Here is a 109,640-nt window from a genome sequence, read left to right as displayed (position 1 = left end):
ATAGAATTGTCCAGTTCCTAGGACATAGCATTTGAGAGTTCTCTCACCAGCTCTGTAGGCAACTACATACTGTAAACATTTCAATATATGACCATTCTTCCCATTTAATGATAAAGTGTACAGGGGCAATTGTAAAAATCATAGAGCAACCCTGTGGCTTACTGGAGAGAACAGTGGACTGAAACTCAGAAAACTTGGTTTCTGTTCCAGACTCTGCCCCTAGCTGGCTGGGTGACTTTGAACAAGTCCTGTCACCTCTCTATGCCTTAGTTTCCCCATCTATACAAGGGAGTTAATGTTTCTGTCCTTGGGCCCTTATGAATAATGCTGTGTAAGAGCTAGATATGATCACCACCACCATCTGACCACAGTAGCATCTCAGCTACCCACCCACATTACAATTACAAATGACTAACTCCTACCAACACCATTTCTTTCTTTTAAAAAAAACCTAAAAGTTGCTGACCAAAAAAACAAAACTAAAAAACACCTTCATTCATGCAGAGTTAAGGTTGCCTGGTGGTATTATCTTGCCTTTCAAGAACATTGAGGTCAGTAAAATGCAAACTGCTGAAAAAAAATCAGGAAATAGTGTACACAAACACACGCAATCTTAACTCCACCCTCTTTGAGCAAAACCCCAATACGCCTATTACACACACACACACACACAGTCTGCATTGTACTGAACAAGAGCTACCTGCACATGCCCTGCACTCATACACACAGCCTACTCCACAAAAAGACCACGACATCAGTTACATTTTATAACCCGTTCACCCTCATGTGGATACCATCTCATCATATACGTTCAGTTATGCTTCATTACATACATATACTTACATACTCCACTCATCTCCCACTTAATTGCTGACAATCCCCATGGCAAGATGACCCCTGGCACTGCTACTGCCACAACTACACAACAGAGCACTGAAATGAGGCATACTAGAACTCTCAAAGGTGCCACTTTCCTTTAATCATACATGGGGGTTGGAGAAAGAGGTTCTCTCTCACTCCCAGGCACAAAAACCCTCCCCCAGATCACATCACAGCACAAACACAGCGCTTCCAACTGCTCAAGCTAATTTCTCCACTATTCAAAACAGCAGCACCTAATACAGGGAATGCCGTTGGAGGGCATGCAGATAAGTCCCAATAGCTATTGCCAGCCACAAGGAGAGGGGTCAAAGTTAAGGCTGTATTGGTAAATAGCTCAACTTTGTATTGCCTCGGTTTTTTAGAAGCTTGAGTTTTGCTGAATACAGTGTTTTTGAAGGGCATGATAGACCACTGGGCAGCCTTAATTCTGCATTCAAGTGTGTCAGTCTTTAATATAGTACAATAATTTGTCATTGATCAGATAAAAGCTATGAAGCATACTATGAAACAGGAGTTTGACAAGTGGTAGGTTTCCAAATGTGACACAGAAGGTTTAAATGCATGTCCTTGACGTTTCTAGCTTCAAGTTTCAAGACGCCAAGCAGTGGGAAAAAACACCTTATTCCAAGGAGATTATTTGTATTATGCAGAACTATTTACAAGCACATCCTTATCAGTGTAGAATTGTCTTTAAATTTTCCATTCAACTTCTCCCCCCCACACAGAAACAGTGACATCAACCAATCTTTTCTCAGTAGTGTAAGTAAATTCCTAGTTATAGATGCATTCTTCCCTCTGTCCCTTGTCTAGGGTTGAAAACTTAAATGGGACAATTGTACCCAATTTTCAATCACACTCATCTTGGCTGTATCAGTACCTGAAATAACTGGACTAAGCTTACGCTATTATTGCACGACACCAGCTCATTTCCTCACAGGCTTTATTTCACTTTTACAATTTTAGGTTCAGATATTTCAAACCCACTTATATTTTTACCATCACTTTCACACTAATAAAGGAACTTTGTATCAAAATGTTTCCATGTGGTTTGTGTACAGCTGTATGTAACTTATTTGTAATTCGCTTAATAATCTTTGTCTTCCAAGAAGAAAGAATGAATTGAAATCATCAGACTCATCAGAGCCCATTTACATTGCAACCACTTATTAGTTAAACTAATTTTATCTGGGAACTACAAAACTGGAATGTTTAATACTAGAGTCAAATTATGAACAGGAAATTAATTTTCTGTACAGTCAATATTTACTTCTCAAATAGGTAACTTTCAACATAATGTAGTTCTCAAGTAATTTTTATATATGAAAAACCTCTAGCTAGGTGGGATTGCATCAGATCATCAATGTTAAGACTGAGTTATAAAGTAGTTGCGTGTTATCTGTTTGTCCAACTCTGACCCAGCCTTCTCATCCCCATCCCCAGAACTTTCCCCGGGGGTGGGTCAACAAAGCCTGCACATATCTTTTGTTAAATATGGATAGAAGCATAGGCATGTCATACTGAATCAGACCTGGGGTCCAGCTAGTCCAATATCCTGAGACAGTAGCCAGCACCAGATGCCACAGAAGGTGTCAGACCAATAAAGGAAGCAGATAGGAGATAATCTGTCTCCTCTGATAGTTAGAGATTGGTTTAAATACTGAAGCCTGGTCAAACACAAGAGCCTCTTAAACTAGGAGCTTGTGCCACATTAGTAGAAAGTTTGTTATTTAGGAATTTGCAGGGAGTTTTTGGATTTCACATACCATCTCAATAGTATGTTATACTTATTCCTTGAAGAGGTACTCTCTTTGTATAAAGGCAGCAACTTCCACTTGTAGATAAGAAAATCTCAGAGGCTAAGACTACCAGCAGAAAAAGTTAGTCTAAGGACATGTCTACACTGCTGCAGCAGCAGTCATCGCAGTAGCATTGAGTTAGCAGGTCTGTGTAGACCAGCTCAGTCAATGTGAAAGTGCTCTCCCTTCTCCCTGAAAAGTGGAAGGCAGCGTCGACAGAAGAAACTCTCTCGTCGACGTAGCATTATGAAGACGACGTACGGTGTAGTTGTAAGTATGTCACCGTAAGATACACTAGTTATGTAATGTACCCAGTTACCCAGTGCAGACCAGGCCTAATTAACAGACTGGTCCCCCTTAAACAAACATAAAAAAACCAACAAATAAAAGGTTACACCTATGGACCAATATGCATCTGAACTGTGTAGATAGCATCAACTGTAATTCCGAGGTATCCTTCAAGTTGTCCAGTGATGTGGATTTGGCCAGCAGAATTAATATTTTAGCTATCTTTGTGTGAAAGGGGGAGGGAATAAATGTGAGGGGGATATAAAAAATTATGAGACTCACAGGTTGACGAAGAACTAACACAGTTTTAGATTTGTATACTTGTTTGTTTTAAGATTCTTGTTAGTATACAAAGCTATCTTATTTGGTGCTGACATTTTCTTAAAAAGTGCTGCCCAGGAGTATCAGTGAAAAGCCTGTGCCTGCGTACGTGTATGCGTATCTATCTATCTATGAACATGGAAAGTTTCTTTAAACACTCCATTAAGAACAGATGGGGGCTCCCAGTCCAGTTTTCTAATCCTTTAAAAAGGACTCCAACAAGTAGCTAAGATTTCATATTTGTGATATTTCTAAAGTTAAAAACAAGCCAAAAAATTTAAAATATAAAATGAAAGTACTTTTCATAATAACAGAAAGTATGAAAGGCCAAAAACTTAATAAGCTTTCAGATGATTTGCTTGCAACAGATTCAATTCCTTCATTGCTTTCTATGAAAAAAAGAGACATGGAGATTTATTTATTTTTAGGAATTTTTTAGCAATATTCTACCTTATTCTACCAAAGCCAAGTTTATATACAGCAGCCATCTCCCCACAAAATTTTCTTATTTCCAGAGTTTTTCAAAATATCCATTCAAGAAGATGACCTTTTGTTTTTAGCAGTACACATTTAGGTTTGGTCCTCCACAGGTCTGATTTTCAATGTACAACAAAGATTACCATATTCTCTCCCACACTGACAATTTTTTGAAAAATGAGTATTTTGTCTATTAGCAATAGTTACACTTTTGAGGAGAAGGGTAACAAGTTCAAATAGCAAACAAAGTTCTTCTTTAATGTCAATCAGTATTAAATCTGAATTAATTTTTATTAAGTAAACAGCTCTTCAGAAGTTAAATTTATTGTTATTTACAAGAAAATATACAATGCAAGACTAAAATGTCACACATCCATTAAATTAGTGCACTGCAGACATTTCCATTTGGTGTTCATCCAAGATCCTGCCTTTACATCCAAGATGATACAGAGGTAGCTTCCTTCTGAACCTATTATGAATAGTAATTGAGAAAAACTTTGCACTGTAATTTACTGAAATACATAGAAACAATAACAATGAACAAAATATTTTAAACATGTCTACAGAAACCACCATCAGAACAAATATGGAAGCCCATAAATTAAATAATAATGTTCACAATTTGTTTTTACCTACTGTGCCTTAAATCAGGAAATGTCCTTTCTCTGTATCTCCTGCTGTTCCCCAACCATAAATGACCTTTTCTGAACACAATCCTCTGAGCTAGAATCCCTCATTCTGAAATGATATCTTTAGTCTTTACCTTGTTTCTCTTCTTCCCCTGCTCTGATTCCTTCCTGTATCATCCCAGCTCACTGCCCTCAAGGCTTCCAGGCGATTAGATGTACATTGTGTTTGGGACTGAGTTTATATAATGGCATTTTACTTGCTCATCTAAAAATACAGCTCTTATATAATCTATTTATGAATGTTTCATGTGGGTGTTAAGTCCAGTACATCTGATATGATTAAATGTATACTGGTAATTACAGGTCTAATCAAGTAAGACTCCAAGATGTCAGACACCAAGATTAATGGCTGAAAAGGAAACAGAAGGGCTGGAAAAAACAAAGATAGGTATATACCTGAAGCCTGGGATTATTTCATAGTACCAGTTAAGAATTGGGTTATTTACCAAATATGTAAACAAGCTAAGGCTTTACAGTATACTACCTCATTTTTAACTAGGTTCAAAGCGGGCAGGTGACAAAAGCTCACAAGTAGGCCTAAAAAAAGGCAACCTTAAAAAGGAAGGCTAGAAGTTGGGGGAGAAGGGACAGAAACAACAGAAAATTACAACAGGGTCATATGAGCAACGAAGGAAAAGTACAGGGGAATGTGCTCAACATCTTAGGAAGCCTATACACAAGTGCAAGAGTCTGAGGAATAAAAAGGAAGAACTGGAAGTATTAGTACACAAGCAAGATTATGATTTAATTGACATTAAATCATGGTGGGGTAAATCTCATGATTGGAATATTGGGATAGAAGAGTATAGCTTGTTCAGGAAGGACAGACAGGGGAAAAAAAGGGAGAAGGTGTTGCATTATATATCAAGAATTGTCCAGGAGGAGAGATGCAGACTAGTTAAAAGTTTCTGGGTGAAGATAACTGGCAGTGGGGAGGAAAAAAGAGTGATGTCATGGTAGAGGTCTACTACGGACCACCAAATCAGGAGAGGGAGGTAGATGAGACATTCTACAACAGCAATATCCAACATGCAAGACCTGACAGTAATGGGGAACTTTAACTACCCAGACATCTGTTAGAAAAATAATAGGGCAAAACACAAAATGTCCAATAAGTTCTTGGAATGTATTTGGGACAACCTATTTTAGAAGGTGGAAGAAGTACACATGGGGACAGGGAGGAACTGGTTGCGAATCTGAAGGTAGAAAACAATCTGGGTGAAAGTGATCATGAAATGACAGATGTCATCATTCTAAGAAATGAGAGCAACAGAATAATGACAATGAACTTCAAAAAAACAGATTCAAACTTGGAGAACTGGCAGGTAAGGTCCCATGAGAAGAAAACTAGGAAAAAGGAGTTCAGAAGACCTGGCAGTTTCTCAGAGACAATATTTAAAGTCAAAACAGCACAGCGAGAATATCCCAATGTGAAGGAAAGATAGGAAGAACAGTAAGAGGCCAATATAGCACCATCAGGAGCTCTTTAATGACCTGAAAATCCAAAGAGAATCCTACAAAAAGTGGACACATGGACAAATAGCTAAGAACAAGTACCAAATACCACCAGAATGTAGGGAAAAAATAAAAAATTAAGGCACAAAATGAATTACACCTACCAAGGGTCATAAAAGGCATTAGTAAACTAAGGAAATGTGGTCTAAATGAAATTACTATAAAGTGGGTGCACAACTGGTTGAAAGCCCATACTCAAAGAGCATCTCTCTTGGGATCTCACAGGGGTCTATGGAGCTTATTGTCAAGTCATCCAAAACAAAAGAGGGACCTTTGAATGCAAGGTCCTGGATGATCTGCCAGACCTTTGGGAGGAGCCCAGGGGAGTGCAACCATGAACATCTTCTCATAGTAATAGCTGATGCCATAGTTCAAGCAGCTGAGACCCAGCCATCCAAACTGTCCTGAGGATCAGTTCTGGCAATCAGCTTACCTTCTTCCATCATTAAAGTGAACTCCTGCCTGCACTCCTCTGGTAATCTGTCCTTGAATTTAACCATGTCTTCCCAAAGTGTGAAGTCATAGTGACTCAAGAGTGCCTGCTGCTGATCTGCAATCCTGAATTGCAGACTTCCTGTGGATTGAAGTTTCTGGCCCAGCAAATCCAGTCTTTGAATCTTTGCCTTTAGGTTTTGATTCTTGGTGTCCTTGCCTCTCCTGCTGGTAAGGAGCTGCCACTATTTAGGAGCCTGGGAGAGGATGAGAATATAAGTGCTCATATCCTCTAGAAGGGACACAGTACAATCCTCTTTTGTTGTGGGAGGTAGGGAGAAGGGGATCTGCCAAAGTACCTTAACTGGCTCCATTAATCAGCAGAGCCATTTTAGAAAGGGCCATTGATAACAATATCCATTAACTCGTGAGAGCTCTCACAGCCTTCTCAGCCTGAATGTCAAGAACAGAGGCTACTCTTCTCAGTAGATCTTGATGAGCCCCATGATCTTCTGGTGGTGGTGAGTCACTTGCCACTTCTACAGCCTTACCTGGTGAAGAGAAGGAGGATGCAACAGGATGCTGAGATAGTGGCTACTCTGCTTCTTGTAGTGGAGAAGCCACCCAAGTGACTTCCGGCTGCTCTCAGTACTGGGTACTGGAGAATGTTGTCTGTGGTGCCAATTCTCTTGGTGCACCCTTGAGGAAACCAAATGAGGCAGATGAGGGGAAGTCCTAGCAGGGGGGGATGTCCCCCCCCCGTGTCCAGAATGGCCACAGATATGGGCCTGGGACTCATGCTTGACCTGGCAATTGCCCCTTAGAAGGAGGCCAGTACTGTGATGACTGTGTGACCCATGATCCCCAGTTCTCTGACTCAGGCTTTGTGCCGCACCTTGGCTGGCACCCAAAAGAATGCACCCCCCCAGTCTGCCAAAGAAGAGTTTGAGACCTCAGACAATGGAGGAGCAGAGCCAGTTGGAACTGGAAACAGGTAGCCAGAATCTGGGGATGACAGTACTGAGAATATCATTGCTGTCTTGCCTCTTGACTGCACTGGCTTTTGTGGAAGTGCGGGAGGTAGTGGTACTGCCTACTCTGAGGTGGCAACTGAAAGCCTTCCTGTATTGCTGGGGATACCAGCACTGAAACGCTAAGCAGGTCTCCATATGCCTCTGGAGTGCTTGGCAGCGGCAATGATTCCCAATGCAAGGATTTTTCAGAGGTCAGCCTCGATGGACCTGGTAGAGATTCCCAAGGCAGTGATCCCTTCGTTTTAGTCGAAGAGTGGTCTAGGGAGTGCGTCCCTCCACAGAGTCTCTTCTAGATCTTCTCTCTTTAGCTGGCTTCGGTACCGATGAACTCAATTGAGGTAACCAGCCTGAGAAGGACCTGTGCCTCTTCTGCAGCACCACTGAGAGAGATTAAGGAGCTGCAGACATTTCTGGTGGGGCTCTCTGAATCGAAGCTTAAGCACTTGGAACACATTCCTAATGTGAGGGCTCTGATAGAGTTGAGAGTATACTTATAAAATTTGCAGATGACATGAAGCTAGGAGGGACTGCAAGCATTTCAAAGAACAGGATTAGAATTCAAAACAACCTTGACAAACTGGAAAACCTGTCTGAAATCAACAAGATGAAATTCAATAAAGACAAATGCACTTAGGTGGAGAAATCAAATGCATAACTACAAAATGGGGAATAGCTGGTTATGTAATAGTACTGCTGAAAAGGATCTGGGGGTGTAGTGCATCACAGATTGAATAAGAGCCAACAATGTGATGCAGGTGCAAAAAAATATATATATATTATATATAGATATATATGTCCCAGAATTATATCTAACAGAAGAGTTGTATGTAAGACACAGAAGCTAATTGTCCTGCTCTGCTTGGCACTGGTGAGGCCTCAGCTGAAGTACTGTTTCCAGTTCTGAGTGTCACACTTTAAGAAAGATGTGGACAAATTGGAGACAGTCCAGGGAGAGCAAGAAAAATGATAAAAGGTTTAGAAAACCGCACCTTGACGTCTTTAGTCTTGAGAAAAGACAACTGAGGGAGACCTGATCACAGTCTTCAAATATGTTAAGGGCTGTTATAAAGAGGATGCTGATCGACTGTTTTCCATCTCCACTGCAAGTACAACAATGAGTGATTGGCTTAATTTTCAGCCAGGGAGATTCAGGTTAGCTCTTAGAAAGTTTTCCTATATGGATAGTCAAACACTGGAATAAGCTTACAAGGAAGGATGTGGAATCCTTGTCATTGGAGGTTTTTATGAATAGGTTAGACAAGCACCTGTCAGCGATGGTCTAGATGTACTTGGCAGAGAGAGCTGGCTAGATGACCTCTCAGGGACCTGTCCAGCCCTGTGTTTCTATGATTGTATAATGTTATGATCTTCAACGGGATATTTCAAAAGTAAATATCCTCAGTTAGGGCTTTTGAACAAGCATCGTTGCCTCAAAATGAAGACTCTTTCCCAAAATCCCAAGCGGCTCCTGAGTGAGAAGCATAAACACTTCAATTTATTTTAAAAGAATTAGCTGACTTCTCCACGGAGTCCCAAGATGTGCTTATTATGTGAATAAGTGTTCTGTAACAGCAGTGCTAAAAAGCTAGGTTCAGCCTCTCTTTAAATATTGATGGGAGGAGCTCTCAGTTTGTGTGTTCTTGCTCAGAATCGGAATGTATTTTTAGTTTTAATACTATCCCTCAACTGCACAAAAAGAAAGCCAAAGCTGAACAGGGGATAGAAGGGTGACGATTCTGTAAGTAACTGGTCATAACTCACTGATTTTTATAATGAACATAAATCTCAGATGATTCAAAGTAACTTTGGCCAGACCAGACACTGAAGTTAAGACTTTTGCAAAAAAAAAAGTTAACTGATAACTAAGTGAAAACTAGACTGCATTTAAGAGCTTTTGTTTTCTCAAATCATTAAGCTGGAGCAAAGTCAATCTTGCCTTGGTTAAAGGAATTGTGACAATGGCTTTAAGGGTGCGAATCCTTGTGATCACAGTCAGCTTATAGCACAGACTTTAAATTAACCCTGTTTGACTTAATTTGATTCGGAGAAGAGAAACTTTTAATTTTAGTAATATATACACACATGAACAGAAGGCTTGAAGCTCTTCCCGTACACTTCATCATTATAGCTTATCGCTTCAAAACCGTAATCAAGACCTGGCATTAGCACTTGTATCAAATAGTTCCTTGGAGGGTGGAAGGTTATTGATAGAGGGCACTGCATCAGACTGTGTTCAAAGTTTGTCTAGGCTCTCCACATTCACAGTTGGGGTCATTTCTCAACTTCCACTTGGCCATACTATCACCAGGTTTTACCACCCAAGCTCTCATGTGATTTAGAGCAACCAGTAATATTGTTCAAGGTGTCTGGGGGGAAGTTGTTCTGAAGGTTCTCCAGAATCATTGGCATTTCTCTCTTTCCACAATGGTATTTTGAAGTAAGGGATTTTCAGAGGCAAAACTCTTTCTGGACTTCAGCCTCTCGGACAGTGGAATGTGTCCATACAATGGGTGTCTCGGATCATGCATGTTTTTGTGTCTCCTTTACACTGAAGGCATCACACCTCACTGATGGTGGTGCAATCCACACAAGGCAGTATAGTGACAATGTGAGGGTCAGTGTCAAAGTCCCTGTGATGATCCAACAGGACTGACTGAGTTCAGTATCAATTTTAGGTGCATGGATTGAGCGTGGTCATATTGGTGCACAATACCCGCAACTGAGTAACACAAGGAGTAACTGGTTACTTGGAGTGTTTTGGGGTGAATACCCCATTTTGTACTGGCCAATTTCTGGAATACACAGTTCCCAGAGTTCACTTTTTTTTTCAACTTGATAGGTTCTTTGTACATCCACATTCAGTCTAATGTGACTACAGATTATACAATTCAACTTGTCCTGTAAGATTTTTATTTAAGTGTTTACAATAGTTAAAAACTTGAACCATTTTTCTAACCTTCATTTGGAAGTCTTCAGTTGAGGGATTGGTTAATGTTACTGGTAATATATCATTAAGTACCGGGGGACACACAGATACAGTTCAGTGGATTAAAGTAGCAGTCTGATAGTCTTTTTGCAGTACATGGGCCATAAAGCTACTTCCCTTTTCCCTTTACTTGTTTCTGCTGCCCTTGATTTGAAATCACTAGAATGTGTAAATAAAAAAGGAATTAAATGCAAGTCCAATGCACAAAGCAGGTTCAACTTACTAAGTTAGTCTCTCTTTAGTGAAAGTAGTAATACGATGGCTTTAGTTTGTTTCAACTTCCATTACTAACATATTTAGCAAGCAAAACTGAAATATTAATTTGGCTCCAACAGCTGGGTATTATTTTTGTGTTCAGTGCTAAAACTGTGCTTGGAACTGTGCAAACTCTAAGATGCAGCTCCTGGGCTATGGTGCTTATAATCTCAGTTAAGATACAAGTTCTGTATTTTAAATAAAATATCAAAGTTACTAGGCTAACAAAATTCATTATGCAATTCTCTTTCAAAAAGTTGTATATACATAGTTGATACAAACACATCACACCCTTCCAGATAACTATGCACTATATAAATAATGCCTTGCCCTTATATAGCACTTTTTATCCATGCGACTCCTCTCTCCTTTATCTGGACACTAAGAATTCCAGAAAGCAATGGTCAAAATTAGGTACAACAAAATACACACTTGATAGGAAAAATGCTAAACCTCAACCAGAATGCAGTATGCAGGATACATTTCCCAAAGACAGCATCTACAGAAATTTGACAGTCAATAATGACAAGGAAAGGCATACAGGGAGACCCTGCTGGTTGCCCTCACAGTTCCTTTGGGAAGGCTCCTCTACTTCTAGCACAATGTATAGACCTCATGGAATGGGCCTGGAAAGCTAAGAAAATTTTTAATCAGCAGATATTAAAAAGTTTGCCCTTGGAAGATTCTGCAGGCATCTTTCGACATAACAAAATACAGACTCTTCAACAGAGTTAACCTTTCCAAAGGTAATGATAACAGTAACTGTTTGGGATTTCTTGCTTATCTGCTTGTGATGGATAGAGTGGAAGAATCTCAAGTGACTAATAGATTGGAGGAGATCTATTCTGCAGCATTTATATGGGTTTGTCATCACATACCTTATTAAGCTCTGGGAACAGTTCTTGTATTGCAATATCCAGCAGAACATAGGTCAACTAAAAACATAAAAAAGTAATTGTTGTAAAAGGGTCAAGGTCAGTTCTTATGACAACCTTTTAAGACAATTATATTGTTTTTGATTTTTAATAATTAAAAGAGAATTTGCATTTTACCTGGGATACACAAAAGATCACCGAAAGCCTTTATGAAACACTGCACCAGCAGTAAGGTTTCCCATATAATTGTTTTCAGAATGAAAGTACCTGCTTGTTAAGCACTGGCTGCTGCATTCCCTCAAACAAAAGTCTGATGCCTTCATATTTGGCGTCTTCTCCAATGCATTTGCTTATCAAACCTAAACCAGATACCAAAACATACCAGTCATAAAAAGCCATTACAAATTAGTCATGTGCTAGAGTAAATTGTGGCTAGACCAAAAATCATATCCTCAGCACTTCCAATGGCTCTATGCTATGAATTTACCTTTCAAATGAATTTGTTTTTAGTACCAGTTAAGTCAAAAATCTTTTTGAACCCCTTCTGATTATTCTATTCAAGCTACGAATTAGCTACAGTGTCTACTAAATGAATTTAAAGAGTTGTAAGTGGAATCCTATTTCTTCAAATTCTCAATATGAGAAAAATTTTCCTGTTAGCCAACCCACTGCAGTGATATATACATATATCTTTTTATTTGTAGTTTTACTTTTAATGGCATAGAACTAAATCATTGCCAATTTTTAGGGGGGGATATACAACCGGAGTTTATTGCCCTAATGCTTTATGTAATAAAATTGAGGTTCCTTACCTGTAACTGGAAGTTCTTTGAGATATGTGGCCCCTATCTGTATTCCACATGTGGATACGCATGTGCTCCATGTACCTGATCAGAGATTTCTAGCAAGTAGTGTCCATTGGTCCATGCCTGCACAGTTGCTCCCCCTCATGCTCTGTACTGAGAGCATAAGAAGAGGTGCAGACCAATGTCTCTCCAGTTCTTTCTCTTACTGCAAATCAGATAGGATCCAAAGCCAAAAGGAAGGAGGAAAAAGAGTGGAACACAGAGACCATACTTCTCAAAGAACCTCGGGCTACAGGTAAGTAACCTTCATTTCTTCAAGTGCTGTTCCCTATGTGTATTCAGCATGTGGGTAATTGGTAAGCAATATTCAAACAGGGTGGTGGTGGGGTGTGAAGATGCAGTTTCTATAGATGCCTGTAATACTGCTGCCCCAACAGCTGCATCTGCAGAACAGATCTGGACTAAGGTGTAATGTTTCATGGAGGAATGAATGGAAGAAACAGTTACTTATTCTAACTGTAGTTCTTTGATAGGTGATGCAGACGCTTATTCCATGTAGATGTGTGTGCACCCAGTGCACCGGAGCCAGAGAATTCTGGCTAATAGTGCCATGGGAGGTGGTGCTGGTGCCTTGTGCTTATATCCCCTCCCTAGCTATATGAGGTAGCACAACCTCGATCTCTCTCAGTTCCTGTACACTGAACTTACAGAGACTAGACTTCGATGCAGAGGGGATGGAGGGTAGGTCGTGGAATACATGTCTATATCAGATCTCAAAGAACCATAGTTACAGTAAGTAACCATTTCTTCTTCAAGTAGATGCAGCCGTGTATTCCACTTATATGATTCACAAGCAGTCCCCATAGGAGGCGGGGCTCAGAGTCTATCTAAACAAGGATTGCAAGATGGCCTTCCCAACATTTGTATCAGCACTGGAAGATATGATAATAGCATTATATGTATTGATGGCCATCTGGCAGCCTTGTAAACATCCAATATTAAGACATCCCTTAGGAACGCTATTGATACTGTGGCCTGGTCTACAGTGGCAATGGAGGTCAAAGTAACGTCACTTACGTCGATCTCTGAAAGCCTGCGCCTACACTGGTACGGTAGTTCCATCGACTAAAACCGCAGCAAAAGTCGATGTAATAAAACCACCTCCGCAAGTGGTGTAGGGCCTAATTCCATTTTATTGGGTCGATTTTGCATCAGTGTAGACAGAGCGTAATGTAATTCGACGTTAGTGACCTCCGGGAGGTATCCCACAATGCCCTGTTGTGACCACTCTGGACATTCATGCTCTGCTGTTATGTGCTCATGCTACCCGGAAATGGCCCCTCCTATCCTCATACCCCAGGAAAATTTGAATTTTTATTTCCTGTGAAGCCAGCATGGAGAGAGCTTTGTCACTGGACTCCTCATGGCTACTGCAAGGCCCAAATGCACTCCAGCATGGAGTCGACCAGAGGTCTTAGATCTCATCGGTCTGTGTGGTGAGGAGTCCGTTATGGCTCAGCTCGAAGCCAGCAAAAGGAATTTGGACATTTATGGGAAGATATCACAGGGCATGCTGGAGAAGGGACACATCAGGGATGTGCAGCAGTGCCGCATGAAGATCAAGGAGCTGCGGCAATCATATCAGAAAGCCAGGGAAGCTAACAGCTGTTCTGGCTCCTTGCCAAAAACATGACGCTTCTATGAGGAGCTGCATGCAATTCTCGGCGGCAACCCCACCACGGTGCTGCCCCACAGCATCAATACCTCTGCTAGGTCACAATCCATGGACAATGATGAGGACTCCGTGGATGACAAGGAGGCTGAGGAGAGCAGGGTGCGTGAGAGTGGGGTGTCCATTCTCCCAGACAGTCAAGACCTATTCCTGACCCCAGAGCAGTCCAGCAGCACACAGGACAGCAATAATGATCCTGAGGAAGGCACATCTGGTGATTTTTTTTTCTTCTTAGCAGTTCTGTCCTTTTAAAGAGGGAAAGGGGGCTGGAAAGGGGATTTCAGGCATTTAGCGGACTTTACTGGGGGGTTACCTCCGGAACAGATTATGTATGTGCAGAGATACGCTCTGAGAATCATCAGTTGATATCTCAAGGAAACTTTCATGTAGGTAATCTGTTATCCTTTGCACAGAGTTTCAGGGGAGGACAGCCTTGTTCCTTACTCCCTGGTAGGATACTTTGCCGTGCCACGCTGCAATCAAGGGAGCCGGCATCATGGCGGAACACAGCATAGCGGCATAAAGGCCAGGCTGGTACCCTGCTGCGTGCAGCAAATCTTCCCTTTCCTTGTGCTTTACACTCAGGAGACGGATATCGCTCATGGTCACCTAGGGAAGACAGCGCATGTTTAAAATACCCAAGCTGTACAGCAGATACCCTGTACCTCTGTATTCCCCATTGTAGTGTCCTACCAAGTCACTTTAATTATTTTGATTTCGTTTCAGAAGAGACTATTAACCCCCTGCGCTATCCTCAGATCCCCTGTGGCCGCCTCGTGACAAACAGTCATCCAAATTAAACCAGTTGCCCAGGCACCCCTCTAATACAGGGCATTTGAAATGAGCTTTTTAAAGATCATTAATCCTCTCTATAGCACAGTAAAGTGCCCCTAGCTTACCATCTCTGTAACAGCACAGCAAGCCGACCCTTCTGGGATGTTAGGAATGGAATGAGGGTCTGGGTTTGCCTTGTGCACTGCAAGGGGAGTATTTCATACATTGTTACAGTTGTTTCATTTTCCTGCCTCTGCTAACAAGGCAACTTTGTGCATTTCTTTTCGTTCTGTAGACACCTCGGCCTTGGCCCAACCTTCTAGAAATGCTGCGGAAAGACTATCACAGATTAGAAAGAGGGAAAAAAAAATCAAGAGACGACATGTTTGGCAAGCTCATGAATGCCTCCGCAGCCGCAGAGACAGAGCTCCGAGCGTGGTGGCTGACCTTGTCCCAGAATATGGACATGGACAGGGAGAGTCGCAAAGCAATGCAGGAGCATGATCGCAGTACCACGCAGGAGATGCTGCGAATCATGCGCGACCAGGCAGACATGCTCCAGCGGGTTGTGGAGCCTTAGGAGGAGCAGAAGCCGGACAGAGTCCCGCTGCAGCCCCTCCATAACGCTCCTCCACCTATGGCTTTGCTGCCCTGCCTCTCCTCCACCCCCAAGAGGTCTCAGAGGAGAATGGCCAGGCTGCAGTACGTGATGCACTCCACCCCGGTGGAGGTAAGCAGAAAGCAGCAGTGGCCCTGCTGACAGCTGGCCTGCAAGAAACCACGCTACCCCTTGAAACTGTGAATGACCACTCCCTCCACTACCCCCCGCCCCCACGACTTGCATAATTTCAACACGTTTTCTTTAATAATTCATATCTTGTTTGGGAGGGATTTGGAGGGTACTGATATCCATTGGGGGGGGGGGGGGGGAGGAAGGGGGAATGCTGAGCAAAGGCAAATAAAAGACTGGAACAGAAATCAGTCCTGTATCTCATTGCAGAACCTGGTTTTCAATGCTTCCCTAATGCAAAGAGCTCTGCGGTTAGCTCTGAGCGTATTGCTGGCATCTGGCTGCTCATAATTGGTGGCCAGTCTTTCTGCCTCCACAGCCCAACCCTGGGGGAGCCTCTCCCTCTTCGCTTCACACACATTATGAAGAACACAGCACGCAGATATCACTGAGGGGATGTTCCTTTCATTCATGTCCAGCCTAGTGAGCAGACTACTCCATCTGTCCTTTAAACGCCCAAAGGCAAATTCAACAACCATTCTGCAAGTGCTTCACCTGTTATTAAAATACTCCTTGTCGCTGTCAAGGTGCCCGGTATACGGCTTCATTAGCTAAGGGAGTAAGGAGTAAGCAGGATCCCCCAGGATCACTACTGGAATTTCCACACCCCCAATGTGAATTTTTTGGTGAGGAAAGAAAGTCCCCATCTGCATGTTAGGAAACAGCCCCGAATTCTGAAATACGCACGCGTCATGCACCTTCCCAGACCACCCCACGCAGATGTCAGTGAAATGATCCCTGTGATGCACAAGGCCCTGCAGAACCATGGAAAAGTACCCCTCGCAGTTTATGTACTCGGTTGCTAGGTGGGCAGGCGCTAAGATAGGGATGTGTGTTACATCAATGGCCCCCCCACAGTTTGGGAACCCCATCGCGGCAAACCCATCCACTATGTCCTGCACATTTCCCAAAGTCACTAGCCTTTGTAATAGAAGTCTATTGATGGCCCTGCATACTTGAATCACGGCAGCACCCACTGTAGATTTATCAACTCCAAATTGATTCCAAACCGAGTGGTAACAGTCGGGGGTTGCCAGCTTCCACAGAGTGATGGCTAGTCTCTTCTCCACCATCAGAGCTTGTCTCAAGTGAGTATTCACGCTCTTCAGGGACAGGGCCAGCTCCGAGCTAAGTTCAAGGAAAGTTGCCTTTCGCATATGAAAGTTTTGCAGCCACTGGACATCATCCCACAACTGCATAACGATGCGGTCCCACCAGTCTGTGCTTGTTTCCCAGGACCAGAACCAGCACTCCACGGATTGCAGTTGATGCGTTAGGGCCTGCAGCAATCGGGAATTGTTCCGCTCAATGGCTTGTAGCAGGGCAGCCTTGGTGGCATGGCAGTTGCCTGTGCTTCAGCTTCTTGCTGTACTTCGAAAATACCCAATGATAAGCCGTGATGTATTTGTGACACTCACAATAATAGAGCAGAGTTGAGCTGGCTCCATGTCTCCGCAGCAATGGTGAGTGCACGGCATAAACAAACGGCCTGAAAATCGGTTTCCTGTTTGTTTGGGGGAAGAAGGGAGAGGGAAGGAGCGTTGCAGCATGGGACAATGAAACTCGTCCCAACAGCCACCGTGGCTACTTGCACTGTGGCATAGCAACCCACAGTACACTGCTTTGAATGTTGACACAAGCATGGCGAGAGTGGACGCATGAACCCGACGCAAAGAGCATGGTGTGTATACACTCCAGCGACTTCTAAAAATCAGCTGGTAAAAGTTGACTTTAAGTAAGTCGACTTCACTCTGCAGTGTAGATGTACCCTAAGCCTGCACTTTCATAGAATGAGCTTGTACCTGGCTGAAGAGGCATAGTTGAAGCTATTTCACATGTCAGCTTGATACAGGAAGTTATTCCCTTAGAGATTGTTTGTGGAGAGACCATTTGTCCTTTCATACAATCTGCATGTGACACAAACAGATGAGACAAAGCATGAAATTGTTTAGTCCTGTCCAGACAGAAGGCTAGATATAATCTGACATCTAATGTGTGGAGGTGCTGCTCCTCCAGAGATGAATGCAGCTAAGGGAAAAAACACAGGTAAATATACTGCTCGGTTCAAATGAAATAGAGACCACATTAGACAAAATTTTGCGGTGTGGCCATAAAGTTACTTTGTCCTTGAGAACTGCATATAAGGAGGCTCAGCCATCAGAGCCTGCAACTCACAGACTCAAGCACCTTGCGGATATTATCGCCACCATGAATGCAGTCCTCTGACAGAAAAAAAGGGACGAGATGCCAGAGGCTCAAATGGAGGTCCCATTAGAGCTGCTAGGGCCGTGTTAAGGTCCCACAAAGGGACTGGCTCTTGGACTGGAGGATAGAGACGAAGAAGCCCTTTTAAGAATTTTGCTACCATGGCATTGGAAAAAACTGATCCTTCCATGAATGGGGTAATGAGATGCTGAGATCGCAGCCAAATGTACCCTCAATGAGCTAAGCACAAGACCTGTTGACTGAAGATGCAGTAAGTACTTCTAGATGCTGTGGATAAAAGCCAGCATTGGCTGAACTCCACGGACCAACGACCACACTGAAAACCACTTCCATTTCTCCAAACATGACATTCTGAGAGAAGGCTTTCTACTATTGAGTAGAACCTGTCAAACAGCTATCAAACATCATTCTTCCTCCTCAGTCAATCGCGGAGCAGCCATGCTATGAGATGAAGGGAGCTGAGTGTAGAATGCAAGGTGCGACCATGATTCTGTGTCAGCGGGTCAGGATGGGATATGGGAGGCTGAATCGATAGCACAAGGAAGTTGGAGAACCAATACTGCATTGGCCATACCAGGGCAATGAGGATGAGCTAGGCCTGATATGTTTTTGGCTTGAGGATGACCTGTGCAATGATCAGGATCAGAGGAAATGTGTCAGCTGAGATGAAAGGCGTCATCTGGGAGTCCAGACTGAAACCCTCTCGAGCAGAAAATATTCTCTGGAGAGGTATAGGTTTCAGTCCATCCCAATGGTCAGAACCGACTGCTCCAGTGCATGCACAGTCATGGTAGCTGACAGATCCTTCCAGGAGAGCATTGGTACTGTGGAAGAGGAGTCCCACTTGGAGCTCCCAGCTGGTGTCAATAGGTGCCGATCTTTTGACTTATGAGCTGGAGCTATAGTCGGCACCAATAGTTCTTTCTCCTTCGCACCTTAGCCCCTTGGTTCGAAGATTTAGTTGTCTTTTAAGTCTTTAGGAGCCACACGTGAGGACTCACCTGACTTGGATGGAGTTGGGGAGGAATCCTTTCTTGTAGGAACAGATCTAGAAGGGGATCTGTCCTTGTGTTTATGAGAGTGCCACTTATTCTCGTAAGAAACCAGAGGCATTGATTCCTTGGGCTTAACAGCTCTGGCCCCTGCTCCTGAGCTCTTACTTGGAAGGGCACTGCTCTTTGACTGAAGCCAATGAACAAGGGGCCTGGATCCTACTGGGGTCTCATGGCCTTCTCCAAGGGGTACTTCCTCAGTCGAAGCTCTCATGCCTCATGCGTTTGGGGAGGGAATGAGAATCAGATGCTGCAGTTGGCAGAAACATGAGCCACCCTAAGGCAGTAAAGGCAGCGTTAGTGTTCCTCACTTACTGAAGACAAGCGGGATCAGAAGACAGTTCTTAAATCTCAGGACTCTGGGCACAGTCTCTCCCCCCAGGAAGAGGATACTTGAGGCAGGGGAAACTAACCTGTATTAACTAGACTATAAACACACTAAAATTACTAAAACTATATACAATTATATTTCTAGGTTTTTGAGCGATGATGCAAAGATAGCTTCGGACATAGAGGGTTCCAACTCAGGCCATCCACCGGTAAGAAGGAACTGGAGAGGGATCAGTCTGCATCGCCCTATGTATTCTCGGTACGGAGCACAAGAGGAGCAACTGTTCAGGTGTGGACCAAAGGATTCTACTTGCTAGAATACTCCAGTCTCAGGCTCATGAAGCACATGCACACCCATATGCAGAACACACAGAGACCAGTGCTCGAAAAAGAACTTCAAATTACATTTGCAATAAATTATTATTGGATGATCTCTAATCACAGGATTTTTTACTAATTTATATAAAGAACAAACAGCTCAGATGAGATTCTTCTTCAGATTTTCACTACACTGCTACTTTTTACCCAATTTTCAGCTGGGCTGAATGATATACGAAGAAGCTGAGGGACTTGCTCAAGATCAATGTCAGTATCTCAGCTGGGTTCAGATCCCACGCTCCTCCTGACCTGCACAGTGTCATTGTCTAACCATTACATCACAAACATGGGGTGTGAGTAACCCTTGTTAAACCTATGTAATGAAAGTCTCATTAAGCAGCAGTGTTTTAGGCAACTCTTTAAAACCTCAGCCACATAACTACTTTATGGATTGGGAAATTAGCACTAATCTTATATTTGGGCTTGGTGCCTGACTGAAGGACTAAAAAGCTTATATAGATCATATAAATTTAGAACCTGGAATGCATCTCATCATTTCGTCAAAGGTCTGCTTTGCTCGTTTCTGTTTATCTTGGAGAGAGCGAGGTACAGTATTCTCACAAAACACAGCATCTGTAACAACCAAAAGAACAAAAATGGCATTGAAGAGTTGGTTTTTAGTAAAGTCATATATTGTGTATGTGAATAAAAACTGATACTAGGCTTTTGAATGATGTCTTCAGAATTAGATTTATCTTTTCCACATGATCTTAACTGGAAGTAAGTTCTAGCCGTGCCAGTTAATAGTCTGATGTCTTCTGGTCTTCTTATTCTGCTCATTTCCAGAAATACCCTATTTGTTTGGAATACAATAGTGTTTTGCCAACTCACTCCTTGTCTTAAGGCATTTTTAAAGAGTATCACATCTATTCAGGCTAAATTCCACTGTAAGTTAATTATATGCTGCTTAACGATAATTCCCCTAAACTTACAACTGTATAAAGATAGTCTTCACATTATGTCAAACAGCCATGCAGTACTGATGGGGAATGTTGCAACTGCCATATTTACTCCAGAGGGATACAAATATTTACAGTGTTCACTAGGCAGCTATAGCTTTTGGTTTCAGTCATTCAAAGCCTCCTCGCTTCTTTTCATTTATTCACAATACCTCTTTGGGAGCTGTAATCTTCATAGTTGGCCACCACTCAAGTCATTTTTCTAAATATACCCATTTTGTTCCATCTATGGTCAATTGATACTTGTTAGCTAGCAACTGTGGGCTTCATTTTCTCAGCTTCCCCTCCCCACTTTTTAAAATATGGGAAACAATTAAAAAAAACTTGCATTAATTCTCCAGAAAAGATTAAGATCCAATATGTTAGGAATTTTCTAAACTCAATGTATTTATTGCATCATTAACTCTGCCATGTTGATCATCAGTCTTTTAGTTATCTTTTCCTTGCTCACTATAAGCCTTAGTGGATTATTGTTCACAATATTTAATTAAATCTATAACAAAATATCAAAGATATGCAATAAGAACAAATTAACATTGTGCAGAAACTAACTTTTGGAATTTCTTGACTCATTTATTTGATTTCTAAAGTGTTTATGTTGCATAAATGCTCTTTTCATGTTGCATTATATAGTTTGCATAAACTATATATGGGGGTGCTCACAAGAGGTGCTACAAGTATAAAACTAAGTCATCAATATCTCTAAATGAGCACCACTGAAGTTTACATGATAAAATAAGAAGTATTTGCATGGCTTTTCACTAACCTCTCAGGAGTGTTATCAATGAGACCAGGCGGTGCTCCTGAAAAAGCTGTTCTAATTTGTACTGGAGATAGTAGTCTGTGTACGTCTCCAATGTGTTTTTGAAGAGAATTCTTCCCCCCATCAAGAGGTGATGCAGCCAGTCAGGAACACGGAAAACAACTCTACCTGTGAAGTTATTATTACACATAATAAGAAGGCTCCCATCATCATGGTACCTCGCTTTATTTCTTAAAAAGTGTGCACACTGATATTTCCAAAAAAGAGATAGCTAACTTCCTGCAACCTGACCCCATACCCCACCCTCTAGCAGATCCTTTCGGTTTTAAATCTGCTTTTGTGACATTTACTATAAAAAGAGCACTGTTCTCCTATTTGCTTGCCAAGTGTTGGTATTATTTATTTAAATTAGAGTGGCACCTGGAATTCTCAGTAGGATCAGGACCCTCTGTGCTATGCACAGGAAGACATGGTCTCTGCCTCAAACAGCTTACACTCTAAATACAAAAACAAAGTGGGGGGAGGAGGGGCAGGAGGGGAAAGTGATACAACATGCAGAGTGACATTGCTACATTTGTGACACCCTAATAGCAGGAACTTAAAAAACAGGATTGTCTCTCTAACTGACATCTTCCTTTTTATAAAAATATGTAAACTTTAAATTAAGTATGATCATTTAGACAGACTTTTCAAACAGCACATTATCAAACACCTTGAACTTTTGTACCTGTTACACTACATACCAAGTACAAAGAGAAATAATTTCTTACCAACATACATTAAGTAGTCATAGGCTCCCTCTACTGTTATTGTCTCTATGAAGTAGTTCTGATTTTGTCTTCTCTCTGTATTCTCAGAGCGGTTTGCATTGTTCTTGAACAAATCGTTGAAAAGCTAAACCAGAAAGATTAATTTGTTCATTTTCAAGATGTAAAGAAAACTAGAGTAAAAACAATCAGTACTGTAAAGTTCAGACTGCTCAAGATTTTCAATGAAAAAGGTTTTCAACTGTTTTTCAATGGAAAATTTGATTTCAATGATGAATTTTTTCAAAGATATTTGCTTTCCAAAGAAAATTTTAATATTTTGTTGAATTCTGTAATGGGGGTATACCGGCCCTTTAAGAGTAGAAGGGGCTAGAAGACTCCATTCCAGGGAGATGGAATGAACAAAGGTCCAGGAAATGGGCTGGCAGTGGAGAAGAGGAGGCGGTCCAGAGTAATTAGGAGCATATAAATTGCATTCTCCCTCAGAACTGAAGAGACACTGGCAAGAGAAGGAAGTCAGAGCCAAAAGGCTAAACTCTAGGGAGAGCTATGAGAGGTGACCCTGTGAAGAGCAGGCTGTAAGCAAAGGAAGAGCTCTGTGTGGATAGCAGAAGAGCCAGAGATAAGTGTGAATCTTTGGATTACAGTGATGGACTCTATTGGTGGGACTGTTTGGAACTGTTTACAGTCATTTAACCAGCCCCCCGTGGAGGACAGCACGACTTCTAAGAAAGGCTGTGGGGATTCTGTAAGGGGCCCCGACAAGAGAAAGCAGGAGGCTACTGCAAAGGGCACTGTGGCCACAAGGGATCACTCATTAAACGGCGGGCCTTTTACAAAACCCCCCAAACCAATATATTGCAGCTAAAAACCAAAATATTTCAATTCAAAATGGCACTGCAATGCCTTATGGGAACTGTAATTTCATTACTTTATGCTCTCCCTTTCCCTTCTGGTCTGTGTTCACTAAAAAAACTACACTCTTCAATTTTATGGCTGAAGAGATTCTCAGACAACTTTAAACAATTGCTTTGGATGTTTTAAACTAGCCCCTTTCAAATTAAACATTAGAAATAGCAGGGACCACATGTATCAGAGTGTCTTAAGACAAAGTGCAACTTTACTCTTTGGAGAATTACTTGAAGAGTGATAAATGTATCAGAAATACTGAAGAATTGACTTATGATTATAAGTAAATATAGAAAATTCAGTCAGATTTCTTACTATCGTGTAACTGGTGGGCCCCAATACAAAAAATAAATAATCATAACTCTTATCTATGTCAATTGCTTGCAAGATTGCAAACGTACTTTGTGTTCATTACAATTGGTAAATATGAGTCAACAATGCAATGCATTGGCAAAAAGGGCTAATATTCGGTGTATTATCAGGAGTGTAATATGTAAGACACAGGAGGTAATTGTCCTGCTCTACTTGGCATTGGCGAGGCCTCAGCTGAAATAGAAATGTGGACAAACTGGAGAGAGTCCAGAGGAGAACACCAAAATGATAAAAGGTTTAGAAAACCTGCCCTATGAGGAGAGGTTGAAAAAACTGGGTAAGTTTAGGCTTGAAAAAAGACAGCTGAGGGGAAACCTGATAACATTCTTCAAATATGGTAAATGCTGTTACAAAGAGGACAGTGATATTTGTTCTCCATGTCAACTTCTTATACTACCCTCAGTGATCAGTTTAATCTGCAGCAAGAGAGATTTAAGTTAGATATTAGGAAAAACTTTCTAACTATAAGGATAGTTAATTGCTGGAATAGATTATTAAGGGAAGTTGTGGAATCTGCATTACCAGAGGTTTTTAAGAGCAGGTTAGACAACACGTATCAGGGAAGATCTAGGTACACTTGGTCCTGTTTCAGTGCATGGAATTGGACTAGATGACCTCGAGGTCCCTTCCAGCCCTATGTTTCTATGATTCTATAAAGACTCCAATCCATCCAGGGACAAACATGGAGGTCAGCAGTGCCAACTAGTGTGAAGCTGGTAAAAGGAAAAAAACTACTACCCACCAACCATAAGAACAGAAATTAATGTAGGTAGCCTAGCTGTCATCTTTATAGCTTCTCCCATTTACTCTTCACATTTTCAGGTAAGGGTCAATATTTCCCCATCTGTAAATTTACTGCACCTTCTTGTTGTTTTCAGAAGTGGGACTGAGAATTGTAAGCTCTGGTCTACTTGGTTTAGGCTTGGGAGATTCACAGGAGTTAATGAAATTCATGATGAATGGCTCCAAATGCTGACCTTTCTGAAATTAAATACACAGTGAACAACAGTGACAGTTAAATAGTTAAAAAACTGAAAGTTTCCAAGCTAAAATTTGTGCTGGACCAACATGTAGCAACTATCAGTGGACAGTTTAAGATATTAACTACAGCCCAGCGTAGGCTACCGATTCACAGTAAATACTCACCTCTTTCATTAGTTTTCCTGGAACAGACTTTATAATTTTGCCTACAATTAAAAACAAATAAGTATATATTACCACATACCCTTCTGAATACCACAGCTGATATCTATCATCATCATTCCATTCTCCTCTCCTGCCCCACCTCACCTTACCTAATTTGTCTATTTAAACTGTAAGATCTCCACAGCAAGGCCTGTTTTGTACCATGAGGACATAATGGGCCTGACAAATATTTGCTGGGGTGTTTAAGTGCTATTGTAATATAAATGAATAATAATCCCTGACATATAATAAACTCTATTAAATTATAAATTGCCCAGAAGTGAAGCAAGAAAACCTACATCCTGTCTCATTTTATCATCTTAGTCTGAAAGAGATTAATTTACACCACTGACATCTATTGCTTCATTTTAAGTATAACAGCACAATCCTTTTAAAGAAACATATGAACTTTTTTCAAAGTTATTTGTTGCTATCAAGAAAATTATGAAATATTTTTTTGTATCTGACTTAAAAAAGGAACTGAGTGTGTGGTACTAATCAGACAAAATATATTTCAAATTACAAACACATAAGAAACTCTTCACATTCATAAAGAAATCTAAGTTCCATAGACTTTCCTCTGTAATTTTCTAAAGGACTATAGAGAGATTAACAGCCATACCTCCATTAGTGTGGATGGGTGGTATGTGAGGGTAAGAAAAAATAGCAAGAGGCATCATGGGGGCGAAGGGAGAACTGGGACACAATAAGAAAAAGACCTAAACTGTTCAGTAATTTAGGCTCCAATCGTTTTTCTGTTTGAATGACCTGGATAAGAACAATTTTTCAGTTCTAGTCACTAATGATTCCCCACAATTTTTCCAATATCCATTTCCTTATTCTCTGCAAGCCTTTACCACACAGGAAAGTCCTAACCTCAGACTTCTGAGACAGCATTTACTCTCCTCTCCCTCAGTCATCCAGTCTGGAGATACTAGTGAAATGCAGAGTGTTGCAAGTTCAAGAAAATAGTCATGTTAAAAAGGATTTACAGGATTGGGGAGACTGTAGATCTAGTCTTAAAAACTACCCACATTAACCTGAATATGAATATCAGAAGCACAACAGAACAGTTTAAAGGTAATAAAAATGAACATATATTTTAAATATATATTTTTAAAAGGGGTTTTAAAATTAAATATCAAATTACATCATTATGATTTTCTTATCTTTAAGTACTCTAAAAAGGCAATTTAGGAAAGACATTAAATATATATGAATTTCTTACACCACCAGTCTTAAATGTTGAGAGGCTTTCTACTTACTAAAAGCACATGAATGTGGCACCTAGCTTGGGACCAGATCAGACATTCCTCTTCAGGACACCTTAAATATTCACCTACCATATAAACTTGTTTGGACAACATTTTCGTTACACCAACAGGAAAAAAAAACACACTATTACTGAAAGATGTTCATAATTGCCAAAACATCTAAAAATGGCCTAGAAGTAAAGAGGTCATCAATGGGAACACAAAGTACAATCTTGTTTAACTACATGGGGTACTGCATTGAATCCAGGACACCTTGTTATACAATACTCAGACCTAACATTAGTACAAACAATTGACATTAATTCTGGCAGTTTTCAAATGAACTAAAATAGGGCTGATCAACTAAAATTCAAAGTTAAATCAAGACACTGCCTCCATAAACATTAAAAAAAACCCCAAACAGCTGCCTTCTTGGTTTGGTTCTTGAAAATCAAATCTGGGCTAATGCCAGCCATCTTCTTGAATTACTTGAAGAGGTAAAAAACCTGATTTCCATAAGCAATGGATTTTGGAAGTACTGGGCTTAGATATTCAGAAAGCATCCAAATGCAGACTAGATTCTCCATAGTTTCACAATACTTTCCCTCCTGGGAATGGAGAGAAATGTCAATGTCAAAATATCTGACTATTAGAATATGACTGGATTGGTAACAGCTGTATAGCAGAAGAAACGCACTATATTTCACACACCCAAAACTTACAAAAGTTCAGCCACTTAGTATTAACGGGCCCACACTTAATTTGGTGCATTACAGTGTCTACAAGAGTGCTATTTACCAGAATAAAGAGCAACTATGATACCTACCAAGATTTACATCAGGCAACATTTTATCGAGAAATTGGGTCTCTCCACCATTGGGAGACAGAAAGTCAGCCAAAAGCTGGCTGTTACTCAGCTCTGGATGTTGCAGAAGTTTCTTTGAGGGACATAAAAGAAAGAGTAGATGTAAGAACATTCTTGAAAATTAGTTTCCCTATAGTAACAACAATAGAGGTTTAAAACAGTTTTGTTATCCTAGAAATTATACATCCTTCCAAATGCTTTTTTTTTTAATACCAAATTTAATATTTAAATGTTTGAGAATAGAACAATTTTTAACCTGCAGATTAAAATGACAGTCAAATATTTCATACATAGTATTTGGTCAGGTAAAACAATTTTTATTGCACTTAAAGTTACATGGGAAAAATTGGCATGTGTTAACTTTTATTAGCTTCACAATTACGCAATTTACTTAAAAAACGGAAAGACAGTAGATTGTCTTGTACCTGCAGATACTCCTGAAACTCCTCCCTCTTTGTCTTTAAGAATTCATAGTTCTTTGGGCCAATGATTCTTTTTGATGGAAGTTGAGCATCAGGAAAGGTACCTATAAATTAGTAAAACGTCAAGCAGATTCAAGTATTCTTAAAAACAAAAAGAAAAATTTTAGTATCTTAAATTTCTGCTCAATTTTAAAAAGTAATCACTGCAGTAGGAAGGGGAAACATACCGTGAAATTCTGTTAGCTTTGATTCAAGCACATAAAATTCAAGATATTTTCTATAGACAGACCAGCGTTCAGGTTCATGTCCTATTGAAAAATATACAAATTGGAAGTAATGTATGTTCCTACACCCACCTGAGACAGTAATAAAGTACATAACAAAGAGTTAAGAACAGCAAATATACAACAGAATACAGAGGAAAAGCCCTCAATGATGTAGGTAATCAGTATTGCCAATATTATAACACTACCCCAGGCACACTTACCCCAGCACACTTAGCACACTACCCCAGGCACACACACATATAAATGACTTAAGTAGTGTTAAATCACATGAGCAGCTCAAAGAATGGCTGATAGACAGGCCTGCTACAATGAAGGAAATCTGAATCTAATGCAGCAAGCTTGGATCTTGCTAATAATCTTCTCTTGGTACAGGGCTCTTCCAGGCATCTCTATCAGCTGTTTGTCAAGTGCTACAGTATCTAGGTAGCAGGAAGAAGCTCATTCATACTCATTACTGTCAATTTACACTTTTCTAAAAGGGGAATTCAATTTTTTTTTCTCTCCAAATATAACATTTTCCTGAACAGATGCTGAAATCCTGGTATGCAAGTAGTTTAAGTTCATTTTTTTAGTTACCAAACAATTTAATTTGCATTAAAAATCCACTTTAAAGCTCATAGGAAAAATCCATTTTCCTGGTCTAGAATGTTTAATAGTAAATATCTATTTGTGCACTTGTAATGTATTCATCTGAAAGATATCAGGGCACCAACAAATCTACTTAAAACAAAGTACTAGAAGAAAAAAATTGAGTGGAGTATGAAATATATTGCTGGTACAGTAAATAGAAAACACACTCAACATTTACCAATCTAAATCATAATATTAACATTTTTGTGGGGAGGGAGGGATTCCTAAGCCTTGGTTTGAATTCTGAATAGACTAGACTCACTTTTAGGAGTAATTTGTCACAAGTTCCAGATAATAAGTCTGATCATTTTTCCTTCCCAAAGACTTCAAATTTATTAATAAGTCATTACTTTGATGCTAAAAGGAGATGTGTGTATATAGCACATCAGAAGAGCCAGATAAAAAAAAACATACTAAAATGGACATTTTGAGCTACGTTTTAAAATAATTGTATTTCATCACAAAGACTCCTTACCTGCTCTTCTATCGTTTCTCTCCACGTCAATGCAAAACACAGGAGTTCTCTCTCTTCTCTCCTTCCTTTCAAGGGTGGGATCATCAAAGAAGTCCACATATGGAATGCTAATTTTCCATGCAGCAAGGTTGCGAGGCGTATTGGGAGTGCTAACAGTCTCCACAGGAGAATCGTCTTCCATTACCATAATGCCTTCTTCAATCTGCAATGAAAGATTCAAGCATCAAGACCTCCCCAATCTCATTTTAGTACACAATTTTTAATTTTGCAGAATGTATAGGAGATCAGTGTAAACATAACTCAATCATTGCATATGAAGTACATGTGACCTGGACCAAAGACAAAATATTAAAAAAAATCCTGGAAGAGGGTATGCTTAGGTAGTTGCTAATTTTAGATCTTCTGTATAAAAATCCCTAGACCTGTAGGTTTGTTTGACGTTAAAAACAAAAATTGTTAACAAAACTTTCTCAGGTATCAATCTAAAGTATCAGCAGCTGACTTATCGCATGTTGAAGTATCATCCAGTTCTTGGGGAAGGATAAGTTGCAAATACAATATGGTATATGGCACCAAAGTTTGGTAGGCCCATTACCAGCAAAAACAAAACCAAAAAATATTTTAGAGATTCTGATATATCAAAGGCCTTAACACCAAAGGTTACATCTTGTTACCAGTCCATTGATTAACCTTTCAAAGCTACTTATTGCCCCTAAAACTGCCAGATACAACCATATCTTGGCTGTCTAGCATTGGCAATAAAATTAAAAAGAGTGTGCAAAAAGAATAAAATTTAGATACAATGTGGGTGTGTGCATTGGGGAGAGGGGGAAGAGGCAGAAATAGCTTTTAAAAGTCAATCTGTGCTTCTAAAATCCTAGCCCTGCATAATACAGCAAAAATGAGACAAGCAGAATTTGAGGAGAGACTATTAGGTAGAATGGGGCAAAATTTTTCAATTGAATTTTTTTTGCTGAAAAAACAGGGTTACTTACCAGTAACTGTTGTTCTTCGAGATGTGTTGCTCATATCCATTCAAATACAGGTGAGTGCATGCCACCGTGAACGGGTTCCCGGAACCTTTTTTCCCTTAGCAGACCCCATAGGGTTGGCTTAGGTGCCCCCTGGAGTACCGCGCTCATGCTGCGGTATGTGAGGCACCGCCAACCCCACGGCCCCTCAGTCCCTTTTTTCTGCCAACTCCGGCAGTGGGGATGGGGGGGGGAGGGGGGGGGTGGTGGTGTGGTGTGGATATGAGCAACAAATCTTGAAGAACAACAGTTACTGGTAAGTAACCCTGTTTTCTACTTCGAGTGATTGCTCATATCCATTCCAATATAGGTGATTAACAAGCTATACCTTGGAGGTGGGTAGGAATTACCGGTGAGCTGCCCTCAGCACAACTCTGCCGAATCCCACATCCTCTCTCACGATGACGTAGTGGGACGTGAAGGTGTGCACTGACGACCAGGTAGCGGCTTTGCAGATGTCCTGCAGGAGCACCCTCTCCAGGAAGGCCACAGACGAGGCCTGGGCTCTGGTTGAGCGCCCTCTGATGACATCTGAAAGTGGTATATTCGCCTGCTCATAGCAGCACTTGATGCAGGTGATGATCCATGCGGAGATGCGCTGGGTAGAGACAGGTGATCCCCTCATCCGGTCTGCCACTGCGACGAAGAGCTGCGTTGTCTTCTGGAACGGCCTTGTCCTATCGATGTAGTAGGCCAGGGCTCGTCTCACGTCTAGCGAGTGCCATCTCCACTCCTCTGACCTGTGCGGTTTTGGAAAATATCTTGGTTATAGTGGAACTGGGAGACCACCTTAGGCAGGAAAGCTGGATGGGGTCTCAACCGCACCTTGTCCTTATAAAAAACGGTGTAGGGGGGCTCCGAGGTCAATGCTCTTATCTCGGAAACCCACCTAGCTGAGGTAATGGCCACCAGGAAGGCTACCTTCCAAGACAGGACAAGCAGCGGGCATGTAGCCATGGGCTCGAAGGGGGCCCCATTAGTCTGGAGAGGACCAGGTTTAGATCCCAGGGAGGCACTGGGTCACAGACCTGCAGGTAAAGCCTCTCCACCCCCTTGAAGAACCTAACTGACATGGGGTGGGAGCACAGGGATCTCCCCTCTAGCAGCTGATGGAAAGCCAAGATAGCCGCCAGCTAGCGCCAAACCCTGGAGTTTCAGCTGGAGCAGGTACTCCAAGATCGCCTGGATAGGCGAGCAGCTCGGTGGGATGTCCCAGGACTCCGACCAGCAGGTAAACCTTCTCCACTTGGCCTGGTACACGACCAGTGTTGAAGGTTTTCTGCTGCCCAGCAGAATTTGTTGGACATGCGCCGAGCAGGCTCTCTCCTCCTCCGTCAGCCACAGAGCCTCCAGACTGTGAGGTGCAGGGAGTCCAGCTATGGGTGGAGCAGACGACCCTGGTCCTGGGAGAGCAGATTGTGTCGCCTCAGGAGCTCCACTGGCAGGGTGATTGACAGGTTCAGCAGCATACTGTACCAGTGCTGTCTAGACTAGGCTGGGGCAATGAGTATTATGTCCACTCTGTCCCTCTTGATTTTCAAGAGGACCCTAAGCAGGGGCGGAATGGGGGGAAACGCATACATGAGGGTCCCCTTCCACTCGATGAGGAATGCATCGGATATGGAGCCTGGCTTGCGACCCTGGAGTGAGCAAAACCTCGGGCACTTCCTGTTCCAGGATGATGCGAACAGGTCCAGTTGGGGAACACCCCCCTTACGGAAAATAAGAGTCATCACCTCCGGGTGCAGTGACCAGTTATGGTAGGGTAGAAACGACCTGCTGAGGCGGTCCACCTTGTCGTTCCTGACCCCTGGGAGGTGAGAGGCAGATAAGTGAAAGTCGTGCCTGACTGCAAAGTTCCACATTCGAATGGCCTTCTTGCAGAGGGCTGAGGAGCACGCAACCCCCTGCCTGTTGATGTAAAACATGGCTGTGGTATTGTCTGTCAGCACCTGCACCACCCTGCCCCTCAGGAACCTGAGGAACGCCTTGCAGGCCAACCGGACTGCCCTGAGCTCTTTTACATTGATATAGAGGTTCTTCTCCTCTGACCACAGCCGCTGTGTGCTCAGGTCAGCACTGATGTGGGCTCCACACCCCACGTCTGAGATCAGAGTGACCGACGGGGCCAGATCCCTGAAGGGAACTCCTTTCAACATCGCCCTGGGAGTCCTCCACCAGTTCAGAGAGGCTAGTACCCATGGGGGAACCGTGACCACCCTGTTGAAGGGATATCTGCTTGGAGCATACGCCGAGGCCAACCATGCCTGGAGTGGCCTGAGTTTAAGGCGAGCCAGCCTCACCACATATGTGCAGGCCGCCATGTGCCCTAACGGCTGTAGGCAGTGCCTGGCTGTCGTCGTGGGGCACCTGTGTAGCTGGGTGATAATCGCGGCCATAGCCTCAAACCGAGGCTGTGGGAGGAAGGATCTGGCCTGGGAAGCGTCCAGGGTGGCTCCAACGAACTCTATGCATTGCACTGGGTAAGAGTTGACTTCTGCTCATTATGAGCAGCCCCAGTTTGGTGCATGTGGCACAGGTGAGGGACACACTGTCCTGAATGTGGGACCTGGACCTGTCCCTGATCAGCCAGTTGTCCAGGTATGGGAAAATTTGCACCCCTCTGCACCTCAAGTGGGCCGCCTCTACAGCCATACACTTGGTGAATACCCTGGGGGCGGATGAGAGGCCAAAGTGGGACCCAGCTACCATGAACCGGAGGAAGCGCCTGTGGCCGGGCAGGATGGAAACATGCATCCTTCAAATCAAGGGCGGCATACCAATCTCCTGGACCCAGAGCGGGGATAATGGAGGCTAGGGAGACCATGTGGAACCTGAGACGCTTGATAAATTTGTTTAGTCGGCACAGATCTAATATGGGCCTCAGGTCCCCTTTTGCCTTGGGGATGAGGAAGTATCTGGAGTAAAATCCCCTCCCTATTTTGTGTGGGGGAACCGCTTCCACCGCCCCCAGATCGAGGAGGGTGTTCACCTCCTATAAGAGGAGTTGCTCGTGAGAGGGGTCCCTGAAGAGGAACGGGGGGCGGGGGGGTGGGTTGTGGGGGGAAGGCTGTAAATTGGAGGGCATATCCCTGGAGAACTACTCCGAGGACCCAACGGTCTGAGGTGATGTTCCGCCATTCGGCGTAGAATGGTTTTAGCCTCTCTAGGAATGTGAGGGACGGATCCGAGAGAGAGGTAGTGGTGCCACTCTCATGGTGCTTTTTATTATTGGGCCCCTTGGGGGGTCCTTGCTGGGAGGTTACGGACGAGTTGGAACGATTATGTTGCTCAAACCCCGTTTCCTTCTCTGCCCCTGCCGGGCTGAAAGGGTCTAGGTGATGGCCTAGGCTGTTGCTGTGGCTGATGCTGTGGCCGAGACTGACGCCTCGAGGCCCAGGGAGTGTAGAGGCCCAAGGAACGCAGCGTGGCTCACCAATCCTTAAGGGCGTGCAGCTTCTCGTCGGTCTTGTCCGAGAACAGGCCCGCCCCGTCAAAGGGCAGGTTCTGTATGGATTGCTGCAACTCTTGGGACAGCCCCGATGACTGCAGCCATGAACACCATCTCATTGCGATTGCACAGGCCATGGCCCTGCTTGCGGCGTCCCCTGATTCACTGGCGGTTTGTAGCGTCACTCCTGACATCGTGATACCCTCCTCCAGGACCGTGGCAAAGTCCGCCGCCTGGTCTGGGGCAACCTCTCCACGAACCGCCGCATGGAATCCCAGAGGTTAAAGTTATAGTGTCCTAGGAGGGCCTGGTGGTTATCTATACGAAACTGCAGGGCCCCCAGGGAGTACACCTTCCTCCCAAACAAATCAAGTTTTTTGTTATCTTTGTTTTTGGGAGTGGCACCCTGGTACCCGTGCCTGTCCCTCTGATTTGCCGCGTCCACCACCAGGGTTCCCGGGGCCAGGTGGGTAAACAGGTACTCAAACCCTTCTGCCGGGACATACTTCTTTTCAGCGCCCTTAGACGCGGGGGCAACTGAGGCAGGGGTTTGCCACAGGGCCTTGGCCAGCTTAAGGACCCTGTCGTGTACAGGCAGGGCCACCCTTGATGGTCCCTCTGACCCAACAACACCAAAGAGGGGGTCCTGCTCCTCTGATAGCTCCTTAATCTCCAAATTGAGGATAGAGGCCACCCTTTTCAGGAGCTCTTGGTGCGCCCTAAAGTCCATCAGCAGCGTCCTGTGGTTTCTAGAGGTCACCTCGTCTGGAGAGGAGGAGGAGGACTGTTGACGGGGCTTTCACACTCTTCAGTTGCAGAAAACTGCTTGCAAAAGCCATCAGGAGGTTTTATTTCTTCAGGAGCAGTTTTAGGCAACAATCCATTTCCTACAGAAATGTCCCTTCCCTCTTCAGCTGGAGGCTGCTCTAAAGAAACATTTCCCTGAGCCCTAACAGACTCTTTCTGGGTTTCAGTTACGTCCAGGACCACCTCTGGGCCAACTGGCACACCCTCAGTCAGCATAAGCTGAGAGGCACACTCTGTCTGCTCTTTAGACAGAACCTGGGAGATGAACTCTTTCTCAGCAGATAACCTGCCTTTCTTAACATCCAAACAATCTGAAATTTTTCCCCTTTTGTCCCAGCCTACATGGCTGTTCCCAGACAAGCTTTTGGGAACCAGGGTAACTTCCCCCATGGGCAATCCATTACCCCCAACAGACACAGGTTGGAACACTTCCTTCCTGGGTCTCAGTCGAATCCAGAACCATCTCTGGTCCAACTGACAAATCCTCCATCATAAACTGCGAGGCACCCTCTGTCTGCTCCATAGACAGAACACTGGAGATTTTTTCTCCCCCAGCAGATTAGCAGCTTGTATGGTCAGAAAAGCAGTTTTTTTCCACAATCCCAAGGCTAGAGACATTCTCCTTGTCACAGCATACCTGGCTAGACACAGCCAACTGCTTACATTCATGCACCCCTCCCCCCCTTTACAAATTTCCCCATTGCTTACTGATAACGCAGGAGACTTACATTTATACTCCCTCTGGGACTGGGTGACGTTAACCTGGCTATATACATTTACCACATCAGTATTAAACACATCAAAATCGCAATAAACTGGAGAGATTTCTTCCCAATCGCTGCTAAGAGAAGCTGGGCTTCCAGAAGGATACAGTTTCTGCTTTTCCAGGATCTGGAGTTGGAGTCTGGCCTTTTTCATCCATTCTTGATGAGCTTTTTCTCTCATTTCATCTATTTTTTGGAGTTCACGTTTATATTTGGAAAGTCCTTCCTCAGCTTCTAGTCTCGGCCTTCTGAGTTCCTTCTCATGCTGCAGATGCTCTCTCTCTCTCAAGGCTTGCAGCTTGATCGCTTTGTTTGATCGTGAATCACTCATTCTGACTAACTTTAATCTTTAACACACTCAATATCAAATTTCAAAATTTGGAATAGCGTGAGGTTCTGATCCAAAACACAAATGTTCTGGTTCTGTGGATCCTGTTACGACTACGTCACTGTGACCCGTCCGTGCCCAGGGTAGCCACCTGAAAATGCCAAGGTCAGAGCAGGCTGTAAAAGGAGAGCAGATTCTCCCAGCACTGGTGGGTGGCACTAAAGCCAGACTTCCCAAACAGCCACAAACTGAACTTCTGAATCCCCACAGAAGCCAGCATACAAATGCACACAGCCCCCTTTACTGCATTTCAGCTCCACGCTCCCAAATCAGCACTAGGTCCAGTAAAGAGACCAGTTGTTTAAACTCTCTGCTTTTTACTAAAAAGGTTCCCTCTGACCCCAAGGAGTCAGCCACAGTACCAGTTCAATATAAGTTTGGATCTTACCTAAAATACCACACTGCCAGCCAATCCTTTAGTAACTAAAACTAAAGGTTTATTGTAAAAAAAAAGAAATAAACCATAAGAGAAACATTAAAGGGTCAAAGCAAATCGGATACATACAAATGATTGAAAGTCCATATACATCAGGTTTCTAGAAGAAATGTGGGGTTGCAGGCTTGTATAGTCCCTCTGGTATACATCCAGCACCTGGATGGGCCTTAGTCCTTTGGTTCAGTTGCAAGTGAATTGATCCAGAGGCAGGTGTATGTCAGTAACTGAACAGGAACAAAGGTAAAATGGTTCCTCTGGCTTGATCTTATATACCTTATATGCGGCCTGTGAAAACTTACAGGAGCTAAAATGGGGTCCAGAGTCACATGAGCAAATCCTGGTGACTCACTAGGTGATGCTGGCTTCTCCCTCTGGGCCCCTTGCACCTGGGAATGTCTTAATGGGCCATTAAGCAGGCTATTGTTCTGCAGCAATCCTGTCTGAGATGCCACTCAGACAGCACACTTTGAAATACAGATATATCAAATATATCCATAACTTCCATTTTACACCTCACACATGAACATAGGTATTATCATCTTACTTAGCATACTATAACTTTCCTAACAGTACCTGACATGGCATATTCCATATGGATGATTATGATTTTGATATATTAATGTCAGATAATATGACAAATGCTCTCCCCCCCATCTGCCCAGCACGACACCGGGGACCGATCTCGGTGCCGTGGGAAGGATAAGCTTGACGAGTCCGACTTGGAGCTGTGAGGGGAGCTTCCACATTCTACCCTCGGTGACCGTCTGACGGGAGACTTCTCCCTTGGCAGGGGTCTCGACCAGCCTCCAGGGCGACCCAGCGCGGGTTTACCCTGGGACACCAGCCCTCTTTACCTCGGCTGAGGCATGGGCATGGCCATCAAGGCTCATGCTGCCTGGCAAGCCTCCGGCATCGATGGCACATGCAGGGGCGCTCCCCCACCCCCAGGAGTCGGGGGAGGCTCCCTGCATGGAGATGCAGGCTCCGGAGCAAGCTCAACGGGCTGTGGCTGGTGCACCTCTGAACTCGACCCCACCCGCACAGGCGGTACAGGGGAATGTGAGTGCTCTGCATGCTGGCGTCTTCTCTTCTTCGGCACCAGTGATGGTCGGCGTCGAGTGGACCCCAGTGCCGGTGGAGCACTCTGCACCGAGGAGACGCTCGGAGCCGAAGTGGAACGCGACAGTTTGGAAGCTGGTCGGAGCGCCGCCTCCATTAGGATAGCCTTCAGCCTAATATCCTGCTCTTTCTGAGTCCCAGGCTTGAAGGCTTTGCAGATTTTGCATTTCTCCCTCTGATGCTGCTCCCCCAGGCATTTGAGGCAGCGATCGTGAGGGTCACTAACTGGAAAGGACTTGCCGCAAGCAGCGCAAGGCTTAAAGCCAGGTGAGCCGGGCATGGCCCGGCCCTAAGCCCCTAAGGGCTTCTATTCTAATGCTAACTAACTTAAACACGCTACTTAATACTATCTTAACACTTAACTACTGAAACAACAATAACAAAATCTATAAGGGGAATGCTACTTATGAGAGGCAAGAGACGTTCCAGCAACTGTCACAGGCGGAAAGAAGGAACTGAGGGGCTGTAGGGTCGGCGGTGCCTTATATACCACGGCATGAGCACGGTATTCCAGGGGGCGCCTAAGCCGACCCTACGGGGTCTGCTAAGGGAAAAAAGTTCCAGGAACCCATGCACGGTGACGTGCACTCACCTATATTGGAATGGATATGAGCAATCACTCGAAGTAGAAATGCAGATTTAGGTTGACAAACGTGAATTCATGTCAATTTCAGTTAACTGTTCTGGTCAAAACAAAAGAAAATTTTCAGAAAAGTTGACATTTTGGGGCTAGATTCACAAGGGGATTTAGGGTCATTTGCAAAAACATGAAACCTGATTGTCTTCCCTCCCAGGCGCTATAGAGTCACTCTCAATTTGGCCCAATAATTCTTCAATTATTTTATACAAAATTGGAACAGCTTCAAGAGGGGAGACAGAGAGAACCACCCAAGAACAACTAATAGCCTGGAGGCTACGGCACTTACCTGGAACATGGAAGATCTAGATTCAAACGCCTGCTCTGGAAGACCACCACCTCCCCCTGTTTTATGAATCTAGCTCTTCATTTTCTTTGCTTTTATTTAAACAGTTAAAAATGCCCAAAACAAAACGTTTTGGGGCATACAAAATGACACTTTTCTGATTTTTTCAATATGCCAAAAATTGATTCTGATTTGATCTATTTTTTCCCCATTTTTCAGAACTTCCAACAATCCAAAAAAAAAAAAAAAAAAAAATCAGTTATTTGCACAACTCTACTATTGAGTAGGGCCAGTTGAGACATTTGGAAAAAACACATCTTTACCAAAGACAGAGTTTTTAGAAGTCAGTTGCGTCTTCCTAAATTGTTTAAACTGTCTGCTGCTGCTGCCAGGAAGCAAATCAAACTGGACTGTTTTCTTGAATGGGGAGCCAAGTTCCTTCCCTGGTAGTAGGCAGGACCAGTCTTCAATGGCTAAACAGAGAATAAACTCCTACTGGAATGATAAACTTGGATATGAGTGTAAAAACCTCAAGGCCCTTCATTACGGCTGAGACTGTCAGCAAGGTTCATGAGCCTGCTTAAACTCTAGCAGCTAGTACTTCTCACTAGAACTTAGTATGGACAGAACTGATCTACATCTTTAACAGTGAAGTCATAAGTGAACTAAAGGATTATTATATTTAAAAAGTAAATTATAAAATAGTAAATGAATAATCTCCACTTTATAAAATTAAATAAAGAAACTTCCGTCTAAAAAACACCATTGGTATATGACGAATACACATCAAACTAATGTCAAAAGAGAAGCAGAACTTTTCTTGTTTATGGGTTTTTTCCTCTCCTTTGACTTAAGAAATTAGGGCTGAACCATCTCACCTGCTCTAAATTCAAGTCCAGTTTTGCTTTAGGGAATTCTGTAGGAATTGGAATAGCTGACTCTATCCACAAAAGCTACAGAATATACCTGGAAGCAGCTCAGGGGTTGTTACCACAGCTCCTAATTTGGAAGGAGGGCAGAGTTGGCTAGAGGATCCACTTTAGCTTTGTTTACACTAGAGTATTTAAGTGCTCATGGTTCAACTAATTGTACTGCACTGAATGAAGCACAAACAACTGAGTGCATCTTTCTGGTAATCTTTTATCGGTTTAAGTTTTGCCCTTGCACCTAGCTAGAGCTGCCCTAACTGATTATGATGTGGGCTGTCATCCGGGCCATGTTCCATTCCAGCAATATTGGCACACATATGCAACCTCCAGTACAGCCAGTGAATCACTCATTGTTTGCTTGTTACAAATCTTGTTCTGATGAATTGTGGTTCACCAGCCAGAATTGCAGCAAACGGATTACTGCAGTCTTCATATCCCCATTGCTACCAACTTCCAGCTGGCCCTAAGAGGAGGCATCAACAAGGGAGCCGATAGCTGAAGGGCTGGGAGGAACCCATTTACCAGTGATGTCCTCCTGCTGGTGGAGTCTCATCTGGTGAGTCACAGGTGTCTTGCCACCTCGTTCTGGTGAATCATCTATGGTGCATCAAAGCAAGATTTAAAGCTGGCAGACTTTCAGTGGTTCACTAGCTGAGGTGGTGCAAAACTGGAGTTAGGGCATTATGGTGTGTCACCTGTTGGAGAGGAAATACTGTGAGAAGCAAAGAACAGTCTCAGCTGGCAATCCACAGCTAGATTGCCAGGCAACGACCTGTGGATCTGAGCAATGAGCACAATGGGAGGCCTCTCTCAATTGGTGAGCTAAGGAGGTTTGTCTGAGGGACCATTTCTGCCAGCACCTTGCTTCCATCACAGCCCTCAATCATCTGAGCCTGAACTGAGTGGACCTCTAACAAGTATTTACCCCCTACAAATAGTAGGGTAGCCTGAACCAGTTGGGAGGCCCACCAGCAATCAGCCATAGAACTTTTGAGGGAGTGAACTGCAAGGTGCATTTCAATCATTTGAGAGGCAACAATTTTTAATCCCTACAAAAGGCCATCAGTGTGAATCTTAATCAGATCCTGCAGCTAGAACTGGTGGTAGACACTGAGTAAATTGAGAGCAATGTTTCAGGCCCTGCCATGCACGGAACACGTTGGGTTCCACTGTCTTTTGGTCCCAACATGCCTGCAAAGTTGGTTTCTTTGCTTTATGTTTTGGTGGGTAGAGAAAGGATTTTGCACATTAAACCTAAAATACCAGATGTCACCATACTGCTGCACTTTTGCCCCTTTTTAGGCCATGTCTATACTGACGGCAGCAAATTCGCCGCTGCCAGATCGAGCTTTCTGGATTGATTGAGCGGTCACTGTAGACCCGCTCAATCGATCAGGAAGTCGACACTGGTAAACCACCCCCTCAAGTAGCGTAGCACAGCACAGTGTAGACAGCGCGCAGAAGGGAAGCAGAGCAGTCGACGTGAGTTACACAAGCTACTCTGCGTAGTTTGCGTAACTCCTGTCGACTGCCGCCAAATCTCCAGGTAAGTGTAGACCAGGGCTTAAAGTCCTCATTTCAGATACTGATATTTTATTCCAGGCCTATTACAAAAGCTATTCCACTTATAAAAACATAAAAGCTAAGTAAGAGTAATCAGAAATAATGGATACTAAACTTTCTGTAAGTGTTGTTCTTCGAGATGTGTTGCTCATGTCCATTCTACGTGAGGAGTGCACACCGCATGCACCGCTGCTGGAGATTTTTCCTCTCAGTGGTATCTGGCAGGCTGGCTCTAGCGTCCTGTGATGCTGTAAGCTCATGCGCTGGTATAAAGGGGCCAAGACAGCCCAACACCCTCTCAATTCCTTCTTGCCAGCCAACTCCAACAAAGGGGCAAGAGGGTGGGTTGTGGAATGGACACAAGCAACACATGAAGAACAACAGTTAGTAACCGCTTTTTTTTCTTAGAGTGCTTGCTCATGTCCATTCCACATTAGGTGACTCACAAGCAGTACCCAAGGAGGTAAACACTGAAAACACAGGAAAACACTGAATGATCACCTTGCCGAAGCAAGAACTGTTCCAGTGACCATCACAGGCAGTAAAGAAGGAACTGATAGGGTCAGGGCCAGCCAGGCCCCTTATACCAGCACATGAGCGCATGGCACCAGAGGGAAACATCTCTGGTGACAGTGCTCGCAGTACACACACACCTAGCCTGGAATGGACATGAGCAAGCACTCCAAGAATAAATACAAGTTATGCATTTTTGCTATTAGCAAAAATAATTATTTATCAGGAAAAAAAAAAGAAAAAAAAAAGCAGCTTTGGCATAAGTGGCATCAGTCAACTAACTACACAAAGATTTTATAAGCAAACTTATCAAGTTTCACTAAGATTAGCTTCAGGTCATTTTGGCCACAAAAGCCCCTGTAACCAGCAGCTCACTCAAACTATTTTCAACATCAACAGCCTTTTCTATAGAGCATCATCCCTTAGATCATCTAAACTGTCTGTTTCTAGAATTCAAGAACAGACTGAAGTTGTATATTAATGTTTTTTGTAACTTTGTCTTTAAAAAGTTTTTTTAAAAAAGACTGAAGTCTAACATACATATGTGGAGCTATATATTTCAATAAATATAATGGGATAGAAATGTATAAAGAACTTTAAACACAGTTGTGATCTCTCTCATTGTACCTAAGATATCAGACTCTATAGTGAATGTATAGTTTTTCAAAATCAGACTTCAAAGAGTTGATTTACTGAGGAAAAAAATGCAAATACAATTCTGCTTTTCTTAGATAGCTGAAAAATGTGAAGAGAAAAAATATACTTTTACTTTATTTCAGCCTAGTAGAATGAGAATTATATTCTATAAGAGCAGGACACTGGACAAACAATCTATTTTCTGCCCTTTCCCCAGGAGGATGAGACTACAGTCCAATGACCAGTGACATCACAAGACTTGAACTCTCTAAGACAGCATAGCAACACTGTTCATTTGAAGATATGATAGAATAAAGAGCTATCCTATATCTTGTTGATCCTTTAAGAAAACAGGGAAGCATTTAGAATTCTGAAATCAATTATTCTGTTTTACCATTTTGGAATACAAGTTCAGTGGGGAAGAGTTATTGGAAAAAATAGATGAAAGATTCCAATTTATTTTATACTTTTATTTTCCAGTAGTGGAAAATGGACTAGCTTAGCATCAAATAAGTTTGTAATGTATATGTAATGTAACGTTCAGTGGAATAGTTATAAGTGCTGCAGTAAGTCTCAAAATCACATGACTTAAAAGCCAATGTATTTCCATAAATTCAGGAGAAATCAGTACAGCAATAAATTTAAATAATTAAAAATTCATGACTATCAGGCAGTCTGTGATCAGCTTAATTTCCCTTCACTTCCCACACCATCCTCATATTTCCTTGTCTACATCTTTGCCCTAGATACCTAAGCATCAACCTCCTGGCAGCCAATTTACAATTCAATCACTGCTGTTGGGTGTATAAGAAAAATTCTAGTTGCAGGAGAAGCCTTAAGATTGGCAAAACAGCCATGGCAAGCATGAGTTACTGACCCACATGGTCACTCTGGCATAAACTGCTCACCTAGGATCAGGGAGATCAAGGCAGTGTGAGTGCAGAAATATACATATTAACACATTATTTCAATTTATTTCCCTGTGCAAAATGGTGGTAAGAAGACCATGGTTGAGAGATTTTTCATGATGATTTCTTTTATTGTATCTTACTGTGTCAAAGTATCTTATGTTTTTAAGGAACCTGTGACAAATTCACAACTTTAGGACTAAGGATGGATTTGGGCAATGTCCCATCTGTTCCTTATTAGCCATGATGACTAAACCAAATTTCCGTCATCTAGTAGTGACGTTTGAAAATATAATCAAATATAAAAACTATGGAAAGTCCAATTAGCTCAGTTTCACCTAGAACTGGGATTTCTGTACAGTTAATCTGAACTAAGGTTTTCTTTTAAAATACAAAAAAAATGAATTGCCTTCTAGTCAAGAAACAGCAGAGTAAGGGGTCGTCCCATCATCTGAGCTGAAGTCAGACTAGTACTGTATTTTGAAATTTTCCATGATTTAACACAAGATGTCACCCCACAAAGCAGATGGTCCCGCAAAAGAAAGAAAGAAAATACTGGAAGGGTTTACTGCTAAGGAGTCTTAATGGTCTCAAGCCTTACAGGCAATGTTCCATTTTCCACCTGTGTACAGTGTGGTTCCCTCAAGCTTCTATCCTTTAACCTCAACACAGCACTGTACCCCCACCCAAATACCTGATCTCCCCTCTCCCACATAGGGTCACACATACTCATGGCCTTCTGGAACATTGCTTAAAGGCAGCTAACCACTGTCAATTTTTCAAATATCCAGTTTCGACAGCTTTATCATAGTTTGCTTCTACCATTGCCTATCACCAACGGCTGGAATGGAACACTAAAAAAAAATGATTTAAAAATAAAAACAGCAATAGCAGCAATAGTTTCCTCTAGAATGCTACTAAAATGTACTCTACTTCAATAATTTCTGAGAATGAGACTCATGGAGCAAAACACAATTTTGCGCATTTAAAGTGATACTTGTTTATGTACCAATTATGCAATGACAATCAGAAAAATATTTTAGCCATTAGTATAAAAGCTGTATTGTGAGAGATATTATTCAAATAACTATTAAGAGTTTGACCCTGGATCATGATAGCCCTACTGACACAGAAAGGACTGAGGATTGAAACACCTCAGGACTTTACTGAAAATATTGGACTGAAAAGTAACAATTGCTCATGAGACTACTTGACAAAGATTACTTTTGTTAGGAGATCATTACTTTTTAATACTTCTCTTTACTCCAGCAATTAACTCTTGGAATTACTCTTATTGGGGAGATACCCAAATCTTGTGCTCACTGAGCAAGTAACTGAGTAGTATTAAGAGAACAAGGAAGCTTGAAAAATGCTGTGACCCTAGGATGGCAAGGTGACATAGACCATCATAATACATCAGGAGCAAAGGAAGGGAAGAGAAGGGACAGAAGCTGAAAGTGTTTAAAGATTCTGGAAGACAAATAATCCTGAGATTTAGGACAAATGTAAATTTCTACTCACAAAATCATCCTCTCCTTCAGTTAAACCATAGTTAGGTAGCATAGCTCCTTCCATTGTGGTGCTCTTGAATACTCCTTTAATTTTGCTGCCTATTCTGCTGATGGCAAATGATTCTCCTCTTTTGTGTGTGGCCCTAAGGATTATACAAAACAAAATTCACAGTACAGGGCAAATTGTAGTACTAGCCACTGAATATAATTTAGAGATAAAAATGTGCAATTGTAAGAACTATAAGAAAAAATGGAACTGATGTGTATTGTTTACACTTTTTTAGCATTATAGATTCACTGTCTGTATGGCATTTTAAGATTTATTTACTATTACAGACCAATTTAAAACCAATCAGTAAAATCCATCTGTTGGGGGGAGAAAATGAGTACTAAGTCAGCATTTCCAGGACATGGACTAAAATTTCAGCCATAAACTAACATTGATGTTCTTATTACAGCATTACTTTGGAATCAAACACAATCAATCAATTTTCATAAGACTAACTTCCTAAGAGAACTTGTTTACTTAAAAGATGGAAATGGAGAGAGTTAAAAACAGTGACCTTTCAGCAAATAACTGTAGCAACACAACTGTTTTTGGCATCAAAGCATTCATCCATACCTGTCAAGTACTGCATGCTTAAACACAAGTTTATTTTCTTTATAAACATCATAGCATTTATACAGGCGCATGTGACGCAAGATGGACACTGACTTACTTTAAAGCAGCAGGCAGAAAGCCAAAACTTACAAAACATGAAGGAAAACAGAAGCAGATGAAGACTCCTAGCTTAAGAAGGCAATTTGCCCCATAGATGAAGACTTGATGCAAGTTTTAAAGTCTTGTTCAGAGCTAGAGCAACTATGATAAAAGGTATCCAAAGGCATCAAGTTTAAGTAAAACGGGCAGAGACATTAGGTATGAAGTCTGCGTTCCTCATTATAGCCACATGTTACAGCACATCAATGCATGCATGCCATATATACTGCCCTTACACAGACCTGAAAAATAAATCTTAATTTCTTGTTCTAGAAATGAAAACATAATAATCTGAACAAACCCTATTAGTGGGAAGAAGGGGAGAGGAACATATTCCTGCTGAATATAATTATCTGAAGTTTTTATAAAGCTTGTTACAAATCTGTAAGGTGAATTGCAAAACTGAAGATTGAAAAAAATGGATAGCTCATTTGGGATTCAAAGGAATAATGAACATTTTAACAAACCAAAAGCATTCATATCTATCTATTTATAATTATGATGAAAATTTTTAGTAATAATTACTAAGCTTCTTTAAAAACCAATCAGGAAAGCAGAACAGCAGGGGCAGAGCAGGTGAAGTATGTTCATCACCTTGAGGGCCGCAGTGACATCACCAATTGACTCTGGGGATGTTTTTGCTAAAAGGAACTTGAATGTTTGTTTTCAATCTCACCTGTTTATAACTCTACTCAATTTTTTTTCTGTATATACAATTTTAAAATTCAATTGTTATAATCAGTTCTTTGTTCTCCCAAGTCCACTTCCCTCTCCAAGGCCTAATTCTACACAAAGACAGGCCCAAACACTACTTATTTTTTTATTTTTATAGGTGGGACTGGTAGCATCACCTATTATTGAATGCCTTACACTTCCCATTATAAGACCCTGTTTTCAGATGATTATAGCATTGCCAAAATTTAAACATCTGTACTAAATTTTTCCAGACAGGCGTCTGCTCCAGGCTGAGTTTTGTGGAAGAATTCAGCCAAAGCAGTTCTGCCGTTTCCGAGAATGAGGCTAAGGGAAAACACATTGTTTTGCCAATATTAAAATAATTGAGAAACTCTAGCACCCCACTCTTTGGAACAGGGATTTGAAGTTTGCCTGAGGTGTCAGGCTTGTGTGTTAGGAATCTGACTTTTGCTGTCCGAGAAAATTTGCCCAAATTTGGCTTAATGATACACCTTCAACTATCATGGATTATACCTACTTAGCAATGCCTTGCTAGAGTTTCGTAGCTAGACTCTCTGAAGATTCCATCAGCACTGAGCATGCTGTAGCCCAGGGTTGCTGCAGGCCTGATTGGAGATGGGCACCAGGACTGAGAGCAGAGAGCCTGTCTCTCCTGTGCTCTCAATGACTCCTTGTTGTGTCCAGGTACAGTAAAGGGAGAAGCTGCCTGATTCTAACGCAGTAGAGGGCACAATTTTCTTTTCTTTTTTTAAAGTGATAGGATCTGGAAGCATGTGACAAGAAGCAAGAAAAAACTTTGGGTAAAAGGCTACAAAATAACCAGCACCTTTAACAGCAAAAAAGCTTTGAGACATACAACTGAAATGTTAAAGTTAATATGGGAGAACAAAATAGGTAATGGCCAGGAAAATTATATTTTGTAAATGTTAATATTTTAACATATAAGAAATAGTCATTAAACCAAGACCAAGGCCACTGTTTGCTAAAAACTTCAAGTGAATGAATGTGTAATTAAGTTTGTTGTTTCAAATGAATTTAGCCCAGAAAGAGTCTGTATTTAAAAATGAAACTGTCAATTAATGTCTATTATAAAGGCAGTATGATATAGTTATGATGGATGCAAACAAACACTAACAGGCAACAATTATGGCACATTATCTTGACTTACCGAAAATCATCCAAACTCAGGCTACCTCTGCAACAACAGGCACAAGAAATTATCCCACAAGCCCAGAAGGAGAGACAGTTCCAAAGACAGAGCCAGATTTATCTCAAGCAAAACCAAACAGCCTAGAACCTTCATTGCAATTTGCATGAATGCTGTTATATTTATAAAGGTTTCTATCAACTTCCAGACAAATGTTCCCAAAATAGTATATAAACAGCCAAAATTTACCAGAGACCAGTACATACACAGTTAGTTGGGATAGCTGCATTTGATTTTTAGACCCCAATCCTGGAAACACTTAAGTGTGTTTGATATTAGGCACATAAATAATTCCAGTGACTTAAAATGGACTACCCTCATTCTTAAAGTTAACCATGTGCATAAATGCCTGAAAAGTCAAAGCCTTAGATTCCTGTATGAATTTCAAACCTGAATTACAGCCTAACCTGCTAGTTAAAGGCTTTAAAGAAAAAATGTTTTCTGGGAAAAATCTGTAGACATTTTATAAAAGGATAAAATATAGTTTGTAAAGAACTTTAAAGAAGCAAAGAGCTTATTATGTTGATTCAAAGATTTTAAGGACTGAAGGGACCATTTAATCATCCAGTCTGACCTTTTGCATAAAATGGGCTGTAGCATTTCCCCTAGTAATTCCTGCATCAAGCATAGTAACTTGTGGTTGAACTAAAGCAAATTCATTCTAAAATCAGAAATAACCAATAACAACTTTTTAAGAACATTGTTTCTGATATGGAGGAGCCCCACATACTGGTCAGAGTATAGGAAGGAAAACAGAAGTTTTGAGATCAAACTTCCTACACTTCTAACAATGTTTTAAAAACATCAACTCATTCTATAATGTCTCAGACTGTTCTTTAGTCATGTTACTTGTGAAACTTGAATTATGTGCCACTGAACGCAATCGGACACTGAAGTATATGTATGTATATGAAGTACTACACATACAGCCTTTTTGTTATGTTCTGTTTTTTATGCTTCAACTTGACAAATGATATTGGTCACCATTTTTGGCCTTCAATTGGCAAATGTACTGTATTTTGTTGCATTTCTAATTAATCAAAAGCCAGCATGTCTATATTTTTATATTATTTTCTGGATACCTCTTCCATGTAGGAATAAAGCAAGTACATACAGAGGTTTGGGCATCTGGGTATACTGTATGGTTGGGTTGTGGGCTTTTTTTAGTTATTTATTTATTTCTTTTTAAAGCTTAGCTATATTGGAAGCATAAGCAGTGCACCTAAAAAAATTCAGAATTGAAATGATATTCATTTTCTCTTCCCAAACCCAAAGATCAAGCGTATTTTAAGGCAATCAATTCAGAGCTTAAATGTGTTTGTTATATCCATTAAATCTTAGCAGGAGAAATTGTTACAGTTCTCACAGGATCCTATTGAGCTGATTTGTAAAATGAAATTTCTGACATGGCTATTTTCTACAGGTATTGGAAAAAGTGATTCAATGTGGAAATCAAACACTACAGAGTCAATTCTTTCTATTTTGCTTTCTCCAGTGTATTCTGTATTCACTATTGCCATGTTATCTTAAAGTTATCTGCCACATCCTTAATTTGAGGGGGGTTTTCTTTTTCACTCTGACATTTCAAAAGTAAAGGATTCTAATTCTAAATTTCATCTCATTTTTTCAAATAAAAGAGCAATGAAAACACTTTAAAGTGAAGTATTGCTTCACATATTACTTGCTGCTCCTGTACGTATTCTACAAATTTAAAGCTAAGTTAACTTATTTAAATTTCTAAACATTGAATCTTCTGCCAAGTACTGGTCAATCACATAATTAAACATATTAAAAGGTTTAACACACCTACCTGTTAAACTTTGAATTGCGTGTTGGGGACTCAGCTCCTCTTAGGAGCTGCCTGAAATACTAAAGTAGAAGAGTTAATATTAAAGAAAATGCTGACGTAAAGTTCTCTACTTTTTCATTCTCCTATCCCTTTACTAGTTTAATTGTAAATATTGATAGCTAATTATGTTTCTGAATAGCGATAGCTAATTATGCTGAGGAACTAATACAAGTATTAGACCTTGCGCTGTCTACATCGGGGGTTGTCAGCTTAACACATGATGTGAGGGTGTGGGCCTTTTCACACCCCTGACCAACACAGATAGGTCGGTCTAATTTTTTATTGTAAAACTGCCCCAAAGTCTTCAAGTGCTGTTATAGTCTGAAAAACAACTAAGAAGAACATTCATGGCATTCCACGTGTATTACATGTCAATCACTTCTAGATAAAAACTGCAGCTATACAAGTAGGAAAAAAGCCTTTTTAACTGTCAGTGCTGCAAACTCAACCTAATAACTGAAAAGGAAGTTTTATTCTTTTGGGCCCTTGCATCATCAAAAATTCTAACTGGAACTAGTCAAAAATTTAGTTGACGTGAGAGCCAGAAAGAACCTAGCTCCCTTTAGGAGGCCAGATCTACCCTACAAACCTATGTTGATGTAAGTTACGTCAGTATAAAGCTCTTGCAGGTAGTACATCACTTGTGTGACTGCATACTTGGCTTCTTGCGTTGGTGCTACAAATACTCACCAGGAGTGCTTGTATCAATGCACAGGGCGGTGCATCATGGGCAGGTATCCCAGGATGAAATCGGCCACTGTCCAGTGCACTCTCTTTTGAAAGTTTTGGCAATGCATGGTGGGGCCAAAATAAGTTGCATAGGGTTGATTGGAGCATGGGGTCAACTTCGCAGTGTGCAACTGTCTCCTACCATAATGTCATCTGTAACCCATAATTTTTGCACCTTTTTTCAACATCCCACAAACCCGCACGGCTCTCTTTGCTGTCCACCAACTCGGACAGAAGCATGGAGCCTGCATAGCTCTACACTATTGCCGTGAGTGTTGCATGCACAGGACGCACAAATTAATATGTATTTGCAAAGCTGAAAGAAGAACCAACTCAGTGGGGAATGTAACGATTTCTTGGAGGCCAGATTGCTGTGGGACATAGCGAGAACCAATTCAAGGTTGTTTTGGCATTCATGGAGTAGCTGCAGATGGTGGAGCACCACTTCTGGACCCAAGAAATGAGCACTGACTGGTGGGATCGCATCATAATGCAGGCTTGGGAGGACAAGCAGTGGCGGTAGAACTTTTGGACATACAAGGCAACATTCCTGGATCTGTGTGCTGAGCTCATCCCAGCCCTCTACTGCAGGGACACCAAAACGAGAGCTGCACTGAGAGTGGAGAAGTGAGTGGCGATCGCATTGTGGAAACTTGGAATGCCAGACTGCTACCAGTCAGTCAGTCAGAAATCAACTTGCAGTCAGGAAATCCACTGCAGAGTCTGTTGTCATACAAGTGTGTAGAATCATTAATCATCACCTCCTACTACGCAGGACTGTGACTCTCGGCAATGCACAGGACACAGTGGATGGATTTGCAGCAAAGGGGTTCCCCAAATTGTGATGGAGCAACAGATGATACAGGTATCCATGTTTTGGCACCAGGACCACCTGGCCACAGAGTGCATCAACAGAAAGGGCTACTTTTCTATGGTTATGCAAGTATTGGTGGATCACTGGGATGCTTCACTGACATCAAAGTGGGCTCATCAGGGAAGGTGCATGATGCTCACATCTTTAAGGACACAGAACTGTTCAGAAAACTACAAGCAGGGATTTTCTCTCTCAATCAGCAGGTTACCACTGGCAACGTTGAAATGCCAACAGCAATCCTGCGTGACCCAGCATACCCGTTGCTCCCCTGGCTTATGAGGCCCTACATCGGCCATCTGGACAATACTGAGGAATGATTCCACTACCGACTCATCAAGCGCAGAATGACAGTTTAATGTGCTTTTGATCAATTGAAAGGACACTGGTGTTGTTTACACACAAGACAGGACCTCAGTGAGAAAAATATCGCAATGGTTACAGCTGCCTGCTGTGTCCTGCATAGTATCTGTGAAGCAAAGGGGAAAACTTTTCTGCTGGGGTGGAAGGAGGAGACGGGAGTGGCTGTCTGCTAAATTTGAACAGCCAGACAAAAGGGCTATTAGAAGTACTCAGCACAGGGCCATATGGCTCAGGGAGGCTTTGAAAGACCATTTTAACAGTGAGCCGCAGAAACGCCTTTCGTTGTACTGTGCTCTACCTGGCCCTGCTCTTTTGTGACCTGTTAGAAATTGTGTGATTGCTGCATGTGTAGGAGTATACAACTGTCAGTACATCAACTAATTTTGTTTGCATCTTATCCTGTGAGTTGTGTTATACTCTCCGTAAGAGGCAATTGCTTTTACAGCTGCTAAGCACTCAGCAGTAGATGTTGCAAACTACAAAAGATGAGTTATGCTTTAAATAATAGACGTTTATTTTGTAACAGAATTCAGTGTAAAAGAGAAATAATGAAATTTTAAAACAAATGTATTTAAAAAACTTACTAAAACAGAACAGAACTTATGAAGCAGAAAGAACATTCATGTCTGTTTCAGCTACACCTATACCAACCTTGGCTTTCACAGTCAGTGTACATGAAGCCGTGGTTTGCTTTAATGTCCCCCAGGGTGGAGTGGTAAGGGTAGTGAGCATGCCCTGATGCCACATGGAATGTTGCAGGGGTATAAGGAGATCCTGATGTTGAGTTCTCAATGAGCTGTAGAGGGAGGTGAGCCTGGGATTGTAGAACCTGTAGGTCCACCAGTGTCTGCAGCATCCATGTTTGCTGCCTTAGATGTCCCATTCTGTTGTACTGCATCTCCTCCTCCTTTTCCTGTACCTTTCTCCCTTCCACTCTTTCGTTGTCCCCAATGTTCATCCTCCAAGCCTTGTACTCATGCTCCAAATGCAGAACTGGCTTGCAGGGTATCATTGAACATGTCTGTTACATACCAGAGGGCAATCCAGACCAGTGAGAGGCTGTGTCACCCGGTTCTGCAACCCTAGATGCCTCACAATGCTTTGCTGTAGTAGCTCCTACCTGGGCCACTCACAAAAAGCCTTACAGCATGCAAGTCAGACCCTGAGTGTCTGTGTGTAACTGCAACCTGCCAGCCACACTTGGGTTTACACTCTGGCTTTTACCAGCCTGCAGGGTGACCACAACACACTCCCAGTCCCAGACTTTCTCTCAATAATGTATGTTCTGTACTGCCCAGCCCTCTCCTGGACAGTCCAGAGATATTAGATCCTTTGTCCCTTTAAGGCAGTGGTCCCCAAACTTTTTACGTCACCCCCTCCTTATATCTGTCCGTGCCTCCCGCTGTCCTCTCCCTCATCCCCCCACCCAACAGCTGGGACTGGAAGCAGAACCACAATCAGGGCTCAGGGGCTGCAGCAAGGCAGCTGGGCTTCCCAGCTCTCAGCCCAAGGGTGGCAAGGGCTCCCGCTTTAAGCCCTGTGGTGGCGGGGGCTCCCATGCCCCCGGCAACATTCCTCCACACCCTCTCAGGGGGGAATGCCCCACACTTTGAAGTCCTCTGCTTTAAGGGAACAAAACACAACAACTTGCCACCTTAAATGGAGTTACCCAGACAATTTAACTTATACACACTGGATTAGTTTCAATGAAAAAATAAAACAAGTTTATTTAACTACGAAGAAAGAGATTTTAAGTGAGTATAAGTAATGATGCACAAAAATTAGAAATGGTTACAAGAAAAATAAAGATAAAATGCTTCCTAGTGCCTACCTTAACAAACTACACTTGATTCAAAGTAAAGTCCTTACCACATCCTTCTAACAGCATTATTGACCAAACTTTTCAGGTCAGGACCCCTCCTTCAAAATTCACCGCCTGTTTCTTTGGTCTTCTCAGGTACAAAGAGGGCGATAGACAGGGAAAGAGAGGTCACTTGGGGTGTCTGCCACTCCTTTTTATAGTTTCAGTCCCCCTTTTGAAAAGCATTTCCAGCTGAGAATAAGGAGAACTTTGCATGTCTGGTGTGGAAGGAAGCTTTCTGCAGGTTCTTTCACCTGTGTATGCTCACATGCAAGTTTCCTTTTGTTTCCTTCCTTTCCCCTTTCTGTTTGATGACTGTTTACTGCTTAAGTGCAAATTAAGCCATACACATTTCCTTTGTTCAGGTCAGACCTGTTTGATGACTTCCTCCTGGGCAGGGATGTGTGGTTGGAACATGTGCTATCATCATCATACAGGGTAATTTTATAACTTCAAGTACAATGTTGCTACATATATTTTACAATAAGACAACACTGACCGGCGAGTTATTAGCTTTTAAATTATATCTTACAAGGCACACACAGATTCTTACAGTAGTGTGTATGCTGTGAATACAAGGGTGCATTCCATCACGTCATCCCAAGTCCTCTTCTTTCGCCTCCTTATTTGGTCAGGCATTCTGCAAGTGTGGAGGTGGAGCCCCTTAAGCCTGCAATAGCAGCAGCTGCAAAAGAAACGCACAGAGGTTCCATTCCCAGTATATTCACTACAGAAAGCAAAACTTAAGATGCAGAACTCACATCTCTTGCTCCCCCAAAGTTTTAAGTACTACATGCTCATTCTCACCTTTGCTTGTGATTGCTTGTGCATGGCACCAGTCACAGCACCAACCATTGTGAGTATGGCCAGCTGGGTGTTAGGGAAATGAGGAGGGAATTGCTTGGTTGCATGAAATTCATAGCACTCGGTACTGAATGCTGGCAACATTTTCCATAGGCAGTGATGATTTTAGCTTATATCTCATGCCTGAGGGTAACAAAGGCAGAGAGAGCACAGCTGCTGCTAGTGTACCAAAGCTGCCCAGGCCCAGCTGCCGCTAGCCTGTGTATGGCAAAGTTATTGTTAACTGGCGTGGGAAAGCGTCCTATCACTGAGGAAGAGAAAAGACAGCCATCCCTAGAAACATTCAGCAGAGGATCACAGAATACCTCCATGAAAGTTTCACTGAGATCTCTCAGGAGGATTCAAGGGACATGCCTGTGTATATAAACAAACTGCTCCACAAGGTCCCCTCTGCCTAACTCTAGAAAAGAATGAAAAGCAGATAGCAACTTTATCTCTTGATTGTACCATTGTCTCTTCTAGCACAGGTAAATTAATCCAAAGCCAAAAACTGTGTCCTGCTATTCTGGGAGGTGGGACATCCCTGTAATGAAAGATTTATGTACACACTTACCTGAGGTTCCTTCCCTTGTAGTAGGCTTGCCCATGCTCAAATGGCGGGACTGCAGTGGAGTCAAAAATAAGTCCTGGCTCACTGAGCAGCTGGATTCCCCAGCTGCCTGTTTCCCATACTCCTCCTCTTCCACCTCCTCGTCTTCGCTGTTCACAGCAGAGGCCTGGGACTCAGGTTCCTCAGAGGTATCGATGGTGTTATGCGTGTGGTGGTGGGATCTCCGTAAATATGGCATGCAGTTCTTTGTAAAAGCGGCGGGTCTGCTGCTTGGCACCAGATTGATTGTTAGCTTCCCTAGCCTTCTGGTATGCCTACCGCAGCTCATTGGCTTTCAGACGGAACTGCTGCTGATGGTCCCTGCAGTAGCCCTTCTCCTGAATCCCCCGAGCAATCTGCTCATAGATGTCCATACTTCTATGGCTGGTTCGGAGCTGTGCCAGCACAGTCTTGTCCCCTCAAGCCAAAGAGATCCGACATCTGCTATCTACTCAAGGTAGGAGCTCATCTGGAGCATGTAGCTGGCATGGTCAGCTGGGCAGCTGCACTCAACAGAGAGCTGCTAGGTGTGCTCCCTGAGCTGGGCATTCAGGAAAAGGAATTTCAAAAATTCGCATGGCTTTAAAGGGGAGAGGGGAATTCCAGTCCTCGTCGCTCTTGGGCAGTGGAGTTCACAGTGGTGACCAGAGAAGTCTGTGCTGGGCATTGTGGAACAGATGCTGTCAGGGTTGATCTAGGTAATGCAATGTCTACACATGCACTGCATCAACCTCTGTACACTGAATTTGGCTCAACTCCACTTGGGGAGGTAGTGTTACTATGTCGGCTTACCGGTCAATTTACATCAGGGGAGACATGTTTAAGCATAGACATGCAAAACTAGGTCGACACAGGCAACTTACATTGACATAACCTTGTACTGTAGATCAGGCCTCAGTTATATTGGCTCTACCCACCTAATAAGAGTGAAAAATAATAAAAGCACCTATTTTTGTCAGTTAAATAGATAAAATTTGGAATACATACAAGGAGCAAAACTACTGTTTAAACTGTCACATTTAGACTACTCTCTGAGGAAAGGAAAAAGAAAAAGAAAAAGAAAACATAACTGTGCCTAAAGGCAAAACTTCAAATCTTTCAAGCTTACCTCATCACTGTGACAGAACATAGGCGTAAAGACATTCTCTAAGAGGGAAAGGACATGTTCATATGCTTCAAAAAGGCATCGCATAGTTTGAAGTTTCACAACGTCTACGTACTGACCTTCAGCAACTGCAGAAAAAAAAAATCCTGTTGTGAATATTAACTGGATGTAAACTTGTTAACTTGTATGTAAAGTTTTTCTGATTTTTACAGGTCTCAGTCTCAAATTAGTCTGTATAAATCCACACAGGAAGCATCCAAAATAATGGAACACTAAAGTGCTTGGTAAAGCAGAATTTAAATACATAATCATTTGTAGCAGAGGTTATGCAGGGAAAATCCAGTGATAGGAGATGGGAGTAGAAGCATGCATGAACACCACTGGTTTGTTATTTAGCCTGACAGAATGCTTTATAGATTCCAGTGTAAATTCTTGATCACTCCTTTCAATCTCAAACTTACTTCTTTGAATTTCTTCCACGATAAAAGGATCAAATCTAATTTTGTCAACACTTTCATCCAAACAATAGGTTTTGTAGATTTTCTGCACCTCTTCATGAAGAGACATCTTTTCAATATCTGATAATTCTGGTTGCAAAATTCTGTCATTAAATTCCTCTGGAAGGTGGGGGAAAGAAAATACATTTGCTGATCAAACTTAGCTAACAAATGATGGCACCTTAAAAACAGCACACAGGTCAACTATCAGGGGATGTCAACAGTGCAATCGGGAGGATTGATTGCAGCATACCCGAGCTAGCTTTGATCTAGCTAATCAAGAACAGCTGGAGTAACAATAGCAGTAAAGCCACAGTAGCATAGGTGGCAGCACAGGATAGCCCTGTCTGTGCAGGAACCTGGGTACATACACAAGTGGCTGCTAGCTAGTTTAGTTATGTCTACACATAGAATCATAGAAGATTAGGGTTGGAAGGGACATCAGGAGGTCATCTAGTCCAATCCCCTGCTCAAAGCAGGACCAACCCCAACTAAATCAGCCCAGTCAGGGTTTTGTCAAGCTGGGCCTTAAAAACCTCTAAGGATGGAGATTCCACCACCTCCCTAGGCAACCCATTCCAGTGCATCACCACCCGCCTAGTGAAAAAGTTTTTCCTAATATCCAACCTAGACCTCCCGCATTGCAACTTGAGACCATTGCTCCTTGTTCTGTCATCTATTACCACTGAGAACAGCCTAGCTCCATCCCCCTTGAACTCCCTTTCAGGTAGCTGAAGGCTGTTATCAAATCCCCCCTCATTTTTCTCTTCTGCAAACTAAACGAGCCTAGTTCCCTGTTTTACAATTTATGACCAAGCTGATAGTATCAAATCTCTAATGCAGTTTAAATTGTATTACTACTTATGGGCTAAATCTAAAGTTTTATAAACTGATCCATAAAAATAAAACTTATTATTTCCTTCCACAGTAAAATTCACAATGTTCCTTTAGAAGAGAATGAAAATGTTCATAACACATAATTTCCATTTTGGGAAATAATCTCTATAAGTGAGTTTATCATTTGTAGCAGAGTTTGTGCCTTCCTGCTGAAAATCTTGCTTACAAACCACAGCCACTGCCCATTCCTCTACCATTTGATTCTCAAACGAGTGCTTAGAAAGCTGTCCCTATGACAAAATTTGAATAAGTAATAGCAAAAGGGATATAGTTGCTGAACAACTCTAAGCTACCTTTGTATTCTGCAGAAAGGGAAGGCACACTCAGAAGTCAGAATTTTCAAAAATGGCATAAACAAGAACAGAGATTCTCTAAGAATTTTCATAGTCTGCAGTACATCTTTTTAGAGTGATTGTAGCAATGGTAAATACAGTAATTTCCTTTTAAAAGAAAACCAAGATATCCTAGGGTTTAGATTGTATAACTGACAAGTGCATTATTTCCTGTGAGGAAATAAACAAAAAAAACAAAAAAAACAGCTAAATAGAAATACAATTAAAGGCAAAACCCCACAATGAAGCAACATTAATGTTGACAAATTCAGCATTCAAATGTATTTATTTAAGTAAAAACTGAACACAGAACCTGAGCTCAGTCCTTTGCTTGGAGATGCAGTCTCTGATTCCATAATCCACTATAATGGACCAGCACCTAACGCACCTGTATAAGTTTAAGGAGTACACCTAGGCATACATACTATGGTAGTCTTACCTACAGTCAGACAAAACTGCAACACATGTACTGCCCCTTCCTGTTTCAGAAAGTTCATGAAGCGAAACAAAAGATCTTGCTGTTCTCTAATCTCCTTCAATTCCAGCTTCAGGACCTTAACATGAAGTGGAAAACAGTTAGCTTGGGATATTTCTCAAGCTTTCATTAAAAATATACCTTTTCTAATAGAAGCAATGAAAGCAGCACTGGTAATATTACAGCCCATACAATACTTATTCAAAATCTGTATATAACGAAAGTGTGTTCTTCACTTACAGATGGTTTTTTATTGCGAGGGTCTGCAAATTTCTGCAGGAATGGAACCAAAGAAGCAGCCGGCTCAGTTGCTTTTTCAGGCTGTAGAAAGAGTGTTGACCAACTGAATAAGATTGACAACTGACATGCATGACTCAATTATGAATATTCTCATTTTATTACTACTCACTGGTTTATCATCGATGAAGATGAGAAGCAAATGGTTTACAGTATCCTAATGGAAAACACAAACAAGTTACAACAACCAATCTATTTGAAAATCATTCCATTGCCATCCAAGTTTCTAGCAAGATTCTGACAATTTTCATATCTTAAATTGCAAACATAACAGAATAATTAAATAATGGTCCTAACAACTTCTAGTTTTATAGTTACACTTGAATGATCTCTACATCCAGATTCTTAAGTCAGTGAACTTCCCAAATCAGACATGCATACAAACAAGCTCTCCATCTTGCAAAGATGAGAGCTCTGCTTGGCATTTTAATGCCAATGCAGGTCAGGTGAATTACAACTGACTACTAGCAGTCCCACAAGCTCCACTATTCGTGCCTGCAGCGAAGCAGTATGCAGATGTTGAAAACAAAAGGTCCGACAAGTTACTTTCTATTCATTATTTATAAATGCAGTGCCACTTATCTAAATGAACAAGGAGTAAACAAATTAGCATCTACAGGAAATGGCTTTTAGGAAGGCTTGTCCACACACTAAATACTGTAACTATACCAGTATAGTTAAGTAGTACAACCGTCCTTTCCCCCCAGGGTAGATGCAGTTATATAGTTATAAAGGTACTTATACTGGTACAGTTTATTCCCATACACAGCTATAGTAAGAACAACTATTTTGGTAATAAATCAAACCTCTAACAAATAGTTATACTAATATAAAAATCAGTATGTATATCAAGCCTAAGTATTTTTTTAAATTAATGTAGCCAAATCATCACTAAAATCAAATTCACACTGCATCACTAAAAAAATAAAAGGGATTAGGTATTGCGTTATTTTTCTTTCTGGAAACCAATAAGCAGCCACCAATGATAACACCAATGTGAAGTACTTGTTTCACCACAATGCACCTCACCATTGGACAAAAAGGAAAACAATGATAGTCTGAATAAATTAAAATTATTCCTACTACTCCAAAATCTCACCGGATCAGCTAAAAAGTCCATGGAGGGAAGGAAAACAGAACCAGACAGGATCTCTCTTATAAGCAATGCCAGGTATCTGAAAGGAAAAAAAAGGTTGCATTACGGTCTCATAGTAACTCACGTTATTACATTCATAATTTGTAATGGGATGAGATAGGTAAAGTTAGTATTTTTATACTAAAATTTCTTGTTTAATAAAAAGAAGTTATTTTAAAGATATTTCACCACTCCACACATTCAGTCTCAGAATCACAAGATTTCTAAACTGATTCAACACCTTGAAACTAAGGGGACAAATACATCTCTCTTCATTCAGCAAACAGCTCATGATTTAATTCTCAGCACTCCCTAACTGTCATGCTTATGTTTGGAAGCAGATCCTCATCTCAACATGCAGGTTGGCTTGTTTTCAATACTATGCTGACTATCCCATCCTTGTTCCTTAGTATTTAAACATAGGTTTTCTATTGTGCCAATGAAAGAAGTCTATATAAGGGTCACGTAGAGTCTTAACTCTTTCAGCTGGGATCTGCTGTATGTTTTTTCTATAAATCCTTTCATGGTACACTCTTACACCCTAAAACTAATGTTGTTCTGAAGATGAGGATCTTTTGAAGCAGGTGCTCCACTGTTCTACATCGATGATGCATCAAAGCTCTGCTTACAGAGTAAAAGCCTGTCTATGTAGCATGAGTGAATCTGGAGAAAGCGGATCGGGTTTCAGGAAGGACTTAGTTTCATGCAACACACACAACTCAGAAATGCAAGCTGGTGACCAGGAAGCTACCAGTTGAACACATTTACCAAAACTTGCTATACTGATAAGCAATTTTATACTGGTATAATTGTACCACATTAGGGGATTGCATTGATTTAACTAAATAGTTTTTTCAACATAGTCAGTTAAATCGGTGCAAAATCTGCATGTAGACAATCTCTCAAACTTCAGGGCTGCCACCTGTCTACGAGAGCACAGCTACTAATGCTTAGTGCTCCCCACACACCCTCCCCAAGTCACCAGCTTGCATTAAACACCTTCCACCCCTAGGGTTCAGTTTTCAAAAATTAATATTGTGCTGGATCTGGAGGTAAATTCACTTGATGCATGTCTATCTCACTAACACTAAGGGGAGTTACTCATACAGAATAGCAAAAATGATATCTTTTAGCTTTAATAAAGACACCAGTGACTTCCAACTGTAAAAGTAGCTAAGTTGTTGAGAAGCAGCTACTTTTCATTGCTCTGTTTCCTGCATTGTGATCGCCAATGATATACCGTATTATACTGAAACAGCATCATCCAATCCAAATACCTTACGATCCCAATAAGCTTCATCTACTTGACCTGACAATGCACTCAATAGAACCTTTCCAACATCTAGAACAAGCAAACTAACCTATCGAGGCAGCGGGATCCCGGAAGCAACAAATTATTCTTTTTCATTTTTTTTTCATTTTTTTTATTATTTGGAGTTTCATTTAAAACCACTAAGGTAGAAGTAAGGAAACTGAGCAAGTGCTGCTGCTCCATTCTCAATTCCTTTTCCCTTCTCCCTAGTTAACAGACATTTAGCCCCTTTGCTGCAGAAATACAAAATCAACAAAAACGGTAAGTAAGAATTCACTCTTTAAATTACACTTAATACACTTGGTACTTGAACAGAAAACAAATTCAAAGTTAAGGCTAACACTCTGTCCTTTACCCACTTACCACCATTAAAAATTGCAGTGCTACATGGTATGCAACTATTGTAAATAGTACAACTTCTAATATATTAGATACCTGCAGTCTGTTGCCTTTGGGGGCAGAATATAAGGGAAAAGAAGCTCAGTAAGTTTTCTTAAATAGTGAAGTTCATCTCTTCGATTCCTCAAAGCCACATGGAGATCTGGTCCATATTCTTCTAAAGCAGCTTGCTGTAAAAATTCTGCATTTTTCACTGCAAGTAAAACAAAGATATAGGCTGTTCCACTCTTTTCCTTCTTACCCTTGTGAAATAATAGCTTAGGAGATTTCTTTCCACTTGGATATGAGACAGTGGTTTTCAAACTTTTTTCATTTGTGGACCCCTAAAACATTTTGAATGGTGGTGTGGACCTCTTTGGAAATCCTAGACATAGTCTGTAGACTCCCAGGGGTCCACAGACCACAGGTTAAAAACAAATGATATACGACATTATCAAGGTAATATTTTTAACATATGCACAGTTGTCAAAGATACACAAAGTAATAACCGAAGAAGAAAAAGACATCTGGACAGAGACTTTGCAGTTTGGCTCTACTGTGAAGAGTCTATATAAAATGTCCACCTTCTTTTGTTAAAAACAGTAACTTCTTCACCAAGCCAATGCAATGTTGTATAGTTTTCAAGGTATTACTGCTTATCAGTTAACGGGCTTACTCTTCGCTTTATTTTATTTTTAACTATTTTTAACTATAGTGAAACCTCTCCATTTGCTTTTACCTAAGCCGGGTACTTGAGGGCTTTCATCCACCTCCCCCATTGTTCTCTATGCACCTGTATATCTATGTTTCCTATTTACTATATCATTCTACCTCTGCATCTGACGAAGTGAGCTGAGTCTCACGAAAGCTTATGCCTACAAAAATTAAATTTGTTAATCTTTAAAGTGTCACAGAACTCTCGTTGTTTTTGCTTCATGTTACAAGGAGTCATTTTCAGCTATTTATACATTTCTTAATTTCACCTTTGCAGATGAAATTGGGTATACCTGCTGTCAGTCAGGTAGCAATTTTTCCCCAGAAGTCGCAAAAAAAACAAAAAAAACACCCCCACACACAAACTCACAATGTGCCATTTATAAGCACAGGAATGAAAAAATGCAGCTCTTCTGGTAAAAAAATGTTTGCAATTTTCTTCCAAACAGCTTTAGCACCTTAGCAGGTGGCCATGGAAGCTTTAATTGACTATGACAGCACCACAAGATGTACCTTTCATTGTTTGGTGAAAGTTAGATTTGATTTGTCTAAGTTATAATTCGTGCAGGCTTACTAACAATCACCCAAAGTTCCACTGGTGCTCTGCAAAATAGCACATATAACCTGAATGAAAATTTTCACTGAAGAGACTGTCAGGATTTCAATGGACGTACTCATGCATCCTTAAACGAAGTGCAGTGAAATTGCAGGTTTAATGAACAATTGTGGAATATAACCTGAGAATGTGCATATGAAAGAAGACAAGGCTCCAGGGTACTGTATTCTTCCATAGGCTATGACCAGGTGCAAAGGGTAGGTCTCTGCCACACTGATTGCACCATTGTGCAGTACAGAGCATTCTACTGCTTCCAAGCAAATGGCCAGATGTGGCAGAATTTTCATTTTTCTTTTTAAAGAGCAAGGGATATGCCATACATAAAGACTACATTTAAGAGAACCTCAAGATTGCAAAGCAAAACACGGAAAATTCAGAAATGGATAAAGTTAAGGTTGCTTGTGCCAACTTAACTCTATTCCCTTTTGATTTTGCAATACTATAATCTTTACTAATCTTTACATATTGCTTATTCTGCAGAACTCATGCTTTACTCAGGCCCCAAATCAGCAAGTAGATCTGCCTATGAGCATGCCTAACTTCAAGCATGGAAGTAGTCCCACCAATTTCCACAGCAGTACTCATATGCTTAAAGTTAAGTACATTCTGGAGTATCTTGCTGAATCAGAGCCTCAGTGCACATACTGGATAGTGATATGGTAAATTTGCACAGTGAATGGGTATGGGTCCAAAACATTCCTATCTCATTCACTCCACTAGATATACCATCTGCTAAGAATGAGACAAGAATCTGGTGGATCTGAATAATGGTGGAGCTGTTAAGACAATGGACTAGGATCCAGGATTTTAGTTCTAGTCCTGCCTTTGCTATAGATTTCCTGTGTGACCACTGGACTGGCAAGTCACCAATCTTTCTATCCTCATTTTACAGATGCAAAATGGAGGTACAATATTTGCTGACCCTGTTGGATAACAAGATAATACATTCAGGAAGCTTTTTAAGAGCATTTAGATTTCTATAAAATCCTGATGAAAAAGTTCTTTATTCAATGCAGGTATTGGATGGCGTGCAGTAGTTAAGGCATGGGGAGCCACATGGTGAAAAATGAGGATACTAAAACAGATTTTTACTCCAAGAACTTCCCTGTTCATTCGCTAGGTACTGTCTAACCTGCACATTAAGGCCTGATGCCCAGCAGAAAATGTGACTGTAAGTAAAGACTATATTTCCTATGCATACACACAGAGGCCAAAGTTAAGGCTGCCTGTGCATTGTAAGTATAAGTTACATACTTGGGTTGGTTTAATTTAATAAATTATGGGTGACATCACACTAGTTATAAAATTAAAAGTTTGCAATGTTTTAGTTAGTTTACTTTTAGTTTAGTGAGTAAGTTATATATAATATAGTTTAGTTTTCATTAAATAACATTCACATATATTTGCACATCCTTTTATTTATTGTTGCTCATCTGGAATTCAGCAGGAATGCCTCAAGAAAAATATCTAAAATATTGCTCTGAATTGGACAGAAAACATTCCTGCTCCACACCCCAAGCAAAAAATGTGTATTTCTAAATTAACCAGCTGTACAGATGTTGAATCATAAATCAAACAAAAACTTTTTGCATTAGTCATTGTCCACATTTGGCCCTCTATCTGCCAGACAAGTGCAACAGTGGAAGGGGTGATGGATTTTTTTTTAAAAATGAAGGCAATGGCAGATTTCAGAATGAACAGATTAGCCAAAACATTGGCAAATGTGCACCATCATAAGAACGGCCATACTGGATCAGACCAATGGTCCATCTAGGTCAGTATCCTGTCTGCCGACAGTGGCCAATACCAGGTGCTTCAGAGAAAATGAAGAGAACGTAATCATCAAGCGAGCCATCCCCTGGCGCCCATTCCCAACGTCTGGCAAAAAAAGGCTAGGAATAGTTCAGAGCACGGTTTTGCATCCCTGCCCCTCCAGGCTAATAGCCACTGATGGATCTATCCTCCATTAACTTATCTAATTCTTTTTTTTTTTTAACCTTGTTATTAGTCTTAGCCTTCACAACATCCTCTATCAAGGAGTTCCACAGGTTGACTGTGCAATGTGTGAAGAAATACTTCCTTTTGTTCATTTTAAACCTGCTGCCTGTTAATTTCATTGGGTGACCCCTGGTTCTTGTGTTATAAGAAGTAAATAGCAGCTTCTTATTTACTTTCTCCACACCAGTCATGATTTTATAGACCTCTATCGTATCCCCGCTTAGTCATCTCTTTTCCAAGATGAAAAGTCCCAGTCTTATTAATCTCTCATCAAAAGTTTTAGGCTTAGAATTTTAAATTTACAAACCATTTTAAATATACAAAACACTGAAGTATATAAAAATGTTTCACAGTACCTTTCTGTCTGGCTTTAGCTACGACTTCTATATGTTTCATTGCTGCCTTTAGCATTTTCTTTGTTATAACAGATGGAATATCCACCTAAAAGAATAAATTTAAAGTTAAAGAAAAAACAAATTCTCTCTAGTTACTAAAGTAGATTACTATAGAAAGTATGTGTTAATGTATTTTATTAGTAAAATTAAAATACCAATCTATTAATAAAATAAGATTTGTTTTTAGCAAATGTAACCGCAGTAATTGACAGCATGCTCATTTTCATGGGAAAGCAAGGTACCTAGTTACAAGTTAATACAACATAATCCTTATTTCATGTACCATTTGGGGATTGAGAAATTCATAACATTAAAAAAATCAAAATATTGAACTTTTCAAAGTTAGTCATAGTAGATAAGGTGCATAAGTTAATTTATTTCTTGTTTAATGATACTGTACTTAACAAATGGCAACAAATGCACACGGTGTGCATACTACAATCATATATAGGCTTGGCAGAATTCAGTTTGCTTTTTTAATAATTTCAACAGATATCAAAGTTTAATTTTAAGCATTTTTTATTTTTATCCATTTAAATTTTCACAATTGCAGGAACTTATGGGAGGAATTCAGACATTGGGGGATCACAAAATAATTATTTAATGACAGCAGATGTTGAGATTCAAAAAGTTAAAGCTTTATATCAATTAAAACACGAACTGTCAACAAAACATGTCAAAAAATACCAAGTAAATATCCTTAAATCAAACTCTAGTGAGTTTTCAAGGGCCATTTTTCTTACTTTGCCCATCTGTACCAATAAAAATCTAATCCCGCAAGTCTTTTCATACAGTACTGTACATACATACTGTACTGTAGTGTCCTTTAGTAACTGGTGAAATAAAGCACTGACTTTTCTTTGATGGATAAAAAAGGTTCATATAATTGGTTGTTCATTACGATTGGTGTTTATAAAATTGGGGTTTCACTATATTTAGAATATCCGACAAACATCCTAAACATCATTCGCATATTTATTGTCAAAATGGAAATTGTTGAATTGTACATCTGCAGAAATAATAAAGCTTAACTCAATCCTTTCAGGATCACTTTAAATGAAACCTCAATTTCTATTACATGAGGGCTGCTCTGGACACTATCAAGGCAATACATGCTCTCCAGCTTTGGCTCCTGAGCATTAAGGCCAACAAGGACCAGGAGCAAAGTGAAGGCCATACTCCGTCCACAGGCCAGAGAATATCCTATGTCACTCAGGTGAGTTCCTCAAGCCAACCAGCCACAGAGTTCCAGAGTGCTGAGTCCAGCCTCTTCAAGCACAAAAAGAAGAGCATTTAGGGGAGTGAATACAGGAAAAAATATCAGCACAACCCTTTCTCCTGATGTTTCAAACCAAGAAGATTTTACACTACAAAAAACTAAGTTAAATAAAAATAAATCCCATCCATTACATTTTATTTGTCTTTATTGTCTTGTCTCCACTCATTTTAACTCATGTTTAAATAATATTTCTAAATCTCATATTAAATTTAATTCCAAGAGATTAAAGACTAGCAAAGACCTCTAACTCCAATTAAAGGGCTTGTCTACACTTGTGCTTATGCCAGCAAAACTTTTGTCACTCAGGGGTGTTAAAAAAAAACAAACAAAAAAACCAACCAAACAAAACAAAAAAAAACCAAACACTTAGCTGAGAGACATACATTTTGCTGGCATAAGCACGAGTGCAGACAAGCCCTATGGCACAGAACTTTAAAAAGTTACTTAGAAAAGGAATTTAAATTTTCCACGTTTCACAATGCGTTGAATTCTCCCTCCTTCCCCCCAAAATAAGTCTACAAGAAGCATTACAGCACACCTGAGACCTTCCAAGAAGAAAATGAGTTCTATATTACTGATTCTTTTCACCTGGCTAATAGGGGATTCAACGTAGCTTGCTATAGTGAAAGGAATCTGACAATTTTCTTTGTAAACTGCTTACCAAGTCACTTTTCTAAACTCAGTACATACAGTGATCTACGCATCACAAAGCCACCACTGCAGTCTGCCTAGTTCCATATGATGTATAAACTCTCACACTCAATTACATGCAGAGTAGTTTTGTAGTCATGTCAGTCAGGTGTTACCTAGCAGCTCTGTGTTCTTGGGGAACCAGGGTGCAAAACCCCAACTCTCTCTCTCTGGCTCACCTGAATTACCCCCTCCCACCACCACCAACCCATGCTTGAATCAGAAATCAAAGGCTGCTTGAACCAGAAACCAAAGACATTCTCAATATGAAAAGGCAGGAGACACAACTGAAACCTTCCCATCAAGAGTGAGACAACTCCTCATGCCTCATAAGCATCTCAGTTAGCATATGAATGGAGAACAGAAGCCTCATCTACATCGAAGATGGAACACACACTGAACTCTGGGATTGGTAAAGATGGAGAATGCACTGAACTCTGGGATTGCTGAAGCCGGGAAGCACTGCATGTTGGGAAATCTCTGCTCTTGATGTAAATGAACTAACACCTGCACACATCCAGCTCCACAGTTATCAGACCATTCTAGTTATTGATATGCAAAACACTGAAACCTGGTTGCATTGTGAGCCCTCTCTCAAGAAAAGACATCCTTCCAGGAAGGATCAGCTCCTTTTGTCCAGACATTGTTTATCCATAAACAAACCTGAGGTCTACAAATCCCCTATCACAGCTCAAACCTCTGTTCTGATGCTTGGATCCAAACTCTGCATCAGTTCCACTGTAACCTGTCTTCTCTTCCTGACTGATCGTGTTGGGGGCTCTGCCAGACTCAAAGCACTCCAGACCCTAAGATGACAAGCCTGTTCCTGGAAACCACTGAACTGCATGGAGTGGTGAGATCAACTCCCCCCCCTTCTTCCCCCAACACAACTGGCCTCTCTCCTCCCACCCCTCCCCCCCACCCTTAGTCCAGATATTACTTTCTACTTTTGTAATCAAACCTGGGATAGCTTTCTCCAATACCTCAACTGTAACTGTGTAGTACTGTAAGCATTTGATTGTGTTTCTCTCCTTGTATGGTTTTACTATTAGTATCATAAGTTTTATATACCTAGCAATAAAATAACTGTTATAAATCAAGCTGGTTGCCACTTTCTCTCTCTCTCTCTCTCTCCAAACTGCATGAGCTCCTTTGTGTTGTGGGTCCCTATCTTGCTCTGTAGTAACTCTTCTCTTACATAGCCAAAGATCCCTGGAGTGCCCAAATATCCCATGGGGTTTGCTCATCAAGGGGGCTACTGCTAGAACAATTGTGGTATAAAGGGGTATATGAAGGGGACAGCCAGGAAGTGCTACTCTGCCTAGCCTATGGGGTCCAGGGGCAACTAAGGGTGCGGCTCAAGTGCTGTTTGACCCAGCCTGATTGATTCCAAGGGGCAAATAAGGGAAGCAGCCAAAAAGGTGCTGTTTGGATCTAGCCTGCTCTATTCTGGTGCATTGCAAGGGGCATATAAGGGTAGCCACTGAAAGTGTGGTGTCACCCAGCCTGCTGAGTTCAGGGACACATAAGGGGTTGGCTAAGAGTGCTGATAGCCCGGTCCGCTCAGACGCACTAAATTAATCTGAAATGTGTATGTGTATCTGTGGGGGGTTTATTTGAATCTGGTGCTGGAGGAACCCAGCCCTGAAAACCTTAGGTCCTGCAGGATAGCTCCATTGGGAGGGGGCTTGTAGCCCTATGAACACACAAGTAACACAAGTAGTACATTAGTAGAATCACACCCCTAGAATCACACACCCCCTTCCAGGAAGGTAACCCTAATAAATGAGCATACCCCAAGGTGAAGGGCAAATCTGGTAACATCAGGGAGATTAGAGAGACAAAGTGGATGATGTAATCTGTTTTATTGGACCAATGTCTATTGGTGAAAGAGACGAGCTCTCGAGCCATACATAGCTCATTTTCAGGTCTGGGAAAGATACTTTCAGCATCACAACATAATGCAAGGTGGAACAAATTGTTTAGCATAAACACATATTATAAGGGACCATTCAAGATAGAGTGTCCCATTAACACCTCTGCAGTCATAGGACAAAGTGCATGTTAGTAGGTTATAAGCTGTTGCAATAAACCATAAATCCAGTGTCTCTGTTTAGTCCATGATTTTTAATATCAAGGAGAGTAATGAATTTAAACTCCCAGGCTCGTCTTTTGAAATTGTGTGCAGGTTTCCTTTGAGGATGAGGACTGAGAGGTCAGATACCGAGTGATCGCTTTATGAAAGGTGTTCACCAGCAGTGATAGGGTATTTTGGTTCATTATTTTCCTGTGTAAGTTCATTCGCGAGCATAGTGATTACCTGGTTTCTCACACACAGTTGTTATTGGGGCATTTTGTGCACTGGATGAGATACACCACGTGTTGTGATAGGATTCATGGATCCTGAAAGGTGTGTTGTGGGGGGTGTTGATCATTCCAGCTGTGGAGATATGCCTTCAAGTTTTGCATCCACTGTTTTGGCAGGATCTGGTGTTGCTTTGAGTTGATGTGTCCTGGTCTGTGGGAAGCTTGCTTTTGATGATGAGCTTGTAGAGGTTGGGGGTGTTGTCTGAAAGCCAGAAAAGGGAGTTCAGGAAAGATTTCTTTCAGGATGGGGTCCCCATCGAGTATGGGTTGTAGCTGTTTGATGGTACCCTGTATGCGTTCCAGTGTGGGTTGGCAGGTGACAACTAGGGGTGAGTGGTCAGAGAGGGTTTTATTTCTGTATTGAAACAGGTTTTCTCGGGGTATTTGAGTGGCATGTTGCATGATTCAATCTACTTCTCTGGTGGAGTGTTCTTGTTTGGTGAAGGCGGTTTTAAGTGTTTTAAGGCGTATAGCCTGGACTTTCTCCTCAAAGCATATTCTGTGATATTTGAGTGCCTGGCTGTAGATAAACAGATTTCTTGCTGTGTGGCGTGGTTACTGGATCTATGAAGGTAGGTGTGGTGATCTGTGGGTTTCTTGCATATGGTTGTCTGTAGACTTCTATTGCTGAAGCTGGTTATGGTGTTCAGGAAGTTGATGCTAGGATGAGAGTGTTCCAGAGAAAATTCAATGGACAGGTGGTGATTGTTGAAGTTGTGGAGGAAATCTATAAGGGAGTTTAAGCTGTCTGTCCAATGGATGAAAATATCATCATCATCTCAGGTATTTGTCCAGAAATTCTGTGGTGTATTTGTCCTGACATTCTTCTTCAATGCGGCCCATGATGAGTTTGGCAGATTCGAGAGTCAACCTAGTACCCGTTGCTGTTCCCAGGGTTTGGACAAAGTGTTTGTTGCTGAATGTAAAACTGTTATGGCTGAGGATGAAATGGATGAGTCTGGTAATGGTGTTTGGGGTGGATATCTGAGGGTTGTCCATTGTCTTGTAAATATTTGAGACAGGCAGCTATGTTGTCATTGTGAGGGATGTTGGTGTATAGGGAAGTGACATCCATGGTGATGAGGACATGTTCTGAGGAAAATTGTTAATACTGAAGGTATTTTGGAGAAAATCATGTGTGTCCTGGAGGAAGCTGGCCCTTTGTGTGGTGAGTGGTTTGAGAGTGGATGAGTCCTGATATTCTTTCAATAAGAGTGCTGTGGTCAGATATGATGGGTCTGCCTATGTTCCTTTGTTTATATATCTTCAGAAGCATGTAGAAGGTCCCTGGGGTGGGTTCATGGGGGAAGGAGTTTGTAGAATTTCTCTTGGAGATGTTTGATGAAGGATTTGATATCATCCTTAAATTCCTGGATAAATTGTGGTGTGGGATCTTCTTTGAGTTCTTTATAGTAGGTGGTGCCGGAGTACTGTCAGTTAGCCTTGTTGTCATCAGAGTTGAGGATTACAATGGTGCCTCTTTTGTCTGCTGGTTTGATTGCTAGCTGATAGTTAGATTTCAGGGACTATATAGCTCTTTAGAGAGGGTAACAGGCCATTCTACCTTGAATGGCCCCTTACAGTATGTACCAACTAAACAATCTGTTCCACTTTGCACTTTCCCTGTGATGCTGGAACTACCTTTCCCAAACCTGAAGAAAAAAGTATCTAATCTTCTGTAACTGCTGTTCTTCAAGATGCATTGCACATGTCCATTCCAATGTAGATGTGTGTGTGTGCCCCTAGCACAGCTGCCAGAATTTTTCCCCTAGCGGTATCGGTCAGGTCGGCTCCAGCATCTTCTAGTGCTGCACACTCATAGCGCCAGTATAAAGGGCCCTGCCAACCCCTTTAGTTTCTTCTTACTGACTGACTCCAATAAGAGGGGATGGAGGGTAGGTTTGGAATGACATGTGTAACCCATATTGAAGAACAACAGTTACAGAAGGTTAGTAACCGTTTTTTCTTCTTTGAGTGCTTGCACATGTCCATTTCAATGTAGGTGACTCACAAACAGTTGAACAGGAGGTGGACTTGGAGTTGAAGTACAGGCTGACTGCAAGATTGCTTGGCCAAAGTTGACATCTCTGGCCTTTTGGGTAATGGTCGAGGACAAGGTTGCTGCCCTGCAGATGTCCTGAACAGGAACCTGTGCAAGAAAAGCAGTCGAAGATTCCTGTGATCTTGTGAAATGAGCAGTCAGATTAGCCAGAGGCAGGACACCAGTGAGCTCATAACATGCATGGATGCATGAGGTAATCCAAGACGAAATCCTCTGGGAGAAGATGGGAGGGCCTTCGTTCTCTTTGCTATCGCTATGAACAGGTGGGTCCATCTGCGGAACAGTTTGGTCCTTTGTGTTTAGAAAGCTAGAGCATATCGAACATCCAAGAAATGTAGATGCTGCTCCTCTCTGTTCGCATGTGGTTTTGGATAGAATACCAGCAGAAAGATTGCTTGACTGCAATGGAATTGCAAAACAATCTTTGGGAGGAACGTCAGATGTGGACATAGCTATATCTTATCCTTGAAGAAGATCATATATGGATGTTCCAATGTGCAGGAACAGATTTCTGAAACCTTCTGGCTGAAGTGATGGCCACTAAGAAGGCCACTTTCCAGAAGAGGTGCAATGAGCATGTTGCTAGATGCTTAAACAGGGAACCTGTAAGTTTTGACAGTGCAAGGTTTGGATCTCAGGGAGGAATCGGTTCTCTGATCTAAGGGTATACCTTCTCCAAGCCTTTAAGAAAATGGATAACGATTTTGTACAAAAAGACAGATCAGTTGTCGACCTTGAAATGGAAGGCCAAGATGGCTGCGAGATGGACCTTGACCAAAGAAAGTGCCCAGCCCTGTTGTTTCAGAAGTAGAAGATACTTCAATATGAGTTGCAATGAGGACTGTGTAGGCAGAATTCTACAATGGGAGGACCAGATTGAGAATTGCTTCAATTTTGCAAGGTAAGTAGCCCCAACAAAGGGTTTTCTACTGTTCTAAACAGATTTGCTCCAAGCAAGTTTCCTCCTCAGGATTCAGCTATGGAGATTCCAGGCCAGCAAATTAAGAGAGCTGTGGTTCGGATTGAGCTGCCAACCACAGTCTTGGAAGATCAGGTCCAGGTGTAGTGGAAGCAGTAGTGGGGTTTCCACCAAAAGGCTTAAGAGAGCGGCGAACCAAGGTCGGTTGGGCCACACTGGGGCTATGAGGATGATTTGCGCTCAGTCCTGCTTGATCTTCATCAGAACCTTGTATATCATTGGGATAGGAGGAAAGGCATAATATATGTGATTTATCCATGATAACAGGAAGGCATCTGTAAGAGACTCTGGGCAGTGGCTTCACAGGGAGCAGACCTGGTGGCATTTTCTGTTGTTTCAGGTAGCAAATGGGTTTATAAGGGAAGTCCCCTATCATTGGAAGATGTTCTTCATAATGCCCAGTCGAAAAGACCACTTGCAGTGAGAGAAGGAAGATCTGCTGAGATGATCCACCAGCTAGTTCTGTGTTCCCAGAAGGTATGATGCTGCAAGATTGATTGTGTGTGTAATGTAGAACTCCCACAGCTGGATTGCTTCCTGACATGGAAGGGAAGAGTGCGCTCCGCCCTGTCTGTTGATGTAGCACATGGAAGTCGTTTTGTCCATGAGAACTAAACGGCCTTGTTTGTAATGCGGGGTAGAACCACCTTGAGCTTCCTGACACTGATATGAAGAGAGAGCTCTTCTTGAGACCATAGACTTGAGTTCTGAGGGACTCTAGGTGGGCTCCCCAGCCGAGCACTGACATCAGATACTAGCAACATGGATGGTTGGGGCCACAAAAAAGGTACTCCCGCACATACCATGAGATGGTTTAATGAATGGAGAACTTGAGCAGGAATGGTGAGCATTAAGTCCAGGTGATGTCCCGAAGGGGAGTATACCGTGGCCAGCCAGGCTTGGAGAATCTGAAACGTAGCCTTGTGTGTTGCACTACGTATGTGCATGAAGCTTGGAGGGACCTTATCAGGGCCATGATTGACCAAAACCATCTTCCAGAAGCAAGAGTCTTGCCCGTATGGAATCGAGAACTGCACCAATGAACTCTATTCGTTGCACAGGGATAAGGATGGATTTCCAGTCATTTATTAGTAGGACTCATGTCCGGAAGGTCAGTTGAATGAGAAAGATGTTGGACTCCACCTGAGCTCTGGATCAGCCTCTGACTAGCTAGTTGTCAAAGTATGGAAATACATGAATTCCCCTTTTTCTGAGGAAAGCTGCCACCACTGCCATACATTTGCTGAAGACCTGTAGGGCGGCTGACAGAAGAACCGGGAATTAATAATGTACTTGGTTAACAACAAATCTTAGGAACCTTCTGTGTCCTTGGAAAATCACTATGTGGAAATGTGTCCTTTAGCTTGAGGAAATGTCTCCTTTAGCAATCCCCTGGATCCAGCAAGAGAATGATGGAAGCCAAGGAGACCATGTAGAACTTTAAGTTCTTGAGATAGCAGTTGAGATGACAAGTCTAGGATTGGTCTGAGACTACCTTTGGCTTTCAGAATTAGAAAGTAATGAGAATAGAACCACTTTCCTTTTAGGTGATTGGAACCTTTTCCACGACTCCCACCTGAAGGAGTGATCGAACTTCTTATTCCAAAAACTGCTCATGGTCCCTGAAGAAGGATGTGGAGGAGGGGTGAGAAGGTGCGGTAAACAAAAATTGGAGGTTGTATCCCACTTTTATTGTGCTTAGTGCTCAACGGTCCAGGATAATGTGGGACCCGACACTGAGGAAGCAGAAGAGTTGTTTGGAAAACAAAGGGGTAACTGGATCCGATACTGAGGGGATTGAAATGTCGGCCTTGAGCGTCTCATCAAAACGAGTGCTTCGAGCTTCTCAAGTGTCTGGCAGTCGACATAGATATTGTTGAGGAAGTCAGTGACGGAGGTCTAAGTCTGAACCCATGCTCTCTCTCTTCTCTTGGTCTTGCCTGGTTGGCTGGGCAAAGTAATGGCTTGTCTGTTGGGGCCAGTAGTGCTTTTTGGATACTGCTGGGATATACAGGCCCAGAGATTTCAGGATCACCTTGGAGTCTTTAAGACCACTGAGTCTAGCATCTGTTTGCTCTGAGAAGAGCGAGGACACTTCAAAGGAGAGATCTTGGAGTGTTTGTTGTACCTCCGGGGGAAATCTGGAGGACAACAACTACAAGCGTCTGCGCATGGTTAAAGCCATCCATCTTGGCTGCGGAATCAGCGGCACCCAGAGCTGCCTGTAAGGGGTTCTTGTACTGTTTTCCCTTCCCCAATCAATTAAAAGAACTCCTGTCTGGCATCCTGGGGGAGCAAGTCCTTAAATTTTTGCATAGACTTCAACATATTAAAATCATAGCTTCCTAGCAAGGCTTGCTGGTTCGCTATGTGGAGCTATAGACATCCTGTAGATTATGCCTGCTGACCAAATAGGTCTAACTTCTTCAGGTCTTTCGTTTTGGGTGTGGAACCTGCTTGGCAGTTGATCCCTTTCATTGGCGGCTTTCACTACCAGGGACCCCGGGGGAGGGTGCAAAAAGAGAAAGTCGTACTCTTTGGCTGGTACAAAGTATTTTTACTCCGTATGTTTCGCCATAGAAGGGATGGAAGTGGGGTCTGCCACAGTGCCCTAACTGGGTCCAGGATGGCCTCAATGAATGGTAAAGCTACCTTTGAAGAACCTGCAACTGACTACACATCCAGAAGACTGTTTGTTGTTTCCTGGACCACGTCTGCACTTTTATATCCAAGTTCTAGGCCACCCACTTTAATACGTCTGATAATCCTTGTGGTCATATTGTGGAGGGGACGCACCTGCTGTCACCACTGCCTCATTTGGAGAATAGGAGGAGGAGGCTATGACTGGCTAAGGGGCCTCCACCACTCCCTTTTTATTGGCCAAGACCAGCGGGGTTTCTTCCTGGGGCTCAGTACCGGAGTCTGGGTGGGGGGTCTTGCGATGCAATGTTGGGCGTGCCCTACTCTCCAAGGACACAGAGTATGAGTACTTTGAGAGGGTGCCCTGGCCTGGGGAAACCCCGAGGGGTTTCAAAATTGCCACTGCATGGGCGCCAGTCCCCACAGACCCGGTGGCCAAGCATTTGGAGGTATCCCTGCAGGTGAGGTCAAAGAAGGGTAGGAATGGCTTAGGCAGCAGCATGGGTGGCTGTGATGGTGGGAAGAGTAGGACCCCATTTTGGACCCCAATGAAGGGGACAAACTGTAGGATGGCCAACGCCAATCCCCCCAGTACCGGTGATTGGTATTGCAGAGAAGTCCATGCTGAGGCTACCTGGGCGTTTTCTACAGGGTGAAGGCTGGGAGATGGCTCTCTGCCATTCAGCGGTACTGGCGGTGCCAAGTCCTGAACCTCCGTGGACACAGGGACTGGTAATAAAGAGCAGGTCCCTTGCAGCTGCAAATGCCTCTGAAGACGATGGTACCATGAACTGACCGGTACACTGTCTGCCTGAGGGCGATGCCTCTGGTGCTGGAGTCAGTGGAGTTTGCGGAGGTAACAAAGCTGAAGGTACCAGCTGTTGTGGTGCTGTAGAGAAAGAGCAGCCTGACACGGGTCTTGTTCTATCCTGGTCTCCATGCCTGTTTGCCTTCGGCATTGGGGATCGGTTCTTCTCCTGCTGCTTTCTGTTTCTTCTTCAGCATCAGAGACGAAGATCAGTGCTGGGACTTATGACCAGTGAGAGGAGTGTCCCACATTAAAGCTGAGGTGCTTGGTGCCAAGTCTGAGAATGGCTCTTATGGCTGCCTCCATGAGAATGACTTTCAACCTCACTTCCTGGCCCCTTTAGGTGAGGGGTTTGAAGTCCCTACAAATCTGGCAGCGATCTTTCATGTGAGATTCCCCTAAGCACTTAAGACAGCTTGAGTGTGGATCACTCAATGGCATCGACCGGCCACAGGAAGTGCAGGATTTGAAGCCCGGTTACAAAGACATGCCCCGGCACCAGGAAGCGAACAAACCTCGCCGACTAAATGCAGAGGTATCCAAATCAACCAGCAGTACTATGATAACCATATACACCAAAGAAGAGGAGAAAATCACTGGGAAGAATTGCCTGAGCAATGAAAAGTTCCTGCAACCATCACAGGCAGTAAGAAGAAACTGAAGGGGCAGTCTGTGGGGGTTGCAGGGCCCTTTATACCGGCGCTATGAGTGCTAGGCTTCAGAGGGCACTGAAGTTGATCCAGTGGTTACCATTAGGAGAAAAAAATCCAGCAAATGTGCTTGGGGAGTGCACACACCTACATTGGAATGGAGATGTGCAAGAACTCAAAGAAGAATGCTGTGTACTTGAAAACTTGTCTCTCTCACCAACAGAAGTTGGTCTAATAAAAGATATTACCTCACAAACCTTATCACTCTGGATTAGTTTTGAGAGTTCCAGGATCTAGTATTCTGTCATCTCACTCATGCACACATGCATTCTCTCTCCTGCATGATTCAAGTTATCGTGATGACATCTAAGTGTCTGTTATTTACAGATATTCACAAAATTTTGCTCAATAAACACAGAAAAGAAGTTTAAATGTACTACATTAAATGCAATCTTAATACAAAATGTATAAAATTAAAAATATATAAAAGGGACTCTGTTTTGATTAAAATCCTGTAGCTAACTAAGCTTCTGCAATTCTCCTCATAGCATCTAACACTTACACAGCTTACGTGTCACAAAAGATCAAATATATTTTTGCTCTCAGCCAAGCCTGGCTGAAAATATAAATCTTTATTATTCTATCTTTCTTGTCAGGAACAAAAGATCACCGAAAATTCCCCTAATTCACATTAGATATGTTTAAAATATGATTATGTGTGAACTCAAATCATTTAGCATATAACATCTCCTTCAAATACCTGTATAATAAGGTATTATCACTGTCTTACTCTTCATGAATGATAGCAACGGATCAACAATTAAGTCATCTAATAACGCCAAGTATGCTCAAGTTATATGAATTAAAATTTTGAAGTAAATTCTAAGACTTACGCTACATTTCCATTTTGAAACATTTGCTTCATATGCATACCTTTATATTATGCCTACAATACAGACAGCATTTGCTGAGTATTTGTCCCCATCTTAACTTACAAACCAACTGCAGTACCACAAGTCTGTTAACAAGCAAGACATCCAGATTTCACATTCAGTTAGGATTGAGTCAGGTTGTCCATCAGCTACTACAGAATGTGTGTATAACTTGTAGCTCAGGAAAAATAATTTATTAATGGTTGTTACGAAGGTGGAATAATACTCTTGGATAGCCGTCTAAGCAGAGAGGCCAGTATTGAATGAACATGGAAACTGAGCTAGCTTCTCACTCCTATTCTGACAACAAGTCAAAGATACTTAGAGGTAGTTTCTGCAGAATGGGCTTGTGGCACCTTACCACAGAGCATCAGGAAGTTTCTACTGCATATACTGTACCTATTTAAAGGACAGGGAGTAGTCAGTCCAAAACTTTTCACAAGAACTAAATTCACACACAAGTTGCTATGACATGCCCCTTCCTGGACATACATCTTATTCAAACACAGCATCTCTGAGTCACTAGTACAGCCCTTTTAATCTTCCTCTCAGAACACTTGTCTGTGAACATTGGGCAGTGCTGACTACTTTTTCTAATTTTCGTTCAGGAGTCGTGCAGATCTTGTCAAAAATCCCACCAATGTATCAGAACTCCAAATTCTGGTTTTAAAAAAAACCATGAACCAGAGGTCTCCAAAGTGTGGGGCATGCCCCTCTAGTGGAGCACAGAGGAACCTTCAGGGGGACACAGTGAGGCCTGGGCCAGCCCCCACAGGAGCGGAGAGGAAGTGCCATCCAGCCCCACTCCCTGACTGCAGCTCCAGCCTTGGCTCCTGGTCACATCCCGCACCTGGGCTCCGCCCTGTTCTGGGCTCTGGGCCCTGGCTTCCAGACTCATTTGTGACATCAGACCCTGCAGGTGCAGCTCCAACCCACACCCTGGCCCCAGCTTGGGCCTCCACGCTTAGCCCCACTCATGGTTCTAACCATGGCTTTTGCACTGGCTCCTGATTGCAGCTCCTGGGGCAGTGCAACCCCAAAAGTTTGGGGATCACTACACTAACCTTATGTTTACTGTGGTTAAATACAAGAAACGCAACGATTGTATTTGATAATGCCTCCACTTCTTACTCCCAGAAGGAAAGTCTGGTCTTACAAAAGCCCAACAACATTTCCTTCCTGATCACAGACTAGCTCTGCCACCCACTCTGTGCCCTGTTCCCTCTCCTCAGAAGCCAACCGATGATCATTCAAATTTAAAAAAGCCCGAAGTTCTCAATGGACAGTGTCGGTGGAGTTTCCATGCAGAAGTCCAAGCCTCTGTGTTTCTGTGCACCCACCAGCATATGCGATTGTTGGTCTTTGTCCAACGTGCCCCATCACACAATTTTACTTAACACACATAAACTCTCATATCCTATGACTCCAGGTTAACACAAACCCTTCTCCACACAAGTCATACCTATTGGGATTCTTAGAGTGAGTTATTTGAAGCAGTTACCCTGTTAACAAGCATAAAACCTTCACAGAACCTAAGCACAGCTAGAGAAACCACGTGGTAGCTACAGTGACAACAGCTCCCCGATATCTAGTAGTTCTCTTTACTCCCTTAAAATGAATCACCTTAGGAACAGCCAATGTACCACAGAAGATATTCTAGTCTGGTGCTAACATAAAGCATTACTAAAACATCTGGAATAAACACTTTCATTGGCCAGGATTCTATAGGATTGGTCTGTGGCCAAGAGTACCATGGGAGATAAGTTTCAGAGGAAGGAAGTGGATATAAAGAGGAAGAAACTGTCAAAGGTAATTCTGTATAAAAAAAGTACAATACGTTTCTTTTGTTAACACTTAAAGCAAGAAGATTTACTTTGGCATTAGATACCACTTCTTACATATAAAATCATGTTCTCTCTCCATTTTACCTTGTGAATTCTGCGAATTAATACAGATGCAAAAAACCGCAATGTTACTCTCAGCTCATCTACGAAGGACTCATCATCAGTTACATCCCTGCAAAGTTTTAAAACAAATCATGATGAAATACCCAAGGACAATATTAGTCTGTAATTAATCCATCCATATTACAATTTGACACTTCCAAAAGAAAGAATAAAACTTTAAAAGGTAGCACTTGAAAGCATAAGAATTATCTCCAACTTAAATGAAAACAGAAAAACTGGGCAGAGCCATCTAGTGACTGGTCCTCTATTCAAGCATAGAAACATACAGACACCTAAATATAGCAGATAAATTTGCACTTGTAATTAGCTGTTACTTGAGAGGCATGGTCAGAGCGTAAGACTAACAGCCAGGAATTATGTTCGAATTCTTGTTCTAATATTGACTAACTGCACGACTTTGAGCAAGTAACAACCTCTAATTCAGTTTCCCTATTTGTAAAAAAAAAAAAAAAAAAAAAAGAAAAAGAAAAAAGAGTTAACCTGTTAGGTGGGATGGAATGAACCTAAATTTATGAAGCAAAGCTTTATGAAGGAAAATGCGGTAAGTATTCAACATTATCATTAGAGTTGGTTGAAATTCTGCATTTCCATCGCAAGGGAAATTTCAAAATGGTCAAAATGTTTCTACTTTTATATTATATTATTGTTTTGATAATTTCCTTCAAAAATTTAATGAAATTGATACATTCCAACAAAACATTTTGATTGTGTGAAATCAGCATTTTCTGACAAAACAGTTTTCCCATGAGAAAGTTTTTGACCAGCTCTAATTATACTACTATATGCATGTTACCTATAATACAAAATTTTTTTGAATTCTCATGTGTTAAAAATTGACCAAAAGCAGATCATCCGATTGCCCTCCCAACTGGGCAATAGCATGCTAGATCTCTAATACACAAAGTATGCATGATGGTAGAAGATGGCATCAGCTGGCAGGGTCAAGAAAAATATTCTCTGGGGCCCAGTTCCCATTTTTCCTGCCTAAAAAGGTCTAGCTGGTGTCAAGGAAATCTGGACTCCTTTCCCTGAATAGGAAGATATCATCCTACAGTTTTCTCTCACCCTAAACTCTGGTCCAGCTGCTCTAGACTGGGGCAGAAAGAGATCCCAAACCCAGATCCCATCCTTGAAGTCTGCCCCTTCTACAAAGCTGCTTCTGCTGAGGGCTTTGTTTTCCCAATTGGGAGAAACAGCTTTCCTCAAAGTGGCAAACTGAGAGAAGGGATGGAATTGTGGAAAGGGGAAGAGGAAAAAAAAATCCCAGAACATTAGACAATTCTGACTGTCATTAGGGCAAAATAATAAGACGATTCGCCCGTAAGTAAAAATAATCCTTCAATTTTGTATATTGCCCCAAGGCTTCAGGCAATAAGGCATGACTTCAGAAAATTTCCCCTACCCCATCAAAGTGCTAATTTACTGCTTTTTATTATCACTATGCTAAGGTGTTCAGAGCAAGGCTTAAATTCTCACAAAGTATTTCCTGGAGCCATGGGGCTTCAGCCCTGTAGGTTTGAAAATATTTCCTGGAGCTCCGCTCCATAGAGCTCTGGCTGAATTTAAACCCTGGTTCAGAGGACTCAGTCAGGAGCAGGACCCCATTGTGCTAAGCATAATACAAACACATAGGCTAACATTTTTTGACCCTGTGATTCTTACATATAATATCATGAATCTAAATTCTCTCTGTCAGTTTGAAGTATCATAAGATACAGTGCCCATAGACTCTCCACCACCTGCAATCAAATCTGATTTTAAATTATAAAACACTAAAGACAGCCACTTATGTGGGCTCCCTTCAATTTTATTTTATTTAAAAGGAACTCCACAAAACGTCCTCTGGATTTCATATACTTTAAAGTCTACTCAGCTAATGAACACCCAAAGGTTATCCAATTTGGTGATGCACAACATGGTATTCAAGCTCCCTCTGCTGTCCTGCAGTTAAGTATGTGGCTTTGTTCAGTATATTCCAAACAATATCAATATAACGAAAGCAAAGGCATAACTAAATAGAGACATGTAGGCTTCAGGCATATTTAAAAATAAATTGGATAAATAGAAAGCCTGTAAAAAAAATTCTGAACTTCCAGTAGTTAAGACACACAATGAAGAATAAAACAAAAGATGAGAGTAATTGACAGATTCTTTTAACGAACATGACCTTCAAGAAGGGAAAAGCCAAATTCAGAGTTACTAGGTGAAATTCAGTGTCTTATTTGTTTTAGAAATAAAAATAATCTTATATCATGGCATTAATATACCAAGAATTGAAATGTTTAAATTATTTTCCTTCAAAGTGTGTACAGACTCTAATCAGTAACATACCTTTAAGTTAAAAAACAAAACACAAGAAACCCATACAGGCCCCAGTCTTGCAAAGACTTATTCACACTCATGCTTAACTTTAAGCATGTGAATAGTCTCATTTGAGTTCAATAGAACTATTCCCAAATCTTACAATTAAGCATGTGTAGAGTCTTTGCAGAGTCAAAGCCTTAGCTCATAACTTGAATGTATTTTCCTTATTCTATTTTTTTAAAGGATATAACAAAAAGTTTATTTTTAGATTAAGACACTACATGAAACATAGGGTCAGAGAAATATTTTTAGCATAGAACATGACCCATAAAAGAGCATTTTAAAAGTTTACAGTTTTTTAATCTTTTATAATGGCTTCAACAAAAATGTGTCTTTTTTCAGGAAAGCCCCACTAAGATACAAAATTATTGAAACAAATAACCTAAAAATGTTTTTATAGTTTCAATAAAATTTCACAAAATTTTAAAAATATTTTTAATTTAGAATAAATTGATCCATTCTACTTAACCAATAAGATATAAAACAAACCAAGGTGATGACACTGTTCTATTTAAAAAGTGAAAAAATCTTTACATTTTTTTTTTTTTAATATGAAAATCTAATATGTATTTTGTAAAGGACTGTTTCCACTATACTGTTTTGAATGAGTGGTCATTAGAAGAAAAAGTAATATTTGTGGAAAACTCATACCTGTACCATGGATAAACAAAATTTTCCAGCACCAGTTCAAGCACCTGTGTAGAACAAAGACAATCGCATTACAAAATAAGCAATCTATTTATTCTACATCCTTTTCAAAGAGTTGAAAGGAAAAAAATACACGAACAGCCTCTCTCATCTCATTAAACATAAACATTATAACTCCAAAATGACAAGAGATTAAAAGTGGAGAAACACAATGCACTGGGTAGAGAAGAGTATGTAAAAAAAGGGAAGACATCCGGAGAAAAGGAGAAGAGGAATGTATTTCTAAGCCAACAGTGTAAGGCTGAAAGTCACACAGTCAAATGCTGTATGTAGGACAAGCTTTTTGTGGGCCTTCACAGAAGGGCCCATGGCTGCCAGGAAGAGGAACTATGAGACTATAGGTCAAGGGATGAAGCATTCAATAGCAAGCCAGAGCAGTAAGCCTGATTGACTGGAAGGTATTGAGATCTTGGAAAGTTAATGTGCAACCAATAAGAGGAGAGCCTTAGAAAGCAGCGATCAGATGCTCGAGATATTTGCCTCCGATGAGAGTAACTGATCCTAGGTGGTAGAGAACACAGCCAGTCATGCTGCTGCTGGGTTCTGGATTGCCAAGTGGCCCACTCTGACCATGCTGGACAATATGACGACTTACAGGGTGTTCATCAATCAGACTGATGGAGGGATAAAATGGTCTGACAGGTAAAATAACCATCCCTACCCACATGCTTAGGAACGTAAAATATTATCCCTCATGTCTCTTCTTTAACAAAAGGGAGCCAGGAATTTAAAAAACAAAGAACCAATGATAAATTCAAAGAAAGTTTTGAACCAGGAACACCATTTTCTTTTGTGATGCTGGCTACAGACATCTCTGATCAGCTCTTTCGCAATGTTATGTTGCCACGGTTTATGACATAAAAAGCCCCACAAATTCATTGATCAAGAGGTAATTAAACCTACACTGCGAATATGATATTATTGGTAGATAATTCAAGTAAGTAATTTTTCAGTCAGATTAATTTTATGCCACTTGTTACTTTTACAACTACATAACATATCACATGTTGAACTTAGCCCAAGACGAATGGGACAGCAGAACACATATTTCATGCAATTTACATGAGTAGCAGCATCATTCTATAACCCAGAGTTTGCAGTGGAAACATGGAAAATCATGCCCCACTCCAGCACCAAGTCTTCTCCATTGTGTCTTCTTTCACACTTAACTGGAGTAGTGAGGGCTGTAATATAGTTTCATGATTCTCTAAGATACGTAACTATAATATTGCCATAAAAACAGCAACTCTGAATACCATACACCATCATCCTCTAGTATATACTCATTGCATTTACTTCCAAAAAGATAAGCTTCTTAAATAAAGGTTCTACATCTGTTAATCTCTAGATGGGAATGAACTACAAGTATTAATATGTTTGCTAATCAGAGCTCCTCAACTCATTCTGCTCTCAAGGTATGCACTGTGCATTGTCAAGATGATGTAAAAAAGTCAGCTATTGCATAAAAAAGTGAAATGTTTTATTTTTTTTAAAATATGCACTCACATTTAGGAAGGGAATAATTCTAGGTCATGGGTAATAAATGACTTCTTTGAGTAGTCATTGCACATCTTAATTATTGGTACTATTTATTATTTTAAAGAACCCAAAAACAAGCTGCCTCCTTCACATAAACAAATGCTCCCTGTCTTAGAGAACTTAATCTAAATTTAGTCACAACAGAGTGCATAACAGCAAGACTGGAAAGAACAAGGGATAACATAGGACAATATTTTATTATTTAGTATTAGTATTGTAATGATCTCAGCCCTGACCTACCTTTTGCCTGAGTTTCGGTATGCACTCATTTTCATAGATTATAAAGCCGCAAGACACCACTATGATCATCCAGCCTGACCTCTTATACTACAGAGGCCATAGGACTTCCCTGAATTAATTCCTATTTGAACTACAGTGTATCTTGATTATAAAATTGCCAATGATCGAAAACGCACCACAACATGTAGTAAATTGTTCCATTGGTTAATTACGCTCATTTAAAAATCTGTGCCTTATTTCAAGTTAATTTCTCTAGCTTCAACTTCCAGCCACTGATTCTTATTATATCTGTCTGTTAGATTGAATACTCTTTTATTATAAAATTTCGGTTCCCCATCTACGTGCTCATGGACTGTGATCAAGTCACACCTTCATCCTCCCTTTGAAAAAATAAACAATTTGAGCTCGAGTGTCTCATTATGATGCAGATTTTCCAGTCCTTTAATCATTCTCATTGATCTTCTCTGAGCTCTCCCCAATTTTTCAACATCCTTTTTGAATTGTGGACATCAAAATGGGACACAATTCCAGGGGCAGTTGCACGAGCACAAAATATAGAGGTAATATGATCTCTCTATTCCTACTTGATTTCATACTTTTTTAATACATACAAGAATTGTGATTTGACTCACTTCTGATGCCCAAAAGTAGTGCTGAATCTTAAGGACGGATTGGAATAATAAAAGATTAGTGGTTTTGAATTTCAATGCACTGAAATCATGTCAAATAATTAACAGTAATTGACAATTAAATAATAGTTACCTCTGAGAGAGAGGCATCAACCTTGGAAGATACTTGTAGATCCAGCCATGGTTGGTAGTTTTCCAGAAGCAATGCTGGTCTGTAAGAAACCCAGAGAGATAATACAACATTTAAAAGAAGGTTCTCTCTCCCCAAAGTACAAAATGTAACAAGTGTTATAAGGAATGCCAAATATTTCACTTACCTATGCCTTTTGCATTTGACTTTACCACATACAGCACAGCTGTGACCTTGGGGAAATAGCTCCTGTAATTCTACTTGCTAAGGAAGAGAAAGTAGTCTTAATTTTTCAAAATTATTTCTCTCAATGCACTTATGCATCAGCCAATTTGCTTTTACTGTATGTGATTTAAGTAAAATTAAATTGCACAAAATATCACAGGTTTGTTTTTTTAATACAAAGACAATTAAGTTAGTAAAGTACAAAATGGAAGCAACTGAATTTAATAAAAGGATGCTAACTTACAGATTAAAAGTAACCCATCAACATAAAACAGTTCTAATTCAGCAGAAAGGTGATTTAGAATTGACAATGTTTCTTTCTTGAAAACTTCAGATTCATTTTAAGCAGGCAGAGTATGGCCAGTAAGATATATTCTGAATTCATTTTATCAAAGGAAATGTTTCTCTTTTACTAGCATCATGTTATCATGCAGGCTTAGGATAAAAAAATGCAACTACTACAGACATTTTAAAAGCATTATACAGGCAGCAGTTGAATTGCCAACACTGAAAACTGCATATTTCAAGCCCTTAGGTAATAAGGTACAAATAGGTGCAAACACATGTACTTAGCTTTACTCATGTAAACAGTTCCCTTGGGTTCAACAAATATATATTTACAAAATTAGGGCCTTTATTTGTATGTGAAGACTGTTCACAATAGAAAGGTTACAAGTTAATATCAACTGCATTCACCACTGTCTCATTAAAAGAGCATAAAATTATCTAAAATTACTGTTTGTATATATTACTACAAAATAAATGGAGAAAAACTAAACAAACAAGACAAAGAAAAATTAAATGTACCTTAGGTTTATATTTTATTGTAAAAAGAATATTTGGCAAGAGAGACTCTAGTTGTAGTAAGCAGTAGAATGCGACTACGCCAGCAACAAACGACCAGAAGATCATTAAAATGTGAAGATACCTTGTAAACAAACAGAAAAAAATTACTGTACAACAAGGTAGACAATACCTTATGGTATGTTATGGTATGTTTACAGCAAAATTTTTCACGATGACATATGAACAGAAGTATTTCTTTTCTCTACCAGAAATTAATTGAAATACTACTAAAAACTACCTGTTATGTCAGAGGTTCTCAAACTGGGGGAGTCGGTGGCTAAGTGGGGGTTGCAACCTGTCAGCCCCCAGGTGGCGGGGCTAGGGCTGACAGCCCCAGCTGCCCAGGGGGTCGCACTCAGAGGCTTGCTGTGTGAAAGGGGTCGCCCATGCAAAACATTTGAGAACCATTGCTCTGTGTGTTTATGATGGGGTGTACTTAGCGCGCACTGGAGATGAAGGGGTTAAACCAGTACTCCTGGAAGCAGAAGGGACCCCCCGCCCCCCCCCCCCCATCACACACGAGGCTCAGCAGGAGCAGTTGGTGCAACAGACAGCGCAATTGCTATGGCCTGGGGGACCACCTCCTCTTGACCCAGCGGAACTGGACCCAGGGGCCCTACCTACCCACCTCTCAGTATGACTCACAAATGTGGGGTATAGGAATGACCCAAAAGCCTTTCTGGTGACCTTTGAGGGGGTAGCCACCGCTGCTCAGTGGACACCCGAGTACTGGGCCACCCTCCTGGCCCCCTACCTGACAGGTCCACCCCAGATTGCATACCAGAACTTAGATCTGCAGGAGGCCCTTGAGTACGGGAAGGTCAGGGCTGCTATCCTGGATCAGGTAGGTGTCAGCCCCGAGTCCTACCGCCAGCATTTTTGCCAGGAACAGTACCTCTAGGGGGACAGGCTGCAGGCGTTGGCCCAGCATCTCTGAGACTGGGCGTGGTGCTGGCTGGAGTCAGAAGAGTGATCAGGGCCCAAGTTGCCAAGAGAGTCGTTCTTGAATAATCCACCAAGATCCTCCCCAGTGGAGGGAGGGGATGTGTACAGCAGAATTGGCCAGCGACCCTTGCCAACGCTGTCAAATTAAGAACCACAACCCCGCAAAGCGGACACTCAGAGAGGAGGGGGCGGCTCATGGGAGGCCCCTCAGCGATGGGCCTGGGAGGACACAGCGCCTTCCCCGAACTCTGGCCTCCAGTTTGAACACTGAAGGAAGAAGCCCAGATAATCAAGGATCGACCCTGGGGGATGGAGTCTCGCGGACAGAACCACCCTGCCAAGGACAGATGCACCCCCTGGGGGAGCTGGGACCGGTGCTACAAGTGCGGACAGGAGGGACACTTTTGCCGCGACTGCCTCTATGTGGACTGCGGCTTCGGCCAGGTGTTAGTGGCCGGGCATGGAAGAGAGGCCTTGAGAAACTGGTGATCCCTGTAAGGTTGAGCAGGACCCAGACGCAAGTCCTGGAGGACACCAGATATAGCCAGACCCTCATCCAAGACGGTGTGGCCCCCAACCACAGAGCGACGAGGGTGGGGATACAGTTGCAGTGTATCCACGGAGCACTACCGACGGCGCGGGTTGAAGTAGAGGTTAGCCCCCACTGCGAACTTGAAGGTCCATGTCGCCCCTCGGCTGGCCTACCCCATGATGCCGAGGCATGATTGGCCCTGGTTCAGAGATCTCCTCAGAGACTATGGGTGCCGGAACCCAAATGGGGACAAAGAAGGGGCACCACAGAGAAGGCTGCTCACAGGACCGACAGAGGCAGACCCGAGGGAGGGCTCTTCCTTCCACTCCAGAGGGGTCCCCAGCCCTAGGCAGAGACCGTGGAGGGCTGCCAGATGGAATTCAAGGACAATGGCAACTTCATCCAGGAACAGAGGGAAGACCCTATCCTCAGCCATGCCTAGGACCAAGCGACGACCCTTGGCCACGAGATGGGAGACGGCGGCCGGCCCCCGCAAGGCCATAGCTTCGAAGTCTGGGAAAATCACCTCTATCAGGTGGCCAAGGACCCCCAAATGCAGGAGAACCTCCTACAATTGCTGGTTCCATGAAGGCTGCAATGCAGGCTCCTGCACCTGGCCGACGCACTACCCTGGGCTGGTCACCTCAGGAGGGAAAAAAAACCTTGAGAGGGTGTTCCGACAGTTCTTCTGTCCAGGCAACCATCAAGGAGTAAAGAACCACTGTGCCTCTTATCCAGAGTGCCAGCAGACTGGACCAAAGGGGGTATCCAAAGCGCCCTTCATCCCCCTGCCTGTGGTAGGGATTCCCCTTTGAGCACATGGGCCTAGACCTGGTGAGGCCACTGGAAAACCACGGGACAGGAAACCGCTACATCCTGGTGATCACTGATTATGCAATCTGATACCTCGAGGCCATATCCTTGCTGACAACCCCGGCCCCCAAAAATCAATGCCGAACTAGTGAAGGTCTTCGCCAGGGTTAGGGATTCCCCGATAGATCTTAACTGATCAACGCACCAACATGACGTCCTGTTTTATGGCCAAGCTATGCCGCTTAATGAATACCTGAGCGCTCAGGACTTCAGTCTACCACCCCCAAGCCGATGGGCTGGTGGAGCGGTTCCACCAAACACTGAAAGCAGGTTATATGTGTTTGTGGAAGGGTGGATTGATTTAAATCATGATTTAAATCACCAAGAGAAAAATCACTGATTTAAATCAAGTTTCCCACTGACACTTCTTCACATATTTCTTAAACAATGGTGCAAATCTGATCACTAAAACATGTGAATTTACAACTCAATACAGCATTTTACAACATCTAGGAGGGTATACTTTGTCATTTTTTAGATAACTTGATTTTTATTAATTTAGGAGATAGTACATTATACTCATTACCTGTGTCAAGCTGCAGATGCAGCAGCAGTACATTAGGAATGGTAAGATCTAAATCACACACACAAACACAACAGCACTCATTTTATTAAACTAAATCTTAAATGTTACATAAATGTTTCACATTTGCAATTGCATTAGTCTCCTTAGTTGCTGGCTGACAGCTATCCTTCAACTTTTTTTTTTCTTTTCAATTTTAAAATTTTATTAACTCTAACAGACAAGTCATCACAACACTAAATGTACACTGTCCTTAAAATTTCTACAACTAGCTCTCATCTTCCCCACCCCCACTGTCATTTTTATTCATAGACAAACAGAAATATGAGTTTTCCTGCTTTTTCTACTCCCAGTCGATTTCTTAGCTTTGAGTGAACAAAACCAAAGGATGAAAATATTCTCTTTGTGCCTGAAGAGGAAGCTACTGCTATGAAAAGTTGGTTTAGCAATTAAAGGAACTCTGTTTCAAGGTGCCTGACTGATGATTTCCACCAATTCAGGGGAGTAACATTGTTCAAAACATTATCAGCAAACATGTACTGTTTAAATGGTTCCACTCCTGCCCTGAAATTTATTATGACTGGAATAACTGAGGAGTGATTTTGAGATGCCCATACCATAGCTGCATCATCATCTTCAGGAATTAGGCATCTATCTTTATATCTGGGATCGAGAATGTTCGCAAGAAAATGAGGCGGAGTTAGTGCTTGATCCATTTGCTTCTTTATTGCCTGCAGTTTAACTTTCTGGTGAGGTGTTTCTTTCTTCAATGTCTCTTGAAGTGCCTTCCAAATTTCGACAGCATCAGCAATGCAACAACAATTTCTCTGAAGTTTGTTTAAGGCTATGAATATAGGCTTCACTATACTGAGCATATCCTCTACATTCCTCTTTAACCCAATGTTAGATACTTTGGATTAGATACTTCCATCTATTTTATCACTGTTTTCTTCACACAGTTTTATGAGAAAAGGCCAGTTCTTAATAAATTCCTCAAAACAATCAACCATAGAATTCCATCAAACATCTTGAGGGAGAATTAGTTTGAATCCTCCTGCCCTCTTCAGTGAAGCTGAAGCAAAATGGTTGTTATGGGAGTATTTTGCGACTTCAACAACATCACCTTTTATTCCTGGAGAAGATGTACTTAAGTCTTTGGCTAAAAGATGCATTAAATGGGCACTGCAGCCATATGTTATTAAGGAGCATCCTTTTGTTTCTTCTTGTAAGTATCTTCTCATCTTTGCAGCATTGCCTGTGACAAAACTGTGCCCATGACAGTTGAATTTTTGTTCACAGTTTATTACAGCTTTCACTGACACTTCTTTTAAATATTCTATTGTGTGGGCATTTCCCGATGTATCTATTGTTTCTGAAAGATATGCAACCCCATCTTCTGTTGTCACACGGGCACACATTACTGTATCGTTGGGTACATTGCTCCACCTATCAAGGCTTAAACTGAAAAATTTCCCCTCAGTATTTCTTGCACACTGTTCAAGTTCCTTCTCATACACTGTATCTAGCAACCTTCCACCAATGTCTGCTCTACCAGGTGGAGTGTAGCTTAGTCGTAAGGACTCAACCATGTCAATGAAGTGTTCATTGTTAACAATGCAAAAAGGAGAATTAGTGGCATAAATGAACTGAGCAATCTTCCAGTTTTTCTGTGGAACATGTGTTAGGGAATATAGGAAGCTGTGTGTGTACTGAATAATGTCTTCCCTTTTTCATTCCAGTCCATTCCACTGTTCCTGTCTACTCTGCCTCCGTTCTTTGTCTCTGTCTTTAGGACAGTGTCTTAACTAACTCCTCTGCCTTGCTTGGCCCAGCTCCACAACCACATATGCACAGGACAACAACAATCCTATCCAGTCTGTGTCTTTCTTTGCACAAGGACTTTAGTCTGCTGAGAAACATAAACTGAAAGCCCAGAACTTTCAAGAAGCAAGAGCTGGTAGTTAGGCTGGACACACTAGAGCCACTAATTCATTTTTATGAGACTGTGAGTGTAGGTTTAGCATGTTTGTGATGAGATTTAGTCGTAACTGTTATTTTATAAACAAGATAGACATTTAGTATTTTACTGATGATTTAAAAAAAATAAAAATCTGATTTAAGTTAAAAAAAAAACCCAATTTTTTTTATTTAAAAAAAAAAAATTGTATCCATCCTGGTTTGTAGAGGACGACCCATGGCATTGGGACACATTGCTTTTGCCCCTTCTGTTCACCATACAGGAAATCCCCCAGGCACTGAAAGGCTTCTCCCCATTTGAGCTCCTCTATGGTAGGCAACCCCAGGGTCTCTTTGACCTCTTGCGAGAGAATTGGGAGGAACAGGAGAACCGGGATACGTGCAGCTGCCCTGGGGATGTTCGCGCAGCGGAACCTGCTTCAGGCACAACACGCCCAAGAACAGCAGTATAACAAAGGAGCCAGATTCCGCAGTTTTGAGCCAGGAGACGGCGCCTACTTTTACTACCGTCTACAGAATCCAAGCTGATGGCCAAATGGCAAGGGCGCTTCAAGGTCATGACACAGGCAGGACCAATGGATTACAAGGTCCGTTTACCAGGGCAGAGAAGGAAGACCCACATATATCACACTAACCTGCTAAAGGCATGGAAGGCCTGGGGTCATGGGAGAGTAAAGGCAGAGGGTGCTGTTTTCTGGCTCCCTTTCACCAACACAGCTTGGCCCCTCACTACAAACCTTTCCTTGAATTGCTCACCATGTTGCCAGGAGGAGGATAAGATGCTACCTCTGCTTTAAAGTTAACAGGATAAACAGAAAACCATCTGAACTAAGCCCTCATTTTCCCTGGGCCATCGGCAACTGCCAGTAGCTGGTGGAGATGGGACACTAGATGGGGAGGGCTCTGAGTTAATACAGAAAATTATTTTTCCCAGGTACCTGCCTGGTGGGTCTTGCCCACATGCTGAGGGTCTAACTGATGACCATATTTGTGGTAAGGAAGTAATTTTTCCCCAGGTAAGATTGGCAGAGACCCTGGGTTGTTTCGTTTTTTTTGCCTTCCTCTGCAGCATGGGGCATGGGTCACTTGCAGTTTTAACTAGTGTAAATGGTGGATTCTCTTGAAGTCTTATGATTGGAGAATGTCAACAACTCAGCCAAAGGTTAGGGACCTATTACAGGAGTTGGTGCGGTTCTGTGTCCAGCAACGTACAGGAGGCCAGACTAGATGATCACGATGGCCCCTTCTGACCCTTAAAGTCTATGAGACTCAAGGCAGCCAGAACAGCTGCTCCTGACCACGGGCACCAGGAACTGGCAGACAGGGCCACGCCCCTGCCTGGGGTGCGCTGAGCAGTCACTACCTCTCCCCGTCCCCCCCCTCCCCGGCCTCTGTCCGCCGTTACAACAGGGATGACAGCGCCCCAGCTGACCCGGAGCTGTTATCGCCCCCTCCCCAGCCGGGCCTGCAGAGCGGCCCCGAACACACCACCCAGGCCCGGCCCAACGGCCGCGCTGCAGACAACCAGCCTCCGCGGGCCCCGGCCAGCAAGCAGGGGAGCGTCTGCCCCCCACCCCTCCCAGACCCGACCGCGCCACCCCGGGCCATGGCTGCTCCCGGGGCGCAGCACCACAGCCGCGCCCTCCCCCCGCCCGTTGGGGTGGCGGCGAACGGCAGCAAGGAAGGAGGGGGGAGGGCGGGGGCCGTTACCGGTTCAGCAGGAGGGTGGCCGCGCTGAGTCCCAGCAGGATGCAGCAGCACAGCGGGTACTGGCGGCAGGCCTCCCGCAGCGCCTCCTCCAGCCCCCGCGCGCGCTGCCTCAGCCTCTCGCCCGCTGCGCGCGCCCACCCTTTCCCCCCATGGTCGCCAGCGGGGCAGAGGCGCGGCCCACCCAGCGCGGGGACCCCCGACTCCGAGCCACAGCGCGAAGACGGTGACGAGGGCGAGGGAGTGGCTTCCGCTCTTTGTCACGTGATTTCCACCACCCCCCACCATGTGATCGCACGGGCGACGTGCGTCGCGTGTGACGAAATACGTACGTGCGTGCAAATCGGGCGGTGGGGGGCGGGGCTCTAGGACCCAGCCGCGCGCTGCTGCCGGGCTGAGGGGCGGCGGCGGCGGATGGCAAAGCGCCGATGATGAACATCGAGCGGAGCAGCCCCGGTTCCTGTTGTGCCCCCAGGGCCTGGATGGGCTCTGCCGCCCCGGGCCGGGCCGGGCTGGCTACGCAACGCTGCCGCGAGCGTCTCGGCCCCATCGCGGCAGCCGGGGCAAGGCCCGGGCCGCCCTCAAGATGGCTGCGCGGGTGGGGCGGAGGCGAGGGAGGGAGGTGCCGGCCCGGGGGCAGCGGGGAGCTGCGCGGGAGAAGCGGCCTGCTGCTCCCCTGGCCGGGCCCTACAGAGAGACTCGGGGCGATGGCGGCGACGCCTGGGCAAGAGGCCCGGCGCCGAGGGCAGATATTCAGCTGTGGGGCGAAGCAGCGGGAGGGAGGCCGCCGCGGGGGCGGATGCTGTTGGGGGCCGTGGGAACGGGGGTGGGAAAACCGCGCGGCTTCGTTTTTTTAGGCCGTTTCCTCGTTACGGGCTACACGCGCCGGCCAGCCCAGCAAGCCGGGGGGGGGCTCTTCCGTGCCGTGCCGTGCCGTGCCGCCCGGCTGGCTGCTGGCTCCGTGGACTCAGCCTCAGTCAGCTACTGTTTCCTGTGATCCTCTCCCTTCCCCCTCTCCCTTTTACATTTTGTTCCCGTTACGAGCAGTCTTCCCCCCCCCCCCCCCCGGGCTCGAGAGACCCTCGTGGGGAGAGATACTGGTGGGTGGGGAGTCCCCGAGTGGTAGTGCCCACTGCGCTGCTTTGTGGGCTAGTTCAGTGACCTTGGAGGAAAGGTTTTATTTTCAATTTTGCCATTTTCTTGAGCCAGCTTTTGAGAAGAGAAGTCAGCACTTTAGAACCGTTTTAAGATAGATCTAATTTGGGGCAAGAGCCACTCCCCGCTGTACCTCATGCACGAAAAGATCCCTTCCAGCAAGAGATCAGTGACCAGGCTCGGTGACATTTCAAGCCCTGCTGCCTAACATACTGTACCAAGCCCCTGGAAATAGAAGACCCCTGATGGCAGAATGTTTACATGGAGTTATGATTACCTATGTCCTAGGGCAGCAAGGATCTCTAGCCTATGGCATTTAGAAACTGTATATGCTATATTTTATTAAAGGGGCAGTGTGCATATGGAGACTGAACTGAAGAAGCTGGTTAGTCAGGGGAATAATGAAATACTACAAATAATTTATTCCAGCTTCTCAAAACCTTGTTTGCAGAGTAAGTACTTGTGGAAAAGGGGAGGAGGATCACTTGAAAAATATTTGCTATGGTGGACATGTTTGTGCTATGGTCTTTAATGAAAAATATTAGTCTGAAAATTCAATTTTTAGGTCATAGTGATTAAATTTTAAGGTCAAGCTCACAATAACTACTGTCAACTGCAAAGTAAGTCATGGACTTTCTAATGTTAATTGAATGCACTTCTGTATTTATTAAGTTACCAAAGATATTATGGTACAAGTCATTGTTCAGGTGAAGATTAATCAAATGTAAACTTGAACCAGGATGTTAGGGAGAAACAAACCAAAAAAGAAGTGAACTCCTAAGCAAGTCTTCATCTAGGATGTATAGGAACAATGGGATTACTGTCATGCAAAACATCTGCTTCAAGAGAACTGGCTTCTGCTTACTCCATGGCTGACTAAGAAGCAGATGATATTTTATGTCCTTATTGCCTCAGGAGCATGCTTGACAATGGTATGCTGACCTTTTTCAGGTTTGGCAAAAATCCCAGTGTGGGATTGAATTGCTGTAGGAGCCAGTGCTAGAAGATTATGTGTCATTATCCCTGTTAATAACATGTTTTATTAAGAAAAACTATAAGTCAAACTAGATACATGCAAAACAAATGGCATATGATCTATTCGGAGGAAAACTACATTCCCAAGAGAAGCATTTTTTCCCCCACTGTCTTCCTACATCTTCCTTACCACTACTGCTTTTGGAGTGTAGGAAGGTTTTTTGTGCCCTGAGTTTTATTATATTTATTGTGCATTAAATAATTTAGCCCCTTATATTGTGCTTTTCAGCCATAGCTGTCAAAGTGCTTTATGAAGATAAGTATCATTCTCATATTACAAATGGGAAAATTGAGGGACAGAATAAAATCACGTGCCCAAAATCACATAGCAAATCAATAGAGTTAGGAATAGAAGTCAGTTCTTAACTTCAGTTCCATGTCCTAGTCCTGGCTCCATGCTGCCTCCTTAGTTAAAATGTAAGCTCATTGCATTAAGAATTATGTTTACCTATAAATCCCCATATATGCTTGTGGGACTACTAATAACCTGTCATCTAAGAGGCAACAGTTTTGATTTCTTCATGCTCACATGGAAGAGTCAGTCCTAGAACATTACATATGATTTGGAACCTTTGTTTGCAAGTGTTCACCAATCCCACTTGTGAATAACAAGTGAAATCTTTGTCAGCCACACAAAATCAAATAAACAGATTTTGTGCATATAACCTAGCTGGGAGTGAAGAGATGCTGAGTATTTATAGCCTATACTGTCTCAGCAGTCCAGTATGTTTTTCTTACACTTTTTTTATCTGATTACACATAGATAATGAATGCAGTGACCATGTGCACCTCAGCAAGCTGTTTCTCTTGCTCCACTTCCTCCCATCCCTCATTGCTGCAGACAGCAATGCATGCCCCTCTGTAATCCTGCCTTTCACAAACATTCAGCAAAATAAGTAGTTCTGCTAGGTTTCAGCCCTCATACTATCATGCAAAGGGGAAGATAGTTAGAATTTGCTTCCTACAAGAACTAAAAAGCAAATGAGATATTGATGTCACACAACATAACTATTTTAAAGTCTCTCCATAGCGTAATGTCATGGTACATAGGTATGTAGGTTCACCAGTAAACCAGGGGTCGACTTTAGTAAATGCTTTTTCATGGGTGCTTAAGGAAGGCCTATAAACCGGCTGCTTGGAGACAGAGGGAAAATCAGGTCATAGGACTGGTTAAAACCCAACCAGCCAGGGATTTTTTCTCTTTTGCTTGTTAAATTTTTAAGAACCCTTTGCTGACCAGGTATGGTTTGTTTATGGTGAGTCTGTCCACCAGCTTTCAGGCGATCAAATATTGTATATGCTAGTATTTAAAACAGCAAATGTGGCAATGCAGTTTTGCAATAGGACTTACTACAGAAAACTACCTTGTTGAATAATAATCTCAAATACTTTTGGGATGAAACTCAAGTAACAAAAATAGATTTATTTTTGGAAGAATTTTCAGATTAATTGTTTGGGTTAATGATGAATAAGGGAAGCAATTATACTTATGGGTATTAGTACACTTTTTGCATTGAGTTTTCCTGGCAAGACTTTTTGTCCAGTCATAACTCATCTGAACCACCAAAGTTATACTTGGGAAATATGGCTAGTTCTTAATTGGGGAGCTGACAACTTGCATTTTTTTAAAGGTTTAGAGGGGTGGTAGGTGGAAGGAGAACTTTAAATCACCTGAGCATTCTAGAGCAGCAAATTTCAGAAGTCTAAAAGTAGGTCTCCTCAACCCCACTGAGTGATGATATCACTAGAGGGTGGAGTCAACTATGTAGATCCCTAAGAAGAGGTCTTGAGACTTTATTTGTACTTGAGGCTATTTACTAGTTAGGATTCAAGCTCCACCACATCCAAGCAAAGGCTCTTTCCTTTACTTTTCACCTCTGATGTATTGTTAAGGAGTGCAGATATCACTTGTGCTTTCCACTTAAACAGCTGTCAGGGAGCAAGGGAAGAAGGTGTAAGTGGTTGTGGCAGTCCTTGGATCCTGAACAGTGTAGTCAAGTGCCACACTGAATCCTCACACCCATCTCCCATCTAGGGCCAAGTCAATGTTCAGACTCCCATCAGGTCTGAATAGGGAAGGGGATGAGAAAAAAAGTAGCACAATAACTGGGTACCAAGGGAATGAAGTGAGTTTTTAGTTTAAAAAATAAAAGGAAATAAAATGCAAACACTATGTTAGTGCAAGATTTGGGATCACTTCCTGCAAACATGGGTGACTTCAGTGAGATTACTTATGCAAGTAAAATCACTTATGACTTTCAGGATTAGGACCTAAATTTTGCTAATTTAAACAGTTAAGAAATGCAGTGTTAATTTGCTCCCATTACACATACTGTGTGTAGTATTTTTGCTTATGAGGCTGCTAAATGTTGGCAAGTTAAAATTGCAATTAAAATATCAACTTTAAATTTGCAACCTTGACAGTCCATTACCATAGCTTATGTGTGCCCTCAGGCTCATTAGGATGAGATTTAGTCAATTTTGCTATTTTCACTGATTTAATGTTTCCATGTATTTGCATATTAATGAGGGAAAATTGATAAGCATGAATCAAGTGCAAATCAGAAAAAGAATGGTTACTTACCTTACAGTTACTGTGGTTCAGCAAGTGATTCATTCTGGATATTCATACAGGTGAGATTAGAATCTTTGAACAGCATGCTCCATTGGGGCTGTTGCTGAACACCCTCGGTTTCCTCCATCCACAGACATAAAGTCTATCCCTCAGTTCCCTTGCTAATTTAGAATCTCAGGTACAGGAGACTGTGGAAATGAGGATGGAGGATCATAGGATCCACCCAGACTAAATATCTCAAAGAGCCCCAGTAACTGGAAAGCAAGCAACTTGGAGAATCTGTATTAATCCGACTCTAGGTGACTGGCCTGCAGTACCCCATCGGGATCAAGGAATTCTAGCTGTCACTGCCTTCCCAGGTTTGACATCTGATCAAGGACAGAATGTTTGACAAAGATGTGAGGATTACTTCAAGTGTCCGCTAAACAGGCCTCAGTTATGGGAGTATTTTTGAAACATGCAGAGGAGACCACCTGAACTCTGGTTGAATGAGCAATGATATTTGGAGGAAGGGGAATGCAATACTGTATGATAATAGACTGAAATACTCGGTAATCTATTTAGGTAATCTCTGAGATGAGATTGCTTGCCTCTTAGCGGTACAAGTTAACTCAACAAGAAGATAGTCCTTTACACAATCTCCTTCTGTCCTATTTAGTTAGTCTAGCAAGGACCTAAAACCATCTAGGGTGTGAAGTTTCTTTTCCCTGGAGAGGAATGGGATTTTGGAAGAAAAATTGGTTTAAATGGAAATCTGAAACAACTTTGGGAATAAGTTTAGGATGAGGTCTCTGTGCCACTTTATCTCTCTGAAACGTATAAGGAGATGGGGTGAGCTATGATGGCTTGGAGTTCACTGACTGGCTGATGTAATGGCCACCAAAAATTGTTTTGACAATAAAGTGGTGAACAGAACATTTAGAGAAGAGTTCATAGGGGGCTTCCATGGACCTGTGAGGAGATATTAAAATCCCAAGAGTGAGGGGGCTCCTTTACTTTTAAAGGTAAATCTACCTTTTAAAAAAGTTACATAGAAAACATGGTGGGAGAATATGGAGCATGACTGGACTTGAGAGTGGCATATAGAAATAATGGAGAGGCAAGAGATCTTCAGATGCAGAATATAGTTGAGAATCTTGGTGCAAGGAGCCTCCAGAGGGTGGTCATGGTTGCATTGGGCTCCCAGGTAAACAGTCTTTTCTGTTTTGGAGGAGTAAGTTCTCCTTGTGGAGGGCTTTCTGCTTTGTAATATATTTTCTTGTACTTGCAATGAATAGTCTATCAGAAGTACTTAAACTGCATCCAGGCTGTTAGATGTAGCAGTTGTAGGTCAGGATGGAGAATCTGACAGTGATTTGTCAGGATAAACTGGAAGTGCTGTTGGAGATAGAGTGGATCTATCAGATAAGATCCATCAGCCAGAATTGTCTGGGCCAATAAGGGGCTATTAGAATCAGCGTAAGTGCCTCTTACCTGATTTTTCTTATTACCTAGTTTTTAGAGGGATAGAAGGAAATTGATACAAGAGACATAAGAATGGCCACACTGGGTCAGCCAGGTATCCTGTCTTGTAACAGTGTCGCGTGCCAGATGCTTCAGAGGGAATGAACAGAACAAACAATCATTGAGTAATCCATCCTCTGTCATCCACTCTCAGCTTCTAGCAGTCAGAAGCTAGGGACACCCAGAACATGGGGTTGTATTCGTGATCATCTTGGCTAATAGCCATTGATGATCCTATCCTCTTATCTAATTATCTCTCTTATCTAATTCTTTTTTGAACCCCATTATAGTTTTGGCCTTCACAATGTCTCCTGGCAACAAGTCGCACAGGTTGACTCTGTGAGACCCTGAATCCCAGAGATGAGAAAAATATCTTATAAGGATTGTGGGCTCATTCCACTCTGGAGCAAAATATTGGGCATTTTGTATTCTCTTGTGGCAAGTAGATCCATGATAGGGATAACACACTGGTGGAATATTGGTTTGATGGGGGCCCTTCAAAAACCATATGTGATTAACGTCTGCTGAGAAAATTTGCTAAATTGTTGAGCCACAGGAGATGAAGGCTGTTGGAGTTATCCCATAGACTTGACCCCATTTCCAAAATTTGATTGCCTCTTGGCATACAAATAATGAACAAGCTCCTTGCTTGTTTAATAAATACTGTTACAGTCAGAACATCTGCAAGGTATTGGGGTGAGGACTAATATGGTGACATTTTTTAAGGCTGAATGGAAAGTTTTGCTTGCTAACCTGATTGTCCTGAGATGACATGTAAACATCTCATCTCTTCCTGAGACCATGTTCTCTGTATCTGATATTGCACCAGGTGAGCAACCCACCCTGTACTGGAAGCAGCTGTGATCACTGGCTTTGTACATGAAGACAGCATCCCCTTTGTTAGCATTCTGAAAATCTGTCCACAAGTTGAGTGATAAATTAACTGGAACTATAACATGCATGTACACCTGAAGTCTTGAAGGGAAATACCCCAACTCAGCTATCACTAAATTGTCTGGTTAGTGGTATCATGTCATTGTGGCCTAAGAGTTTGAGGCAAGTTCTCAGTTGGTAGATGGAATTATTTTGATGGTGAATACTATTGCCTAGATAAATTGAAATCTGTCCTCAAAATAAGTATGCCTTTGCTGATTTGGAATCATTAGAGCTCTTATGAATTCTCATGTGTGATGGATAATTTGCTGTGGTTTCTTATTCTTGAATAGGCGAAGGACAGACTCTAGGGCCATAGAGAACTCCTGATGGGAACTACCTTTGATTAGCCAATCATCTAGGTATGGGTAGACATGAACCCCCTGTCTCCAGACGTGCGGCTAGTACTGGTAGGCACTTTGTGAAGACTCTTGGTGTTGTGGAGAGATCAAATGTCAGCATTTTATATTGATAGTGATTGGTCCAGTGTGAAATGCAGGTATTCCCTGTGGGCTGAAAGGATTGTGATATGGAAGTAGGTGTCTTGGAGGTCAGGAGCCATGAGTCAGTCTTGAGCTTAATGAAGGGAAGACGGCCAGAGTTACCATCCTGAATCTGAAATAGCATATATGCTTGTTTATAGGACAGGATAAAGACTCCCTTCAGTGGTATAAGGAAATACTGGGAATAAAATCCTTTTATTCTGAATTCTAAAAGGTCCCCTTTTATGGCCCCTAGCCAGAGTAGGGAAACTACTTTTTCAGTCATTTGGGGTTGTTTCATGAGAAGGGTCCCTAAGAAAGGGGAGGGGCAGAGACTGGAATTGAAGAGCATACCCTTGGGTGATGACATGTATCCGGCCCCATGGACTTGTGTAATGCACCCGAGGGTGCTGAGGGAGTTGGCTGAGGTGATTTCAGGACCATTGGCTATTATCTTTGAAAGCTTGTGGCAACAGAGGGAGGTCCCTGAGGACTGGAAAAAAGCAAATATAGTGCCCATCTTCAAAAAAGGGAGTAAAGAGGATCCAGGGAACTACAGACCGGTCAGCCTCACTTCAATCCCTGGAAAAATCATGGAGCAGGTCCTTAGGGAATCCATTTTAAGGCACTTGGAAGAGAGGAAGGTGATCAGGAACAGTCAACATGGATTCACAAAGGGAAAGTCATACCTGACCAACCTGATTGCTTTCTATGAAGAGGTGACTGGCTCTGTGGATGTAGGGAAGGTGGTGGACGTGATATACCTTGACTTTAGCAAAGCTTTTGATATGGTCTCTCACAGTATTCTTATCAGCAAGTTAAAAAAGTATGGGTTGGATGAATGGACTATAAAATGGATAGAGAACTGGCTAGAGCATAGGGCTCAAAGAGTAGTGATCAATGGCTCCATGTCTAGCTGGCAGCCGGTTACAAGCGGAGTGCCCCAGGGGTCGGTCCTGGGGCCGGTTTTGTTCAACATCTTCATTAATGATCTGGAAGATGGGATAGATTGCACCTTCAGCAAGTTTGCGGATGACACTAAGCTGGGGGGGAGTGGTAGATACCCTGGAAGGTAGGGATAGGATACAGAAGGACCTAAACAAACTGGAGGATTGGGCCAAAATAAATCTAATGAGGTTCAACAAAGAAAATCGCAGAGTCTTCCACTTAGGAAGGAAGAATCCCATGCACAGCTATAGACTGGGGACTGACGAGCTAGGCAGCAGCTCTGCAGAAAAGGACCTGGGGGTAACAGTGGATAAAAAGCTGGATATGAGTCAGCAGTGTGCCCTGGTTGTCAAGAAGGCCAATAGCATATTGGGCTGCATTAGGAGGGGCATTGCCAGCAGGTCACAGGAAGTGATTATTCCCCTCTATTTGGCATTGGTAAGGCCGCATTTAGAGTATTGTGTCCAGTTTTGGGGCCCCCACTACAAAAAGGATGTAGACAAGTTGGAGAGAGTCCAGCGGAGGGCAACAAAAATGATTAGGGGGCTGGAGCACAGGACTTATGAGGAGAGGCTAAGGAAACTGGGCTTGTTTAGTCTGCAAAAGAGAAGAATGAGGGGGGATTTGATAGCAGCCTTTAACTACCTGAAAGGGGGTTCCAGGGAGGATGGAGCTAGGCTGTCCTCGGTGGTGGCAAATGACAGAACAAGGAGCAACGGTCTCAAGTTGCAGTTGGGGAGGTCTAGGTTGGACATTAGGAAAAAGTTTTTCAGTAGGAGGGTGGTGAAGCACTCGAATGGGTTACCTAGGGAGGTGGTGGAATCTCCATCTTTAGAGGTTTTTAAGCTGAGGCTTGACAAAGTCCTGGCTGGGATGATATAGCTGAGGTTAGTCCTGCTTTGAGCAGGGGGCTGGACTAGATGACCTCCTGAGGTCCCTTCCAACTCTAATATTCTATGATTCTATGACTTCTTGTACCCATTTGTCAATAGTTATTCCATTTTAAGCTGGAGAAAATAGACAGCATCTGAAGGGTTTGGGGAGAGTGGTTCCGTACTGGCTGAGTTGCGACTCTTCCTGCATGTCAAGCCTGCTGCTTGGATGATGAAGGGTGACTGATGCTGTAGATGACACTCGTTTCCTTTGGGAAAAGCTAGGCTTCTTCCTGGGGGTAATCAGCAGGCTGTTGCCAAGAATAGTGGGTGTTCTGACTGGTCTGTCTTGGATATTTGAAGGGTTTTCTCTTGGAGGCCCAGATTATAAATATCCAGTGATTGTCAAGTGGCTCTGGAATCCTTCAGTGAATGCAGATCATCTTCAGAATGATTGCTAAATAAGTCTGCCTTTGAAGGGCAAGTCTTTAATGAATGGTGTTCTGTATCTCCTCTGGGATACCTGACGTTTGTAGCCACAACACATTCCTTATTGTGACTACTGTGGCCATGGATCTAATAGCCATAACTGTTGCATCCATGGCTGCTTTCACATTTTTGACACTAACTAGCCTTCAGTTATTATTGCCTTAGTTTCTTCCCTAGCAGCTTGAAGTTAGACATAATGGGTTGCTTTTTCCCAAGTGAATGTCATACTGAGTGAATAGTGCTTGGTAATTTGCTAGTCCAACTAGAGTAAGTTAGTGGAATAAGCATCTTCCCCCAAAGAGACTGAGCTTTTTAGGGGCTGTCTTTGGGAGTAGACTTCACCAGACCAAGTGTCTGGATTTCTCCTGGACTGCTGAGACAATCAGGAATCTATGACCCAGCTGGGAGTAGAATTGTTCAAATCTTTTCTGCAAAGCTTGAAATCTTTGCTTGCTTTGCAATTTTAGGCTAAGGCAGCTGAGGTATGCCAGAGATCTTTTGGGAGGTTCCAATATGCCTTTAATAGATATTGCTAACCTGCCTGTAACAGGGAATATTGAACAGTTTGTGGTCACAATTGCCAGGGTATCAGCTGTCCAAGTAAACAGTTCCTTACTAAAATCATGTGCGAGCTGACATTGGAGCTGAGGGAGGTGATGATGAAGGATCTTTTAGAAGTGATTGGCATACACTGGTCTAGAGCTTTGGAACCTGCCTCTTCCTCATGTGGCCCTCTAACCATCTTGAGGCCAGGGGATTTAGGTCATCTCCGGAAGGAGTCTTGAAGTTGCAGAATTGTGCAACCTTTGCTTGCACAATGAGTGAGAGGGAGACCTACTTCTTGTAGGTTTTGAGGGTGGATGCCAGTAAGCCCAGAATTGCCATGGTGCCAGGTTCTAAAGGTAATGTTGGTTGGACTGCTTAGACCAGTGCTAGAGCTATGAAGAATAAGCCAATGCTTAGAAATGAGTCATCCTCATCTCAGGGGAATTTTTCCCTGATCTCTTTTTTTATGGTGGGACAGTGGGAAGGATCTCACCTAGGAGGAGGGGAGTAGATGTGTTCTAAAGGTGGTAGCGTTAGGAGTTTATTCTTGGCACCCTCTCAGATGTTCTAGTATGCGTGGTACTTCTGACAACAGTAAGTCTGATGGAACCATTAGGGCGTCTGTTGTAAATGACAATTCAGGTGCCAGTGTTAACAGTTTAGGTTTTGAGAAACTGATAGCAGATGGATAGTGGGGTTTTATTACTAACAGGTACTGTGTCAGAAGTCAATCCCTTGTCACCTTCCCTGTATAACGAAAGGGTTTTAAAATCGGTTCCCAGTCCGGGGATGGTACTGAAGGTAAATGGCCTTTCTGCTTTTCCTTTTTTAGGGGAGGTAACTCAGTGGTGGGAATCATATTTGGTCCATTGTTCTAGTCGACTTTGCCTTGGTGTGGAGGAGTGGTGCTGGCATTCAGTATCAGTGCAGCTATCTGTGCCAAGCTCAATTTTGGCAGTCATGGATGGGCTGTCAGTGCTGTATCAAATATCTTACTAGGAACATTTTAGAAATTGCATCCTAGCTCAAGAGAATGTTCATTAACTGGAAGTTGCAAGTAAAAGGTTCGGTCTTGGAACATGTTGCCTATTCTTCTGGGCCCAGACAGCTCCAGGAGAAATAGCTGTCATTGTCTCTGGATTTTCTCATTCTTGATGAGGAGGACTTACAGAGCAATAGTCAGACACAGGGCTTCTGTCCAAATAAACCTACCTGTTCTCTGTTCTGTTTGTGGAGGAATGAGCCTGTCACAAGACTAGTAGGGTTTGAAGCTTGAGGGCTTTAAATCTGCCATGAAAGCAATAAAGTTAATCACTTCTAAAATGTCTACCAACCTAGCTCACAAGTAGAAAGGAAATACACTAAGGGATAGGAGGCAGGCTCTGGTGCCATCTTGTTGCTGTAGCCAGTAAGAGTGAACTATGGGAAAGTGTGCAGCCAATCTGCCATTTATGCCCTCAGGTTGGGGCAGGGGAGCATGTGAGGATATGCAGGGCACATGCATGGTCCCAATAGATCTCAAATATCTGAACAGATATTCAAATCTAACGTGCAGGGCACAGGCAGAGTGGGATCCGCATGGACAAATACTGAAAGCACCAGCACACAATTTACAGTATCTTCCTATTAAAGCTTCCTTCTCAGCCCTACCCTTTTTGTGTAAAGGAATTTTATGACAGAATAAACTTACTTGAAGGAATAGGTTCCATTATGTAACAATGTTTGGGACAACCACCATCTTAATTTGTCTCTTGTACAGTAATGAGCACATTGTCAGCTTTTAAATAAAGTAAGCTAAGTTTTGCTCAAACTTTAAAAGTTGATAGTCAGGGGCTTTTAATCCTTCAAAAGTGAATACAATTACTTACACAGGACGGAGATCTAGAATGTGAGGGGGGAATTTATCTGTTTATTACGTAGAACTCTGGATTAACGAAAATCAGGTGCCAGCTAGATTCCTAAGAATCCTAAAGACGTTTCTCTGTCACTACTGTGTGTATAAAAACTATCTTCGACTAAGCATTATTTCCTAAGATGTGACAATTAAAAAGGAGCTTTTTGTTGCTTTTAGAATAGGATGAACCTGCCCCTCGCTGCAACTGCAGGAATATTTTTTATATTAAGTCTAGATTTAAGTGTCCCCTGCAATGGGATCTCCTCTACTTCTCTTTAGAAACTAATTCCACAGCCTAACTCTTCCTGTTAGAAGAAAATTCAGGCTGAAAGTCTATTTCATTCCATAGCTCAGTCATAACCTCATTTTATTATCCTAACTCCCTCCTCTCTGTACTTGGTGTTAATCCTTTAGGTAATCAGACCAAATTGTGTCTGTTCCCCACAATCATTTCTTCACCATTCTCAGCATATTTGCCTGCCTTATACCTACACAAAGCCCCATTGAAGCCAATGGGCCATTAACTTTTACTTCTCAAACATACTTTGCAAGCCTCTGATAATTTTTCTTGCTCTAAGTTTTTCAGGAAGCTAGAGTAATTTTAAGACAGTATGTCACACAATGTAAACTATGTTTAGCACAAGCCTATAAATAATTAAGGTTTTTGATTTAGGCAGTTGCTTGTGATAAAATCCTGCCAAAATTAAACACTGCTTAAAAAAAACCAAAACAAAAAAAAAAACCCAAACCCCAAATGCTGAAGATGTGCTTTCTAGCTAAATGTTTCAGATAAAATAAAGCAAAGCAATAAAGACTATTTAATGCACCTGACAGAATTCTCAAGGCACAAGTACAATTTACAATAAAAATATCGATCAGTTAAAAAGCAGAACTGAAGGCAAAACATTTGACTGATTTTATAATCAATTTATTGCAATGTACACTACAAAGTAATGGCAATTTCTGTCACACCCTCTCTTCTGAGCGTTAAGTGCTGTGACATACTGAAAATGCAGCCCATTAGAAATGACAAGTTGAAGACAGTTTTAGGCAGTGGTTTCTGGGAAAAATTTTGCTTGGACAGTGATACTGTTTTTGCATAATTTTTCTGAATAGTGATGGGCTGGAATGTGTACCTATAATATTTGGTTCAGTATTGTATAGATACTTCACTCTGGGAGGGCTAAATCTGACTCAGTGAAGTCAGAGGTGAGGACACTCAGTACTTCTCAGAACCCAACTGAGATTGTTGTCAAATTAACCCTCTTGTAGAAGAAGCCTAAGAATAAAGGGCTATCTTCACTTTCTCTTTCGAATGGTTAGTGACCTATGTTTCAGATATGGACAACTTGGAGATGGAGCAGAGCAGTAAGCCCTTTCCCTAGACCATTTTAAAAATAAATCAGAGTTCCTAATATGGGTCAATAACTATCTATTCACTCCACAACTGTGTAAGAGTTAGTTTGGTTCTAGAGCTATAACTGCCATAGGCAGCATGGCCACACTTAGTTATGGAACGTAAATTCACAGGGTAAGAGCAAGGCGATCACTGCTAAAAGCATCTTCACCTGATGTACTGTTAAGCTTTGAGGTTGATTTTTTTGCTGGCAGGGACACCAGAGGGAGAAAGTTAAGATAACAGCTGCTGATCATATATTTAGTCAATAGTACAAGACACAGCTGCATTGCTCAGTCCTGCATTAAGTTGATTCCACTCATCTTTTATGACGACCCACTACAAAAATTCAAATCTTACCTCTTTTCATTTTCAAAATGAGAAGCTTTGAGGGAAGGTAGCAGTCTTGGAATGGGCAGCCACAACTTCTGGTGCCAAACTTGGTGTCCTTTAAGGTAGAATTCAGTTTGTGCATTCCTGGACAGGGCCAGGACTGCATCTACAAATGAACACACTGTTCCCACCATGTGAGAATTTGGTCTGTTATCCTCTACCCCCACATTGATTCCTTTTCCACTTTTGGCTGTTGGGGTGATCTTTATGGTCATTTTTATTTGAGAGATCCATTAGTTCCCATCCTTAAGGAGATACTCAGTGGAGGCTTCACAGCTAAAAATGGGGAGTGAAGGAAGACTGCCCTTCTCTTTCCTCCTCCCTCCCCCATGGGATAACAGTCCCAAGCCTCCACAGAGAACAGGACACAATGTATATTTATTTTAAGGAGCTTCTACAAAGGTGGAGGGAAGATGCAGGGTTCTTTAGGAAGAAGGCTGAATAAAGCTTATTTATCCAGTAAATTTAGCCCCTCAGTGGAGTTTCCCTGGAAGTTGGGGCATGAGAGAACGGGAAAAGAACCAAGGCTCTTTGTTCCACCACCTTGGCTATGTGGAATCACCTATATGCTGAAGTAGTATTGTGATTTGTCACAAGGCCCAGAACTGGGCAAGAGATCACATGTCCAGACCTCATTCTTAAGACTGCATTGGCCATAGTACGCTGTGTGTACAAGTGCTGCCATGGTGAACTGCACAGAAGTGGTGCATGCTCTTTCCTTCCAATGGTCTCTATTGGCAGAAGTTGACCAGAAATGATGTCTGCTGCCTGGGTGACAGCCAAAGACAGGTAGGGACATACTCTGCTTGCAGGAAAGTAGTGTCCTGCTTCTGCTGCAGTCAATAGCAAAACAGTCCTATGTACATCAATGGCTCAGGTATCACTATCTAAAGCAATAAGCTTTGCTTAAAACCCATTTCATTTAGTGGATAAATTTAAGGAAATTTAGATTGCAGGGGCATTAATTGACTGACTGCCCCTGAAGAAATAGAATCCTACAGAAAAAGACTGGGATACCTTCCCAAGGAGAAAATACTGGGTATAAAAGGGCTTTTCAATTTAGCAGCAAAAGGCATAAGAACCACCACTGGATGGAAGTTTAAACTAGAAAAGGTGATTAACCATTGGGCAAAAAATGGTTAATAAACATGATTAACCAGTGAGGGGGAAAAACTACAGAGGAAAGTCGTGGATTCTCATCAATACTAGATGCTTTTCTGGAAAGTATGGTTAAGCCAAATCCAAGTTATTACACTCAAAAAAGGGGTAAGTGGCTTGTGAGCTACAGATCAGACTAGGTGCTCTAATGGTCCCTTCTCTCTTTAAATTATCCATAACTTATTTCAAATCAAGATTTATTTCAAGTCAGATCTAATGCAAAACTGACAATCTTCAAGCTGTCCGTCAGTCTTCTGCCTTCATGCTGACAATCAGACCAAAGGCATTGGGGTGGTTAAAATACTGCTTTACAGTGGAAGCTGGTTTCAGCCTTTATTAGCCTCAAAGGGGGTCTACATTAAAAATGTCATCCCCACGTAAATAATGTAAAATAGATTAGTTACACTAGATCAGACTTGGGTTTAATTCTCAATATTGGTTTAGCTTGCATCAGTAATGATCAATTTAAACTAAGCCAAGTTAGGCGAGAGTTAGAACAGAGAATTGACCTTAAAAGATTTAAAATTTAGTTAAGCCTGTGCAACTTTTCTAATATAGACAATCGCTAGTGGATCTCTAGCTATTCCATATGAAGTGCAGCAAAAAGGGACATTTTTAAAAAGTACCTCTTTGGGCAATCTGCTAAGCTGCTGATACTTCATTATTACCTGTAGGGGATGGCTGCCCTATGGGGGTAAGAAATTATTCCACACCACCTGTCAACATTTTAGTAACATACATATTATTTCAAAATGTAAATGAGCATGCATGTGGTAGTGATGCTCCATACTGGATCTACTTTTAAGACCTTAAATACCTACAGCTGTCCAGCCAGGGAGTAATTACATAAAAAGCAACTTAAGTCAGCAGTACACTATTTAGTGTATTTCTGGAGACAGGCACAGACTTTAGAATTCATATCCTTTGTGTTAGAACCCACAGCTATTAATAAAGGCAAGCTCCAAGGCCCAGTTATTGAGGCAAAAACAAAAGACAGCATGAGGGTGAATTTGTGAATAAGACAGCTTACTCTTCTGGTTTGACCTCTTCCCCCCTCCCCCATTTTATGAGCAAAGTCTACTGTGGGTTTTTGACTATTTTGAGAATTTATGCCAGGAACGTTACTGGAAACAAAATGTTCACTAGGTTTACCAGGTAGAAACAATGCAACCTCAAAGCGTGTACTTTAAATAGTTTTTGTTCAAATGTGGAGCTGCTATGAAAAGCAACTTAAAATATTCTGCTTTAAAGTTAAATTATGTCATTAGGAAAAAAACCAAAGCACTATCACCTAGGATTATTCATTTCCTTGCCTTTGGAATCAACCATATATTAAATAGCAAATTAAGACAGGGTAAGGGCAAGTTCTCATGTGTCTTAAAACTAACTCCTGCAAAGTTCCCAGGTTTGCCAAAATCTTTGCTATGGAAACACAATTCTCTGACTCAAACGGAGACAAAGGCAAGAAGTTTGGTACCCTTCTGAATTACAGATAAACCATTCTAGAGAAAAGTAGCCCCAAACTGGAGCCCTTACCCGACCCAAGTTAACCAGAAGGAAGGTGGTCAGTAAACAGCATTTGAAATGGCTGTTTGTATTAGCAATTTATGTCATGGAATACTCCAAATACTTTTAAGCCAGGTTTGATGTTTGAGAGTTTACTCACTGGTACCACTCACCACATTCTAGAGTGGTCATGTCTGGTAACTGAAGATATTGACAAAAGGAACACCTGCTTACCAGACAGGTATGCTGTGATGAAGTTCTCTGAGGAAACTTTCAGTACACCCAGACCAATTTTTGCTTTTGCACTCTCGGCTCTGGTCTTTAACAATTCAACATTTTGAGTGACATCACTTTCACTTGCAAGTCATTCTGTATTTGTTTGTTCAGATATTCAGCAAGGACATGGAATATGTTGTCTCCACCATTGCTTTACCACTCCCCCCCCCCCCCCCCTTAGAGCAGGCTGGGTAATCTATACACTTCAGTTGAATGGACTGTCAAAAAATATCTGGTCTCTTGAAGATTAAGAAATATAGTTCTACCATGGGAAGTAGTTTTCTTCACATTTATAGAAACATGGTTTTGTACTAGGAGAGAGGGCAGAAGATGCATTTTACAGCCCTGAGAGAAACCATGTTTAAGCTAAAATAAATCAGATTAAGTTTTCAAGCCATGAACAAACCGATCTAGATATCCATATATTTAGGCTGGCTCTCCACGAGAGTGTGTTTTAGGACATCAGTTCCATAGCATGAAGGTTCACATCTATCCCTTGCAGGAATTATTTTGAAAGAATGACGCTGCACCATTCAAGTTGTACTAACGGGACCTGTGACGCAACTTGAGCTGAATTCTTTAGTCTCCTACAGCTCTACAAGTAGGGTGAATTTAAAATATTTTCCATTATCCATCACAAATTACATAAAATAACCAAATACCACAGCATGATTGAAGACAAGTGAAAAGCAGATACATTACCAGCTAGTACAAGATAGGAAAGTAATGTAATAATGGCTAGAACAAGGGACTGGGAGCCAGGAGTCATGCTCTGCTAATGACTCATTGTTACCCTAGCAATTTTCTTAACTGCTGTAGTTTTGTTTATCCATCATTAAACATAATACATGCTTACCTCGCAGGGGGGATTTTGAGGCTTGATATTTGTGAAGTCTTTTGAAATTCTCAGATGAGAAGTACTTTAGAGAAACCAAATAAAACTACATTGTGAAAATTAGCTAATACTGCATCCACAGGTGGGTCACAGGAACTTTCAGGGCATTAGATATTTGTAATTTATCTTCAGCCATAGAGAAATTCAAGAGTTGAGACCAGACAGAACACTAAGTATTTGATTTTAGATAATCATTTAAGAATGGTGTATTTGTCCAGACTTCCATAAAGATTTTACTCATCGTATTTTCTATAAAGGTCAAATTACAGTATAAGCCATAAATATAGTGACTGCAGGGGGTAGTAGAAATGTGCTAAACTTCTTTTGGGGGGGAAGGGGCCTCAAGTCCTGTTTTGTTCTTTCTGTACATCAGTGACCAAAGAAAGCAATATCAAATTTAAAAACTGTACAGTGCAGCCGAATGTTACTTAATAGAGATGGCTTCAACAAAATTCAGGACTTCAAGATATTTTCATTTGTTCTAAGTACTTCAAACAAATTTGGCATACAAATTTAGGAAGGAATTAG

The 109,640-nt window shown here is 42.0% G+C and overlaps 1 protein-coding gene and 1 pseudogene across 4 annotated transcripts; both read right to left on the bottom strand.

Annotated features, from left to right (window-relative positions):
* Positions 1 to 3,673: 3,673 nt before the first annotated feature.
* Positions 3,674 to 91,290, bottom strand: SNX14 (sorting nexin 14). Of its 4 annotated transcripts, XR_010922079.1 has the most exons (30): positions 91,060 to 91,171; positions 84,461 to 84,581; positions 83,616 to 83,692; positions 83,432 to 83,510; positions 80,834 to 80,877; positions 77,780 to 77,867; positions 63,406 to 63,490; positions 59,779 to 59,935; positions 57,996 to 58,071; positions 57,009 to 57,053; positions 56,840 to 56,920; positions 56,564 to 56,678; positions 54,860 to 55,015; positions 54,402 to 54,526; positions 47,978 to 48,036; positions 46,129 to 46,155; positions 43,515 to 43,647; positions 28,526 to 28,727; positions 27,361 to 27,441; positions 27,137 to 27,237; positions 26,673 to 26,784; positions 24,555 to 24,595; positions 24,270 to 24,389; positions 22,131 to 22,254; positions 21,364 to 21,528; positions 20,116 to 20,211; positions 11,818 to 11,909; positions 11,554 to 11,610; positions 10,391 to 10,579; positions 3,674 to 4,233 (listed from the first exon to the last, which is right to left on the bottom strand). XR_010922079.1 is itself a non-coding variant. In XM_067560730.1 (29 exons), the coding sequence occupies exons 2-29, from the start codon at positions 84,563 to 84,565 to the stop codon at positions 4,195 to 4,197; spliced, it is 2,682 nt and encodes an 893-aa protein (XP_067416831.1). In that variant the 5' UTR covers positions 84,566 to 84,581; positions 91,060 to 91,290; the 3' UTR covers positions 3,674 to 4,194. The 4 variants fall into 4 exon arrangements, 3 of the variants coding, with proteins under 3 accessions (XP_067416831.1, XP_067416832.1, XP_067416833.1); XM_067560730.1 differs by lacking the exon at positions 10,391 to 10,579 and having other exon boundaries at positions 91,060 to 91,290; XM_067560731.1 differs by lacking the exons at positions 10,391 to 10,579; positions 46,129 to 46,155 and having other exon boundaries at positions 91,060 to 91,290.
* On the bottom strand, positions 16,204 to 17,295 carry LOC137161427 (uncharacterized; annotated as a pseudogene).
* Positions 91,291 to 109,640: the final 18,350 nt, after the last annotated feature.

This window comes from Emydura macquarii, unplaced genomic scaffold (genome assembly GCF_026122565.2).
Source record: "Emydura macquarii macquarii isolate MOO-44397 ecotype Brisbane River unplaced genomic scaffold, CSIRO-AGI_Emac_v2 contig_2297, whole genome shotgun sequence".
NCBI lineage: Eukaryota > Metazoa > Chordata > Testudines > Chelidae > Emydura > Emydura macquarii.
This window is presented reverse-complemented; position numbering and strand designations above follow the sequence as displayed.

What these genes read in the sequence shown, in the direction of transcription:
- SNX14 (XM_067560730.1), bottom strand. Translation starts at nt 84,565, where the DNA reads ATGATCTTCTGGTCGTTTGTTGCTGGCGTAGTCGCATTCTACTGCTTA. An exon ending in TAATTCGCAGAATTCACAAG is followed by an intron (nt 63,491 to 77,779) that starts GTAAAATGGAGA and finishes TTATTCTTTTAG; the next exon opens with GTGGATATTCCATCTGTTAT. An exon ending in CCAAAGGCAACAGACTGCAG is followed by an intron (nt 58,072 to 59,778) that starts GTATCTAATATA and finishes TTTTCCTTTCAG; the next exon opens with ATACCTGGCATTGCTTATAA.